The sequence below is a fragment of the Salvelinus fontinalis genome, chromosome 15, assembly GCF_029448725.1.
Source record: "Salvelinus fontinalis isolate EN_2023a chromosome 15, ASM2944872v1, whole genome shotgun sequence".
Lineage (NCBI taxonomy): Eukaryota > Metazoa > Chordata > Actinopteri > Salmoniformes > Salmonidae > Salvelinus > Salvelinus fontinalis.
Genome location: NC_074679.1, coordinates 28884589 through 29022513, shown reverse-complemented (window position 1 = coordinate 29022513; position 137925 = coordinate 28884589). Strand labels below are relative to the sequence as shown.

The 137925-nt window shown below is 42.3% G+C and overlaps 7 protein-coding genes and 1 pseudogene across 13 annotated transcripts; 3 read left to right on the top strand and 5 right to left on the bottom strand.

Moving 5' to 3' along the window:
- Positions 1–5196: 5196 nt before the first annotated feature.
- On the bottom strand, positions 5197–26276 carry LOC129811719 (proline-rich membrane anchor 1-like). The gene is made up of 4 exons (XM_055863254.1): positions 24985–26276; positions 23539–23680; positions 20255–20381; positions 5197–7391 (listed from the first exon to the last, which is right to left on the bottom strand). The coding sequence occupies exons 1-4, from the start codon at positions 25165–25167 to the stop codon at positions 7292–7294; spliced, it is 552 nt and encodes a 183-aa protein (XP_055719229.1). The 5' UTR covers positions 25168–26276; the 3' UTR covers positions 5197–7291.
- An 8455-nt stretch (positions 26277–34731) lies between these two features.
- LOC129811717 (protein FAM181A-like) lies at positions 34732–36650 on the top strand. Of its 2 annotated transcripts, none has more exons than XM_055863252.1 (2): positions 34732–34981; positions 35082–36650. In XM_055863252.1, the coding sequence occupies exon 2, from the start codon at positions 35163–35165 to the stop codon at positions 35994–35996; it is 834 nt and encodes a 277-aa protein (XP_055719227.1). In that variant the 5' UTR covers positions 34732–34981; positions 35082–35162; the 3' UTR covers positions 35997–36650. The 2 variants fall into 2 exon arrangements, with proteins under 2 accessions (XP_055719227.1, XP_055719228.1); XM_055863253.1 differs by having other exon boundaries at positions 34734–34842.
- Positions 36605–41430, bottom strand: LOC129811716 (ankyrin repeat and SOCS box protein 2-like). 2 transcript variants are annotated; one of them, XM_055863250.1, is made up of 9 exons: positions 41341–41430; positions 40941–41166; positions 39490–39659; positions 39135–39290; positions 38757–39002; positions 38391–38562; positions 37711–38305; positions 37444–37597; positions 36605–37349 (listed from the first exon to the last, which is right to left on the bottom strand). In XM_055863250.1, the coding sequence occupies exons 1-9, from the start codon at positions 41357–41359 to the stop codon at positions 37186–37188; spliced, it is 1902 nt and encodes a 633-aa protein (XP_055719225.1). In that variant the 5' UTR covers positions 41360–41430; the 3' UTR covers positions 36605–37185. The 2 variants fall into 2 exon arrangements, with proteins under 2 accessions (XP_055719225.1, XP_055719226.1); XM_055863251.1 differs by lacking the exons at positions 40941–41166; positions 41341–41430 and adding an exon at positions 39995–40278.
- Positions 41431–66092: 24662 nt separating this feature from the next.
- Positions 66093–69144, top strand: LOC129811714 (ubiquitin thioesterase OTUB2-like). Its single transcript, XM_055863249.1, has 6 exons — positions 66093–66385; positions 66498–66575; positions 67695–67813; positions 67942–68026; positions 68169–68360; positions 68657–69144. The coding sequence occupies exons 1-6, from the start codon at positions 66383–66385 to the stop codon at positions 68861–68863; spliced, it is 684 nt and encodes a 227-aa protein (XP_055719224.1). The 5' UTR covers positions 66093–66382; the 3' UTR covers positions 68864–69144.
- Positions 69145–69226: 82 nt separating this feature from the next.
- On the bottom strand, positions 69227–73774 carry LOC129811715 (ATP-dependent RNA helicase DDX24-like; annotated as a pseudogene).
- Positions 73775–78005: 4231 nt separating this feature from the next.
- On the bottom strand, positions 78006–82738 carry LOC129811712 (protein Z-dependent protease inhibitor-like). 2 transcript variants are annotated; one of them, XM_055863243.1, is made up of 5 exons: positions 82568–82738; positions 79464–80087; positions 78692–78968; positions 78422–78569; positions 78006–78287 (listed from the first exon to the last, which is right to left on the bottom strand). In XM_055863243.1, the coding sequence occupies exons 2-5, from the start codon at positions 80056–80058 to the stop codon at positions 78090–78092; spliced, it is 1218 nt and encodes a 405-aa protein (XP_055719218.1). In that variant the 5' UTR covers positions 80059–80087; positions 82568–82738; the 3' UTR covers positions 78006–78089. The 2 variants fall into 2 exon arrangements, with proteins under 2 accessions (XP_055719218.1, XP_055719217.1); XM_055863242.1 differs by lacking the exon at positions 82568–82738 and having other exon boundaries at positions 79464–80294.
- Positions 82739–82842: 104 nt separating this feature from the next.
- Positions 82843–93252, bottom strand: LOC129811713 (ataxin-3-like). Of its 4 annotated transcripts, none has more exons than XM_055863248.1 (11): positions 93055–93252; positions 92299–92463; positions 92161–92205; positions 85699–85784; positions 85496–85562; positions 85311–85398; positions 85076–85211; positions 84714–84898; positions 84380–84536; positions 84197–84252; positions 82843–84093 (listed from the first exon to the last, which is right to left on the bottom strand). In XM_055863248.1, exons 2-11 carry the CDS (start codon positions 92350–92352, stop codon positions 84041–84043), a joined length of 927 nt encoding a protein of 308 aa, XP_055719223.1. In that variant the 5' UTR covers positions 92353–92463; positions 93055–93252; the 3' UTR covers positions 82843–84040. The 4 variants fall into 4 exon arrangements, with proteins under 4 accessions (XP_055719223.1, XP_055719219.1, XP_055719221.1 ...); XM_055863244.1 differs by having other exon boundaries at positions 92980–93068; XM_055863246.1 differs by having other exon boundaries at positions 84729–84898; positions 92980–93068.
- A 223-nt stretch (positions 93253–93475) lies between these two features.
- On the top strand, positions 93476–132329 carry ubr1 (ubiquitin protein ligase E3 component n-recognin 1). Its single transcript, XM_055863241.1, has 45 exons — positions 93476–93773; positions 94524–94783; positions 95311–95389; positions 95516–95626; positions 110593–110720; positions 110819–110957; positions 111130–111192; positions 111374–111605; positions 111710–111798; positions 111911–112009; positions 112111–112268; positions 112373–112472; positions 112586–112714; positions 112826–113006; positions 113481–113542; positions 113691–113801; positions 113941–114006; positions 114116–114217; positions 114309–114372; positions 114553–114677; positions 115987–116039; positions 116161–116263; positions 116376–116424; positions 116544–116698; positions 116802–116901; positions 117022–117125; positions 117240–117320; positions 117419–117597; positions 118223–118425; positions 118553–118646; positions 118760–118912; positions 119063–119163; positions 119254–119350; positions 120007–120155; positions 120787–120842; positions 120918–121014; positions 121119–121186; positions 124353–124588; positions 126858–126994; positions 127090–127198; positions 127359–127415; positions 127516–127593; positions 127707–127877; positions 128406–128507; positions 128643–132329. The coding sequence occupies exons 1-45, from the start codon at positions 93729–93731 to the stop codon at positions 128782–128784; spliced, it is 5217 nt and encodes a 1738-aa protein (XP_055719216.1). The 5' UTR covers positions 93476–93728; the 3' UTR covers positions 128785–132329.
- Positions 132330–137925: the final 5596 nt, after the last annotated feature.

Here is a 137925-nt window from a genome sequence, read left to right as displayed (position 1 = left end):
GGCAGGAATTATACTACACCTCCTTAGTGATGTCTTCATTTGGTCCTTTAGCCGCTTTTTCTGCCCAACTGCAGAGTGACGGCCCAGTTGTAGCTGTTCGTACAGCATCTTTTGCAGGAGGTGATCTTCTGGCATCTGGATGACATGGCCAAGCCATCTAAGCTGATGGTGTGTGATCTCTGATTGCGGAACACGGTCCGCCAGGTCACTTTCAAAATGCTTTGGAGGCATTTTATGTGAAAGTGTTGGATGTAGACTGTCCATGTTTCACATCAATAAAGGAGGGTAGATAAGCACACTGCCTGGTAGACTGTAGCTTTGGTGTGGAGGTGCAGGTTGCTGTTGTTGAAAACCCTCTTCCTTAGTCGTCCAAAGGGGAATGAGGCCTGTTTGACACGATTCTGGATATCCTGGTCGATGTTGCAGTCTTCCGAGAGGAAGCTTCCAAGATATTTACTGTGGTAAAATGGCAAGTGATGAGTCAAAGATGGATAATGTTGGTGTTTCAGATGGAGGATCAGATGACCACTTACATAGAACCTCTGTTTTTGGGACATGAACAGACAGACCCATTCTGTGTAGACCTTAGAAAAGGTGGGTGGGAGATCAAGGCTCTGGATGGTGGGCAGGATTGGGAGCTTCTCCAGGACTGCATAGTCAACTGGGTTTGATTGGTTTAAGAGGGCTTTAAAGGGTTCTCCCCACCTCTGGACTATCTTAGTTTGGTCCTTTATGAGAGTGGACTTATCTGCACTTCTGGTAGGACAGAGAGAGCAACTTCTTGGGTGGTCTTTGGGGCATCATAAAAGTCGTGCATGTCATGTAAGTCTGCACAAGATTGAATTTCTACTGCTTGGAGATCCACCCCTCATTTTGTAGATATCATAGAGCCCTCTGTGCCTCCCTTCGCTGCTCTGCCATTGCTTTTTTAGGGCCTCAGAAGTGAGGTTGCTGAGTGTGGCTTTTAGTACCTTATGTATGCTGTCAAGTCGGGTGGAGATGTACGTGGAGTTTTTGTCGAACCAGTCCTGATATTTCTTGCTGCAGTAGCCAGTAGAGTGGGCTGCTGACTCATAGATAGAGTGATGTGCTTAGAGAGGACAATTTGTTCCATATTCAACCCTCCATATTCATGAGTCTCAATGATCTCTAGTTTTTCTGCTAGAGAGTGACGTAGATTGTTACGTGCCTCTGTTTCCTGATGTCGAGCACAGTGCAACCTGTTTTTGGTGAACTTCTTGAGGTGGATGGCTGGGCAAACCTTCATTCTGAGCTTGGTTAAGATCACCCAATGATCTTTCCAGCACTCTGCTTCTCTCATGGGTCACGTAATGAGGGCATCCCTGATATCAATATCAGAGTGCCTGACAATCATGTAGTCTATGACGTGCCAGTGCTTTGATCGTTGGTGCATCCAGGTTTGTATTTGATTTTAATTTGGACCATGGTGTTGGTGATGGTGAGTTCATGTTCAGCACAAAGGCTTAGCAATCTCAATCCATTTGTATTGACATGACCAACTCCGTTCCGTCCAATCACTCCACTCCATATCTAACAATCTCTACCCACTCTTGCTTAGAAGTCAACCAATAACAAAATGTTGTCACTTTTTGGGTTCTCTGTGGAGGTTCTTCTCCAGCATCTCGTAAAAGCTGTATTTTGCATCATTGATGGTAGTGTTGGTGCATTAGCACTGGAGAGAGTGGCATGCTGATTTTCAATGAGGGGAATGCGGCGTGACATTAGCCTTTAGCTTGTGCCAGTTGGTGTTTCTGTGAGATTTGGCAGGAGGCAGTTCTTCATGGCAATGCCCACACCATCCTTCTGCGTGGTATTCCTTCCAGAAGAAGGTATAGCCCTCTCCTTCCTCCCTGAGCCACACTTCACCCAGGAGTCTGGTCTCACTGAGAGCAATGATGTTGATGTTATATCACCTCACCTCTGCTGTGATGAGTGCAGTCCTTCATTCGGGCCTGTCTGCACCACGGATTGAGTCCAAGAGAGTCCTTATGTTCCATGTTGCAAGTTGTAAGGGGACATATATCTTCTTATTTTGTTTTTGACCGATGAAACAGAATGCCCTGATAGGTGCGGTAACGTATCCAGGAGAGTTAGAGTGGGAAATGTTTAGACCACATTTTCTAGGCCTTTCCCCAGCCGGGGTGAGCAGTGTAGTTCCTAAATAGGGCTGCTCAGACGGGCTGCAGGGAACAGCTGCCACTCAAATCCCAGCTCATGACGACCAATAGGGGCGTGTCTTGGATCTTCCAGATCATTCAGTCCTGCCCCCGTTACCAAGCACCCAGTCGCCAGTAGACTTTAATGGTGCAGGAAATCTAGGTGGAACTCACTGAAGAACAGTAGTGGATACCTGCGCGCTGAAATTATTTCCAGTGACGTGGGGGATGCGCTTGTCCCAGCATCACTTCTTCGCTGCTGGAAAATGGGCTCAGGTGGCAAGGAGAAAATCCAAGATGACCAGTATCTCCCCACAGCTGCAGGAGGCTGCCAAAGCTTCAGTCTGTCGCAGAACCACCTGTCGCGTGCCACCAGCATGTTGTTCTTCTCTCAGGGTGATCTCACCTAGCCTTTTTCTTCCCAGACTTACCCAAAAGGCAGTGGGACAGTGGTTGGCCGATACCAGGGCGTGTCCACATAACGTGAGCCTGCGCACAGCACCTTTGGGGACCCCTGCAGCTCTGACATCCCGAGTTAGCCTGGGGCCTCGGGGACGCCCAGTTAACTTGTGTTGCCACAAGGAGGCCTGGCAAGAGTCTTGATGAAGGAGAGGCTGTGTACTGGCAAGGGAAGGCTTACACACAGAGCTGCTTCCCGGTTTACCACTAGGGCTAGCCAGTGGCAGAAAGCTGTCAGCGAGAGGGTTGCAAGCTGGTGGGAAGTAGGCACACACCTTCCCTCAAACTACTGCACTACTGCACGAGACGCATCACCATCACACCATCACACACACACACACACACACACACACACACACACACACACACACACACACACACACACACACACACACACACACACACACACACACACACACACACACACACACACACACACACACGTTTTAGTATCCTTGTGGGGACCAAACAATTGATTCCCATTCGAAATCCTATTTTCCCTAACCATATCCAAACCCTAACCTTAAACCTAAACCTAACCCTAAAACTAACCCTGAAGCCTAAAATTGCCTATTTCCTTTTGGGGAATGGTGAAATTGAGAATTTTTTATTTGTTTGACTATCCTTGTGAGGACATTTGGTCCCCACAAAAGGACTTATGGTCCCCACAAGGAAAGTAAAACCAAAGGCACACACACACAGAGAGCAGCAAGGATATGCATGGGCTTTCCCAGATTTTTACTGCTGGAGAGCAAACAGTTCAGACTTGCAGCTAACAGCCACAAACAAGAGACACACAGAAGCACTCACTGGATGTTTAATAATGTCACGCCCTGGCCTTAGTTATCTTTGTTTTCTTTATTATTTTAGTTAGGTCAGGGTGTGACATGGGGAATGTATGTGTTTTTTGGATTGTCTAGGGGTTTTGTACGTTTAATGGGTCAGTGTCTTGTCTAGGTGTTTGTATGTCTATGGCTGCCTAGATTGGTTCTCAATTAGAGGCAGCTGTGGTTCATTGTCTCTGATTGAGAGCCATATTTAAGGCAGCCATAGGCATTTGGGTTTTGTGGGTAATTGTCTATGTAGAACGTTTGTAGCTTGTGTATTGCACTTACGTTTGTAGCTTCACGGTCATTTGTTGTTTTGTTTATTTTTGTTAATAGTGTTCGTTTCGTGTTTCTCTCATCTCTAATAAAAGAGAATGTATTTTTCACACGTTGCGCCTTGGTCCTCTCTCTCACCGCAAGACGATCGTGACAAATAACAAGTATACAGTATACTCATATAACCAATAGTGTGTCTTCTGATTGGCCATAATCATTCAATTGCACATAAGCCGCCTAAAGTCTTGTAATTACAGAAATAATCAAATTTATACCACAGTGGCCATATTACTGTAAAAAAATAGATGTAATTTTTTGCTTAACAAATAAGGTGATTATTTTCCCATTCAGCCCTGTTAAATACCTTGTATTTTATCTGGGCGAGCCACACAGAGCTTTTTGAGATAGAGAGGCTCCGTGGCCTTCCTGTTCAGGCCTGTCAGATCTTCTTTATTACAGAGCAACTCAGAGTGCCCTGACTGGACAATGCATGAATGTTTAAATTGCCCGGAGTGTCCCATTGCATTATCATCAAGTGGCACATCTAAAGCAGGGAAGGCAGGGAACTGTATAGTCTCTCATTCACATTACTCTGTGGTGCTCTCCCTCCCTCTCTACATGGCTCAGCTTGGACCCTGATGGACTTCTCACCCTCTGAAGTGGTTGTGCTTCAAATGGTCTCCCTTTTAAAATGTCCTACAGAATGTGCAAGGAGAAAATGCTCAAGAATATTGACCAATTGATTCCTTTATGACCTAGCTACCAGAGCCCATAGCTTTTTCCAATTCTATTATTATCTATTGAGGTGGGTATGTTGCACATATTCCCAGATTGTTGATCGATTTGGGTTTGTCAGCTGTTCTATTCAGTCACGCATGTGGGTCACAGTGGTCACAGTGGTAGCAGAGCAGAAGTGGTTGACCAGTCCTCTGTCCATACCGTAGTCTGTATGCACAGAGAATGTCCGTGCCAAGACCTGACATCAAAAGAACCCCAGTGGCCCACAAGTTGTCCCGTTAGCCTAATCAAGCCCCAGGGGGATGGCTGTGTTTGATAATAGCTGTGAGACAGACTGAGAACACGTCCTGCACCCAGGGGGAGCCCCAGGAGAAGACCAGTACGGAGCTCTCTGAGACACAGAAAGGAGAGGCACCATGGGTACATGCTAAAAATAACACCTTTATCATTAACACGCAGTGGATTTATCAATGTTGTACCGTATGCCATTCAATTAAAACATGTTCTCATTTTGTCTCTTCTTGTTTTGCTTATGTGATAAGACTATAGGCCTGTCTTTCTATAGACTTATTTACAACTGAAAAAGTCAGCAACTTAATCAACTGAATGTACATTATTGAATTTATGTATCCTTTTGGTATATAATGAATTAATTGTGCAATAGCTTTTCATTGCCAAATATACATGAATGGTTTGCTCCATTAACATGACAACATTGATTTAATTCTAATTGGTAGTACATTGTTTAATTTCTACTATGTATAAACATATTTTCTGTTACACTGTACATGTAATTACAGTTCAGAAGGCAGATATTTTTAAATATCAATATTTACATTCATGCATCCATGATCATTTCCCTCAATATACAGTATTAGTGATGCATCCTCAGTATCTGGGTACATTATAGGGTATATGGTAATACCTATGCATGCAGGGGTGGACTGGCCGGGCTGCTCCATTTTTTGCCCAGTGATTCTTTCACAAAATTATAATTTTCTGGCTAATAATGGGGTCCTCAGGGAAGACAACGGGCTAATGTGGGGGCCTCGAGGAAAGAAATGGGCTGGTGTATTAGAAATGGCAGGGCCAATTTTTGGTTCCAGTCCACCCTTGTATGCAAATCACAATGCAAGGTCTGTGTTTACAAAATTCAACAGTAATGGAACATTTCAGAGATACTGCCAGACATCCATCTATTGTGCTCTCTCTCTCACACACACACTCACACACACATTATATACCGATGAACTGCACCTATGCCAAAAAGTATCTTAGTAATTGATTGATGCTAACTGTGTACTGTTTATAGCAGACGGATGTTGAGGATGCCTGTGAGTGTGAGTCACATGTCCCGTTTGAGGCCATCCTCTCTGCAACTTAATATCCGGATTAGCCTCTGTTTAGAATCGTGTCCTCCACCACACAGCACTTGAGCCCTGGGCTCATGTGCACTGTTTCTATAGTGATGGGTTCTCCCCTTGCTGAAAGGTGGAACAATTAGACTGCAAAATCACATCAGAACATGGCAAAGGGCTTCCCACTGTCCACCACTGCCTCCCCTGGCTGTCTACCCATTGAGATGTGACGAAACAAAATTGAATATGATGTTAGTATTGTAGGGGGCCTTTGATAAAGACTTGAGGGTAGTACAGAACAAGCTGCTTAATAAAGCATGGTCAGAAAGCACACATTCACAAACTCAAAACACAGAAATTCCCATCATATTCGCTGAAGTCAGAGGGGAAGAGAAAAAGGCATGTCAAACAGCAAGAGATGAACAATTGATACCTTAACTCATTGCAGAGCAAGCTGAAATGTTTACTGTGTCAGTAGCAAATGAACAGTGGGCTTCAGTGGAGGCTGGCTCATAATAATGTCTGGAACGGAGTAGATGGAATGGCATAAAAAAAATGGAAATCATGTGTTTGATGTATTTTATTCCATTCCACTAATTCCGCTCCAGCCGTTACCATGAGCCCCTCCTCCCCAATTAAGGTGCCACCAAACTCCTGTGGTGGGCTTAAAGCATCAAAACATTACAAATTAATGATATGATTACTAAATAATTCATAAAAAATAACACATTTCAAATCATTAAAATGGAATTCATACGCAGACAATAAATACATAAATGAACAAATAAATCAAATCCAGTTCTCAGCTGTGTTGTTGGTATGGAACATAGGAACTGACTTGATCCCCTTCTTTTACTTCACTCTGTACATATTTTTTAATTGCATAGTCAGATGATCACTATACATCCCAAACCACACCTGTAACTGTGACAGTGTTGTACAAATTCTGCTTTAAATATGAAAAAGGGCCAGAGGAGCATAGATGAGAGACAGCCCAAAGAGTAAAACCTGCATGCACATTTTCTTCATGATTTGGTCCTCGCAACCTCCTATCCCATTGCTGTCCTTCAACGTCTGTTCCTACATTGTAGTTGCCTGTAAGAAGTGTGGAGCTGAATAGATTGGTAGCCTAGCAGTCAACCATCCTCCTGTCAATGACACTTCGTGTTGACAACATGATGTTCAGTCTGGTGAAGTCCTCAATTCACTTTATTACTAGTTCTCTGAATCCACTTCTATGTTTTGTTTTATGTTCTTTTCACTACTTTCCTTCATATGGAAGTTTCCTTTCATCCAGGCAACATGCTAAGAGAGAAGGAAAGGCGTTAATGTGTTTTAAACAGGTCAACCCCTGTGGCGTTCTAGGTAAGAGGGAATTGTTGCATTTTGGGTAGGATGGATGGTGGTGGTGGTGGGGTTATGGTTATGTCAATTCCTCTTCCTGTCAGTGAACAGTCTACACCACAGTGTTGTTGGGGCCCATGGCCTTCTTGTTGCGTGCACTCATGGCATACTCTCCACGACTCATCCCGTTCTCCTCTTTCCGTTGTGGTTTCCTGCAAACAAACACAACTTATGTTGACTGAAACTGGACAGTTTCATCTCCATCTCTTCATTCAAAGACTCAATCACAGATACTCTTACTGACAGTTGTGGCTGCTTTGTATGATGTATTGTTGTCTCTACCTTCTTGACCTTTGTGCTGTTGTCTGTGCCCAATAATGTTTGTACCATGTTTTGTGCTGCTCCCATGTTGTGTTGTTACCATATTGTTGTCATGTTGTGTTGCTATCATGCTGTGTTGTCATGTGTTTCTGCCATGCTATGTTGTTGTCTTAGGTCTCTCTTGTCGTGATGTGTGTTTTGTCCAATATATATTTTTTATTTTTTTAATCCCAGGCCCTGTCCCCGCAGGAGGCCTTTTGCCTTTTGGTAGGCCGTCATTGTAAATAAGAATTTGTTCTTAAATCAAATCAAATCAAAGTATATTTGTCACATGTGCCGAATACAACAGGTGTAGGTAGACCTTACAGTGAAATGCTTACTTACAGGCTCTAACCAATAGTGCAAAAAGGGTAACAACAGTAAAAAGACAGTGAAAAATAACAGCAGCGAGGCTATTTAGAGTAGCGAGGCTATAACAGTAGCGAGGCTACATACAGACACCGGTTAGTCAGGCTAATTGAGGTAGTATGTACATGTAGATATGGTTAAAGTGACTATGCATATCTGATGAACAGAGAGTAGCAGCAGCGTAAAAGAGGGGTTGGGGGGGGGGCACACAATGTAGGTAGTCCGGGTAGCCATTTGATTACCCGTTCAGGAGTCTTATGGCTTGGGGGTAAAAGCTGTTGAGAAGCCTTTTTGCCCTAGACTTGGCACTCCGGTACAGCTTGCCATGCGGTAGTAGAGAGAACAGTTTATGACTGGGGTGGCTGGGGTCTTTGACAATTTTTAGGGCCTTCCTCTGACACCGCCTGGTGTAGAGGTCCTGGATGGCAGGCAGCTAAGCCCCAGTGATGTACTGAGCCGTACACACTACCTTCTGTAGTGCCTTGCAGTCGGAGACCGAGCAGTTGCCGTACCAAGCAGTGATGCAACCAGTCAGGATGCTATCGATGTTGCAGCTGTAGAACCTTTTGAGGATCTCAGGACCCATGCCAAATCTTTTTAGAAGGCTGCGAATGGCCCCGCAGCCTTGTGAATGTTGACCTGTTTAAAGGTCTTGCTCACATCGGCTACGGAGAGCGTGATCACACAGTCGTCCAGAACAGCTGATGCTCTCATGCATGCCTCACTGTTGCTTGCCTCGAAGTGAGCATAGAAGTTATTTAGTTTAGCTTGTCTGGTAGGCTCGTGTTACTGGGCAGCTCACGGCTGTGCTTCCCTTTGTAGTCTGTTATAGTTTGCAAGCCCTGCCACATAAGACGAGCATCGGAGCCGGTGTAGTATGATTCAATCTTAGCCCTGTATTGACGCTTTGCCTGTTTGATGGTTCGTCGCAGGGCATAGCAGGATTTCTTATAAGCTTCCGGCTTAGAGTCCCGCACCTTGAAAGCGGCAGCTCTACCCTTTAGCTCAGTGCGAACTGACTTGCCTAGTTAAATTAAGGTTAAATAAAAAAAAAAATATATATATATATATAACGACAGTAGAGGTGCTTTATTTAACTTAAGAAAAATCATAAATCATTCTACTCCTTAAGCCTGTGGCTGTTTACCTACAGAGAGATTGGATTTCATAGGCTGTTGTGGCTGGATGCACTGGTCAGCCATGCTCTCTAATAAGCTGAACATTAAAAAGTCACGTCGCTATCAGAGCCACAAAAAGAGAAGATAAATCAAACAGAAGAGATGCTGGATGTGGCAATTAGACACACTCCATTGATATTCGATAACATTTTATTTTACCTCAGAGAAGAGCTTATGTATACATAGAACATAAAATAAATACTAATACTGTAATACTCTATGTGAGTGAGATTCCCTCTCTTGGTTATGCTGGTTATGCTGTAATGCTACTCTTTCTGTGAGCCACATTCTGATGCAAAACAAGCCGAAGCACATAATCCTCCGCTATTATTGGTCTGTGAAAAGCAGTATCCTTCAATGCAAGCCATTTTCATGCATCCCTCAGTGCTTTTGTGGTTATTATATTTGTCCAGTGTACTGTGTCTTCTATGCCGACCCCTTCAGCTGCTCTCCTCTGCACAGGCTTATGTAACCCAGAGACAGATCGGAATACATTTAGTACAGTCATTGTCCCACTCAATACTGTACAATGCCTTCAGTGGCACAGGGGGCCCTTAAGCTACATCTTAGCTCAGTGTCTCCTTCCCTCTCCTCTTAAAGCCACTGCTGGCCAGTCTGACCTGACGGACAGTCGTTCAGTCTAATCCAGACCAAGACTTTGCCCTGCCATGGGATCTTACTGGGATGACATTTAAATATTCAATAAAATATATTGGTCACTCTTAGGCATCATCCACAAATGCTATTTTTACAATTACTAATGCGATATCTTCTTGCATAAAGAGAGTATTTACATCTCCATGGATGTTACAAGCCTTACTGTAGTACTAACTTGCAGACACTGAACTTAGAGTCCACTCATTAGTATAACAGAATGGTCACTAATGAGTACTCAGTAGCTTCCTGACTAGCTTCCTGTCTGGGGGTGACAGTTGGCTTCCTAGGTCTCAGGCAAGGTTACCCATCACAGGAGACAGTGACAGTGATTCAATGCTTCCTGTGTTGTGCTATCCATAAATGTAATCTGTAGGAGTGTGTCCTGTAGTGGGCCAGACAGTGGCGGTGGTGGTGGTGATGATGTCTACCCACAGACAGCGGCAGCCCTGCTGATAAACAGATGCTGTGTTCTCCTTCTGGGACCTAGGACAGCCTGGGAGAGGAAACTGCCGGGCCCAAGGGTACCAACATAACCTGTTGGGACATGATTGGCTAGTGCTGGTGTGTGTATTATGTGTGTGTGTGTGTGTGTGTGTGTGTGTGTGTGTGTGTATGTGTGTGTGTGTGTGTGTGTGTGTGTGTGTGTGTGTGTGTGTGTGTGTGTGTGTGTGTGTTAGTGTGTGTGTGTGTGTGTGTGTGTGTGTGTGTGTGTGTGTGTGTGTGTGTGTGTGTGTGTGTGTGTGTGCGCGCGCGCGTGCGTGCGTGCGTGCGTGTGTGTGTGTGTGTTTGCTTTCCCAAAAACCTTGGTGGTGATGGCTTCCCACAGACAGCGGCAGCCCGGATGATAAACAGATGCTGTGTTCTCCTTCTGAGAACTGGGACAACCTGCCTGGAGAGGAAACTGCCGGGCCCAAGGGTACCATGGAACATTTTATTTTGCAACGTGAACCAAATGAACTACCCTCCAGTGCATGCATTATGACATTGGTGGAAATAGTATTCACACGTAACTATTTCATGTTTCAAAACAATTTCTTTATCCAGAGGAAGGGTACTGCTATGGGATCCCCTATGGCTCCTAACTATGCTAATTTATATGTGGGTTACATGGAGAAACAGTCCATTCTCAATACTCTCAAAAATGTTATTATTTGGAAATGGTACATTGATGATCATTTTTGTTTGATGGAGGGGTGATGCAAAACAGCTCCAGGCGTTCCATGTTTTTCTGAACTCTTGTTCTGAGCACCTGAAATTCCCTATGCAATCTGACACACGTCAAATCAGTTTCCTTGATCTTCTGATTTTGTGTGAGGATAACAGTTTGTTGAGGGCTGATAGCTGTCACCCGTTTCCCTTGAAAAACAGTTTGCCCTACAACCAATTCTGTCCAATCAAAAGAATTTGCAAAAAACAATCATATTGACAGAAACATGGCTGAGATGCAAAGACAATTCAAGGAAAGGGGATACAAAAATGGTCAGATTAATACTGCCGATGAGGAAATACAAAACAAATCGAGACATGATCTCTTTCAAGGACAGTCTCGTAAAAACAAACATTCTTGCGTTCTTACTACTCGCTATTCAAAGTGCTCTGAATGAATTAAGGGAATTGTTCACAAACATTGGCACATTTTAAGATCTGATGACAGGATAGGTTCAGGGCTCCCGAGTGGAGCAGCGGTCTAAGGCACTGTATCTCAGTGCAAGAGGCGTCACTACAGTCCCTGGTTCAAATCCAGGCTGTATCACAGCCGGCCGTGGTTGGGAGTCTCATAGGGCGGCGCACAATTGGCCCAACGTCGTCCGTGTTTGGCCGGGGTAGGCAGTCATTGTACAGTAAATAAGAATTTGTTCTTAACTGACTTGCTTAGTTAAATAAAGGTCAAATTTAAAAAATGTGAAAATAAAATAGGTATGTGTTTTCAGACCCTACCTTGTTCGTATTCTCACAGGGCAGACATCTCTGAGATCAATTGGTAAACTCTGATTTACCATCCCAAAATACCCCCACACAATGTCTGGCTGAGCTCAATGCAATGGCACTTATAGTGGCAAGAAAAAGTATGTGAACCCTTTGGAATTACCTGGATGTCTGCATAAATTGGTCATCAAATTTGATCTGATCGTCATCTAAGTCACAAGAGACAAACATAGTGTGCTTAAACTAATAACACACATTATTGTATTTTTCTTGTCTATATTGAATACATCATTTCAACATTCACAGTGTAGGTTGGAAAAAGTATGTGAACCCCTAGGCTAATGGCTTCTCCAAAAGGCAATTGGAGTCAGGAGTCAGCTAAGCTGGAGTCCAATCAATGAGATGAGATTGGAGATATTGGTTAGAGCTGCCTTGCCCTATAAAAAACACTCACAAAATGTGAGTTTGCTATTCATAAGAAGTATTGCCTGATGTGAACCATGCCTCGAACAAAAGAGATCTCACAAGACCTAAGATTAAGAATTGTTGACTTGCATAAAGCTGGAAAGGGTTACACAAGTATCTCTAAAAGCCTTGATGTTCATCAGTCCACGGTTAAACAAATTGTCTATAAATGGAGAAAGTTCAGCACTGTTGCTACTCTCCCTAGGAGTGGCCGTCCTGCAAAGATGACTGCAAGAGCACAGCGCAGAGTGCTCAATGAGGTTAAGAAGAATCCTAGAGTGTCAGCTAAAGACCTATTGAAATCTTTGGAACATGCTAACATCTCTGTTGACGAGTCTACAATACGTAAAACAGTAAACAAGAATGGTGTTCATGGGAGGCCACCACGGATGAAGCCACTGCTGTCCAAAAGAAACATTGCTGCACATCTGAAGTTTGCAAAACTGCAACTGGATGTTCCATAGCGCTACTGGCAAAATATTCTGTGGACAGATGAAACTACAGTTGAGTTGTCAGGAAGGAACACACAACACTACGTGTGGGGGGGGAAAGGCACAGCACACCAACATCAAAACCTCATCTCAACTGTAAAGTATTGTGGAGGGAGCATCATGGTTTGGGGCTGCTTTGCTGTCTCAGGGCCTGGACAGCTTGCTATCATTGATGGAAAAATGAATTCTCAAGTTTATCAAGTCATTTTGCAAGAGAATGTTATGTAATCTGTCCGCCAATTGAGGCTCAACAGAAGTTGGGTGATGCAGCAGGACAACGACCGAAAACACAGAAGTAAATCAACAACAGAATGACTTCAACAGAAGAAAATACACCTTCTGGAGTGGCCGAGTCAGAGTCCTGACCTCAACCCGATTGAGATGCTGTGGCATGACCTCAAGAGAGCAGTTCACATCAGACATGCAAAGAATATTGCTGAACTGAAAAAGTTTTGTGAAGAGGAACGGTCCAAAATTCCTCCTGACCATTGTGCAGGTCTGATCCGCATCTACAGAAAATGTTGGGTTGAGGTTATTGCTGCCAAAGGAGGGTCAACCAGTTATTAAATCCAAGCGTTCACATACTTATCCCACCCTGCACGGTGAATGTTTACACGGTGTGTTCATTAAAGACATGAAAATGTATAATTGTTTGTGTGTTATTAGTTTAAGCAGACTGTGTTTGTCTATTGTTGTGACCTAGATGAAGATCAGATCAAATTGTATGACCAATTTATGCAGAAATCCAGGTATTTCCAAAGGGTTCACATACTTTTTCTTGCCACTGTACAAATCTAGATCCTTCAAACACTCCCAAACAGGGAAAGAGATCCCAATCAAAGGTGTTATCACGTGCTCCACCAAGGCAGTTGTTTATCTTATAATTTGTCCTTGTGGAAAAAATGACGTGGGCAAAACAAAGCGCAAATTAAAAGTAAGAATCTCGGAGCATCGTAGCACCATTGTCACGATCGTGTGGAGGATTGACGGACCAAAACGCAGCAGTAGGAAAATAAGCCATCTTCTTTTTATTAAGAAGAAGGAGAACCGAAAACAAAACACTCTTACAAAACTAACAAAACAAACAAACGACCGTGAAGCTATGAACGAAGTGCACATACAGGCTACAAACGTATAACATAGACACAGCTAGACACATGCACTCAACACAAACCCATACACTACACCCAACACCCCCTTTACCATATAATCACCCAAAACCAACAAAACACAAACATTCCCCATGTCACACCCTGACCTAACTAAAATAATAAAGAAAACAAAGAATACTAAGGCCAGGGCGTGACATAACCCCCCCCTTAAGGTGCGAACTCCGGGCGCACCATTACACAGTCTAGGGGAGGGTCTGGGTGGGCTTCCTTCCATGGTGGCGGCTCCGGCACTGGTCGTGGTCCCCACCCCACCACAGTCCCTAACCGCCTCCTTAGCTTCCTCCAAATGACCCCCCTCCACATTAACCCCACTGCATTAAGGGGCAGCTCCGGACTAAGGGGCAGCTCCGGACTAAGGGGCAGCTCCGGACTAAGGGGCAGCTCCGGACTAAGGGGCAGCTCCGGACTAAGGGGCAGCTCCGGACTAAGGGGCAGCTCCGGACTAAGGGGCAGTACCAGGGTAAGGGGCAGTACCAGGGTAAGGGGCAGTACCAGGGTAAGGGAGAGCACCAGGATAAGGGGCAGCACCAGGATAAGGGGCAGCTCCGGACTGAGGAACGGCAGCTCCGGACTGAGGGACTGCAGCTCCGGACTGAGAGACTGCAGCTCCGGACTGAGAGACTGCAGCTCCGGACTGAGAGACTGCAGTTCCGGACTGAGGGACGGCAGCTCCGGACTGAGGGACGGCAGCTCCGGACTGAGGGACGGCCCATGGCTGGCTGACGGATCTGGCTGCTCATGGCTGGCTGACGGATCTGGCTGCTCATGGCTGGCTGACGGATCTGGCTGCTCATGGCTGGCTGACGGATCTGGCTGCTCATGGCTGGCCTACGGATCTGGCTGCTCATGGCTGGCTGACGGATCTGGCTGCTCATGGCTGGCTGACGGATCTGGCTGCTCATGGCTGGCTGACGGATCTGGCTGCTCATGGCTGGCTGACGGATCTGGCTGCTCATGGCTGGCTGACGGATCTGGCTGCTCATGGCTGGCTGACGGCTCCGGCTGCTCATGGCTGGCTGACGGCTCTGGCTGCTCATGGCTGGCTGACGGCTCTGGCAGATCCTGTCTGGTTGGCGGCTCTGGCAGATCCTGTCTGGTTGGCGGCAAAGGCAGATCCTGTCTGACGAATGGCTCTAGCGGCTCCTGACTGACGAACGGCTCTGACGGCTCGGGACAGACGGGCGGCTCTAATGGCTCGGGGCAGACGGATGGCTCAGATGGCGCTGGGTAGACGGATGGCTCAGATGGCGCTGGGTAGACGGATGGCTCAGATGGCGCTGGGTAGACGGATGGCTCAGATGGCGCTGGGTAGACGGATGGCTCAGATGGCGCTTGGCAGACGGGCAGTTCAGGCATCGCTGTGCAGACGGCAGACTCTTGCCGGCTGAGGCGCACTGTAGGCCTGGTGCGTGGTGCCGGAACTGGTGGTACCGGGCTGGGGACACGCATCTCAGGGCTAGTGCGGGGAGCAGCAACAGGACGCACAGGACTCTGGGGACACACAGGAGGCTTGGTGCGTGGTTTAGGCACTGGTGGTAAAGGGCTGGAGACACGCACCATAGGGCTAGTGCGTGGAGGAGGCACTGGTGGTACTGGGTAGGGGCGGGGAGGTGGCGCCGGAAATACCGGACCGTGCATGCGTACTGGCTCCCTTGAGCGCCGAGCCTGCCCAACCTTACCTGGTTGTATGCTCCCCGTCGCCTGACCAGTGCAGGGAGGTGGAAAAACCCGCACCGGACTATGTAGGCGAACCGGGGACACCATGCGTAAGGCTGGTGCCATGTACGCCGGCCCGAGGAGACGCACTGGTGACCAGATGCGTTGGGCCGGCTTCATGACATACGGCTCAACGCTCAGTCTAGCCCGGCCGATACGTGGAGCTGGAATGTACCGAACCGGGCTATGCACGCGTACAGGAGACACCGTGCGCTCTACTGCGTAACACGGTGTCTGCCCGTACTCTCGCTCTCCACGGTAAGTACAGGAAGTAGGCGCAGGTTTCCTACCTGACTTCGCCACACTCCCTTTAAGGCCCCCCCCTAAGAATTTTTTGGGTTGTACTCACGGGCTTCCAGCCTTGTCTCCGTGCTGCCTCCTCATATCGCCTCCTCTCGGCTTTAGCTGCCTCCAGCTCTTCACGAGGAAGGCGATATTCTCCCGGTTGTGCCCACGGCCCCTTACCATCCAGTATCTCCTCCCATGTCCAAGAATCCTGTGTAGGTGGGTCCTGTTGCCGCTTTACATGCCGCTTGGTCCTGTATTGGTGGGTAATTCTGTCACGATCGTGTGGAGGATTGACGGACCAAAACGCAGCAGTAGGAAAATAAGCCATCTTCTTTTTATTAAGAAGATTAAGAAGAAGGAGAACCGAAAACAAAACTAACAAAACAAACAAACGACCGTGAAGCTATGAACGAAGTGCACATACAGGCTACAAACGTATAACATAGACACAGCTAGACACATGCACTCAACACAAACCCATACACTACACCCAACACCCCCTTTACCATATAATCACCCAAAACCGACAAAACACAAACGTTCCCCATGTCACACCCTGACCTAACTAAAATAATAAAGAAAACAAAGAATACTAAGGCCAGGGCGTGACAACCATTATGTGCAAAAACTGGACGTACCCAGTTGCGGCCCACTTTTTGGAAGCAAACCACTATATTTCATCCCTTTGCTATATCGGAATCGAAAACGTCACCCTCCATAGGCGAGGGGGTGACCTTGACAATGTATTGTTAAAATGAAAGGCCACATGGATCTTTAATTTAGAGACCATTACTCCATTCCAAAGTAGAGTTTGATCTCCTGAGGTGCTGACCTGTTGCACCCTCTACAACCACTGTGATTATTATTATCTGACTTTGCTGGTCTTCTATGAACGTTTGAATATCTTGGCCATGTTCTGTTATAATCTCCACCCGGCACAGCCAGAAGAGGACTGGCCACCCCTCATAGCCTGGTTCCTCTCTAGGTTTCTTCCTAGGTTCTGGCCTTTCTAGGGAGTTTTTCCTAGACACTGTGCTTCTACATCGGCATTGCTTACTGTTTGGGGTTGTAGGCTGGGTTTCTGTACAGCACGTTGTGACATCGGCTGATGTAAAAAGGGCTTTATAAATACATTTGATTGATTGATTGATCTGAAGCCATTCTTGTGATTATTGTGTTTTTGCTAGCCATTGTAAATCATGTTTGTAGGACTATGTAGCCAAATTGTATCTATGATCGTAAGTTATCCATTCATGCTTTTTTATATGTTCTATTTATACCTCTAAATCAACCAATGAAATCAAGCCACAGCTGACCATGATTACAGACACCTGTGTGTGTCCTTTCAAACTATTTAAACTAGTGACCTGCAGTGTTTGTCATTATACCCCGATGAAGACAGCCAGTCGAAAAACGTTGTTTTTAAATGATTGCATCTGAGCTCCTAGAATGGGCAGCCCTCCTTTTCTTTTTCAAGGGCCCAAGGGTACCAACACATCCTACTGGGACATTATTGGCTGGTGTGTGTGTGTGTGTGCGTGCGTGCGTTTGTGTGTGCATACTTTCATGATTGGAGATAGCTAGGGGAGTTGGGATACACCAGACTTTCCCACTGAAGTCTCCATGGACCACTGAAAAGGTGTTTTAAGCTCCATAACTTTCTCCACTGGCACTGACCTAGTCTCGAGTCAATGATCATCAATGTATTTCTAGCAGGCCACCATAGAGGGCAGGGTGTTCGGGCCTCACAGCGACCTCTACCCAGCCCTTCAATAATAGATGTCATGCTGTTGACACGTGGCAGGTGGCTACACAACACTTCACAGGTCAGATTAATATTTCATATCAAAGCTGTGCAATCGCAGCACACGTCCGTTTGAAGTTTGGGGAAGGGATAATGTTGAGGTTGGGACATGTGTTGAGCTGTTTACAGTTATTCTCATACCATCTGGACATTAGAGGAACATGCTACTGTTTAAAGACCCCTCATAAAGTGTTTTCACTTTTCACTGTTTCGGAAGTGTACTAATGAAATATCATAAAACCAGAATATTATATATGCTTTGTAATAATTTCATTAAAGATACAGTATATTTTGCTTCCTCATGAAATCTTTAACTGAATGGTTATGCTGGATTTACCCTGAACATAAACTGTCCTGATTTGTCCTCCTTGCTGGACAGAAATCCCAGAGGAGCGAGTAATTGAGAAAAACAGGCACAGTGTGTTGTCTTGTTTTGTTGTGGTGTTTAGATTCCCCGCATTGCTGACAGCATGGACTGCAGCATCATGTCTGCTGTTTGGATAGCGCAGCACTGTCGTGCAGCACTGTCACAGCAGCACTGTCGCGCAGCACTGTCGCGCAGCACTGTCGCGCAGCACTGTCACGCAGCACTGTCATGCAGCACTGTCGCGCAGCACGTCTGAATCCTGTTCTCCATGCCAACAAACATCAACTCCCTTGATGCTATGAACTGAATGGAATGGAATTGGATGAAATGGGTTTCGTCCAACCTCTTTGCCTCTGACAAATGACTGGCGGAATAAGATTATGAGACAAAAAAACAAAAGGCCAAATGTGTGCAGCCCAGCTAAGGGACAGCCGGGGCTTGCAGAGATAGCTCCTCTAGTGTCTGTGCTGCTGGGGCCTTGGCCACACTCCAGCTGATTTTCATTGGGAAAGCCTTGAGCACTGAGGGGCTGGACGGGCTATATATAACTGTTTCTGTTTTTGTCACTGACAAAACCTCTCTCACATTGTTATTGACTAAGACACCCAATTACTGCTGTTTCCCAGCTTTGGTAGACAACATTCATCTGTCTCTGTTTCTCTGACTCTTTTTCTCTCTACATTCTTTCTCTCTCTCTCGGTCAGAGAGGATCCATGACAATTTTCAAATCAATATTTGTTATTTTTTCATTACCTCTGTTTCCTCAGACTGATTTGTTATTGGCTCAGGGCTAATGTGGGAAGTCAGACTGGACCTTAGCATTTCTCCTTTCTCACTCAGTCACAGGGGATGGAGGCTTGGCGAGGCACAAAGTCTGCAGTCACAGAGCCCACCTCCATAAGAACTTCAGGACACGACCCGCTTGCATGTATAAAAGATGTAGCATGCGACTGAATGACTGCGCAAATTAATTCATAAATAATGACTTGGGTTTGGGGCTACAGCGGCCCGTATTGCAACAACACTTTCCTGCCATAGCTGCATTAAAAGGGTGCCCCTTGGCTACAGAGGGGGCTGGTGAATTGCCATAATGAATTCCAGAGCCAACCTCCCATTACTTCCACTGCCTGACTTTGCCTGTTTGTTGTTTGAGAAAAGGATAAATATAATCCTACTGAGGAAAGACATATGTAACATCCACTCTTTACACAGTTTTATGAATAACAATTTGATGTATTCAAATAATGTGCAAAAACGTGTCTCCAGCTGTGACTGTATGTATTCTTACTGCACATTTATATCTTCTTTAGTCACACTGTGCCTGTTAGCTTGTGTGTGTGTGTGTGTGTGTGTGTGTGTGTGTGTGTGTGTGTGTGTGTGTGTGTGTGTGTGTGTGTGTGTGTGTGTGTGTGTGTGTGTGTGTGTGTGTGTGTGTGTGTGTGTGTGTGTGTGTGTGTGTGTGTCTGTGTGCACAGTATGTGGCTGTTTAAGTAGTGTTTAAGTAGTACTTTAAAGTATTTTTACTGAAGTACTTTACACCACTGTCCACATGGCCTTTCCTCCAATGAGCCAATCCAAACAGGGGGAAATAGCTCACATCATCACTATGGCGACAGGGTCATGGGCTTTCTCCAGTAACCCATCTTGCCTTTACTTTCACATCGATTCAGTTGCTAGTCTAAAAAGCTCTGTGCAATTATGCAATTCAAAATCAGCCCATGTCAAGAAATAGAACAGGGAAGTATTTCAATGTCTAGAACACTGCTGACAGGAACTGCTGACTATAACGCGGGTCTTTCAGATCATTGGGTTATTCCCAGTAAGATTATAGATGTCATTTCCATCTAACTTGCTTTATGGAGAAAGCTGCATTGTGCAACATTATGTATGATATCCAGTATTAATGAGTGACAGTGTAATGACTCTGCTGTAGGTAGAGCTTTCCAGATGATTCCTGTGACCTGTTCCATTACTGTGACCTCTGAACACCCTCTGACCCATAACACAGGCCACGTGTCCTTCTTTAGAGCAATAACAACATGGCAATGACATAGCAACAACCCCCAGAATCAAATCTTTTTCATAGTCACTAATTCTTGTTGTAACCTGAGCAATGTTTCAGGTTGTGTTGAAAGCTTAATAAAATGCAGAATAATTGAATAGGAAAGGAATATATATGTTTCTTTGTTTAGATTGATGTATTCCGAATGGATTTTGGCTATACGAATGACTCAACGCAGTCTTTTCCATGTCAATCTTGTTGACATAGGTAACTGACATACCTCTTTATGGCCTTGTAGCAGATGATCATGGCTGAAAGGAGGAAAACAGCTGAGGCACAGCCCACTGTTCCAAGCACTAGGATCTCCATCCACCACGGCCTCAACAGCGGCAGAGGGGACTCAACCACTGGGAGTGATGAGGAGAGGGGGATGGATAAAGAGAGAAAAATACAGTTTCATTTTCAAACATCATTAGCCTTCTAACACAGCACTAGCACTTGTGCGCTTATCGAGATTAGGTTATCATGCAAACTGTTTTAGCCTAGATACTGTGTTTGTCCTACAGTATGTATTACATCATAAATGCTTCATAGACAGCCATTATGTCTTGGGATGGCATGATGAAAGCTCATCATTAATGCAGCAACACCACACCCCATGTTGTAAATCAACTTGCCAGTGATCTGATTAAAAATGGATTGATTCTCAAACTTCTATTACTATACTATTACACCATAAAGCTCTGGGCCTGATTTGCTTCCTAACTCTGGATAGCAGGGTAATGCTCACCTGTTCATCAAATTCTTGGGTTAAATGTTCAGAGATATCTAACCCTGGTCCATGAATCATTTAAAATGCAGTCAACCTTTATTACACAAGCACTCCATGTCCAAACTGATTCCACCTACAGGAGCACCATGTTATGGTCAGATGTCTGACTGAGGGTTAGGACTATGTACAAGTACAAGGACACACACCAGGGAACTTATATTACACTCAGTGCAGCTTAGCAACGAACGGTATCTGAATGGTGTACTCCATACCCTCACCATCTCTCTAGACCTTCCTCTGTTCTCTCTCTCAACATGTTTTTTCTCTAGCCACGTGCTGTTTTCGCTCGCTCTGTTTCCCCTTTTTATGAAGGTGAATAGCCTACCATAGAGATAGTTAAAAGCTTTGTGGCACTGACAATACTGCTCAGTTTGACAGGAGGGAGGTCTGAGGGGTCCCCAGCAATAAGCATGTCTCACTCTTTCTGAGGTGGAATCCATTTGACTATATCTAAGTATTAAAACATGAACTGAATATAGCTCCCCAACCCACTGCCAAGAGTGTAATGATGGCTGGGTTTAATAATGTAGGTTTATCATCCAGTAACAGAGAGAAATGCAAAAAACACATCCCATGCATTCAGAGAATAGTTTTGTGAATGAGAGGGAGGAATTGACTCCATGGTAACACACAACCCTTAGCAATGCTGTGGAATATTTAAACACTTTAGATTTATCCAGAGCAAATGACATGGCACGTTTCTCCCCAGCACACCACGTCATAAGTCAATTTGAATGTAAAATCTCCTCTGAGCCCAACTTCAGATTTAATCCTGCATTTTGGATTCAATTCAGTCGGGGGCAAGGATCTACTTCAGTGTGATAAAGCTCTCTCTTTTGAAAGGACTTCTGAGCCATTTTTAGAGCACATACTTTTACTCAACACTGCCAATTTGCCTCATTTAAAACTTTTGTCAATACAATCTCTCATTGTCCCACTTCTTCATGCATATTCATGTATTATTTTTGGACCAGTCCAATCAGCTCCCTTATACATCTGGCAAACACCAAAACAAACAGATTTTACAGCAGCAATGATTACAGTTCAATCCTTTAAGTAGTATGCCTCTGTTATTTATTCACAAAGTTCTCACTGAGGCCAGATGAACAATGTTTTGCCTCCTTCCCAATACATGAACAACATAAATACGTGCCTTCTTCCCAACCTTCCATAGACTATGATAGAAAAATGCTATCATTTTACTCCAAGAAATTAATACTTTTTTGCCAAGCCAAGAGGTTTTGCTTTGCCATTGTAATGGTTCTCGTCTTTTCAAACCACATAATAAATACAGAACGATATGCTGAAATGTACAGTCATAGAATTCAGAGAATCTCATAGAATCATTCAGGGAACCTTCCATGCAGTAGACTTGACAGTAGTCACAGAAGGATCTAGAACTATAGAAATAGAACAACAGACATGCATAAACATACATACATATTGTGCATCTATGTGTATAACGCTTTAGATTCACAAACAGGGAATTAGAATATGGTGAGGCGATACACAGCCAATAAACTGTAGACCACGTTTACAGATAAGACCCGGTGGAAGAGTCCTGCATTCATGATCGACGACATTGTGGACTTATACATCAACAGGTGGCAGATAGGTTAGGTAAGTTAGAGTCACACTGGTCACTGACAGCCCTATCTTCTATTCATAGATGCCTCACTTGGTAATTTAGGAGGAAAAAAGGCCTATCTGAATTGACCAGACAGAGGAAATCATTTAATCTGATTGATTGAACCCTTTCCACAGCTGTCTGTTGAGCATTTAATGATGAAGTGCTCCTGCACACTCTCAGTATGAAGTCTTTCAGCTGACTGATTTTCAACAGTCTCAGTTTTAACCTGGGCTGAGTGCACAATCAGCAATGCCTGTCCCATATTTCATAGCACTGCTCATTACAGTATTCATGACAACATACAAATCATATCACCAGTTATATTGACAAACTATCCTCTTTCCACCATCGCAATGTCATACACTGATTCATATAGTTGATTCAACTAATTTGTCAATGACAAGAATGTCCCCGTATCAGATCAGAAACATATCTGATCATCAGTTAAGCACTGAAATATGTTGAAGGAGACATGGAAACCAGTAAGGCAAGAAACTCAGGAAAAATACAGAAAACTGTGTGGCAACGCACACGCACACACGCACACACACACAGTCAGTGGTCCCGCCTTGACTTACAAAACGTAGACGGGACTGGCGGGACAGTTCATTAACCTTCTTATCTGTATCAAAACCCCAATTTAATGAAAGCATCTGTGTTTAAAAAAGGGGGTCCTCCAGGGGAAACCAAACCACTGAGCCTGGCAGGACAGGAGGCAGAGATTTCACAGGCAACTGTGTACTCACGAAGGTAAAGCCAGGCATAATGATCCCTCTGTTCTGCTGTGAACATCCTGCGGCTCTAGTATCAGGCACTCGTAGTCTTCTCAGAAAAAGCCTTTCTCCGTCCACACACACCACACTCTTCCACTACTCAGAAACCTCATGTGAGAAGATGCAAACACTTCATTCCACTACAGATGGTCTGGTAGAAGATCAGAGTAGCAAGACATTTAAAGTGAAAAGGTTTAGATAGATAAAGGCACTGGAAGTGAGCCAGTTGTGAGTGAAACAGGTGACAGTGAGACAGGATAGTGAGACAGGAGAGTGAAACGGCAGAGGCTGGTTGGTGTGGTGTGAGACAGGTGTGAGTTGAGCCTTACCTGTGGCCAACAGTAGCCGTGGGGGAGGTGGGGGCAGAGGCGGGGGAGGAAGGGGAGGGTAGCTTCTACACTGGCATGCCAGCTGGCAGTGTTCGCTCACTTTCTCAGCTACAGTCTGTGAGCATGACCTCTGGAGTTCACCCTTATGGACACAGAGAGAGAGAGAAAGAGAGAGAGAGAGAGAGAGAGAGAGAGAGAGAGAGAGAGAGAGAGAGAGAGAGAGAGAGAGAGAGAGAAAGAGAGAGAGAGAGAGAGGAAGAAAGAGAGAGTGAGCGAGAGAGAGAGAGAGAGAGAGAGAGAGAGAGAGAGAGAGAGAGAGAGAGAGAGAGAGAGAGAGAGAGAGAAAGAGAGAGGGAGAGAGAGAGAGAGAAAGAGAGAGGGAGAGAGAGAGGAACAGACAGAGAGAAAGAGAGGGAGAGAGAGAGAGCGAGAGAGAGCGAGAGAGATCGAGAGAGAGAAAGAGAGAGAGAGAGAGAGAGAGAGAGAGAGAGAGAGAGAGAGAGAGAGAGAGAGAGAGAGAAAGAATTTCACTATTCATGATGCATTCAATAATATTTACTTTCATTATCCACCCCCAAAAGACATATTTCTGAAAAAGTTTGCCTTTTAAATGATAAAAAATTAGTGCGTGATGAGAGCTTAGAATGTTAATATATTCCTACTGTAGCCTACCTACTGAAATGTCCTGCATCATTAGTGCTAGTGCATCAGCAAACTAAACCATCAGGGTTTGTGGTTTGTAAACCTCTGGATTTCCACTCAGTAGTACCCAAGATCCTATCCCTCTACTATATTGCTTCCCCAGAAGCTACATTCATAGACATACTGGATGGTATCATGCCTACGGCTGCAACCCTCTCCCTCAGAGAAACCACCCACCACCAGTGGGCAGTAGGCTGCCCTGAGGAGTGTGTGTAGGTGGACTTGGAAACTCGAGCAGATCACATTACACATGAACCCTGGCAACATCCCTCGCCTGCACAGCCGGCTCACTGCTCTCTGTAGGCAGCAACAAGGGCTAGGGGTTAGAATGCTCATCCTCAACGTCATATTCCAGATGGGAATCTATAGCTCCCTATGTGCTACTTTCCAAGAGTCTATGCTTTCTGCCTGCCTTCCTGTGTGTGTGCGTGTGTAACAAATCACTTAATAGTATACTTCACATGGCAATATTGCATCAACTGACTGGGAACTACAGCTGATTACCACTCAAAACTTCTCCATAGTTGGTGCAATAGTGTGAGTGTGCAGAAAGGCACGAGGCACATCAATAAACATAGCGTGTGTTTAAAAAATATATATATTTGATATAACATAAACATGTGAGAAGAGCAGGATCAAAAGCTGCTATTATCAAAAACACCCTAAAATAGAGCTCCACTTACGTTTGTGTAATAACTCGCCATGCGTAAAATTACAATAGGCGCGCACGAACACAATACCTACCTGGCATGAGAGTAAAACCAACGAGAGAATGCAATGACCGAAAAGAAGAGGCCAAAAACTTAAAATAAATGGTATTAGATCTTGGACCAGCATTCCTCCTGAGCTCTTCTCGAAGACACTAGACAGCGTAGCGAGTAAACAAGCACGGTATGCATAAGATTGGACCGTTTGGTAAATTCTCATTCACCCTATCCAAGTCGGCGGCGATATCTGTGACTGGCGTCTCCAGAAATAGTTTATGCCATATTAATTTTGCTCTTGAATTTCCGTTGTTGGTGGCATATGACCGACAAGGAAAGCAGGTGACCAGGCGATCCCAAGAAGTCATATATCTAAAGTTATTTATCTGGGCACTCAAACCCAATCCGAATAAATGCGCTATAGGTCTATGTCCAGCGCTGTGAATCCAACCGATGCTCCGTTACTCCGTGTGATGTGAGAGCGGTAAACGGGACATAGGCTACCTTACATTCTTGCCTGTCAGCATGCATGTATGCAAATACTCAAGCCATCGAAGTTTAAGCAAATGATGAAAAAATATCCTTTGAATTATTGTCCAACACAACTCCCCAAAATAGCTGCAGCCCCGTAACACATTTCCTCAGCTTATCTACTAAATCCTAATGTATTTACAAATATATGCAACTCTGGAGAGCAGAGCAAAGGGTTAAACTGATGCATCCCTCTGCCTAAAGACTATAGATTAGGCGGAGAGCCTCACGGTACCATCGCGTATTCAGTGCAAGTGTAACTCGCACTTGACGTCCTCGCGTAGTGCCCTTCCTTTCAGCTCATACTTGACTGCGAGTAGGCTCCGACCTATTCTCGAATACTACGAATGGTAGGAAAAGTTGAGCAGACGAGAGAGGTTTATCGAGACACGTAGGTCGAAATGTCCAGTATACAAGAAATTAACATTTATGAATGGTAAGAATAATGTTCACATCGGTCTATCCCGTTTAGCGGCTAAAAGACGATGAGAGCGGGTAGGAGGGATGAAGCCATCGGAGGAAACCACTCAGAAGACTGGATGGAAGTCACGAGATGTGGGCACATAATACACACAATAATAGCATATTGTAGAATATTGTATAACCCATATATGTATATACAAAACAATTAGAGTACAATACAGAAACATGTTGCATTTACAGTAGTCCATGCTAAATACTGCGGTGTGAAATGTGGACATCAAGACTCAAGCTTAGAAACCATCAAGACTCAAGCTTTGAAAGCAAAATGTGATTTTTTCAAAGTTTGCGTGAAAAAGTATAGTAGGCTAAATTATGTTTATTCCCCATATCTTCCTCTTTGGATGGGACGCACTAACATTGGGGCCAATTGCAGACCCTACAGATGGAACAGTAGGAGAGGAAAGTTACATAACAATTTCGACGTGCATGCAGTCGTCTGTAAATAACAGACACCGTTATCCATAGTCCATGTTTACGGTGTCTCTCTCACGACCTCAGTTGACAAGCCAATGTGGTGCTCTCAAAACATGAAGCCTAAGCAGCTCTCTCCATATAATTATCCTCTTCCTCCCTGATCAGCACAGAGTGGAGAGGGTTTCTGCACATTAAAGGTCAATTACTTCCTTCAACTAGAAAACTGCTCTTACCACCTTGGAGTGGAAAACACAAGACTTTTTAAAAGGTTCCTTGCAGATGTTACTTACTGTGATAGTTTTTGATTGAAATGGGAGAAAAAAAAAGAAAAACAAAAGCTAAGGGCAATTTCTATCACTGTCTGGGAGTGGTCTGAGTGGGGAGGGGGAAACTGAAAATGTGCCATTATTGGCAGAGATGTTTGGAACGTTTTTTGTCATTGGTCTATTAAAACCTCTACAGCTTCTGTGGGTCCCCTGCGGGATGGTTGAGCTAACGTAGGCTAATGTGATTAGCATGAGGTTGTAAGTAACAAGAACATTTCCCAGGTCATTGTCACGTTCCTGACCGGTTTTCTGTTATTTTGTATGTGTTTGACGGTCAGGGCGTGAGTTTGGGTGGGTAGTCTATGTTGTGTGTTTCTATGTTTGTTAAGGGTGACCTGATATGGCTCTCAATTAGAGGCAGGTGGTTTTCATTTCCTCCGATTGAGAGCCATATTAAGGTAGGTGTTTTCACACTGTTTGTTTGTGGGTGGTTGTCTCCTGTGTCTGTGTAAGTGTATGTTACGCCACACGGGACTGTTTTCGGTTTTGTTTGTTCGTTTTATGTAGTCAGTTTTCCTGTTATTGCGTTCTTCACGTTATATGTAAGTTCGTGTCCAGGTCTGTTGACTGCGTTTGTTATTTTGTAAATTCTCAAGTGTTTCGTGTTCGTCTATCATTTAAATAAATTCATTATGACTGCATACCTCGATGCGTATTGGTCCGACCCATGCTTCTCCTCTTCAGACGAAGAGGAGGAGAGCAGCCGTTACAGTCATAGACATATTTTATACTAGCAGAAAGCTTAAATTCCTGTTAATCTAACTGCCCTGTCTAATTTACTGTAGCTATTACAGTAAAATAATACCATGCTATTGTTTGAGAAGAGTGCACAGTTCTGAACTTGAAAATGTATCAATAAACCAATTAGGCACATTTGGACCATCTTGATAATTTTTTTTGAAATGCAATGGTTCATTGGATCAGCCTAAAACTTTGCACATACACTGCTGCCACCTAGTGGCCAAAATCTAAATTGCACATGGGCTGGAATAATACATTATGGCCTTTGATGGTACAAAAAAATACAAAAAAAGGCATGTTTTTTTTCTTTGTATTTTCTTTTACCAGATCTAATGTGTTATATTCTCCTACAATAATTTAACATTTCCGCAAACTTCAAAGTGTTTCCTTTCAAATGGTATCAAGAATATGCATATCCTTGCTTCAGGTCCTGAGCTACAGGCAGTTAGATTTGGGAGTGTCATTTGAGATGAAAATTGAAAAAAGGGGGCGGATCCTTAAGAGATTTTAACTAATTTACAGCATGTTGATGTTACCATTGAAGGCCAAAACTCCATCCCACTAAAACTGGTTAAAATTACAGACAGTATTTTCAAACAGGTCTTACACCAAAAGGGCATTATAATCATTTTCACAATTACACAGTATTATTCCAACCTCAGTGTGGAAATATATATAAAACACAGGAAAATCACATTTTGGGGATTCATTTTTATTCTGGATAGTTGCTGGTTGAAAATACAATCTACACAGGACCTTCTAATCAGCAGGTTTGAACGGGTGGGAGTTTTTGCTTCTCATAGTGACATCACAATGCGGTAAATTGGTTAATAGTTCAGCCCTCGCTGCCAAAAACAGCTAGTTTTCAGTTTCCCCTCCCCACTCAGAACACTTCCAGACAATCCTAGCCAAATTCTAGCTTGATTAATATTTTTTTGCAATGGAAATCTATTACAGTAAGGTACTTAATTGTTGCCCAGAAATGATTTGATATTGATTTTAAAAAAATGCCTGTATTGGGCCTTTGATGATGTCTAATCTACTATCCTCACACCATCATCCATTCCTGTGCCAACTAAACATTATGGGAAAAAGACTACTTATGGTAATAAAGGAATGTTGACTTTAATTTATGAACCATGATGGTATGACTATTTGCACAGCACATCAAACTCTATTGCTTTTTCTGTTGCAGTGGCAAAGGGGAATTATTTTTGATGCAGTATTTAATTAACATTTTTAAAATCCAATTTCAGGCTTAATATTTCCTTCATGGTATTTAAAAACAATCCAATCAAGTCAAAGCACGGTTGTTATATGCCTATATGACAAGCAATCTGCTCATTATAAGGAGGTGGCCAGAGGGAAGGGTTGGCATTTCAAGCTCTACTGACTAGTGCAGTATAAATAACAGAGCTCGCAGCCCTTTCTGTCATGAGCGATAAGTTAGACACAAGACCTGGCATTTAAGAATGCTGTTGGCTTCATGAAATTTAACTGGCATCCAAACCAATTATCCAAGTTATTTTTGATGAAGATAAATTCAGTCAACAAGTATACTGCAGCAATGCAATGCATTCTGTCTTCTGGGGAACAAAACATTTTGCTTTTTCACACGTTTGTCTTTTATATACAGTTGAAGTTGGAAGTTTACATATACTTAGGTTGGAGTCATTAAAACTTGTTTTTCAACCACTCCACAAATTTCTTGTTAACAAACTATAGTTTTGGCAAGTCGGTTAGGACATCTACTTTGTGCATGACACAAGTAATTTTTCAAAAAATAGTTTACAGACAGATTATTTCACTTATAATTCACTGTATCACAATTCCAGTGAGTCAGAAGTTTACATACACTAAGTTGACTGTGCCTTTAAACAGCTTGGATAATTCCAGAAGATTATGTAATGGCTTTAGAAGCTTCTGATAGGCTAAATTATATAATTTGAGTCAATTGTAGGTGTACCTGTGGATGTATTTCAAGGACTACCTTCAAACTCAGTGCCTCTTTGCTTGACATCATGGGAAAATCAAAAGAAATCAGCCAAGACCTCAGAAAGAAAATTGCAGACCTCCACAAGTCTGGTTCATGCTCGGGAGCAATTACCAAACGAATGAAGGCACCACGTTCATCTGTACAAACAACAGTACACAAGTATAAACACCATGGGACCACGCAGCCGTCATACCGCTCAGGAAGGAGACACGTTCCGTCTCCTAGAGATGAACGTACTTTGGTGCGAAAAGTGCAAATCAATCCAAGAACAACAGCAAAGGACCTTGTGAAGATGCTGGAGGAAACAGGCACAAAAGTATCCATATCCACAGTAAAACAAGTCCTATATCGACATAACCTGAAAGGCCGCTCAGCAAGGAAGATGCCACTGCTCCAAAAACGGCATAAAAAATCCAGACTACGGTTTGCAACTGCACATGGGGACAAAGATCGTACTTTTTGGAGAAATGTCATCTAGTCTGATGAAACAAAAATAGAACTGTTTGGCCATAATTCCCATAGTTATGTTTGGAGGAAAAAGGGGGAGGATTGCAAGCCGAAGAACACCATCATCCCAACCGTGAAGCACGGGGGTGGCAGCATCATGTTGTGGGGGTGCTTTGCTGCAGGAGGGACTGGCGCACTTAAAATAGATGACTGGTGCACATAAAATAGATGGCATCATGAGGTAGGAAAATTATGTGGATATATTGAAGGAACATCTCAAGACATCAGTCAGGAAGTTAAAGCTTGGTCACAAATGGGTCTTCAAAATTAACAATGACCACAAGCATACTTCCAAAGTTGTGGCAAAATGGCTTAAGGACAACAAAGTCAAGGTATTGGAGTGGCCATCACAAAGCCCTGACCTCAATCCTATAGAAAATTTGTGGGCAGAACTGAAAAGCGTGTGCGAGCAAGGAGGCCTACAAACCTGACTCAGATACACCAGCTCTGTCAGGAGAAATGGGCCAAAATTCACCCAACTTATTGTGGGAAGCTTGTGGAAGGCTACCTGAAACGTTTGACCCAAGTTAAACAATTTAAAGGCAATGCTACCAAATACTAATTGAGTGTATGCAAACTTCTGACCCACTGGGAATGTGATGAAAGAAATAAAAGCTGAAATAAATCACTCTCTCTACTATTATTCTGGCATTTCACATTCTCAAAATAAAGTGGTGATCCTAACTGACCTAAGACAGGGATTTTTTACTAGGATTAAATGTCAGGAATTGTGAAAACTGAGTTTAAATGTATTTTTCTAAGGTGTATGTAAACTTCCGACTTCAACTGTAGCCTACAGTATGTAACTGTGTTTTGCTACTATTAAGAGGGCATGTCCAGAGAGGATTACATTTAATCTGAAGTCTTAACTGTTGGCATAAACATGTCTTCTCTGGATGGTTAGAGTTCTCCTGAGGGAGCTGTTTAGTAGTTTTGCTCCTCTATCCTCTCCTCCAGTCTATCCTATCCCTGTATCGATTAACTGACAAGAAGGAAGCTGTACATCATCCACTTCCTGTCTTGCTGACGCCACTTGATTGCAGCAACCTGCCATAACACCATCCTTCACATCCACATGCTCCATAGAGACAAACATCACACAGGATAGATTGTCTTTAGCTAATCAGGATAGATTGGTTATCATTATCTTATAACAGTGCCATACAGTGTAGTCTACAGTGTAGACTATAGAATGTGTAGACTATAGAATGAATTACTTATACTCACTAAAGACTGGTCATCTTGTGACAGGACTTTCTTGTAAAATAGATTTTTAATCCTTTTTAATCACCTGTGCATAACATAAAGTAAGGATACATACACTTAAGTAATTATAACACTTTCAAAAGTAACTATGGTTCCCCAATGTGTTATTGTTTTAAACAAAGCTTTTTTACAGCCTTGACTTGTTTGTCCTCATTACAGTATTCTAGACTGTGTAGAGGTTTATTGCCATCTAGTGGCAAAGAGATGATAATGTAAGGATAATGTGATTTTTATTTACTTGTATTTAACTAGGCAAGTCAGTTAAGAATAAATTCTTATGTATAATTATGGCCTACAAACAGTGGGTTAACTGCCTTGTTCAGGGGCAGAATGACAGAATTTTACCTTGTCAGCTCAGGGATTCAAACTCGCAACCTTTCGGTTACAGGTCCTATGCTCTAACCACTAGGCTACCTGCCGCCCCAACTTACCAAAATAGATGAATACTTGTGCATCAACACATGAAAATGATGGGGTTAAGTGGCTAATTAGAGCCTTGAATACTAAAAACACCATATTAATATGATACAATATGTGTTTGGATTTGATATCATGAACATAAATAACAAGTGAATACAATGTCAATACTAAAGTAATTGTGTCATAACGTGTCATAATGTAAACAGTTACCGTAATATGTTAGCGATTTTGGGGTGTGGAAGTACCTCAGTCTGGAGTGTGTGACGTGGATGTGCCGTATGCTAATTAGAGTGCTGGTGGGAGTCCCAGAGAGACAGCTGCTGGGTCTGGGAGCAGAGCTGGTTGGGGGTCAGAGGGCAAGGGGGAGACTTGTGCTGTCAACAAAGTGGCCTATTGGCAACCAAGAACCAGGGAGGTTGAAGTGGTTAACCTCTACGGAATGGGTGTCCCTAAACCGGGACGGTTGTTTTCAAAGTGTGCGAATGTGACTAGAATGATGTTGTATACAACAGCCAACTTTCCGGGACATCATATATCTTATATGGGCAGAAAGCTTAAACTAGTGTTAATCTAACTGCAGTGTCCAATTAACAGTAGCTATTACAGTGAACAAATACCATACTATAATTTGAGGAGTGTGCACAACAACAACAAAAACTTTTATCATGGCAACTGGTTGATACATTCACCTCTGAAGGTAAATAATGTACTTACATTCAGTAATCTTGCTCTGATGTGTCATCCTGAGGGTCCCAGAGATAAAGTGTTGCATAGTTTTGCTTGATGAATCCATTTTTATGTTCAAATGTAGGAACTGGGGTCTATAGTTTGACCCCCACTGCTGTGTCTGGCTCCACACCCACCCTACCCAGCCATCTAGATGTGTGAAAGTGTAGTGTATAAGCTAATGATCCATCATGTATGACATTCCTGGGAGTGTGTAAACATGATTTTTTTATTACCATAGCGTTTTTGTATGTTCTCTATAGTTATGTACTTGAAAATGAATCAATTGACCAATTCGGCACATTTTGGTAAACTCCTGACAGACTTGATACAAATATTGTGCAGTAATGTAATTCTTCACTGGATCAGTCTGAAACGTTGCACACATACTGTTGCCATCTGGTGGCCAAACTCTAAACTACACCTAGACCTCTGAAAGTGTGGCCTTTCTTTTGCATTTCAAAGATGAAGGAACAACAACAACAAAAATATTTTGTTTGTATTATCTTTTACCAGATCTAATGTGTTATATTAATTACATTAATTTCACATTTCCACAAACTTCAAAGTGTTTCCTTTCAAATGGTATCAAGAACATGCATATCCTTGCTTCATGTCCTGAGCTACAGGCAGTTAGATTTGGGTATGTCATGTTAGGCGAAAGTTGAAAAAAAGGGTACTATCCTTAAGAGAACAAATTCTTATTTTACAATGACGGCCTACCCTGGCCAAGCCCTCCCCTGACCCGGACGACGCTGGGCCAATTGTGCGCCGCCCTATGGGACTCCCGATCACGGCCGGTTGTGATACAGCCCGGGATCGAACCAGGGTCTGTAGTGACACCTCTAGAACTGAGATGCAGTGCCTTAGACTGCTGCGCTCCCGGGAGCCCATGTCTGATGGGGTTCAGAACTTTATTATTCTACAATCTACTCTTGCCTGTATCCCATTAGACACACATACAATCTGAAAATACAAACCTCGCCTTCATCTTTTTTATTCAAACTGGCATGGATACAGGGACACAGTAGGATTTATTGGTGCCACTATACTTCCTCTTTCTCTCTCTTTCTCAGTCACTTCAAAAGCACAGGAGTAGGTCGACAGGGCGGGGGAGGGGTGCACCATTGTTAATTGGCCTTTGAGATTAACAGAAAGGTGAACGAAGAAGAGGAGATGGAAAATAGGGTCCTGTTGCCTCCAAGTGCCGACAGCACGAGCAGATTAACCCTTCATACCAGGGGCTGGACTAGTTAAGATATATGTAATTCAGACATTATAGAAGTAGTTCAGGCTACATATTCTGAGAGAAATAACACGTTAGTATATTATTAGTTAGAAAACATGATACGCATATAACATGTAATAGATACACAGTGCATTTGACTATGAAAGTCAATAAATATGAATATTATAGTCCTTTACAGGTGCGCTTAAACAACGTCTTGCGGTCAGGGCTGAGGGCAGCGAAGCGGTATGGTGGATATAGGCGTGTGGTGTTGGTTACTTACCAGACAAACGGTTTCCTCACATCTCATGCCACACTGCTGCCAAGAGGAGCTAGTTCAATGGAACGAAAGGTAATATTTTTTCTTCAATAGGGGGATGGAGCTCAATTAGCATTTCACAAGTCCCTTTTTCCTCCTCTATTGCAACCTTCCCCGCGGAGCCTGCTTTCTCCAGGGATTGTCCTGTTTTGGGCGCTTGTTGCCGTTGGCAGGGTGACAGTATTCGAGTGTGCAAACTTGTGCTATTGTTCGCCGGCCAGAAGGAGCTATGGAGACCCACTAATATGACACAGGAAAATGTTTGCTGATGGCAATTCTATGGGCTTTGTCCAACTCTTTCTCCTTCATGACGACTCGATTTAAGTCTCTAAATGTTTGACTACAAATGCAGGAGTGCTATCCAGCTCCTTTCCCTTTGTCCCGCGAGGTTTGAATGAGTAATTCAGCTTTTGTGTCGCTCAATTGAGGGGGAAAATAGAAAGACAAGATTCTTGAGCGCTCAAGCCCCCTTTCCATGGATATGTGCTCTTTAGATCACCCCCTAACCAAATCCTACATCTGACATCACTCTAGGAAGTGGGAGTCTAGAACAAAACAGTTGAATGTAACCAATGTTGTCTCGCAGTGATGATGCATGTCCATTTCAGGCTAGTCAGAATAATAATGCTACGGGAAATATGTAAACTTTTGGATAAACTATTGTATGGGTGTTCCATGAGCGCGCGGAAGACCGGGCAGAAATATTGCATATATTAGCTGCTTTTCTTGAGGGATCTCCATGACAACAATTTGTGATGGCAAAGAATTCAATACTGTGGCGCTTGGAGGCTGATTGGGGAGCATTGTGAGGGGCCTGGGGTCGCTGATTGGTTCAAGGAAAGCACCATAACTACAAGCAGTTTATATTCATTCAACTTGTTGAAGCAGTCAGACTGCGTCTGGGATAGAGACAGGAATGGGAATCCTCAACAGGGGACATGGTACGTTCTATTTGTGGATATGAATGGATAACTTGCAACCGACGTTTTTTAAGGCTATGCGCAATTGTGTAGGCGAATTATTGTTTTATCATGCGTAATTGTGTAATTATTGAGGGATTCTTCATGAACAACGAATAATGTAAGTAGGCTATATTAAGTTCTTAATATGTTTTCCATTTACCCTAACAAATTTGATTGCGCATGCTTCTAAAGTCTTATGCCATTCACTTTTTCCTCAGATTTTTAAGATGAAGAATATCATTTGCATGGACTTTTTTGGTAGTATGGATTAAACGATTTACACTTTCACACTGTTTAAAATGGCAAGTGCAGACAGTGAAGTGAAAACGTTACTGAACTTTGTAAACTTGGCATCCAGTGACATCAAAGCGGCTCTAGACAAGTCAGCCCCTTGCAGGCGCTCTGTGGACCACAGGAAATACCTGCAGAAACAGCTCAAGCGTTTTTCTCAGAAATACTCTCGGATGCCCAGATGCCACACACACAGGCCCGCGGAGTCTGGCATCGTCAAAGCCCTGGTGGACAAGTCTAGCGCGTATTCTTTGGAGACAATTCATCAGAGCATGACGCCCATCAATGAAAAAGGGGGTTCGGGTGCGCAAGACGAGGAGAACGTAAGGATGGGTCAGAACCCAATTGCAGACAGTGCTAACAGCAAGCACGATCAGGTACCCATGAGGAAACGTCAACTCCCTGCATCGTTTTGGGAGGAACCTCGTTTAGCCCAAACCAATACAGAACCTTCACTGTATGGATGGAAAAAGAGCCACAGTGTGACCCGAATCAATAGGGTTGAAAAAAACACAAAAAATCACCAGGAACCAAAACCGACTTTGTTTCAATCCAATCGACTTGGCTCTGTCGAAAAAGAACCGCTCAACGTGGACTTGGTCTCTCACAACGTCAGTGTGTGCGGTTGCTGTCCGTTTCAGTACCATGGACACCACGTCTTCCAGAGTCACATAGTTGTTCCCCACTCAACTGTGGGACTCTGGGGAAAAGCCACAGTGGCTGAAATTGAAACGCCTGATATGGCACACGGACATAATAACCAAACGCATGTTGTGGTCAAACCCATACCGACTAAACCCACGGTCCCCTCATCAATTTTCAGCGTGTTTGGCTTCATTTAAACACAATTATGCACGTATAAATATAATTTAAATACGCAATTCTTCATTTAAATAAGCAACAATGAAGATGTAAATATGAATTAGTTGACTTTGCAATGCCATATGTTTCTATTTAAAACTTGGTATTTCTCTTTTTTTTAAGAGTAGTCAGTCATAAGCACTTAAGTCTTTCAGACCAAATAGGCTATTTCTGCTTGGAAGACCTGCAACTTTAGCCTACCTACCACTTGGCTTCCATAAAATCCAAGAGGAATTCATGATAGAATCATAGCACTGTATAAAAGTGAAAAATGTAGACTATACTTCATCCTTCTCTCTAATTCTATACTTCACATGTGTTGGTATAGGATTGGAGTGACATTCGAGGTTGTCCATCCTTTGATTATTTGTGATCAGCTATGCTGAGGGAAAGGTCTGCTTGTGTGTTGATTACCTCATGGTGTTTGTGTAGGCTATATATTTCTTAAATACACTGATTTAAAAACGAATTGATCTAAATGACTTGTTGTAGTTCACTGATATTTTTCCACAAAAGGTAAACAGACTGACAGTGACGTTTCCCCCCCAGAATTTCTGGATATTTTCTGTTGTAAATAATACTTGTGAAATGGAGAAATTACATTTATTTTTTTAAATAAAATGCAGATGTTTCGATTTTTTTTCTTTGGTTCCAGCACCTTTTCCAATACAGGATCATACATTTTGGCACTGACATTTACAGTACATTACAACAACAACTGGACTATTATATAGGCCTACACTCATTGCACAAGGTCTGTTGAAAACCCACTTTAAAAGCATATTACAAAATTAGTGCTGAATATATAAGTACATTCCATAAACCCCCAAACTGATTGTCTGCATTTGTTTACCTGGGCCTAAACATCTAAATGACACAGGTATTTTAAAAGCTTACCTTGAGTTTCATTTAAGATCAGTTTCGTTGCACTTCTTCAAAGATTATCAACTGCTGTGGCTTTAGGCTATCTGTTGTCACTTGTCACCCATCCACTCAGAACTGCAGCTCACTTCCATACACACACGCTATGTGTAAACAACACACACACACATATTTTGCCATTACACACATTTTACCCTATCAAGTAATAATTACTAACCCATAAATACAGCCCAAACTCCTGTAAACAGGTAATATACTATAAGGCACAACACAGGACACTGATAAGCCTTATTTGCCATCAGGGCAGAAGTCATCAAAGCTGTGTCTGGGCAAGCTGAGGTACTGCAGCAGTCTGTCTGGGAGGGGTAGTCTGTCCAAAGACCTGAGTCTGGACACACCCACCTGCTCACGGATCCTTAACCTACATAGATGCATCAGTGGACGGGATGACACTGAGGAAACAGCATGGGAAATTGTGTTAGATTGTCCCTCCCGTTTGAGTGTGTGTGTGTGTGTGTGTGTGTGTGTGTGTGTAGATGTACTCACATGACTTGGCCTTGATGCTGGGCCATTCCCGCCGGCTGCCCAGGACCTCGGTGAGTCTGGCACACAGTTGAACATTACCAACATAGTCCAGTAGCAAGTCTACGATGGGCCCTTCCCAGTTACACATGGATGGTGATGAGATCAACTCACAAAACTAAGGGATATTAGGATGAACAGAAAGAAAAGATAATGAGCATCATGCCTTCTTGAAAAATCAAGTTCCCATAATAATTGTGATCACGGCAATAGGAGCCTACTTTGCCTTACCTGTACTTTGCTGACAGCAGGTTCTGTGCAGGTTAGAAGAGACATGTCATTGGTGCATTTGCTGATGTCAACGCCGATGCTGCTCATGCTGTCCTGTGCTGGGTGTGGGCCGCAACCATAAGCACATCTGAAGCAGGCCTGGGCATCACAGCCCTTATCCAAAAGGCACTTGAGAAGTGGTAGGTTATTCATGCAGAGTACAATAGCACCAGGGAAGGTGGTAGGACAGGCTGGGACACTTGTGTTAATATCGGCTCCATGCTCCAGCAGTAGAGAGACAGTCCTGGCACAACCGTGTCTTACAGCTGCTAGTAGAGGGTTGACTGGGTCCAGGCTCAGATTAGCACCAGCTTTCAGTAACATTTCTACTGTCTTACTACTCCCATTGGCAATGGCAAAGTAAAGTGGTGTGGTGCGGTGATCCGAATACCGCATGGAGCGATTGTGGGATAGTGGGGCATTGACGTCGGCTCCTGTCTTGAGCAGTATGGCTGTGACCATGTCCCTGTTGTGCTCTGCAGCCAGGTGGAGGGGGCTGATCCCACTGTGGCGAACTCTGGCCCGACTGGTGACCGGGACAAGCAGGGACACAATCCTGGAACAAGTGGACAGTAGTACTGTACATAAGAGTAATACAAAATCCAGACATGACAAGAGAAACATAGTGCATTTTAACTTACTCATGGTGTCCATACTGAGCAGCAATGTGTAGAGGCAGGAGTCCTGTCTTGGTGGGTTTGTTGGCGTCTGTGTTGTGAGATAGTAGCAGCTCCACTATCTCCCTGTGGCCATCTCTACTGGCCTCATACAGGGCTGTAGCACCGTCACACGTCTGCATGTTAACGTCAGCACCTGAGGAAAAGAACAACGTCAGAGACATGGCAAAGAACTGATTGACTGTTATAAGAACACATCACTTATTCACTTTAAGAGGCCATTGTCTGTCTCAATAAGGTGATCATTAACAGCCATATAGCATGGATGCATTATGTGGCCATACATAATGTCATCTCAGACAATACAGAACTATATACAGTGAACCCTACCTTTCCTAATGAGGTACCGTAGGGCCTCTACACGCCCTTGCTGGACTGCTACTATTAATGGTGTGATGCTGTAGGTATTAGGAGGGTTAATGGTGGCTCCTGCCCTAACCAGCATCTCACAGATCTCCATGTTGTCCCTGCACACTGCCTCATGGAGTGCTGTCCAGCCCCGGTTACACCTCTGGTTCACTGTGGCCCCGAATGACAGGATGAGGCTCACTATTTCCACGTTCTCCCGCTCACATGCTAGAAGGCATCAGAGGACATTAGGTTAGCCTGGCAGAAGATACCATGCTTTAGAATAGGCCTACATCTATCTAAAAACAGAGGTATCATTATCTTCCACTCTCAGCCTATAGCCTATGTGGAGAGATGTACCTTTGTATAGGGGGGTCTCTTTGTTCTTGCAGCTGATGTCGGGGTCTGCCCCTGCCTGTAGAAGGCACTGCACACAGGACAAGTGCTGACCGGAAACTGACAGGAGCAGAGCAGTCTGTTCCTGAAGGGTGCGCTTGTCAACTGACCCTGGTTGGGCTGGAGGAGAAATATATGCATAGGCTACAATGCACAAATGTAAACACACAATGCTTAAACATCATTTACCGCTTTGATAATATATAAACATATGTTGTCTTCTTTCCACCATTTCATGATCCTCCAGTCTATTTAATTCAACCGCAACAATAAAGGCAAGGCATTGATAGACTGTAAAAATTATGCTTTCAACATGCACCTTTCATCAGTGCCTTAATGCATTCAGCTTGGCCATAATATGCAGCCTCATGCAAAGGTATCCATCCGTCTTTGTTCTCTTTCACCAGGCTGAGTGGTGCAGCCACTGACAGCTCATTCACAGCTTGAGCATCTCCTCTCTGGATGGCAAACACTATTGGCTCTACATCCCTACAACAGAGGAAAGGCAAATTACTTGAAGAGACAATGCAGAATCTAGGTTAATAGATGCAGGTTTATGATATCAAGTTCTCTCATAAAATTCGTTTTTAATGTTTATAAATAATGAGTAGAATCCCCCTGGACTAAATTTGTGTAATCTGTTTCAGTGTATAAAAAAGACAACAAGGAAAAATGCCGGTCTTATATCATCAATGATAATATATTTTCATTTACAAGGACACATTATTTCCATTATATCTAACCATATATCTAACCACTGGCAACTAAAATAAAATCACTGATAGGCCGATTGCCCAGCGCTTCACAAGTAGCAAAATACTCACTCCGCTGACACTGACGTAATGTCGTTCTGCCGTCGACGCTCAACGCATCGTTTATCATCGCTCGATAATTTGCTTAAAGATGTGTTGCCCTTGTTCCCACCATAACGAAATTGCGATAGATACTCAGAATAACAAAATCTAGTCATTATTTTAGCGGATCCACACGCGTTGTAGAGAACACACGGGGCAGAGCAGCGGTCGAGCAATGACAACAGCGGGGGGAGGAAAGCCAGGGCTCAGCTGTGCTTTCAGAGATTATTTTAGGACTGCATTGACATGTGTGTATTGGGGGTGGTGGCTACTATACCATATATGTCAAGGCACTCCAGAATCAGTCGCTCAAAGATAAAAAGCAAATTGCATCAGGATACCTTGGGCATCTGTTCTCCACACCATTAGTTTTTTATCATGGCATTTCCTAACTGAACTGGCAGGTATTTTTATATTATGATACATTTAAAATAGTTATTATGTTAATGCTACTGGAATTGTCAATTACGTGAGAATGTAAAAAAAATGCTATGGTTATTATAACAAAATTATAAACCCAATCCCATTTGGTAAAGAAGTCAAATGGCACCTTCTTTACCATATATATGGCTTTTGTGCAAAAATGATGACAGCATGGAAATCTTAACAATATGAGCATAAGTGACTATTGTCTAAGCTTTGAACACTGCAGCTTTAGAATACAACATAATGCCCTTCAGAGTTTGATGCCTACAGCTGTTGTATAACCCACCATATAGTGACAGGCGTTCAGAATTGTACTTCCTTTATCTTTGATGTAACTACGTGAATTTTGAAAATTGTATTTAACCTTTATTTAACTAGAAATAACATGTACCTGATCCTGCAGATTGTTACACATCTGATATAGTATAATGCACTCAATTATTTTGAACAACAGAGGCATTAAAAAGACATCTTAATTTTCTGGGCTCACCTCAAAGAGTTGAAGGATGAGTGGATTGCAGTGGGGTGAGTCTGAGAGTTAGAGGTATCCGTGTTATCGATATTTTGTCTTTGGAATAGTGTTCTGGACAGGCTGGCTGGGATGGTCCCATTGGTGGTCACCATGTTGCATTCAACAACTAGGTTATGCAACACTTCCCTGTTGTCCTCGTAGCCCAGTGATGAGCCTGTTGGTCCTGGAGTTGCAACACAGGGACCTGGAAGGTAGTTAACAGCATGAATGAATTCATCATTAAACAAAATATTCCACTCAGTCATCAAACATAGAAGTGAGAATTTCCCTTTAAAATCCTACAGTCACGAAATAAGATGGGAGAGATAGAGCTCACAACAAACTTATGCAGTATCAAACTTAAGCAGCATCAACATACAGTCATACGTTTTCCGCATGTGGAGTAAACTCAGGGCCAGTCACTCCTGTGTTGATGTGAGAGAAAACAGCTATCTGTGCTGCCAGACGACAGAGAGCAAGCAGCCCCAGCAGTGGTGATGCCTTTTAAGGACATTTTTTAGCTTTGTTTGGTTCTACTTGATTCTGCTGCACTAAAAGCCTCTCTCTGTCTTGAAGGCTTGCATGGTTACGGCAGAGGTTATGAAGGAGTATTACAATCACCCATAGAACAGCTTGAATTACAGTCCCCGGTGATATACATCAACTTTTGTGACATAAGATAAATCACTCAATCTTAAGAAAATAAACAGTCAACAGTCATGAAATGACTTTGATTAGAAATTTTACAAATCTATTTATGGGGAAGTCAAAAAGCCTTCTACAGTATATTAAAAAAAGCATATAGGCTAAAACATATTTATGGATTAACATAAGTATTATGCAGGTAATGCAGAATTTTTCCATCTATGTAATTCCCAAAGCTCTTTCTGACAGTCTCAGTACACTATTTCTACTCTGCTCGGTTTCCAAAGCTCCGCAAAGCATATTTCCAAGATCTGTTATTTTTAGACAATATCACTGGTTGAGGCTGTGGGTTCATTTTAGATTGATTTCTATTTTCTGTCTAACTTTACAGTCAAGTAAATGTAATCCAACTGTGACAATACAGAGGCGGATGCAAGATGCAAGCAACGATGGTTTAATGAATACAGTTTACAGCAGCAACAGGACAGACAGACTGTACTCAGACGGAATCCGACCCAGGGACTAGGGCGCATGTTCCGATGATAGCGTGCTGAGAAATCCAGGGGAGTGTGTCCGGATGGGTAGGAAGGAGCACAGAAGAATATCCACACAAGGGCGGCGAGAGAATGAGCACGAACACACGACACAACCTCAGGGAAGTAACAACGATCTGACAACAAGAAACACTGGTTACAGAACATATAAAGGGAAGATAAGTGATTCCAGCTGGCGCAGACAATCAGGCCGAGATTGGGAACCACGCCCACACAAACACGGGAGAGAGAGAGAGAGAGAGAGAGAGAGAGAGAGAGAGAGAGAGAGAGAGAGGGAGGCAGTGGATTCATGAACCGTGACACCAACCTCATACCATTACCACTAGGCCTACGTCCTAAAACATACCAACACCACGGTAACTAGTGTTGTGGAAAATCATCTCAGAAATATAACGCTTTATCAGAACTTGTGAAATCAAAACATGCTTTTATTTACAATAGTATAACCATCTCGAATGTCCCACGGAACACACACTCCCACCCAGAGCACTCATTCGCTCTTTATACCCAAATAGCATATGAGTCCACCCCATATGCAAATAAACATACTTCCCCTAATTCTTCAACATCCTTATCTTTTTAGTTCAGGCTTCCTGCTTGTTCACACATACTAACGCCCATCATCTGCTTTCAGTTAAATTACAATAGTGGTCAGACCCTCTATCTTAGTGTCAACATACTCTGTGTCCTTCCCCTCACCACTAAATCAATGCACTCTTTGTTCTGTCCCCGCTATCCCTAGGGTATCCAATTGCTTATAAGCGTCTATGTGTCTGGTCAGTTTCACTTAAATGGAATCAGCAGACTATGTGTTTCCTGTTCATTAGTGTCCAGCCACCCCAGGCATATTTCTCTGGTATGTATGCTTATCTAGTGAAATGGGTAGACTATAAATCTAGTATGTCAAAGCACCCAGGCACCCGTATGTCTGGTCAGTCTGTCAACATAATGGAGAATCTACAAGGGTCAGAGGGTCAGAACGTCCCTTAGTAGATTTCCATTACCACGGTCTCATGATCTATGTTACCATGTGGTTTGTTACTTTAATGTTCAGCTATCTTTTATATTTATATGTTATCCATGTATCTTATGTTACTACTACACCATCTGCTAATCTTTGGTTTCCTGTATTTACCAGAATGGCAAATGCACTCACATCTGCCTTCTTATACTATTTTCTAGTATACTCCTATCTATTGTTTAATTGGTGTGATATCTACCTACATATGTCACTTACTCCTACATAATCCCTCCTCTTGAGGGTAAATAACCTCAAAAACCATACTAAAAATGACATATAGAGAGTAGATATCAATACCAACAATTGACTAAAACATTATCAAAATAAAGCTTACAAATCACTTGTACCAAACATCTCCAATACATAAACACAGACAGGAAGAAAAGATCCAATTGAAACATAATATTCTTACAAAACCCAACTAGACCAAACATCTCCAATTAATAACATAAAATAGGAATGAAAGATCTAGTTAAAATAAAAAATACTAATAATCAGCCATTATATTTTGATGAAGCAATGAGCATGTAGTATGAATCCCTGCCTGAGGTTACAAAGAACACAAAGCATTAGGCAAAATAGATATGCTAAAACCCCTTTACATAAGACCACAGTCCTCATCCTTACATATAAGACAATCTCCTCTTTGACACTTTGACAGAAAAAAGGTTCTAGATGATGATAATGACCATCCTCATTAATTTTTGTACACCACTTGCAATTGTGACGCAAATTACACTTTTTGTGGACATGTCTGAGTAAACATTAATCTGAACTGGGTAATTGAACATATACATGGAAACCATGACACGCATGACCCCCCCTCCCCCACCCCCAATCACTTCATAGAGACAGTTAGGGTTACCAAAGGGGCAGTCAAGAGGTCCTCCAACCGCATTGCAAGGCTTTCCATACTTATTGGTATAATTGCCTGGGCTTCCCACTTTCTTAACGCTAGATCCAACCAAACTCATACATGAGAGTCTAAACATTTTCATTACATTTACATCAGCATTAGCCTTTACTTCTGCTCATAATCCTTTGAGTTTGGCCATAGCAATATTGTGAATAAAGGTGCAACAGTCATCCCCAAACATGACACAAACTCCACCCTTCTCCACTAAGAGCCAATTAAGTATAGTTAATGAATCCCTGTTGGTTATAGCCAATAAAATTAATCCAATCTAAGTTCTAATTTGGTGTTATCCACAGAAATATAGATTCAAATCCTGATTTAACCTCATCTCTGGCCTTGAAATCCCTAGATAGACCTCTAAGCAGTCCAATTGCATTAAGGTATATCTCAGGATCCTTCTCATAAGCCCTTTTAACTCTAGGTTTTACATAGTCATCATGGGGGGATTTAATAATCGTAACCTATTTAATTGCTCTAAGGCACAAGGACCAATCCATCCATCAGGCAATACATTCAACAGTTAGTGTTTTCCACACATCCATAAACTATCAGCAATACCTCTGTCTTGATTTTTCAACATAGTAAGAGATGGCGCAACCTGAGTTATGTGACCACACAACCCTTTTCTATTTATAATCAACCCTTTATCATTACTTTTACGAACTCCCGCATTCTCTAACACCCAAATAGTATCACATTCTACAGTGGTGTTTCCTACATCAATTCCTTCGGTGTGGTGTCTGTAAAAACATTCATATTTTCCTTTAACCACGGTACCTCTGTCTAATTAAGGTACATTTAATTCAGTTCTAATGTTATAGGTAGCACAATCATTGTCTCCCAGCATGGTCTCATTCAACATAATTTTTCCCCTAGTCCTTACCCAGAGCAATCCTACATTTTATGTCACACAAGGGAATAGAATACTTTCTATTGGTACAATAGTCATTTTTCCCAACTTACACAGTTTTTACATGATGCTGGTTCAGAGACTATTAAAAGATCAGACAAAGGTGATTTTCTTCACAAAATACAATTGTCCATTCTGTGTCTGTTTGCCATATACTTAGCCCATTCGTATCACTCCTTCTTCACTACTTCTTCTCATGTAGTGTCCTTGAGTGGTTCTGATTCTGATATATCTAATTCTGTTGCTTTTTCAATGTTCTTATCTTGAGGTAGATCATTAGAGTTTATCAGAAAGTTTCAAATATCAGTAAAAACTCTCCTGACTGATGTCTCAGGTTGCTTTGTTGGCACGGTGGTCTGCTTGGTAAGGGCAGTCGATGTCATCTAGTGGTAGCTACTGTGGTCGTCACAGCAGCCGCCACCCTTGTTGTTGTCACAGGTTCTTCCTGTTCAGGTGCAGGGGTAGGTCTTCACCTTTCACTGGTTCAATCTTATTCATGATGAGCACCTACTCGTCTTTTTCTTTGATTAATGTCAGGTCACATCCTTTCGGGTCCCAAACGACTTCTCCCTTTGTTTGGTGATGTGTCCATCCACAGAGTGCCATCTCCGATAAGGGTTTGATCCTTATGATTGAGAGACTTCAGTTCTCCTACTTCTGTTATAAATTGAGGTGGAACATAGATTCTAACCTTGTCAGTCTTTTTGGATTGTTCGGCTGATTCCATTCTTCTCTTCCTGCTCCCACAATACATCTTGATTGTGCATTAGTCTGTTGTTTCTATACTAGCATTCACTGTTACTTCTGTTATGTCAATGTCATTATTCTTTTGTTGTTCTAACATCAATTGTCTGTAAAGGAGGCCATTCAAAAGTTTAAAAGTCAATTGTGGGGTAATCCCCATTTTCTTCAGCTTGCGGGACTTTTCCTCCTCTTTCTTCACCTGAGGCTCCCTCCTCAGGCCGGACTTAACTTCCATCTGGAAGGGTTTCAATTTTAGGGAAGAAACGTTCTTATTCTGTTCCTTGTGAGGCCTCTCCTCCTCTTCTGGGTGCATTAGTCGGTGCACGTGTCATATTTTGGCTTTCACTTGATTTGCTGTTTTCTTGGCTCCTCCCTGGCGTCTCAATCGTTTCTGCTGCTCCTGCTCCCTCCAGGCTCCCTCCTGGTGAATCAGCATCCTCTGTGTCCTCATCTCTATGTGGTTGTATCCTTCTCTCTGTTGGGACTCAGCTGCAGTGGTTCAGATGGTACCACGTCTGGCTTCTTTTCACTTGGACGGCCGTTCTTGTTGCTTTGGCCACCTCATAGGGTCCATCTCTCCTCGGTTGATCCCACTTCCTCCGGAACACTCAAACGTGGACTAGATCTCCTGGTATCACTGGGAGAGGTCCTTCTGGTCCCCTTGGATCATCAAACACAGAACCTCTCATCCTGGTTCAGGTTTCTGCCTACTTTCTGTGAAACATTCATACTTAGAGACTTATGGCCTCTGTTCTATGATTGCACCATACATCCTCTTACTTCCATCACTCAACAAACAGACATTCCAGCTGAAGCTGGCGAACCTCTCTCCTTCTGGTTTCCTAAACATAAGACTTGGAAAACAACAGACAAAACATAACAGCATTGACAATGTTATGTGTTATGCATAAATATATTCATGCAAACTGAAATCTGAGACCATGACAATTCCCACTCTCTCTTTACCTGACTCTATGCCTCCAGGATACTTTTCTGCTGGACTCCACAAAAATAAAAGCCCTAAAAAGCTTCCTCATGCTTCCACCCAGTCTTCCCCTTTCGGCCACAGGTTCTGAGAGGTGTTCCCAAATCATGTCATTTTTACTTAGTTTCCCATCTACTCCATTTCAACTGATAATCATGTGCATAACCTACAATTAACATTCTCTCTTCTTGAATTAATTCAACACTCTATATGCTTTCATATCAATCCCTTTAACATGTTTGTTTAGAGTATAATATCCTATCATCCATTCTCTTTCACGTGATGTATTAAAAATAAAACAAGTAGCCTCCAAACTCAACCCAGTATGTCTATAGTGGAATCTAGTCTCTCTCTCTTTCTCTCTCTGATTCCACATCCTCTGTCATGGTGTTTTCAAGCTCACCCATTATTCAGCTGGACCTTACTTCTCGTGAGACTTATGCACCCACCAAAGAGAGACATGAAGATCTTTACCACTATAGTGCTGTAAGAAGTATACCACCAGCCTGGTGTATCTTGATGTACACTCAGTCTCCAGAATGCAGCCCAAGCCCTTCCATTTCTGGCTGTTTTTTCCTGAGGACATACACACTTACACATGGGTTATTTCCTGACAACATTAGCAAGATCACTAAATCTTAATTGTTAATAACAGCCCTATGTAACCATTCTGCCTCAAATACCTGGCCTCCTGCCACAGAAATATTCAATGATAGTCAAATGATGTTCCCTACATCAACTGCTGTACACTAACATGTAATCAGTCAAATGTCTTCCAGTTGGATTAATATCCAATCCTATCAAAACTAAGTAATAAGTTTCTTAAACTTTTGCTCTAGTGTTCAAAATGCCACCACTTATTCTTTTTACCATATCTTTAGATATGTGAATTGTTCTATTTACTTTAGAATTGTCCCTATATTTTACACAGCCAGCTGTCTTTCCTTTTCTGTGAATTATCTCTATTATTATACATAGTTTCTAGAAATAACACCCCTTCACTACCATTACCTTCATTTATGAGTCCCCTAACCCATAACAGCCATTGTTTGATACATACTTAAAACATCCTTAAGTCAATTTATATATAATTTATATCAGTATCAGTCCCTCCTCAGGAACATATACACAACCTTATGTTCCTCAAAACAAAAATAAATTGACCAAACGAGAAAAAGAGAATTTTTTTTATAATAATTACACATTTGCAATAAATTTCCACTATTCGTAATGTAATTAAACCTGGAGAAAACGTCCATCTGTTTCATTCTATGCCCATGTTATTATTGGTCTCTTTCTTCTTCATTCTTGGGTATCATCGCACAACAGACTACCTTTTTATTCAATTACTTATATTATTATATTTTATCATTACAATTCCAATGGCATTATAAAACAAAAGAAACAAAAAAACCTTTAATCTAATATTCTGTAAATTTTGTCAACCACCTTGTCTCAGGATTAGTTTCCAGAGCTTCCCTAGGCCTATTAAATTTAAACAGTTCTATACCTAAATAACTAAACAGTTATTTCTTAAAAACATTTTCCAACCCAATATTCAGGATAACAGTCCTTAGTGTTTACTTTAACTCAAATTTGACCTTATCTATTCAATACAGATCATCCCTTTAATAATTAACATTTATACTAAACACTTTTATTACCAGTACCATCTATTTTCCCAATAGCCCTTTTGTCTCAGTTTCTCTCATGACTGGCCTGATAATAAAAAATCAGTACCCCAATAACTTTAAGTCATTATTCTCCCAACAAATATAATGTCATTTCAGCATGTCTTTTTTTAGATACAGTTCACAGGTCATCAGACACAGTTGTCCCTCACTGTTCAGTCGGTTAGGGTGGGTTTGATCTCCACACCCACTTGTGGTAATATTCTCTCCCATGCCTTAAAGCATTCTGACGTCACCTTCTTATGATAACTCCCTTATTCCACCAGTGTTCTCTCAGATGAATTACAGATGATGTATTTATCAACAAAAACCCTCACAAACCCACACTCCAATAAACCCGTTGGAATAACTTTCAACACTTTTTATATGCATAATGAACAAAACACATTTGTGTATTTACCCAAAGACCATAACCCCAAGGAACTGATAGTTTTACCTATGAACCCATGTTATATCAAAAATTAAAATTAAAATAAACCTATTTGAATAACTTATTCAATTTAAGGGTACAACTCTTCATAATTTTCCCAGGGACATAATAGATTTTCAAAGTAATTATACAGTTTGAATAGAGTCTGGTGTCTTAAACATTTTATAAGTAAATCCCACCTGTTCCAACAATTTCTAGTAAAAGGTGATCAGTCTTTCACAGGAAATTCCTAGGATTCAGGGCATTTTGACACCATTAATATGTTTCCACTCCCCCTTTCTTTAGGAGCAACTGAAATACATTTTTCAAAAACATGTTCATCCTTTTGCATACCCAATTTGAAACTGAATTGGAAAAAACCCTTCCAATAAATCTACTAATGCATATTCATTCCCAGTACATGGTGTACTCACTAGTGAATCATAAGCCAATAATAGCAAAGGGACTGAACTCACTCATCCAGAACTCCATGTTTTAGCCTTATCCAGATATTTTTATTTTTAAAGAGGCTGACTTTGCATTACTGTGGAAAGCAGTTAATTAGTCTCCAATGACATTGTTGACCAGAGAAGATTAAACCCCCCCTTTTTTTTTTTTTCCTTATTCTTTCTGGAAAAGAAAGTGTACATATCGTTAATATTCACAATGTTACCTTTTAGTCAGCAAACCAATAATTTTACTTATCCATAGATTTTATTCTAAAGCGTCTTTAACAGTTCCAGAGAATTGTGGTATAGAATGTCTAACAATTAAACTTCCATCGTTACTTTACTAGATGTCAAGTCAAACGTGATCTAATACTTCTTCTTGACCACATATAAACTGTAATCTCTATGAAACACTCATTGTTCGCTCAGAGACTATACACCGACAAGTAAAAAATTCCATTCTCACTAACCTCAAACCAATTAGTTGTTTGTTATTTTGACAAGGATATAAACTCTTGTATAGCGGCATTTCCTACTACCGCACTAAGTTCTAATGTCACATTACACTTATTTTCCCATACCCGACATACCTATATCCAGAACAGAGAGCTATTTCTTATTGGTTCTTAGATCTTGTCAATAGTTCTGCCAATCACCCGCACGTCTGCGAGGACTAGAGGAACCACACACACAACCTCATCGCAATGTATTTTCTGATCATAGAATGTTGACATCAGAACGCCTGCAAATCGAGCTTCACATTTTGGTCCCATGTGACTGTTTAATTCCCTTGTCCTATTTATCCTATTTATCAGGTAATAGTGTCCTTCTCTCCCTATTCTATGGAAACAGTCATTTTGTTGTCATGCCACTAATTATTTATTTATTTTTCCTAAATACTCCCATGTATTATACACCTTTTATTTACTATTTTTCCAAGGTAGAGCGAATCCCCTTTCCAATTAAAAATGCATTTGTCACATCACTTAATTTCTCTTCTCAAACCACGCTCTATATAGTACAGACATTATTTCTGAATACTACAGATGACTTAATGTCTTATTCTAGTACAATACTTCAAATATCACTGTGTTTTTCCCTTTACAGATATCATTATTTATTCATTTTATAATTCTAATCAATTTTATGATTACATTTACATTACATTTAAGTCATTTAGCAAATGCTCTTATCCAGAGCGACTTACAAATTGGAAAGTTCATACATATTCATCCTGGTCCGCCGTGGGAATTTAACCCTCAACCCTGGCGTTGCAAGCACCATGCTCTACCAACTGAGTCACACCAGTCCACTGCCCGCTCCGTTAAGATCTCTATCTAACGTCTTACTTTTACCTTTATTAATTTATTTTGTCTATACTTTCTTACCTCTCCCCTATATTCTTATTATTTCATTGTCTTTTATCCCATTTTACTGTTTAATTCCCGATTCACGGTTTTAGTGAAACAAACCTCTCATATTCTGGTCTCTGTCCTTCAGGCTATTTTTAGACCGCAGTCTCTGTGGGTACATAGTGATCGACGGCCTTTTTTTTTTTTCCTCTTCCTTTGTTACACCGTTCGTGAATCCTTAATCTGTCCTGAATTTCACTATTTATCACTATTTATCTTAACTAACCTAGATTCGTTTTTAACTTTATAGTATAATTTCAGTTTATTTTAAACGTTCTTTCCTTTTATATACTATTCGTGCCTCAGTTTAATACCCCTTTAACACCTATCGTATTTTTACAATGCTCTTTTAACACATTATCACGTCAATTTTTATCGTTATTTATAACTTATTTTGCCCAATATTTTTTCCCGATTTTGTTCCTCTTCCCTGTGAGAGTTAAATGCACTCTCCTTCTCAAATTACACTCAGTTAACTGTCAGAGAGGCTTGCGCATGCCTCTTCCTACCAGCAGTTGGTCACAGACACACACACAACCCAACCTGTCCTTTCTTTCTTCCTAATGTTCTATCTCTACACAGATCTACCCATTTCTTACAACATTATCATTCATCCTTTTATGTTTCATTCAATCCCTTTGTTTTTACCTCAAAACAACTCAGTTCTTTCTTTATTTACTTAATCCCTTTCTTCAACATAAGCCTAGGCTAATAGGATTTCTACGATATGACGAGAGACTACTGTCTAATCGGATCAGCTTGTCTTCATATCCTACCCACCCCCCCAATACTGATCTTTACTTCTATTATTAAAGTAGTATTGTGGCGTGACCTACTGAATTACAAAACCCTGTTAGCTAGACAGAGCGTTTTTTTTATTCGCAGGATTTCTTTTGCATTTGAACGCCGCACAATCGGGCAAACGTTCTTAATATTCATCCGTACAGTCCTCCTTTCAGAGCGTTAACCATGAAATATTTATTTAACTACTGATTTATGTTTTGACCATATAAACTACTTTTGCAGTTGAACGCCGCACAATCGGGCAAACGTTTTTCCTACAACCTAATATTTATAAGCTACTTTTGCAGTTGAACGCCGCACAATCGGGCAAACGTTTTTTCTACAACCTAATATTTATAAGCTACTTTTGCAGTTGAACGCAGCACAATCGGGCAAACGTTTTTCCTGCCTTCTAAATATTCATCCGTTCAGTCCCCCGTTCTGGGGCGGTAGCCATGAAGTATTTATTTACTAAATATCCACCCAATCAGACCTCTTTAAAAATGTTCCTTTTTTAAAGAGCGGTATAGTGGCTTTCTAACTACTTATTTATGCAGTTCTCTGTTATCTTTAGAGCCGTTATTCATAAGTAACCTGTCCAAGCATTCCTTCTACTAATTTTATTGAAGAGGTATCACAGGATTTTCTACCTACATTATCTGTTTTTACCGTATGAGCTGTCCCACATTATAGCCAGCCATATCAGCCAGATGGCGCAAACAAGCACATCATTTAAGCTACACATTCGAACGGTCTAATCAGAACGAGCGCATGCTCCACTAAACACCTAACACAAGCAAAGTTCACATCGCCTATTCACTCATTCTCTATACATGCGCATGCATTTATATTTAATACAATTCCCCAAATTACACATACATGCAAATTTATTTGAATTCAAAAGTTCTTTCGTTTTTACTGGTTTCTTTTTAGGAAATTTGAAAGAGAGACTTACATGGCGCCTCTTTCGCTGAGACAGGATCTCTGAAGCAATCCATACAAACATTTCAACTATGTAAGAACAAGCTTACCTTTTTATAGTAGTGGCCATAGTGTTTGCAAGATTGTCCAAAGAAACTATCTCCAGCCCTGGACACCATTCCTCAGTCCCTGTCCCTCCTGGCTCAGCTCGCCAAATCTGTTGTGGAAAATCATCTCAGAAATATAACGCTTTATCAGAACTTGTGAAATCAAAACATGCTTTTATTTACAATAGTATAACCATCTCGAATGTCCCACGGAACACACACTCCCACCCAGAGCACTCATTCGCTCTTTATACCCAAATAGCATATGAGTCCACCCCATATGCAAATAAACATACTTCCCCTAATTCTTCAACATCCTTATCTTTTTAGTTCAGGCTTCCTGCTTGTTCACACATACTAACGCCCATCATCTGCTTTCAGTTAAATTACAATAGTGGTCAGACCCTCTATCTTAGTGTCAACATACTCTGTGTCCTTCCCCTCACCACTAAATCAATGCACTCTTTGTTCTGTCCCCGCTATCCCTAGGGTATCCAATTGCTTATAAGCGTCTATGTGTCTGGTCAGTTTCACTTAAATGGAATCAGCAGACTATGTGTTTCCTGTTCATTAGTGTCCAGCCACCCCAGGCATATTTCTCTGGTATGTATGCTTATCTAGTGAAATGGGTAGACTATAAATCTAGTATGTCAAAGCACCCAGGCACCCGTATGTCTGGTCAGTCTGTCAACATAATGGAGAATCTACAAGGGTCAGAGGGTCAGAACGTCCCTTAGTAGATTTCCATTACCACGGTCTCATGATCTATGTTACCATGTGGTTTGTTACTTTAATGTTCAGCTATCTTTTATATTTATATGTTATCCATGTATCTTATGTTACTACTACACCATCTGCTAATCTTTGGTTTCCTGTATTTACCAGAATGGCAAATGCACTCACATCTGCCTTCTTATACTATTTTCTAGTATACTCCTATCTATTGTTTAATTGGTGTGATATCTACCTACATATGTCACTTACTCCTACACTAGCATAATGTTCACTTGATTGGGAAAATCCTGGCTTCAAGTTCTAAATGTCACATGTATGGCCTTTCTGAACAACAGGTTTACCAACATATCTCCTTACAACAGGCTTAGCAACTTTCTAAATTATATTTGCTGAAAATGGCAGAGAATCAGCTGGGACTGAGAGACTGAAAAACAGCTTCTATCTCGAGGCCATCAGTGTTTTAAATAGCCATCACTAGCCGGCTTCCACCCGGTTACGCAATCCTGCACCATTTTCATTTTTATTTATTTTATTTTTGTTTAACCTTTATTTAACTAGGCAAGTCAGTTAAAAACAAATTCTTACTTACAATGACGGCCTACACTGGTCAAACCCGGACGATGCTGGGCCAGTTGTGCGCCACCCTATGGGACCAATCACGGCCAGATGTGATACAGCCTGGAACCTTAGAGGCTGCTATACACTACCGGTCAAAAGTTTTTGAACATCAACTCATTCAAGGGTTTTTCTTTATTTTTTTTCTTTAATTATTTTCTTTTTTTCTTTTTTAAATTTTATCCCCTTTTCTTCCCAATTTTCGGGGTATCCAATCGCTAGTAATTACTATCTTGTCTCATCGCTACAACTCCCGTACGGGCTCGGGAGAGACGAAGGTCGAAAGCCATGCGTCCTCCGAAGCACAACCCAACCAAGCCGCACTGCTTCTTTAACACAGCGCGCCTCCAACCCGGAAGCCAGCCGCACCAATGTGTCGGAGGAAACACCGTGCACCTGGCCCCCTTGGTTAGCACGCACTGCACCCAGCCCGCCACAGGAGTTGCTGGAGCGCGATGAGACAAGGAAATCCCTACCGGCCAAACCCTCCCTAACCCGGACGACGCTAGCCCAATTGTGCGTCGCCCCACGGACCTCCCGGTCGCGGCCGGCTGCGACAGAGCCTGGGGGCGAACCCAGAGACTCTGGTGGCGCAGTTAGCACTGCGATGCAGTGCCCTAGAACACTGCGCCACCCGGGAGGCCCGATTTTTCTTTATTTTGACTATTTTCTACATGGTATAATAATAGTGAAGACATTAAAACTATGAAATAACACATATGGGATCATGTAGTAACCCAAAATGTGTGAAACAAATCAAAATCTATTATATATTTGAGATTCTTCAAAGTAGCCACCCTTTGCCTTGATGACCGCTTTGCACACTCTAGGCATTCTCTCAATCAGATTCATGAGGAATGCTTTTACAACAGTCTTGAAGAAGTTCCCACAAATGCTGAGCACTTGTTGTCTGCTTTTCCTTCATTCTGCGGTCCGACTCATCCCAAACCATCTCAATTTGGTTGAGGTTGGAGGATTGTGGAGTCCAGGTCATCTGATGCAGCACTCCATCACTCTCCGTCTTGGTAAAATAGCCCATACACAGCCTGGAGGTGTGTTGGGTCATTGTCCGGTTGAAAAACAAAGGATAGTCCCACTAAGCCCAAACCAGATGGGATGGCATATCACTGCAGAATGCTGTGGTAGCCATGCTGGTTAAGTGTGCCTTGAATTCTAAATAAATCACAGACAGGGTCAGTATTAAAGCACCCCACACTATAATACCTCCTCCTCCATGCTTTACGGTGGGAAATACATATGTGGAGATCATCCGTTCACCCACACGATGTCTTACAAAGACACGGCAGTTGGAACCAAACATCTCCAATTTGGACTAAAGGACCAAAGGACAAATTCCACTAATGCCCATTGCTCGTGTTTCTTGGCCCAAGCAAGTCTCTTCTTATTACTGGTGTCCTTTAGTAGTGGTTTCTTTGCAGCAATTCGACCATGAAGGCCTGATTCACACAGTCTCCTCTGAACAGTTGATGTTGAGAAGTGTCTGTTACTTGAACTCCGTGAAGCATTAATTTGGGCTGCAATTTCTGAGGCTCGTAACTCTAATGAACTTATCCTCTGCAGCAGAGGTAACTCTGGGTCTTCCATTCCTGTGGGGGTCCTCATGAGAGCCAGTTTCATCATAGCGCTCGGTGGTTTTTGCGACTGCACTTGAAGAAACTTTCAAAGTTCTTGAAATGTTCCGTATTAACTGACCTTCACGTCTTAAAGTAATGATGGACTGTTGTTTCTCTTTGCTTATTTGAGCATTTCTTGCCCAAATATGGACTTGTTATTTTACTAAATTGGGCAATCTTCTGTATTCTACTCCTACCTTGTCACAACACTGACTGGCTCAAACGCAGTAAGAAGGAAAGAAATTCCACAAATTAACTATTAACAAGGCAAACCTGTTAATTGAAATGCATTCCAGGTGACTACCTCATGAAGCTGGTTGAGAGAATGCCAAGAGTGTGCAAAGCTGCCATCAAGTCAAACGGTGGCTATTTGAAGAATCTCAAATATAAAATATATTTTGATTTGTATAACACTTTTGGTTACTACATGATTCCATATGTGTTATTTCATAGTTATGATGTCTTCACTATTATTCTACAATGTAGAAAATAGTAAAAATAAAGAAAAACCCTTCAATAAGTTGGTATTCTAAAACCTTTGACCGGTGGTGTAGCTTCCAAAATCGTATATATTTGTTATTACAATGGAGTGTAGCAAAATGGCTGTGTGGAGGCTTCAAAACAGTGCAAAACAGTGCCCCTAGTCATCTAGGTGTAATATATATCATTAATTGCAACCCAAATACATATGTATTACACCTAGTCATCTAGGTGTAATACATATAATTAATTGCAACCCAAAATGATATTCAGTTGATACTTTGTTTCATTGAAACTGAAACTGTAGCCTACTGACATATATTAAATGCGTCTCATTTTTTTGGTGTCAAATGAACTAGACCCATACTTACTGTATCTGGAAAATTATCTGAAGTCAAAACAGGATCAAGAAAAATGCTGGTGCTGATCAAGTTGATTGGATACCTAACAATTATTGACCATGCATGCGGACATCTATATTTTCAAAATGAAATGTACAATAATTGTTCTATCTAGATTGCAAAGACAAACTATTTCTCAAGGTCAGTCAACAACTTATCAAGGCAAGTATGCATTTTCTAGAGTACATTTCACTTCCTTTCCATCTGTGGAATTAAACGCCTCCCCGCAGTTGCTATGACAACGGAGAACGCTCCCCTCGCATTCCCTCTTGCCTCCACTCTGGTTCCCGGGCAACATGTAACACAAGTTCAGTTGTACACCCAAATCCGGAAAGACCTTTGTCGCTCTCTTGTTCGTGTGCATGGAACCATTCTTTCAGGAACACAACAAGTGCAAGTGCTAAGTTTTATAAACTTATTGAAGTTCAGTTGCAACACCTACAAATACGGACTCTTCCTTTTATAAATAAAGACTACCCTCCTATTAAACTGCAAGTGGAAAATAGAATGAAAAACATTTTTGTAACGCAATTTGAGTAAACTAGGTATGTAACAATCAACTTTTATAATCGTATGCATTACGCACGATAGCTCATCTGTTCAGCTTTGCAAATCCCTTAGAGGTTTGCCTACCATTTGGCCACAATCCTTATGTCATGATAAACTTTTATTGAATAGGCCTCATCATATCGTAGGCCCCTGAGAATTGGATGCATCATGATTTGCATTTAAATTATATTGCACAATTATGCAGCTTAAGTTAAGTTTGTAATGGAATAAGAATTTTAGCACTACACTGCCATTAAACATTTGAATTATATATTGCCCCTGAAATAGAGATGAAAATGTCAATCACACACCTGTTATAAGAGGTAAGTATTTCTAATTAGATCTTAATTGCACACAAAACATAAGCTAGTGCCATGAAACAGTATTTGCCCTTTTGCATATTTTGGATACTGAATGGTATCAGATCTTCAACCAAAGCCTATTATTAGAGAAAGGGAACCTGAGTTTACAAATAAAAACAAAATGCATACTTATTTCATTAATTTAATTAACAAAGTTATGCAACACCCAATTCCCCTGTGTAAAAAAATAATTTCCCCTTACAATAACTGGTTGTGCCATATTTAGCTGCAATGACTGCAACCAAATGCTTCCTGTAGTTGTTGATCAGTCTCTCACATCACTGTGGAGGAATTTTGGCCCACTCTTGCATGCAGAACTGCTTTAACTCAGCAAAGTTTTCAAGCACGAACTGCTCGTTTAAAGTCCTGCCACATCTCAAATGGGATTAGGTCATGAATGTGACTAGGCCATTCCAAAACTTTAAATGTGTTGCTTTTTAACAATTTTCATGTAGACTTGATTGTATGTTTTGGATCATTGTATTGCTGCATGACCCAGTTGCACATCAGCTTCAGCTCACAGTCGAATGGCCTGACATTCTCCTGTAGAATACTCTGATACTAGAATTAACCATGAATTCTGCTCTGTAAGGCAAGTTGTCCAGGTCCTGAGGCAGAAAAGAATCCCCAAACCATCGCACTACCACCACCATGCTTAACCGTTGGTATGAGGTTCTTACTGTGGAATGCAGTGTTTGGTTTTTGCCAGATATAACGGGACCCATCTCGTCCAAAAAAAGTAAAGTTTGCCAAAAAGCACCTGGAAGATCATCAAGACTCTTGGAAGAATGTTATGGACAGATGAGTCAAAAGTATACCTTTTTGGATGAGATGGGTCCCATTATGCCTAGCAAAGTCCAGACCTACTGTAATTCCAATTGAGATGTTGTGGCAAGAGTTGAAACAAACAGGTCATGTGTGAAAACTCGCACATCGCTAAGATAAAGAAGTTCTGCATGGAAGAGTGGGCCAAAATTCCTCCACAGCGATGTGAGAGACTGATCAACAACTACAGGAAGCGTTTGGTTGAAGTAATTTCAGCTAAAGTTGGCACAATCAGTTATTGAGTGTAAGGGGGCCATGACTTTTTTCACACAGGGGCATTTGGGTGTTGCATAACTTTGATTACTGAATAAATGAAATAAGTATGTAATTGTTGTGTTATTTGTTCACTCAGGCTCCATTTGTCTAATATTAGGTTTTGGTTGAAGATCTGATAACATTCAGTATCAAAAATATGCAAAAGTAGAGAAAGTAGAGACAATTAGAAAGGGGGCAAATAATTTTTCACATCACTGTACATTTAATGTGCATAATTCTTATGGCCAGTGATGGTGAAATGCAGTGGGATCATAAAGCATAAATAAAAGTTTTAAAGTATTAATTACACAGCTAATTTAACTACTAATTTCCCATGCAGGCCACTAGCAGAGTCCTGGAGACAGGAATTAACTAATTATAGAGGACCCTTGTCTTGAAGAAGCAGGTGTATGAAGCTGGCACAGAAACAGCAGGAATTCAAAGCCCTTGCACAGAGGAGGGCAGGGTTATAGCTCAAACAGCAGGCGGTGAGTTACATTACACCACTCACCATGAGCGAAGGAATTTCAATACCATGGACAGGTGAAATTATACAGATATTGTATAGGTTTAAAATAGAACCTAAAATAGAAAGAGAGCCGAATCCTTATCAGCAATATATGCAGTAGTAACCTGCTTATGTGTACATCATCTCTTGACTTTTTCCCCTAGGTTTATGATCTCAACTGCGCCGGCGGGCCCTGAAGAAGTATCCGGCAGCGAGGAAGCGGAACAATCTGAAACAGAAAGAGGAGCTCACTGAAAAGCTGGAGAGACATTGGACATATCAATCTTCTCACCTGAAATCTTGGACTCTCTTTACCTGCCATATTTTCCCCCAACCTCTACAGGCAGCAGTATTTAAAGGATAAGGTGACCAAGCACAAAATGTATGAAGACTACATGATGAACATTTTAGATTTCCTCCCAAGAGAGTAAGTTGTTTGACTTTTAGTTGAATCAATTATACCTGGATCTGGAAATCTATTGTTTGGAAGAAATATTGAGACATTTGAGTGCTCTTTCCAATTAATAAACAAAGTATACAGTGTATGTTGTGAGGTACAATACAATAAGTATGTTTGTTTCCTTACCTGACTGTGAATGTAGATCACCTGGAGTAAGGGGCAGACTCCCTGGTGATGCCCATCATCCAACGCCTTGAGACCCTGTCCCTCACCCATCAGGATCTGGTGGAGCACCTTGGCCAGCTGATGGAGGAGCTGGAGCAGGGCCAGCACAGCCTGGACAGTCTGAAGCAGGAGCACAACACCAACAAGCTGGTCAGACATACAAACACATGCTTAGAAATGCATGTACATTGTGCTCTATATGTGCTAATGATAAACCATTTTGTTTTGGTTCATGAATTGTCTGCGGCCAGGTTAGACTGTGTTGTCTTCTTTCCCTCTGAGGCAGATGAGATGAGGAACAGGGAGCTGTCTGAACTATTTACCCAGTGGGATAGAGCCAATGAGAAAAACAAACAGACTGAGATTAACCTGATGATGCACCAAGGCCAGTCCAGGTCTGAGCACCACCACCATTTGACATTAATTCAATAATAACCAATAATAATGTCACAATAACCTCCACTCCACCTCTCTTGTCAGGTTGAGGAAGTGGGTAGCTTGCTTATAGCTGTGAAAAACCTTGTAGAACAGTGCTACTTACACCACTATGGGCCTCTGGAAGAAATGAACATGCTGACAATGATGGATATGGTAAAGGTAATGTTTAGTTGCATTGTTATGTATTAGTAATTACCTTGACCGAGATCCCATTTGTTCTCATTTATAAAGTGTACTTACACTTAATTTAGAATTTATTATTATCCATGATTTCTTCCAAAATAAAGATTTTGTATAGTTTAATCATATTATATTTCACAAAGCAAGATTGCAACTAACAATTTATTATATTACTTACCATATTTCCAGGAATACATTCAGGAGAGGGCAGACAGAGAAGAGAGCAACATGACTGATAGACGAGTGCCAGAGAACGGAGGATCCCTGAAAAACATTAACAGTAAAACACAACTAAAAAGATGCTTTACATTTGTATTTAAGGTTGTTGTAATACTGTTATAATAGTATAGTTTGTGGTGATAAGTTGCTGATTTTTATTTATTTATTTCACCTTTATTTAACCAGGTAGGCTAGTTGAGAACAAGTTCTCATTTGCAACTTGCGACCTGGTCAAGATAAAGCAAAGCAATGTGACACAGACAACAACACACATGGAGTAAACAATAAACAAGCCAATAACACAATAAACAAGTCAATGACACAGTAGAAAAAATAAAGTCTATATACAGTGTGTGCAAAAGGCATGAGGAGTTAGGCAATAAATAGGCCATAGAAGCGAATAATTACAATTTAGCAGATTAACACTGGAGTGATAAATGAGCAGATGATGATGTGCAAGTAGAGATACTGGTGTGCAAAAGAACAGAAAAGTAAATAAGATAAAAACAGTATGGGGATGAGGTAGGTAGATTGGGTGGGCTATTTACAGATGGACTATGTACAGCTGCAGCGATCGGTTAGCTGCTCAGATAGTTGATTTTTAAAGTTGGTGAGGGAAATAAAAGTCTCCAACGTCAGCGATTTTTGCAATTCGTTCTAGTCACTGGCAGCAGAGAACTGGAAGGAAAGGCGGCCAAATGAGGTGTTGGCTTTGGGGATGATCAGTGATATATACATGCTGGAACGTGTGCTACGGGTGGGTGTTGTTATCGTGACCAGTGAACTGAGATAAGGCGGAGCTTTACCTAGCATAGACTTATAGATGACCTGGAGCCAGTGGGTCTGGCGACGAATATGTAGCAAGGGCCAGCCGACTAGAGCATACAGGTCGCAGTGGTGGGTGGTATAAGGTGATTTGGTAACAAAACGGATGGCACTGTGATAGACTGCATCCAGTTTGCTGATTAGAGTGTTGGAAGCTATTTTGTAGATGACATCGCCGAAGTCGAGGATCGGTAGGATAGTCAGTTTTACTAGGGTAAGTTGGCAGCGTGAGATAAGGAGGCTTTGTTGCGAAATAGAAAGCCGATTCTAGATTTGATTTTGGATTGGAGATGTTTAATATGAGTCTGGAAGGAGAGTTTACAGTCTAGCCAGACACCTAGGTATTTATAGTTGTCCACATATTCTAGGTCGGAACCGTCCAGGGTGGTGATGCTAGTTGGGCGGGCGGGTGAGGGCAGCGAACGGTTGAAAAGCATGCATTTGGTTTTACTAGCGTTTAAGAGCAGTTGGAGGCCATGGAAGGAGTGTTGTATGGCATTGAAGCTCGTTTGGAGGTTAGTTAGCACAGTGTCTAAGGAAGGGCCAGAAGTATACAGAATGGTGTCGTCTGCGTAGAGGTGGATCAGGGAATCACCCGCAGCAAGAGCGACATCATTGATATATACAGAGAAAAGAGTCGGCCCGAGCATTGAACCCTGTGGTACCCCCATAGAGACTGCCAGAAGTCCGGACAACATGCCCTCCGATTTGACACACTGAACTCTGTCTGCAAAGTAGTTGGTGAACCAGGCAAGGCAGTCATTAGAAAAACCAAGGCTATTGAGTCTGCCGATAAGAATAAGGTGATTGACAGAGTCGAAAGCCTTGGCCAGGTCGATGAAGACAGCTGCACAGTACTGTCTTTTATCGATGGCGGTTATGATATCGTTTAGTACCTTGAGCGTGGCTGAGGTGCACCCGTGACCGGCTCGGAAACCAGATTGCACAGCGGAGAAGGTACGGTGGGATTCGAAATGGTCAGTGATCTGTTTATTATCTTGGCTTTCGAATACTTTAAATAGGCAGGGCAGGATGGATATAGGTCTGTAACAGTTTGGGTCTAGGGTGTCAACCCCTTTGAAGAGGGGGATGACCGCGGCAGCTTTCCAATCTTTAGGGATCTCGGACGTTACGAAAGAGAGGTTGAACAGGCTGGTAATAGGGGTTGCAACAATGGCAGCGGATAGTTTTAGAAAGAGAGGGTCCAGATTGTCTAGCCCAGCTGATTTGTACGGGTCCAGGTTTTGCAACTCTTTCAGAACATCTGCTGTCTGGATTTGGGTGAAGGAGAAGCTGGGGAGGCTTGGGCGAGTAGCTGCGGGGGAGGCGAAGCTGTTGGCCGGGGTTGGAGTAGCCAGGAGGAAGGCATGGCCAGCCGTTGAGAAATGCTTATTGAAATTTTAGATTATCATGGATTTATCAGTGGTGACCGTGTTACCTAGCCTCAGTGCAGTGGGCAGCTGGGAGGAGGTGCTCTTGTTCTCCATGGACTTTACAGTGTACCAAAACTTTTTGGAGTTAGAGCTATAGGATGCGAATTTCTGCTTGAAAAAGCTAGCCTTTGCTTTCCTGACTGACTGTGTGTATTGGTTCCTGACTTTCCTGAAAAGTTGCATATCGTGGGGACTATTCGATGCTATTGCAGTCCGCCACAGGATGTTTTTGTGCTGGTCAAGGGCAGTCAGGTCTGGAGTGAACCAAGGGCTATATCTGTTCTTAGTTCTGCATTTTTTTGAACGGGGCATGCTTATCTAAGATGGTGAGGAAATTACTTTTAAAGAATGACCAGGCATCCTCGACTGACGGGATGAGGTCGATATCCTTCCAGGATACCTGGGCCAGGTCGATTAGAAAGGCCTGCTCGCAGAAGTGTTTTAGGGAGCGTTTGACAGTGATGAGGGGTGGTCGTTTGACCGCGGACCCATAGCGGATACAGGCAATGAGGCAGTGATCGCTGAGTTCCTGATTGAAAACAGCGGAGGTGTATTTGGAGGGCAAGTTGGTCAGGATAATGTCTATGTGGGTTGTACCTGGTGGGTTCCTTGATGATTTGTGTGAGATTGAGGTCATCTAGCTTAGATTGTAGGACTGCTGGGGTGTTAAGCATATCCCAGTTTAGGTCACCTAACAGAACGAACTCTGAAGCTAGATGGGGGGCAAACAATTCACAAATGGTGTCCAGGGCACACCTGGGAGCGGAGGGGGGTCGATAGCAGGCGGCAACAGTGAGAGACTTATTTCTGGAGAGGTTCATTTTTTAAATTAGACGTTCAAACTGTTTAGGTATAGTCCTGGAAAGTATGACAGAACTTTGCAGGCTATCTCTGCAATTTTATTTTACCTTTATTTAACCAGGCAAGTCAGTTAAGAACAAATTCCTATTTTCAATGACGGCCTAGGAATAGTGGGTTAAATGCCTGTTCAGGAGCAGAACGACAGATTTGTACCTTGTCAGCTCGGGGATTTGAACTTGCAACCTTTAGGTTACTAGGCCAACGCTCTAACCACTAGGCTACCCTGCAACTCCTCCCCCTTTGGCAGTTCTATCTTGACGGAAAATGTTATAGCTGGATATGTGTAACGGATGTGAAATGGCTAGCTAGTTAGCAGTGGTCCGCGCTAATAGCGTTTCAATCGGTTACGTCACTCGCTTTGAGACCTTGAAGTAGTGGTTCCCCTTGCTCTGCAAGGGCCGCGTCTTTTGTGGAGCGATGGGTAACGATGCTTCGTGGGTGACTGTTGTTGATGTGTGCAGAGGGTCCATGGTTCGCGCGAGGGGACGGACTAAAGTTATACTGTTACATTGATGCTGTTGACCCGGATCACTGGTTGCTGCGGAAAAAGGAGGAGGTCGAAAGGGGGGTGAGTGTAACGGATGTGAAATGGCTAGCTAGTTAGCAGTGGTCCGCGCTAATAGCGTTTCAATCGGTTACGTCTGTCACGTTCCTGACCTATTTATGTTAGTTTTTGTGTGTTAGTTGGTCAGGACGTGAGGTTGGGTGGGCATTCTATGTTATCTGTTTCTATGTTGGTTTCGGTTTGCCTGGTATGGCTCTTGATTAGAGGCAGGTGGTTTGCGTTTGCCTCTAATTAAGAGTCATATTTAGGTAGGGCATTCTCACTGTTTGTTTGTGGGTGATTGTCTCCTGTGTCCGTATGTTATGTTCGTACCACATAGGACTGTAGCGTTTGTTTGTTTCGTTTTCGTTTCGATGTCGTCTGTTACCTGTACGTAAGTTTATGTTTAGTTATGTAAGTTTATGTTCAGGTCTCGTCAACGTCGTTTTGTTATTTTGTAGTTTTGCAAGTGTTTGTTTCGTTTCGTGTTTCCATCTTTATCGTTGTTTAATAAAGATGGCTTATTTCCCTGAAGCTGCGTTTTGGTCTGAGGATCCTTCTCTCCTCACCTCGTCCGAGGATGAGGAGAGCGTCACCCGTTACAACGTCACTCGCTTTGAGACCTTGAAGGAGTGGTTCCCCTTGCTCTGCAAGCGCCGTGGCTTTTGTGGAGCGATGGGTAACGATGCTTCGTGGGTGTCAGTCGTTGATGTGTGCAGAGGGTCCCTGGTTCGCGCCCGGGTCGGGGCGAGGGGACGTACTAAAGTTAAACTGTTACATATGGAAATCTCAGAATTGTTGGTGGCCTTCCTAAGCCAGGATTCAGACACGGCAAAGACATCAGGGTTGGCGGAGTGTGCTAAAGCAGTGAGTAAAACAAACTTAGGGGGGAGGCTTCTGATGTTGACATGCATGAAACCAAGGTTTTTGCTATCACAGAAGTCAACAAATGAGGGTGCCTGGGGACACGCGGGGCCTGGGTTTACCTCCACATCACCCGAGGAACAGAGGAGGAGTAGGATGAGGGTAAGGGTGAAGGCTATCAAATCTGGTCGCCTAGAGCGTTGGGGACAAAGAATAAAAGGAGCAGATTTCTGGGCGTGGTAGAATAGATTCAGGGCATAATGTGCAGACAGGGGTATGGTGGGGTGCGGGTACAGCGGAGGTAAGCCCAGGCACTGAGTGATGATAAGAGAGGTTGTATCTCTCGATAAGCTGGTTATAATGAGTGAGGTCACCGAAAGGTGGGAGGTGGGACAAAGGAGGTATCAGAGGTATAATGAGTGGAACTAGGGGCTCCATTGTAAACTAAAACAATGATAACTAACCTAAACAACAGTATACAAGGCATATTGACATATGAGAGAGACATACAGCGAGACATAAGTAATCACAGGTGTTGATTTGTAGAGCTAGCTAAGACAACAACGGGTGAGACAACAACAGCTAATCAGCTAAAACAACAACAGGTAAAATGGCGATGAATGGGCAGAGATAGGGTCGGTTAACTACACACAGACTCTGAGTTCGCGGCTGGGGCCGACAGATAAACAAAGCAAAAAAAATAAACAGAATGGAGTACCGTGATTAATGGGCATCAGCTATGTAGCCAAGTGATCATAGGGTCCAGGGGGCAGCAATAGAAGGAACAGGGAAGCCGTGGAGTAGTCGCTACTACGCTAGCACGCGGGCGACACTGCGTTTAAAGATTAAGTTAAATTGTTGGGGTTATACCATGCAGTTGTACATGCATTACTCATATACCCTAATCAAAGATTGATGTTCAAAAATTGTTAGGATGAATTCAAATGTTCATTAGTTTGCTTTATTCATTAAAAAAAATATTACAAATGTTCATCTGACATAATGTCTTTGAACCGGTCTCTTTGAAATGAATAAAAACAGATAAATATGAGTTGTGGTTGCTGTTTTAAAAATGAAGACTACTGAATGGACTACCTATGGCAGTTCTAAATATCCGGTTGTTAATGTTGCTCAAATATTAATTTATTATTATTATTTTTTTTTTTAAGCGAAGTATAAGGAAGTTTTACTCCAGTCTAGTAGGTGGCGGTAATGCAACATTTATTGGATGCCTATCGCCGTTAAACCTCATCGAAGAAGAATGATGCTCGAAAATGAAAGAATTTTAGAATGTCTCTCGATGTTACTTTTCATTCCATTGTCTCTTTGTTGCGTACAACTGTCGTGTTCTGTCTTACCACGCGATTAGCCCGCGAGACAGGATGACAAATCTGAAAACATTTACATCTGTTTCTACTTAGCTAGCTAGCTCTCTAACCATGTTTATCTTTGTAGCATGCTAACCTAGCCTCATCAAGGTGGAAAGAAAATAATTCGACTGTTCTTTGAGACGCCTCAAGTATGGTAATGTTATCTTTAAGCAACAAAAAAATGATTTACCGTAGGAATTAACAAAGCATTGTTTTTTACTATTGTCACTACACGATTTAATTTAGCCAATGACTGTTCTTCACAGACGGAACCAGGACAGTTTGTTTCAAGTAGAGAGGAAATATCTACATATCTGCTGGAGGTGGAAGCTGCAAAGTATCGGGTAATAATGCCTATTCATATAACTATTGAAAAAGGCTCACAAGAGCATGTGAATTCAAGTTTGGACTAAATTAGGCTATTAAACACACAAAGCTTAACGTTACATGGCTGCTGTGGGATCTCTGACATCTTTGGATAGATATTCCTTGGATATTTCAAAACAAATGGAATTATACTTTACAAAAATATAAAAACACAACATGTAACCATTTCAATGATTTTACTGAGTTGTATTTCAATTTCCTTATAATACTGTCTTACGCGTCGATCCAGAGGATCCCAAACATGCTCATTGGGTGACATGTGGGGAGTGTGCAGGTCATGGAAGAACTTGGACATTTTCAGCTTCCAGGAATTGCGTACAGATCCTTTCGACATGGGGCTATGCATTATCTTGCTGAAACATGCGGTGATGGATGAATGGCACAACAAGGGGCCTCTCGTCACGGTATCTCTGTGCATTCAAATTGCCGTCAATAAAATGCAATTGCGTTCGTTGTCCGTAGCTTATGTCTGCTCATACCATAACCCCACCGCCATCATGGGGCACTGTGTTCACAACGTTGACATCAGCAAACTGCTCGCCCACACGACACCATACAGATGGTCTGCATTCTCTGGCAACAGATGTGGACATTCCTGCAGTCAGCATGCCAATTGTGCGCTCCCTCAACTTGAGACATCTGTGGCATTGTGTTGTGTGACAAGAACTGCACATTTTAGTGTGGCCTTTTGTCCCCAGCACAAGGTGCACCTGTGTAATGATCATTCCGTTTAATCAGCTTTTTAATATGCCACACCTGTCAAGTGGCTGTATTATCTTGGCAAAGGAGAAATGCTCACAAACAGGCATGTCAACAAATGTGTGCTCAATTTGAGAGAAATAAGCTATTTGTGCATATGATGTTTTTTTCGGGGGGGGGGGGTTATTTCAGCTCATGAAACATGGGACCAACACTTTACATGTTGCATTTATATATTTGTTTAGTGTAAAGTAGTGTTAACAAATTGCATAATGGACTAACGAGTTACTCAAATACATAGTAAATGTAAGATATGCTAGTGAAATTAAAGTACTTGAATTTGTCAAATTCACCGACATCTCTTATTTATTTTGCAGGAGATTTGCAGCCAGTATAAGTACATGAGGAAAATCAGGGGCGATGGTAATTGCTTTTACAGAGCCCTCTGCTTTGGACACCTGGAATCATTGTTACAAAATGATAGAGCTTTGCAAAGGTAAATTCCTTCCTAGTCTGCATACATTTTTCCATGTGTTGGACTCCATGAATGTGCCTTTACCTTTGTGTGGCTTTGCCACTTCAAAATAATGGAGGAAAATGTATAATTCTCTCTCCATATCTCAGATTCAAAGAAACAGTGAAACAAAGTAGCAAAGAGTTATTGGCTGCAGGCTTTGATGAGAGCTCTTTCAAAGACATGCTTGACATGGTAAGTTTACATTTAACTTTGTACATATTTAAAAAATAATCTAATAATGCACCTTCACAATAAAGATGACTAGTCATATTTTCTTTAACTGTCAGACATGTAATTGAAGCCTGTTTTAATTATTGGACAATTCATCTTTTAGTTTGTAGGTGTTCTAGAACAATGTGAAGCTGATGAGCAGGGTGACGCGTTGCTCCAGCTCTTTAATGAGCAAACTACCTCCGACAGTATGGTGCAATACCTCAGGCTGCTCACCTCAGCCTACCTGCAAAACCATGCCGACTTCTTCAGCCACTTTGTGGAGGCACCCAGTCTCAAGGTTTACTGCACTCGGGTCAGTATGAGTTGCGTTCAAGACCATATTGCAGTTAACTTCTGTTTTATTAATGTGCTATGGAAGTATGCCAGATGCTGCTGATACTTTTCTCCAAATACAATCAGACCTCTTGTCAAGGAGTCTCACCACTCAAAACTAATGTCTGAAAGTATTCTGCTGCTCTCTAGTGGTGGTGCTATTAATGGAAAAGAATTGGGGTGTTTTAGGGACCAATCAAGGACATTACAATTTTTTTTGTAGCTTCTGTTTCTGCTTAGGTATATACTTACAATGTCCATTCTTGCCTTATCCAGGAAGTGGAAACCATGGCGATGGAGTGTGATCACGTAGATATTCTGGCTCTGTCGGAGGCCTTAGGAGTTAGCATCCACATTGCTTCCGTGGAGGGGGGAGACGGACACCGCCTGGCCCACCACACGATTCCAGAGGGAGCAGAGCCCTGCCTACACCTCCTATACAAAACAGCCCACTATGACATTCTCTACCCACATTGCCATTGAGGGGCCTGATGAAGGCCTCCACTTATCTCAGGTTTACCGGTAGTTAAGTGTTCAAATAAATGTACATTGTGATTAAGAAGTTTCTCAAACAAAAATGTTTAGCATTGTTTTGTAATTTACAGTGAACGCATATGCGGTAGACTCCGCTCGACTTTCTTGAATGTCCCAAAAAAAAGTATTTATTCAAAAACACGACTGATATCTTCTAAAATCATTTGTGAAAATGTTACAATAATTGCACTGTATTTCCATTTATATAAATTCAATCTCAAACATTCTAATTGAGACTACAATGATTTTTAACACTGCTGCTGCTGCTTTTTCTTTTGTTTCCGTCTTTTCTTCTGATTGGAGACACTGGTCAAGGCCGTTTCCAAAGCATGTAGGGGCATGTTGGGCAGGGAGAGCTTCCCCATCTGTGTGGGGTACTTGGTCTTCATCACATTCTTGAATACACTGAGAATTCAGGTGCTTCTTCATGCCCTTCACCATCTTCTGCTGCTGCCTGTCATCCTCCTCACCCCCCCCCTAAAAAAAAAACTAAATGTCAGTTTACTCTGATCTATTTATGTAAGTCCCTCTTATTTCTAGGTTTCTCATGGGGCAACCTCCCACTCCTAGATAACTCATTTTAATGTAGTCTTAACAAGCAAAACATCATCATCCAGGTCCACCTCCAGAGCTTCTGCTGCTTGCTTAAATCAAGAGTTGTGCTGCTTCTCTCTGCTGTTGTGGAATTCAATCTTCTCTACCTTCCTGGCCATGTTGACTCACTCCTGTCAAGGCAGATATGAAATATGGTACAATGTTGTTTTATGTCATTAAAGATAAGTAAATCTGTACAGCTCCTAGTTTAGATTGACCATCATATGATCAATGGCATGGCTATGTGCCTACCTTGATGGCAGCCATGCACTTGCTCTGTATGGGAAACATGGGAACCTCCTTGTCCTTTCCCAGAGCTCTGTAGATTTTCTTGAAGTTCATCATGTCACCTGGCCCAACCAGGAGCAAACTGAGACCCTCTGGTGGCTCGTGCAGTCCTTCCACTGCGGTGGACATAAGTCTCTGATGTCCTGGGACACACAAGAAAGTTATTATTTGAGGAATAACTGTCAGAGACAAAGAATGACAGGAAGCCACCAAAGGTGTCAAAAGGCACACCTGGTAATGAATGACGTGTTGAACATTTGGAATATTAAGCCCTCACCGCCACATCAGTTGTCAGGATTACACAGCTGTAAAGAGCAATGTTTATTGTAGTCAACGGTTTATTGTACAGACAAAAAGTTGCTGATCCATGCAAGTCTAATCCAATGCATACCTCAAAACAGATATGGATAATAACTAGCCTGCAGCATATACATGTACTTCTTCTATGACTCACCTCTCCCTCTCAGCAAACCGCTTAAGGTTCTTTAGGCGCTGCTTCTGGTGCATGTTGGCATGCAGTGACAATGGAGTATGGTCCAGGATAACCAGCAGAGAGTTAAGCCGCTTGATGCAGTCAATACTGTTGGCAAACACCATAGTCCGGCCTGGATACTGGAGCAGGAAGAAATCCTTCTCTTCCTTTTCAGTGTATCCGTGTCTCAGTCAGGGTCTCGACTGTAGCCTCCTTCCGGGTCAGATCAATGACTTTAGGCTTGGACCTGATTCCCACTTTTTCCATAAGGACCTCCAGCTTGCTTCGCTGGTCCACCTTCTTGCCCTTCTTCTGCAAGACGCGGTTGGGCAACCTCTGGGCCATGGTCAGGATGGCGGAGAACACAAATGGCTGCCTCTTTGGGTTAAACTGGACAGTGTTCAGCATCTCCAGCAGACTCAGTGCAGGCCTCTTTAGACTCAGCAAGGGTCTCTGGAGCTGCCTCAGCGACCTCTGTGCTGGTGTCCATGGAAATACTTTTCTCAGTGTGTACAGATTCCTCCATCGTCGGCAGGTACAGGCTTTCCACCTGTGTTCCTGGCTCAGTCTGGCCATCTATCATCCCCTCACTTTCATCTGCATCTCCTTCCACTCCAGGATGTGATGGATCATGGGGATGGCGAAAGACAGTGTCTTACCACTACCCGTCTCGGCGGCCCCAACAATGTCCATATCGTCTCTGATAGCAAGTGGCAATGCCAGAGCTTGAATGGCTGTGGGTGATCCAAATCCTAGACTGCTCAGTGCCTTCAACACTTGATCAGGGACAAACAGATCCTTCCACGCTGTCACATCTGAGTTTTGGTCAGAACCAGAGTGTGCCGCATTGGTCCAATTATTTGCGTTCTTTTTGGAGAGTTTAGCCACTTTGCATTGTAACTCTGTCTGTTGCTCATGTTTTATCTGGGACTCTGGGACAGTCTTCTTTTCCACCACTCTTTTATTTTTCCTCTGTTTGCCATCAGTTTTTGGATTGTTTGATTGTGGCTGAGCATCCTAAGGACACATAACAGCATTCTGTGACAGTTTCTTCAGGGGCTTCTTCCTCCTTGACAACTTGCTCTGAACCATTTCCAAGGTTTTGGACCTCGTTACTCACCTCCTCACTTCACTGTCCTCAGAGGTCATCCTGTGTGGTTGTGTCATTTTGTTGGGCTGTTTTCTTCTTATTCTCCTTCCTCTTAGCTGGTTTTTCAGACGTTTCATTTTTGTCACTACCTCCCTTATATACCTCTTCCCATTTCCCTCCATCCTTATCTTCCTCGCTTGCTTTTCTTAGCTTTTTTCTTCTCTTTCCTTTCTTTCTTCTTTTGGCCTTTTTCTGCTTTAGCTTCTTCCTTGGCAGAATCTATCAGTCTGTAGTCTGTCAGCTCCTCAAAACAGACCAGTCCCCCCCATGCCCTCTTCAGAGAAGAGACTGGGTTCCAGCTCTACTGCTTTCCAACTGCCCTTCACATGGATCCCCCGTTTGGCTGACTTCGGCCGGGAGAAAGAGCGTGCATTTTTAATCTGACTCCTGTTGGACTTAATTTTCCTATGAATAGATAAGAACAGTTCCACTGTTGACATGATGACTACATTAATGATGAACAGTACAATGTAAATAATTGCGGTGTATTCCAATGAGATATTTTGATCTTAGTAGGGTACTCGGAACAGGCTAGATTGTTACAAAAAGTGTCTATACATTTCAGTCATTAAGCATACTCCATTACCGGGAGTTACAGGTTTGCCTATGCAAAACGTCAGAGATTTTTTACCTTCTTAGGGATAGCCCCCTTTAATGTTCACCTAAATGACATAACCAAATCTAACTGCCTGTAGCTCAGGCCCTGAAGCAAGGATATGCATATCCTTGGTACCATTTGAAAGGAAACACTTTGAAGTTCGTGGAAATGTGAATTGAATGTTGGAGAATATAACAATAGATCTGGTAGAAGAAAATACAAAGATAAAAAACAACCGTTTTTTTACCACCATCTTTGAAATGCAAGAGAATGGTCACTTATAGCCATCACTCTGGTTGTAATTCCGATAGTGTCCACAAGATGGCAGTGTATGTGCATAGTTTCAGATGGATGACTTGGAGTATGACTGATTCTCAAGCCTTTTAGTGTGAAGTCCCCAGGTACATTTCGGCAAATCTTGAAGGAGACGTTCGGATTCATATTCCATTTTTCTGCAAGAATATCGTCAAATCTGTATACTTGGACTTTGATTTAGCTTCCAAGTATTAGCAGCCGTATTATAAGTTCAACATTTGCAAAATAATAATAATACATTTTTGTTTGAAAAGGCATGCTGTCGTACAAGGTTAGAAGCTACATTTTACGACGTATACCGGATACTCCCTTAAAGCCCAGCTCATTGGCTATCTAGCTAACTTTGTTTGACCCCGATTGGTGCTTATTTGACAAAGATACAGTCGTTCAAGTGATGGCCGCCCGCGTCATCGGCGTGCCACGAAGGCATCGCTCTCTGACCAAATATGGTGTCCTATAGGATATACTACACCCCTAATGAAATAGTGAAGTCTTGTTAACTTATAGGATCTCTGAGGAATACATACGAATGTGATTTGACGTTTAGGGTGAGATTTTCACAGATTCCTTTCATTGCAAATTGAACGAATGGAAATACAAAATCAATCGTTCATGCTATATGGACCTTTTTAGGATATGAAAAAGGATTTTATCTAACAAAACGATACTTCATGTTATCTCGGACCATTTGGATGATAAATCAGAGAAAGATTTCAGAATGTAAATACATTTGTCACCTTCAAACCTATCACGGTGAAAAAAAAAATGTTTTTAGGAGCTCTCAAACAATAGCATGGCATTTTTCCGCAGTAATAGCTACTGTAAAATTGGACAGTGCAGTTATACTTACAAGAATGTAAGTTTTCAGCCGATATAAGACACTTCTATGTACAGACATTTGTTGTTTCTCTAAAATCTGCGATCTTGACAAAACGAGCTGAATGATTTACCACTGTCCCGTTGACGGGGCGCCGAACTTAACTAACCTGGTATAGGCCTGGTATATATCTTCATTCTCGATTCAGCCAAACATGTATCTCCTAAAATGTACATGTCCAGTTGCAAGTGGTGCGTTTCAATTTAGAAAATGCTCCTTTAAAATAAATTGTTTTTCTACACGAAGTAATCCAACAATGCATATGCATATGCATAATCCAACAATGCACATTTTCCCTCATTGATTGAGACAGGTGGGTCCACCCCAAAGGGCCCCATGTCATGATGAAACTCACCTGTCTTGATCAATGAGAGAAGCTTTGAAATAGACAATATGGCCGCGTACACATTGTGGACAGACATTTTAGATACATGTTTGGCCGAAGCGAGAATGAAGATAGTGTAACGGCCCTGGGTTTATAAGCGCGGATATCGACTCAGCAGCTCGAGCATGCTTTTGGTGCACACTTGATAGCGCGCTGGACTTCAGGCTAGAAGGTCGAGGGTTCGAGACCTGCCTCCTGCCTGTTTCATTACAATAGTATCACCAATACCGGGTTAGTTAAAATCTCTGGCAATGTTTTGTATAGGCAAACCTGTAACTCCCAGTACTTACTAATGATACCAAACAACTTTGGTTAAATCACATCTAGTTCTGATTTTTTTAAACACATGCATTGTACGTACTCTATTTGATTATAACAAATGGAATAAAAGGGAACTATTCATGATCTAATTCGCTAACAGGTGTAACGTAACTAGCAAGAATAACAGATAAGAAAAACACATCAGCATGTTAGAAACTGTAGAGCTGCCCGCAGCCAGCATCACACATTAATTCATATTCAATAGTGTCATGAAATATAGCTGCATAAAAAATATTGTCAAATAAATATAAACTACATTTGACTGCTTACAGGACTTTCCTTTGATAAATCACACGACTTGACTGGACTAATGCATGACACGAGTACGCAGCCATTGCAGTTGTGGTCACGTTCTTCGTCTTCGGTGGGTTTTTTCGGCGGTTGGTAACCAAAATTATTGGCGTATTACCGTCATCTACTGTGCTGAATGGCGTGTGAGACAGGGAGGACCTAAATCCTACCTGCCAGCCCCTTTCCTCTAAGAAAATAAAACAAAATATTGGATACTGTATCTATTGATATTCTACTCAATAAACTCTTTACACTCAAATCGTGTATCCCATTTTCTCTCATGCATATGTATCAACAAATTGTTTCCTCTTTCTATTTCCTGACAATAATCACATCTTCCTGTTGGATGTTTCCCATCAGATGTATCTACATTTCGATAAAACATGGTGAAGCCCTAAAATTGCCTACCCTGGTAGCGTGTGTTTCAGATATAAGGAAGTGGATGGCTGCAAATGTTTTACTTTTAAACTCGGACAAAACAGAGATGCTAGTTCTAGGTCCCAAGAAACAAAGAGATCTGCTGTTTGATCTGACAATTAATGTTGATGGTTGTACAGTCAAATAAAACTGAATGACCTCGGTGTTACTCTGGACCCTGATCTCTCTTTTGACATATCAAGAATATTTCAAGGGCAGCTTTTTTCCATTGTTGTAACATTGCAAAAATCAGAAGCTTTTTGTAAAAAAAAATATGGAATGCTAATCCATGCTTTTGTCACTTCTAGATTAGACTACTGCAATGCTCTACTCTCTGGCTACCTGGATAAAGCACTAAATTAACTTCAGTTAGTGCTAAATACGGCTGCTAGAATCTTGACTAGAACCCCAAAATTCAATCATATGACTCCAGTGCTAGCCTCTCTACACTGGCTTCCTGTTAAGACTAGAGCTGATTTCAAGGTTTTACTTTTAACCTACAAAGCATTACATGGACTTGCTCCTACCTATCTCTCCGATTTGGTCCTGCCGTACATACCTACACGTTCGCTACGGTCACAAGATGCAGGCCTTCTTATTGTCCCTAGAATTTTTAAGCAAAGAGCTGGAGGCAGGGCTTCTCCTATAGAGATACATTTTTATGGAACGGTCTGCCTATCCATGTGAGAGACGCAGACTCGGTCTCGACCTTTAAGTCTTTACTGAAGACTCGTCTCTTCAGTAGGTCCGACGATTGCGTGTAGTCTTGCCCAGGGGTGCGAAGGTGAACGGCCAGGCACTGGAGTAACAAATCTCCCTTGCTGTCTCTGGCTAGCTCCCCTCTCTCCACTTGATGCTCTGCCTCTGTGCCTATTAGGTGGACTGGGTCACTGGCTTACTAGTGCTCTTCGATGCTGTCCCTAGGAAGGGTGAGTCACGTAATGCCAGGCTTTTGTCGCTATACTCGACTTGAGTTGGTTGAGTCACTGAAGTGTTCTACCTGTTTGGTTTTGCACCCCCTTCGGGCTCATGCGGTGGAGGAGATCTTTGTGGGCTATACTCAGCCTTGTCTCAGGGTAGTAAGTTGGTGGTCTGTTGATATCGCTTTAGTGGTCTGGGAGCTGTGCTTTGGCAACGTGGATGGGGTTATATCCTGCCTGGTTGGCCCTGTCCGGGGGTATCGTCAGACAGGGCCACAGTGTCCCCCGACCCCCCCTGTCTCAGCTTCCAGTATCTATGCTGCAATAGTTTATGTGCCGGGGGCTAGGGTCAGTCACATTTATACCTGGTGAAATTCTCCGGTCTTACCTGGTGTTCTGTGTGAACTTCAGTATGCTCCCTCGAATTATTCCATCTCTCTCTCTCCATCTCTCCCCTCGCGGAGGACCTGAGTCCCTGGACCATGCTTCAGGACTACCTGGCCTGATGACTCTCGGATGTCCCCGTCCCCAGTCCACCTGGTCGTGCTACTGCTCCAGTTTCTTCTGTTTTGCCTGTGGCTATGGAACACTGACCTGTTCATCAGACGTGCTACCTTGTCGTGCTGCTGCTCCAGTTTCAACTGTTCTGCCTGCGGCTATGGAACCCTGTCCTGTTTACTGGACGTGCTACCTTGTCCCGGACCTGATGTTTTCAACCCTCTCCTGCTCTCTCTCTCTCTCTCTCTCTCTCTCTCTATCGCAACTGCTGTCTCGACCTCTGAACATTCGGCTATGAAAAACAAACTGACATTTACTCCTGAGGTGCTGACTTGTTGCACCCTCTACAACCACTGTGATTATTATTTGACCCTGCTGGTCGTCTATGAACGTTTGAACATTTTGAAGAACTATCTGGCCTTAATGGCCATGCACTCTTCTAATCTCCACCCAGCACAGCCAGAGAGGACTGGCCACCCCTCAGAGCCTGGTTCCTCTCTAGGTTTCTTCGTTGGTTCCTGTCTTTTCTAGGGAGTTATTCCTAGCCACCGTGCTTCTATATCGGCATTTCTTGCTGTTTGGGGTTTTAGGCTGGGTTTCTGTATAAGCACTTTGTGACATCTGCTTATGTAAAAAGGGTTTTATAAATACATTTGATTGATTGATTGAGATGTAATGACTTTTTCAGCCGTCTATGTCCCACCCTAAGTCTAGTAAAGGCGTCCTCCTCTCTTCTGTCTTGTGCTGTCTTCCTCCCATCCCGGACTTTTCTATGTATTTGGAGAAGCAACCTGGACTCAGGGGTAGACGTAACATAGTAAACATAAATCGGGACACTCCAATCAGTATGATATGTTACGTTTCGTATGGTATGTATTAGTTTGTGGATGTCCATCATCCATTTCGTATGATATTGTACGAATTACAATTCATATGATATGTTACGAATTGCAGTTGGTACAATATGTTACACATTTGCAAAACATATGATATGGTACGAATTCCAATTTGTTGTTGCTAACATTAGCTTGGTGGTTGATGTTAGCTGGGGTTAAGGGTTAAGAATAAGAGTTAGGTTAAAGGGTTTTAAGGTTACCGTTAAGGGAAGTGTTAGCTAACAAGTAGTAAGTAGTTGCAAAGTTGCTAATTAGCTAAATTGCTAAAGTTGTCCGTGATTAGATTCGAACACACAACCTTTGGGTAGCTAGATGTTCACGTTAGGTGACCTTCTGTCTTATGTACCCATTCCAAATGTAACATTTCATACTAATTTGAGGGTCTCGGATTTACATTTTACTATGTTACATCTAGTTTATGAGACCAGGCAGGGAAAAGGCGCATGCCGTTAATGTCTCTATCCCACTGCTCCTGCCATCTCTGCACCACCACCGTCCATATCATGCCGTTTGCCTCATTGAAACTTCAACGTCCACCTCCTCACTGCTAAGGGCCTGTTTAGCCAGAACGTCAGCTGCCTCGTTCCCCTCCACCCCCACATGGGCTGGGACCCAACTAATCCTATCTGTATACCCATCTGTCTCACACAGCCATGGGTTTGTAGTACCTCATACAGCAGGTCTTGTCTGCTACATGAGCTATAGGACTGCAGACTCATCATATCTGCACGAGTCAGAGCAAATAACTACTCTGTTCAGCTTGATTTCCTCCACCGACTGCAAGGTCCAACAGTACAGCCAGCCAGGTAGTCTGTAATAAGTTTCCTGCCACCCCACATTGTGACATGGTTTGAAAAACATTATTAGTAACCACCAGGGTCATATACAGTCATTGGTAACCACTCAGCTTGAGCAGAGATTCTTGCTGGAATGTGAGAATGTGAGTCTGAGTTATGGAATGTTGGTCATATTTGCTTAATTTCTAGGACAATATGTGATTCATGGATTCAGGATTGAAATGTTCATGTTATTGTTAGTCTATATTAGGAAGATCACCAAACCAGCTGAATGAATATCTGTTCACGTTTAATACATACAAATGAAACATATTACATGTACAACACCTCTCCAGGCACCAAATGCACTGTACTCATTAGACTCCGTTTTTGGTGGGGTCAGTCACTCGGCCCATGAACAACAAGCTGTTAGTGGCCTCATGGTAGATAAAAAAGAAGAAGGGTCGGTTGACGATGAAGGAAGAGGGTAAGGCGTATCCAATAATGCCGCTTTCTGTGGCAGCGGCTGCAGTGGTGCCTCTCTCATCCACCTCGATCACTGCCTTGTGCAAAACCTGGAACCACATTATCATTGCAATAATATGTTATTTGTTATTTATCCACAGTGGGTAATAAAGTTGCACATTTCTCAATTGATACAGATGGAAATTGGTTAAGGCAAGTTTGGCCTGTTAATCCAAGAACTGACCTCTGACACCTTCAGGCCTGGGTCTTTGCTCAATTTAGTGAGGTTAGCGGTGTCATGGAAGATACTGGATATACCCAAATCTGGTAGGATGTTGTGCATGGCGTAGGATTGCTCCATCTTGAACTTGGGCAGTTGAACTTCTAGTTTCCTTTAAAAAACAAGGAACTTTCATACATAGGAGAACTGGTATTCAATACGAAACACCTCTTAGAAAACCTATGGAATTTTGCAATGTTTCACCACAAAATACACTTGACGCTTTCTATTTACCTTTCTTTCAGATTGTTAATCCAGTTGAGGAATCTCTCAGCTGTGATTCCATCATCTATTGTGGTATAATCCAGGCCTTTGTTGGGTAGCAGGATAAGCATTGAAACACCATCTCGGTACGGCAGCTTCAGCACCTTGGCATTCAGGGGAAAGTCGTCCATTGTGTAGAACTTATCCTCCTTTCTTAACATCATAGGCACCTGGACAATATTGTAGTTGTCAATATAGAAGCGTTGAATTTCTGTGTGATTGGGATTGAAGGGCATCTGCCATTCACCTAAATTCCAAATATGACAACGCATATTTATTGGAAAGCAAAATCCACTGGGCACAGACGTCAGTTCAATGTCTATTTTTGATTTACATTTGGTTGAGGTGTCAACTAATGTGAATTTAATGTGAAATCAACAACAACAAAAAATCACAATGCCAATAGATTAGGTAAAAAAAAGAGCCTTTTTGTAAATCCAATCAGTTTTCCACGTTGATTCAATGTCATCATATTGCATTTTTTTTGTTGTTGAAATGACATGGAAACAAAGTTGACTCAACCAGTTTTTGCCCAGTGGGAAGTGTTATTGTTGCATTTTAGGCAATGCAATTAAACTTTGAAAGTGAAATGTAAAACACATCATCTTGAAATAAGATATGCTGATGGGATGCAATTATGGTAGACACAAGTGAAAACTAAAAGTAAACAAGTCAAATGTAACGTTTTTAAGTGTTACAGTGGAACTGCTAAAATCAGAGAATGCATGACATAGCTGCTCACCCTGAAAGAAAATGGTGTTGATGAGCATAAGTTGGGTAAGTGGATCCAAGTCAGACACCATCTCCTTGACTCTGTTATCAGTCTTTCTCATTATGTAGTCATTGATCATGGCAATGCTAGCTTTTGTATTTGCAAAGTCCACATTGTTGATATCAGCGTTGAAGAATTTCTTGATCTGGTCACTGTAGTCACTCTCTACCTCAAACTTTAGGCAAACAAAGAAGGTGGTGCTCTGGTCCAGTTTCAATGATTCATCTTGTGTGATGTTCCCTTGGAGTTGTTGGAAGAGTTCTGGAATGATGTCTGATTGCTTGTCCCGATCTAGGTGGGCTAGGTTGAGCCCCTTCAGTATCTGGTCTCGTGTGGGACCCTGTGCTGCCATGGAGAGGGTGGCAAAAGCTGTGGATATGCTCAGGGGTGAGAAAAATATGTTATTATCATGGTAACCAGCAATCTTCCTGTAGAGAGTCATGGCAAAGTCCATGTTCTTGAAGGTCAGGTCTGTGATGTTGGAGCTCTGCTCTTGAGTTTGGTAGACAGGGAAGAGGGACCAGACATGGGTCAGGAGGAAAAGGAGTCCCACCTTCATCATCATAGTTCTTTGATGAGTTATGTGATCACAACCTGCAATAGTATTTATAGTGAGGTCCAAAATAATTTTGACAGTGAAATGTTGTTTTTGTTTTTGCTCTGTATTCCACCACATTGAAGTTTATATTATATGAATGAACCATTTAGAAACTACAGCACTTTTGTACATAGTCCCCCCATTTTAGAGAACTAAACATATTTGAACAAATTCACTTATATGTGCATTAAAGTAGTAAAACATTTAGAATTTGGTCTCATATTCCTAGTACGCAATGACTACATCAAGATTGTGACTCTACATACTTGTTGGGTGCATTTGCAGTTTGTTTTGGTTGTGTTTCAGATTATTTTGTGCTCAATAGAAATTAATGGTAAATAGGGGTGGGGTAAACTGAACCATTTTTTACGTTCAACATCACTCCATCAAGGTAAATATAGTATTCTTCATAACAAATATCTACATATATTTCAGGATGTTGTGTATCCCTTAAAATAATCAGAATTAATGTAAACATTCATTTTGAAAACATAGCTTGTCCAAAAAAAGTGGTCTCTTGGCACAATTTACCCCGGGTATGGTAAATTCAGCTACCTACACATTTCCGTACTGAACTAAATATTACCACTACCTTTTTAAAACCATGTCTATCTTTATTTCCCAAATACAATTCAACACAATCAGAATCACTTTGTGTCTTTTAATCATTTAAGCATCTTTTATGCTTGCCTACGGAGCTGTGAGGGGAACGGCACCTCCGTACCTTCAGCCTCTGATCAGGCCCTACACCCAAACAAGGGCACTGCGTTCATCCACCTCTGGCCTGCTCGCCTCCCTACCTCTGAGGAAATACAGTTCCCGCTCAGCCCAGTCAAAACTGTTTGCTGCTCTGGCACCCCAATGGTGGAACAAACTCCCTCACGACGCCAGGTCAGCGGAGTCAATCACCACCTTCCGGAGACACCTGAAACCCCACCTCTTTAAGGAATACCTAGGATAGGATAAAGTAATCCTTCTAACCCCCCCCCCCCCCTTTAAAAGATTTAGATGCACTATTGTAAAGTGGTTGTTCCACTGGATATCATAAGGTGAATGCACCAATTTGTAAGTCGCTCTGGATAAGAGCGTCTGCTAAATGACTTAAATGTAAATGTTTTAACACAGGCTTCACACCTAACAAATACTTTGTACTTTTTAAACACTTTTAATATAGACCAGGCCCTGTTGTATCCCAGTGATAATGCCTTGCATTAGGCCTGGGAAGAAAACACTTCAACTTACCACATAGCCCTTGGCTCAACTTACCCCAAGGCAAACATTTTGACTATATTAGCCCACACAGCTTTAAGGATGCACTTTCATGTTAGGTTTAGGACCTCATATTGAAGCTTATAGAAACCCCAACTGACGTATAGAAACATCTTTAAATGATCTACTTTGATTTAGATACCAGCATCATGAAATGTATTTGAATAACCTAACTTTTTACCTAACTTGCTTTCTTCCACAGATTCCATAAAACGACCTCTTCCTATATTTTTGTACATGGTTTCCTAGAAACAAGGGTGTCTCAACTTACCCCACTCTCCCCTAATGTATTGTGTCATTTGAGTCACTTTCATAATAGAATAGGTTTTTAAACACTTCTACTTTAATGTGGATGCTACCTTGATTACGGATAATCATGAATCGTGAATAACATTGTGTGACAAGCATTATTTTCATAACCCACCCCCAAAATTCTAACATCCCATTATTGATAATGGTTAGAGGATAGCATGTCTTGGGGGTATGATCTTTGTGCCTCTAACTTTCTCACTCATTATTCACAATTAGGTGTTCAGAAACATATTCTATTCTTATTTACAATAAAATAGACTACAAAATGACACAATACATTATTTACCATTCATTTCCATTGAGCACAAAATAATCTGAAACACAACCAAAACAAACTGCAAATGCATCCAACAAGTTTGTAGAGTCACAAGCTTGATGTAGTCATTGCGTGCTAGGAATATGGGACCAAATACTTAACTTTAGACTAATTTCATACATGTGAATTTGTCCAAACACTTTTTGTTCCCTAAAATGGGGGGTGACTATGAAAAAAAAAAAGTGCTGCCCACCCAATATAGACAAATACCCTCAAATTAAAGCTGACAGTCTGCAGTATAACCTCAAAGTATTATTTATTTCAAATCGAAAGTGCTGGATGAAGTACAGAGCCAAAACAACAAATGTGTCACTGTTCAAATACTTTTGGACTTCATAGTATGTCATGTTTACAAGTCTTCTAGACGAATGGCAAGATATTTGTTTGGTGATCAATGACTTATCAATGCATTGCACAGAAAGAAAAACTTATATTTAGTCATTTCAGAACAAATGTTAGCTATATAGGGGGCTTCAACATCACAACTCGCAAATTTGAGTATCACATCAACAATAAAAGCAACACTGTATATACATATATTCTTACAAACAGTTGCATACATCTCAAAAATAGACCTACCTTTCAGCCTGGGTATCAGAAAGGTATTTTGTCAAAACACACCATCTACTATTTGGGGAGACAAAGTGCAAGTGTGCCTTCAGGGTTATCTATTAACCATGGGTTAGGTTTACTCAAACTGGTAGTCTTATTTTAGTTTATTTCCAAATGAAAGCAAATTTGGTACTGACAATTGATGTACCCACTTTGAAAGGTGGAAATGATTCAACTTAAATTAGGACAATGATGTAATTAAACAATTCAGCCATAGATCAATGAAGCAAGATTCCAGAAGATTTCAGTAGGAGCAAATATTTTATTCCTGGAAAGAAAACGTTTAGATACAGCAAATGAAAGAAAATGATTTAATAAAATGGTGATGTGGAGTATAACAAACATCTGATTGTTTAGTGCCTATTGAAGAATATCAAGAAGTGAAATTGATGCAATCATTTAAAAAACTAAAAGCATTGTGGCACCGCAACTCTAGTTCAAATTTTGCTCTCAAACAAAACAAGAACAATTTCAAGAAAAAGGGAATGAAATCATGGAATTTCCAGTGAAGTCAACTTTGAGCACAGCTCACTCTACATGGGATGTGTAATACATGCTTTGGATTAGCGTATCCAAACCGGATAATTCCACGTAAATACGATAATTGTAAACAGCATTGATCATGTTATCACTGTATTAAAATAGCATTTGTCTATACTACTTCAAAAGACAAAATAAAAATTACAAAAACATGTGACTTAGGAGTTTAAACCAGGGTGGTGGTTAATTAACTAGCTAGGGCAAGTCGGATCAGCCCTTTAAAATTCTGCTTATATGTTTCTTTAGAAGATGCAGTAATACAGCTAAAAATAAATTCACCTCACTACTGGATATAAATCTATTATTTTATGATTTGGGGGGGTGACCACTTACAAGACCCAAGTGAAAGAAGGCAAGAGACTATCATGGTCTCTACCAAACCTCTACCTCTATTGAACTAGTGGTCCCATGTAGCACTCCCATACTGAAGGCTAGAGGATTATCCTAGGTAATTCTTGGTTTCCTCTCTCGTAACACACCTCACCATTTTGCCCATCCACCCACCAAACACACCTCGGCACGGTAGGCTCTATTAAGACCCCTCCCAGCGGAAAACAATAAGCGTAGGAATAAAAAACAAACCACAAATTAGAAATACAAGGCGCTGTGGCAGAAAAGCCATCACAGACTTGGAATAACTGCATTTTAATTCTTTATCGCCGCTCTTCCCGGCCTCAGGTTCAAGTCTGTGTTAGAGTACACTAGCACCTTATTCTTTGTTGTTATTCTCTTCTCTACAACCTGTCAGCGAACTAGCCAAGGGAGGTGTGCCAGCCTTCTGGCCGGCTATACGTTCGCTTATGGGAAGGGTTAGAGGAGGGGGTGAGGCTGCCCCATGAAGGAGGTACCAGTCGAGGCAGGTAGTAGTCAACGTAGGCTTTTGCTGGAGCACCCTCCACCTCACTGGGTGCGTTTGGCTTGTGCATCTTCCTCTGTGCCACTCTTCCCGGATCCTGAAAAATGTGAGGGAAGGGAAGATGCTCGGAGTTTAAGTCTCAACCTATTATTATTATTCAGCAATGCAAGTATTACTGTATGAGCTCATTTCCCCCTTACCTATGCTTTCTGTTGGTTGTTGAGGTGAAGTGGGCTGAGCCAGCTGTTGGGACTGTCTGTATGGTAAACAGTGGATCTACAGGTTAGCGTTGTCTAGTCTGGTTATTTTTTTGTTACCACACACAGCCATGAACATATAAACACCCACAGAATAATAAATATTCCAGATGGTGCAGCGCTTACCTGTCAAAGTAGACTTGTCTCCTCCGTCGCAGTTCCTCAGCTGAGAGTTTCTCACTCAGAGGTGCTCCTCCTGTAGTACTCCCTGGTGCCTGGCCGGACGATGTCGTTTTAGCAACAAGTCCCCCTTTTGGCATTGACATATTGCTCATTACTGCCCCTAGGCAGACACACAGACAAATTACTCATTTTAGTGTTAGTTTGGGGATACTTTTATCATATTGTCATACATGGTGCAAATTGCATAATGAATTTGTTAGCAGTCTGTTTATATACACAGGTCTAAACCAGGATATGTATCAAAGTGGTTGTGTGTGATTTTGTTACGGTTGCTTACCCAATAAAGCCTTACCCTGCATGCTGAGCTGTATGGCCCTGCGAAGATCAGCCTCTTCATCCTCCACCTCCATTCCCTGTCTACTCAGGGCCAGGGCCTTCCTCAACTCCTCCTCATCCTCATCCACCACCCCCTCTACCACACCAGGGCCTGCCTCCAGCACACTACTCTGCCCTGATGATCTGCTGCTCAGGGTGAAAAGCATTGTCAGTGTCTCAAAGAGGTTCATTCTCTCCCCTTACCAACTAATGACTCTAGAGGTTAAAGGTCAAGATGCTGCATGAATCTGACAGTATGAGGGAATGGTGGTAATTTGTGGTTTGACGAAAACTACTGTCAGTCTGGAGGCCTCTTCCTCTTACCCCATGCCACTACTCGACTGAGCCTCATCCTCTCCAATCAGCTTGGGTCTCTGTTGCTGCTGCACCTTCATGATCCCCAGAATCTGCTCTGCATCACACTCCGGGAGATTTCCTCGGATCACAAATATGGAATAACCTGAAAGAAGACAGGCCTTTGACCAACTAGATAACTTTGATAAATTAAGACCACAAAAATGTAAACACAAAAAGATATGAACATATCAGGTTGTTTTACCTTCTTGTTGTAACTGTGCAAGGAAGAGGGCTAGGTATGTGTCTGATATCAGCTCTGGTCCAGTCAACAATGAATTCAAATTAAACCACTGCAATGACAAATAGGGTCAAATCAGCTGGCTATATCAACTGGCCCAAAATGTCTGAAGGGAAATCAATAATAAATAGTAAAATCGCAACTTATACCTGTTGCCCAAGTTTTCGTATTGTAAACCAGTGCTCCTTGTAGTTGCATATGAATGCCTTTTCATTTCTGAAACAGGAAAGAACATTATTTCAAATTTGATAGACCATATGAAAAATGTGAGAAAAGTGAAATTTCAAGATAGAAAACAAACAACTTCATACAAAGGTTATGATGATTTGTATCACATCCACAGGGTTCTTACATTGGGTTTATCATAAGGCTCTGGTACTCTCGGCTGTTGAAGAGGATCAGCTCCAAACCCCACACTGATAATGCATTGCTGATAACCTGATGGTGAGACCACATAATAAAGTTGTCAATGTCATCAAGAGGTTATCTTGACATATTGTAATCTATTTATTTTGTAACAGTTCAAAAAAAAAAAAATATATATATATTTCATCGCTCACTACCCCAATTACTATGACACCCCCTCACGGTGTTAATTGGGAGGAGATCACAGAGACCTGGCAGTTTGGTGCCAGGCCAACAAACTCTCCCTCAACGTGAGCAAGACAAAGGAGCTGATTGTGGATTACAGGAAAAGGAGGACCGAACACGCACCCATTCACATCAACGGGCTGTAGTGGAGCGGGTCAAGAGTTTCAAGTTCCTTGATGTCCACATCACCAACAAACTATCATGGTCCAAAAACACCAAGACAGTCATGAAGGCATGACAACACCTTATCCCCCTCAGGAGACTGAAAAGATTTGGCTTGGGTCCCCAGATCCTAAAAAGTTGTACAGCTGCACCATTGAGACTATCCTGACCGGTTGCATAACCACCTGGTATGGCAACTGCTCGGCATCCGACCGTAAGACACTACAGAGGGTAGTGTGTACTGCCCAATACATTACCGGGGCCATGGTTCCTGCCATCCAGGACCTACCGTACCAGTCTAAAGTTAGGACACAGCTACTCATTCCAGTGTTTTCCTTTATTTTTGCTATTTTCTACATTGTAGAATAGTGAAGACATCAAAACTATTAAATAACACATATGGAATCATGTAGTAACCAAAAAAAGTGTTAAATTAAAATATATTTTATATTTGAGATTCTTCAAAGTAGCCACTCTTTGCCTTGACAGCTTTGCACTCTTGGCATTCTCTCAACTAGCGTCATGAGGTAGTCACCTGGAATGCATTTCAATTAACAGGTATGCATTGTTAAAAGTTAATTTATGGAATTTCTTTCCTTAATGCGTTTGAGCCAATCTGTTGTGTCGTGAAAAAAGGTAGGTGTGGTATACAGAAGATAGCCCAATTTAGTAAAAGACCAAGTCCATATTGTGGCAAGCACAGCTCAAATAAGCAAGGAGAAACAACAGTCCATCATTACTTTAAGACATGAAGGTCAGTCAATCCGGAAAATGTCAAGACCTGTGAAAGTTTCTTCAAGTACAGTCGCAAAAACCATCAAGCGCTATGATGAAACTGCCTCTCATGAAGAAAGCACAGGAAAGGAAGACCCAGAGTTACCTCTGCTGCATTACAGAGTTCAAGTATCAGACACAACTGTTCAGAGGAGACTGCGTGAATCAGGCCTTCATCGTTGAATTGCTGCAAAGAAACAACTACTACTAAAATTGCCTTTAAATTGTTTAACTCGGGTCAAACTTTTTGGGTAGCCTTCCACAAGCTTCCCACAATAAGTTGGGTGAATTTTGGCCCATTCCTCCTGACAGGGCTGGTGTAACTGAGTCAGGCTTGTAGGCCTCCTTGCTCGCACACGCTTTTTCAGTTTTGCCCACACATTTTCTGTAGGATTGAGGTCAGGGCTTTGTGATGGCCACTCCAATACCTTGACTTTGTTGTCCTTAAGCCATTTTGCCACAACTTTGGAAGTATGCTTGGGGTCATTGTCCAGTTGGAAGACCCATTTGCGACCAAGCTTTAACTTCCTGACTGTCCTGAGATGTTGCTTCAATATATCCACATAATTTTCCATCCTCATGATGCCATCTATTTTGTGAAGTGCACCAGTCCCTCCTGCAGGCAAAGCAGCCCCACAACATGATGCTGCCACACCCGTGCTTCACGGTACGATCTTTTGTCCCCATGTGCAGTTGCAAACCGTAGTCTGGCTTTTTTACGGCGGTTTTGGAGCAGTGGCTTCTTCCTTGCTATGCGGCCTTTCGGGTTATGTCAATATAGGACTCGTTTGACTGTGGATATAGATACTTTTGTACCCGTTTCCTCCAGCATCTCCACAAGGTCCTTTGCTGTTGTTCTGGGATTGATTTGCACTTTTTGCACCAAAGTACATTCATCTCTAGGAGACAGAATGCGTCTCCTTTCTGGGCGGTATGATGGCTGCGTGGTCCCATGGTGTTTATACTTGTGTACTGTTGTTTGTACAGATGAACGTGGTACCTTCAGGCGTTTGGAAATTGCTCCCAAGGATGAACCAGACTCGTGGAGGTCTACAATTTTTTTCCTGATGTCTTGGCTAATTTCTTTTGATTTTCCCATGATGTCAAGCAAAGAGGCAAGGTAGGCCTTGAAATACATCCACAGATAAACCTCCAATTGACTCAAATGATGTAATTTTGCCCACCAGAAGCTTCTAAAGCCATGACATCATTTCCCAAGCTGTTTAAAGGCACTGACCATCCATGATATAAAATTGTTTTAACCATGTTATGAGGCTATAATGGTGTTCATTTACATGTACAATGTTTACAAACATTGAAATAAAACAAGCTTATATTTTGGGTTCTCATGGAGTGTGATAGTTGAACTATATTCTTCAAGAACCAAAGGATATATAATTCAAGTCCAAAAATGGATGTAGAAACTACAGATTGCCCCTTTAAGTCTATCAAAAGTGTGCAAGTTTAGCATGTGTCTATTAGGCCTATGGATTCATAAAAAATAAAATAAATAAATCAGCATTAGATTGAGCAATAAAAGCCCCACTTTTATTCCATAGACTTGGATCCACACTATGCAGCTGTTGAAAGAGCGCATTTTTCGCTGGCTGTCCACTGGTTAAAAAAAAAAAACGGACTAATAGGCAGCTTAAACTTCTGAATTCAACCATTAATGGGTTCAAATACACATTTAGATTTGTGAACAGCCATCCACAACCACAATCCGTAAGGCGTAAATAGCTATATGATACTGTAGAGCAGCAGTGTGATTCACAAAGCGCTGTTTAGAAATCAATAATAAGTGAAATCCATATCGCCTTAGACTACACCACTGCTGTCATCCTTACGCTTCGAACACACCGACTGCGTCATTGCGTTTCGATACACCAAAAGTACATTCATTTCCAATGGAACGCTGCATTTGCCTTGCAGCATTGCGTTGCAGAGGCAGTTGCAGTGCGTTCTGTGTGGTGCATACGTTCGATAAATCGAACGTATGCATCAAATTGTATGAGTGGACTTGACAGAGAGTAGCAAAATATGAATGTAGATTTTTTTGTTGTTGCACACATTCAGTAAAAAATTGGGATTACACAAAAACAGTTTGATTGCATAATTTCTTTACATTTTTTATTTATTTATTTGCCAAGTATATTATTTATTCGACACACGGTAATTTGACCAAATTATCAGGGGTACAGTAGTATCTACCATTTCCATTACTATTTATCTAGCATTCACACTCTTTCAAACATGAACATTTGGTAAAGTTATTAGGGGTAGTAACTAGCATAATTTATTTGACTATTTCTTTCACACACACCTCATTGGCTAGGTTAGCTAGCTAGCTAACGCTAACTAGCCACATCTAGCACAAGCTCACTACTAAACTGACCTGGCAATCCTACTATCGTGGACACTTGTCTCCAAGCAGCATTTTTTGTGTTTATGTCCCTGTAGCTGTCAGCAGTTGTGTCAAAAAGACACGGTTTTGAGGATACTGCGAAAATGATTCTCTCCTCCATGTGTCCAACCGCATGCGACCATTTGCAAAAGGTACCTGCATCAGTATAGTTGCCTAGTTGCGCAAAATGTTATGCAGCAGTGATGCAATGACGCAGCCGGTGTGTTCGAAGCGTTACCTCCAAGCGTTTATTCAAGTTGGATAATATTTGGATGCACCATTAGAAGACATAGGCTTTTGTAGGTTACAGTCCAAGCTATTCCTGCTCTTTTCCCGCAATCCATCAAACACATTTGGTGTGTCATCATAGTGGTCTCTGTCTTGTGGTCAGACTCACTCAGATGGAACAAACTTGCGCCTTTTTCCCCAATGCTGATTTTAATGTCATTGAGAAAAACAGAAGTGTCAGATTTTCCCCCAGACATCCTTTCAGAATTTAAAAGTAATCCTTCTTATTATATTGTTACTTATTTTAACTTTAGATTATTCAGTAAATATTTTCTTAACTCTATTTCTTGAACTGCATTGTTGGTTAAGGGCTTGTAAGTAAGCATTTTACGGTAAGGTCTACACCGGTGGTATTCGGCGCATTTGACAAATAAAAAAGTTATTTGATTGGTTGCACTAATTGCACTAACCTGGTTCAAGCATTCATTATGTAACCCTGAAGGCACTGCCTGCCGAAACATTGGTTAGATTTACACATTAAATTGTTGGGAGCATATATGTGGTACCAGTCAAAAGTTGACACACACAGACTCATTCAAGGTTTTTTCTTTATTTGTATTATTTTCTACATTGTAGAATATTAGTGAAGACAACTATGAAATAACACATGTTATCATATAGTAACCTAAAAAGTGTTAATTTAAAATATATTTTAGATTCTTCAAAGTAGCCACCCTTTACCTTGACAGCTTTGCACACTCTTGACATTCTCTCAACCAGCTTCACCTGGAATGCTTTTCCAACAGTCTTGAAGCAGTTCCTACATATGCTAAGCACTTGTTGGCTGCTTTTCCTTCAATCTGCGGTCCAACACATTCCAAAACATCTCAATTGGGTTCAGTGATTGAATTTTAAATTGGGTTGATTGTCTTGAATTGTAAATAAATCATTGACAGTGTCACCAGCAAAGCACCTCCACACCATCTCCATGCTTAACGGTGGGAACCACACGTGGAGATAATCCGTTCCCTACTGTGTCTCACAAAGACACGGCGGTTGGAACCAAAAAGATCACATTTGGACTCATCAGACCAAAGGACAGATTTCCACCAGTCTAATGTCCATTGCTCGTGTTTCTTGGCCCAAAAAGTATCTTCTTCTTATTGGTGTCCTTTAGTAGTGGTTTCTTTGCAGCAATTCGACCACGAAGGCCTGATTCACGCAGTCTCCTCTGAACAGTTAGTGTTGATGTGTCTGTTACTTGAACTCTGAAGCATTTATTTGGGCTGTAATTTCTGAGGCTGGTAACTAATGAACTTATCCTCTGCAGCAGAGGTAACTCTGGGTCTTACTTTCCTGTGGCGGTCTGCATGAGAGCCAGTTTCATCATAGCACTTGATTGTTTTTAAGAGTGCACTTGAAGAAATTTTTATTACATTTCTTGAAATGTTCCAGATTGACTGACCTTCGTGTCGTGAAGTAATGATGGACTGTCGTTTCTCTTTGCTTATTTGAGCTGTTCATGTGAAAAGGGAATTATATGCTTAACGGTAATGATTAAAGGATCCCACCCTGAAACGTAACTAATTAGTGATTATTAGTTTATGTAGCATGTATAATGAATAATTAAAGTATTAAACGTAAGTCCAACAAGGTTCAGAAGAGACCTGTGAGGGAGAGAAATGTGTGTGTATGTGTATGCCTAAGAAAATACCGACCTAAGAAAATATCGAGAACAATTGAACTGTGTTTGACCCGACCTGGCTAGAACTCTGAGAAACTTATGATAGGACAGGGAGTCCTTCTCAAGGTTCCTCTAATCTCGGGGGAATGGAACTGTTGGCTGGGTAGTGATAAACAGTGGTGAGAACTCTGGGGAAGGATACAACTCACCTACTGTTCGTGTGTATGTATATGCGTAGGATATCTACTGTTTGTGTGGAGGTATGTGTGTATGTGGGGAGCAAGTTATAAAATGGATGTCTTTGTATTATGGACTTCAGAACGTTCTCGTGAATAAACTGTACTAACCTTTTGCATAAGCTGAGTCTTTGCCTAATAATTATTAAACCCATGGTCGTACAAACCTCGGGGATTGGTCAAAGCTATTGATTGTTAGTTATTATCATTGTGATTGAAAATTCTCATGACATCATGCCATAATATGGACCTAGTCTTTTACCAAATAGGGATATTTTCTGTATACCACCCCTACCTTGTCACAACACAAGTGATTGGCTCAAACGTATTAAGAAGGAAAGAGATGACACAAATTACCTTTTAACAAGGCACACCTGTTCATTGAAATGCATTCCAGGTGACTACCTCATGAAGCTGGTTGAGAGAATGCCAAGAGTCTGCAAAGCTGTCATCAAGGCAAAGGGTGGCTACTTTGAAGAACCTCATATTTTGATTTGTTTAACACTTTTTTTGGTTACTACATAATTCCATGCGTGTTGTTTCATAGATTTGATGTCTTCACTATTATTCTACAATGTGGAAAATAGCAAAAATAAACAAACCCTGGAATGAGTAGGTGTGTCCAAACTTTTGCCTGGTATTGTGTGTGTATACACATACACACACAGTGTAATCATGAGGATTAGAATACATTATTTCACCTTATACTACATGATAGTTCGCTTTGTTACTCACTTGTATAGAAAAGAAACCACTGTCATCCATGTTACCAGATGGCTGCTGCAAATACACACATATGAAGAGCATGAACATTCTAAAAGCTACTAATAAACAACTACTGTATGTACCATAAACCCCAGACCCCTCCCATACCTGTAAAAAGGTTCTGTACTCCTCACTACCCATACCACCCTCCGCCATCCTCATCCTTTCCTCTTCATCCAGTTGATGGGCGATGGACGACAGGTCCACGGGGGTGAAATACTCGCCTTGCAGAAGGTTGTTAAGGCAATGCTGAGCACACAGGGAGCCCTCTTGCTGTAAATGAGAATGAATACATAAATCAAAATTGTACCACAGACTGCTAGAAAATGTGTCAACAGCAGCTACTGAAGCTAGATATGTAACCTAGCTTATTAACTAACGTTAACTAGCCAGCTAATTTACAGAAATTACGCCAGTGAAACAACGCAAACTATAGCTAGCTAGCTATAATTAGGCCATGTAGCTAGCTAGCTTATCCACACATTTATAGCAGTTCAAAGCATCGAGGGCGCATTTTGTAATTCGCTAATGTACGTTTAACGTTATCACGTTCCCTAGTCAGCTCTACTGAAAGTTGAGACAAGTTGGAAACTGTGACAAAAAGATAATTCAACTAACTAACGTTAGCTAGCTATAATTTAACAAGCTGTCTAGAAAGAAGGCAAACCCGTCGATATACTTCAGCTGTAAATTGGTGCAATTTAGCTAGATAACAAACGTAGTTATTTTAAAACGGTCGGAATGCACATACGGTGAACTTAATAATCGAAAGAAAACAGACAAGCTTACTTTCTCATGAAAGATGGACTCCATGTTTAATTGTCCTACTAAACGTCATACTCTGACCAAAGAATGTGATCTTACCTTCGACCCTGCTGGGTTCAGGACGAAACAGCCAATCAACTCTCAGTATTCGTTTGTTATTGTTGACACTTGCCAAATTGCCTAACTGGCTAGCTAAAGTTTTGTGATACAGATATGTATGAACAAGAATATCAACGTCTTAGTGTACAATTCGATTCATGAATACAATCTGTGTATTATATCTAGTTAGCCTTTATTTTCATAGCACAGTTTCAGAGGTGAAGGGTTGTCACTAGTTACCACAGTCAAAATGGCTAAATATATAGTAACATTTCATGAAAGCAACCTTTGCTTTTTGGTCTTAATTTAAGGTTAAGTTTAAAATCGGATTTTAAGAATACCGTTTTTTTAATAGGCGTGGTTTAGACATAAGTATGACTTTGTGGCTGTGGTAAGTAGTGACGACAGAGGCGAGGTGGTCACGGATAGAGAGAATACAACGTTTGTCAAATTAACGCCGAACGTTAAAAAGTGTTGCATTTGAGCTAAATCTACCCTCTTCCCTAACCGAAGCATCCTGCTATGTTAATTATCCTAACCTGCTACAAAAAGTAACATCTCACAAAAGCTGAATCCCTTCTAGCCATGACTAGGCGAGGTCAGTCGCAAAAATAACTCAAACGTCTCCCCACAGTCTCACTCCCTGACATCAACAGTTTTACGGCAAATGGAATATGGCGGAAGGTGAAACATCGTTAAACGGACTGGAGCTCAGTAAGGTATGGTATGCTCTAAATGTAATTTCTGTAAATTACACGCGTATTTTGTCTTGATCTATCTTATATTTTACTGATGATATGGTTTTACACTATATTTGAGTCAGTTCCCGTTTTACTTGGTGGACGCTCTTCTACGCACCCCTTTTCAAGTTTGCTAACCTGCTAACGCTAGCAACATTTACTAGCTACTGTAGCTAGCTAGCTAGCTAATGTTGCAAGAATACTATTTTGGTGGGCATCGCATTACCCATCTATCTAGCTAGTTAAGATATGTCTGGTACTTTAATTATGAATTGTGTTCATACAGCTAACGTTAGTTCAGATGTTCTTGGTGGTAGTTAGTTAGCTAGCTACGTTGTCACACAGCAACGGATAATCTTGGTTGTCAGGATCTGTGACTAACGTTAGCTTATAGCGTGTGTGTGTGGGAGACGTTAATTTGACAAACTGTTTTCTAGCCATGACCATCTCGCCTCTGTCATCACGAGTTACCACAGCCACAAAGTCATAATTATGGCTAAACACTGCCTATTTAAAAAAGTGTTTGTGTGTTTTAATTTGAGCTTGCTAGGTTAATGCTTTTTGTCAGAACACTGTATAACAAAGATGTTTTTATAATTCAAGAAGGTGGTTCAAGACCGCCTTTTGATGTACTATCACCTATATATATATATCTGCCTCAAGTAGAAAGAGTCTCGATTAGTGTGCATTTAACCCGGATGTTGCTCTTCTCCCTCTCATGTCTTGCAGAGATGGCGGGATGCTGCGGACTGCGGGGCAGAGATGCTCCGCTTCGTGGTGGAGCAGGTGCCACAGATCTACTGCCTGGAGGTGGAGTCCAACTCTCAGGAGGAGGAGGAAGTGGTGCAGAGCCGTCTTCTGCAGCCACTGGAGTGTTTCCTGTTCGGCGAGGACCCTCAGGCTGGCCTGGAGAAGCTCCAGCAGGGCAGTGCCTCATCACAGCTTTGTGGACGTGTCTTCAAGGAGGGGGAGACAGTCTACTCCTGCAGGTCAGAACCAGCTTACTAATTGTCCTGCATCAATGCTCATTAAGACACCTGCTTATCAGACAGAGATTTCATAACTTTTGAACCAACTCAGTCAGTAGTTGTAAGGCGATGGCATGTCAAGAAACAGAAATATGAAGAATCTGTTGACCATATGAACGTACTGTAAGGTGATGACATTTTTAGCAACCCGATTAGATATAAGCTCTGAAGGTGAGTTATTTAAAAAATATATAGATATATTCTCCCCCTCTTAACTCGACTAGTAATGTGGTTCAAAGATCAATGTAAATATATCAAAATAGTTATTTAGAATTGATTTGCAAAAGCTGCAGTTCTAGTATTACCTAATTGGCCTACCTTTTGGTCACCTCACACACTACAACACTACAGTACTTAGCCTAACTGGCTCTAATTAATAGTTAAGTTAATTCTGTATCAGATTTTAGTGTGTGACTGTGTTTTCGAGCCAACTGTTGAGATGTGTGTGAACAAATTACGACTCTAACCTCCTGCTGGTCTGATTACAGGGACTGTGCGATAGATCCCACATGCGTACTGTGCATGGACTGCTTCCAGGACAGTGTGCACAAGGGCCATCGTTATAAAGTAAGTTCCCGTTTAAAATGTGTTTTTTTGGATGGTTTTAGTGTTTAACATGAGTGTTGATAACATCTTGTGAAATCTCACCTGCTGTGTCCATTACTGACCCTTGATGTTGTGTGATTCTTATAGATGCACGCTTCATCAGGAGGGGGGTTCTGTGACTGTGGGGATCTGGAGGCCTGGAAAACTGGGCCCTGCTGCTCCAAACACGACCCAGGGGCTGCCACTGCCATGGAAACGGTGCGTTTCATAACAGCCGGAAGAGAGAAGGGGGGGGTCACATTTTATTTTTCCATTCTGTGTTGATGACCTCAGTGTGCGTCTTTTCCTGTCTTGAGTTGGAGAATGCACTTTTGGCCTTCAACAAGAAAGTGTCTGGGAAATTGACACTTGGTCAGCCTCCATCACAAAACAAATTAGAGCTGGAATGACAGTGGGAGGGTGGTTGCAGAGAGGCCTTATGGAAAATAAGGGGATGAGATAAAGGCAGTCTACTGACGTTCTATTTAATTTGGTCCACTTATGTTATATTATCATCCATCAACAATGTTTCCATATCAACATGGAATGGTTTTTGCTGATAATCTTGATAAGAAACAATTATAAATAGGCCTAAATGGAGGGGCATTCAAGTCATTGAACAGTGTGGTGAACAGTCATGAAACAAAAGTGGTTGATTACTTATGCAGCCCAGCCCAGGTGTTGTCTGGCTTTCCTTACCCAGTGTGTTGAGATTACTGGGCCTTCCTCTGATAAGATCAGGAGCGGTGAGCAAACACAGAAGGCCCATGTGGCTCATAGCCTCTATCCGTAAACAGCAGGTGCCTCTATTGAAGGCTGGCCGCTGCCCTGTAGGCTGCTTTTTAGTGACACATCACATGACAACACTGTCTGGGTTTCAAACAAGGAAGCTCTCAGGCGGGTGATGTCCCAGACCTAATGTCTAGTGATAGATTACATCCCCTGTTTTGACATGGTAGTGTGACATGGTGTCTAGAATAGATAAACAAACTGACTGTAGCTCTACCTATGTGTTATTTAGCCTATCTGTTGAATAATGTTTGTGTTCTTTTTGATAGTCTGTACACTTCTGATTGTGGTCTTACAGTGCATTTGGAAAGTATTCAGACCCCTTGACTTTTTCCCATATTTTGTTACGTTACAGGCTTGTTCTAAAATTGATTAATACTTTTTTCCCCCCTCATCAATCTACACACAATACCCCATAATGGCAAATTTACATAAAACAAAAATATTACTGAAATATTACATTTACATAAGTATTCAGATCCTTTACTCAGTACTTTCTTGAAGCACCTTTGGCAGCGATTACAGCCTTGAGTCTTCTTGGGTGTCAGGGTGGAGAACATCAGAATTACTACATTCTGTGCTAACTGAATACAAAACCAAATTAAACAAATATTTTCTAACATTGTTACACATATGATAATAGATATGATTATTACACCTACATATGAAACATGATTCATTTTTAACATAATATAGTGTGCTATAAGCACAGCACTTATTAATTTAATTAATAACATTAGTTTTGATTTCTTATTTTACTATTGAGTTATTAAATAACCTAAGTTAATTATTTATTCAGGCAGCCATAGACTGCAGATGGATTTTGTAATTTGTAAATATTTTTGTATTATTTTTTTTTTAACCTTTTATTTAACTAGGCAAGTCAGTTAAGAACAAATTCTTATTTTCAATGACAGCCTAGGAACAGTGGGTTAACTGCCTGTTCAGGGGCAGAACGACAGATTTGTACCTTGTCAGCTCAGGGATTTGAGTTTGCAACCTTTCGGTTACTAGTCCAACGCTCTAACCACTAGGCTACCTGCCGCTTACCCTGCCGCTCCAATTAGGAAGCGTATGATTGTATAAGTAGGCTCAATCATTATTATAATTGAAATATAAGTCAGTGCCTTAACATGTAACACGTAGCCTACTGTCGGATTACAGATAGTCCTAAATGATTCGTGAATAATGAGGAAAGTTACAGAAGCACAAATATTATACCCCCAAGACATGCTAACCTCTCACCATCACAAAACATACTATATTATTATTTACAATAAAAGTGACTCAAATGACTCTACATTTTTTACCATTCATTTATATTAGGCCCAAAATAATCTGAAACAGCAAATGCATCCAACAAGTTTGTCAAGTCACAAGCTTGATGTAATCATTGCGTGCTTGGAATATGGAACCAAATACTAAACTTTTGACTACTTTAATACACAAGTGAATTTGTCCCAATAATTTTGGTCCCCTAAAATGGGGGGACTATGTACAAAAAGTGCTGTAATTTCTAAACGGTTCACACAATATGGATGGAAAATACCCTTAAAGCTGACGGGCTGCACTTTAACCCCATAGTCATTTGTATCATTTCAAATCCAAAGTGCTAGAGTACAGAGCCAAAAAAAAACAGAAAATGTCACTCTCCCAATTAGGGCTGTCCCCGACAAAAAACAAATCTTGGTCGACTGATAGTCGTCTGTTCTTAAGCGTATTTTTTAAACGTGCATTTTTACATGTACAGTACCAGTCAAAAGTTTGGACACCTACTCATTCAAGTGTTTTTCTTAGTAAAAAAGTTTTTCTTCATTGTAGAGTAATAGTGAAGACATCAAAACTATGAAATAACACATAAGGAATCATGTAGTAACCAAAAAAGTGTTAAACAAATAAAAATATATTTTAGATTTTTCAATGTAGCCACCCTTTACCTTGACAGCTTTGCACACTCTTGTTATTCTCTCAACAAGCATCACCAGGAATGCTTTTCCAGCATATGGTGAGCACTTGTTGGCTGTGGTCCAACTCATCCCAAACTATCTCAATTGGTTTTAGGTTGGGTGATTGTGGAGGCACGGTCATCTGATGCAGCACCATCACTCTCCTTCTTGATCAAATAGTACCTTACACAGCCTGGAGGTGTGTTGTGGGTCATTGTCCTGTTAAAAAACAAATGATAGTCCCACTAAGCGCAAACCAGATGGGATGGCGTATCGCTACAGAATACTGTGATAGCCACGCTGGTTGTCTGTCTGAATTCAAAATAATCACAGACAGTGTCACCAGCAAAGCAGCCCCACACCATCACACCTCCTCCTCCATGCTTCACGGTGGAACCACACATGCAGAGATCATCTGTTCGCCTACTTTGCATCTCACAAAGACACAGCGGTTGGAACCAAACATATCGAATTTGGACTCATCAGACCAAAGGACAGATTTCCATCGGTCTAATGTCCATAGCTCGTGTTTCTTGGCCCAAGCAAGTTTCTTCTTCTTGTTTCTGTCCTTTAGTAGTGGTTTCATTGCAGCAATTTGACCATGAAGGCCTGATTCACACAGTCTCCTCTGAACAGTTAATGTTAATGTGTCTGTTAGTTGAACTCTGAAGCATTTATTTGGGCTGCAATTTCTGAGGCCGGTAACTAATGAACTTATCCTCTGCAGCAGAGGTAACTCTGGGTCTTCCTTTCCTGTGGCGGTCCTCATGAGAGCTGCTTGACTTAAACAATCTCAGTCGACCAACAGGCTAATGACCAAACAATTGACCAGTCGACTAATTGGGGTCAGCCCTAGTCCCAATACTTTTGTATCTCCTGTCCAGCTTGTATATCTAATCACATTTGATTGATCACATACACGTTTTTAGCAGATGTTATTGCAGGTTTAGCGAAATGCTTGTGCTTCTAGTTCCATCAGTATAGCAATATCTAATAAGTAATATCTAACAATTTCACAACGATTGCCAAATACACACAAATCTAAGGAATGGAATTAAGAATATATAAATATATGGATGAGCAATGTCAGAGTGGCATAGACTAAGATACAGTAGATAGTATAGAATTAAGCAATAAGGCATGAGGAGGTGTGGTATTTGGCCACTATACCACGGCTAAGGGCTGTTCTTGTGCACGATGCATCGCGGAGTGCCTGGACACTGCCCTTAGCCGTGTTATATTGGCCATATACCACAAATCCCCAAGGTGACTTATTGCTATTATAAAATGTTTACCAACGTAATAAAAATAAATGTTTTGTGGTATACGGTCTGATATACCACGGCTGTCAGGCAATCAGCATTCAGGGCTCGACCCACCCAGTTTATAATACAGGATGTACATATGAGATGAGTGATGCAAGATATGTAAACATGTATTACAGTGACTATAGTGTTCCATTTATTAAAGTGGCCAATGATTTCAAGTCTGTGTACCTAGGCTGCAGCCTCTCTGTACTAGTGATAGCTATTTAAGTCTGATGGCCTTGAGATAGAAGCTGTTTTTCAATCTCTCGGTCCCAACTTTGATGCAGCTGTACTGACCTCGCCTTCTGGATGATAGCGGGGTGTACAGGCAGTGGCTCGGGTGGTTGCTGTCCTTGATGATCTTTTTGGCCATATTGTGACATCGGGTGCTGTAGATGTCCTGGAGGGCAGGTAGTTTGCCCCTGGTGATGCGTTGTGCAGACCACACCACCCTCTAGAGAACCCTGCGGTTGTGGGCGGTGCAGTTGCCGTACCAGGCAGTGATACAGCCCGACAGGATGCGCTCAATTGTGCATCTGTAAACGTTTGAGGGTTTTAGTTGACAAGCCAAATGAGCAATGTTTATCATGTTCTTGAAGCCGTCTTTCCTGACTGTATAAATAGGAATCATATCTTTGTTTGTGATAGGTGATATCTTCTGGGATTTCTATGTGTAGGCGGGATGTTTTTTTGTAGGGTGTTAAACTTAAAAACACCAGTAGTCAATGCCTGCTTAACATAGGTGGCTGAGAGGCTTTTCTGCTGTCAATTAATTAAAAAAAAACATTTCACCATGCAATTTTCATAAAGTAGGGAATGGTTCTTCAAATTATTGAATACATGTGTGGTGTTGTCTCCATAACACTTGTATTTGGTTGACATTGGTTTGCCTGTAGCCGAAATGCTGCCATACCACTGAAGATGCTCTGTCACCAAATCGGTGGTCTAGTTGGCACTAGCAGCACTCGTGTTTCCGACACAATGTAAAGCCCTTTCCAGCGTCTAATTGCGCGCTCTAAGCGGGGAAGCTTGTGATTGGCAAGCGTGTGCATGCCATGCAGAGTAAGCGAGCCCGCTTGTTATTGGTCAGCATCCTCTGTGCATGTAGATATTGAATGAGGCTAGCGCATTTGGAGGAGGTACCATAGTTTATTTTTAACGTAGTGTCAAAGAAAGGAGATAATCGCAGTCTCTTGTGATATGGGTATTGCAATTTCGATCTGAATTCGTTTAATCGTGCGGCCTTAACGTCTCTATTACGAAACGGTTATATCGTCCAACCTAGTCTATGCCATATTATGTAGTGTACAGTTTAGAAGTTAGTCTTGTCTTCTTCTTTTGTTAAGAGATTAGTCAATTTGGCACTACGTCCAACCAGAGTTGTAGGTAATGGCGGACTGAAGATGGCAGACTGAACGTAGTTATGTAGAGCACCTCAAGATAAAAACGTAATATTCAATATCGGAAAATTAGACTAAATATTAACACTACACAATCTGGTGGGTGATAACCTTCAATCTGGATAACAAAACAAATCTTAAGACTAGAGAAATGTATCGACAAATATTACGAAAACAAGCAACACCTAAACATGATGGAGAGTAAGACAGGGGAACCTATTTCAAAATGAAAATGTGACCCTTCTACAAACAATTTTAATATTTTCACCACCGGGAATGGTAAAGGTCGAAACCGATTTGTTAAAATCAATAAATTACAAACTGGGTATGCTTGAATTAGTCAGTAAGGATATAAAAGAGTTGAAGGCAAGCCTCGAGATGTGTGATGAAAAAGCTGCGACATTGGAGACAGATACAAACAAAAAGGGACAGTCAATAAGATTGAAATCGAAATGAATGAACTTAAAAAGGAGTACACTGTTCTGAGAGAAGCCTTACTTGACCTACAGACTAGATCCATGAGAGAGAATCTCGTACTTACAGGTATCCAAGAGAAAAAATGAGAAGTTCCTGAATCTGTAGTTAGAGTTCCTCCTTAGAGAGCTTCACATTCCACGCGAGGCTATCAACAAAATCCAACTCAAACGTGCACACTGCTTTGGGCAGAGGTATGAACGCCCAATCGTTGCCAAATTTGCTTCTTTTAAAGATAAAATAATGGTTAAAAGCCTGGGTAAAAGACTTGCTGGGACCAAAATTGGCATGAATGACCAGTTCCCGGAGGAAATTGCAGAACGACGTAAAGTTCTGTGTCCAATTTTCAAGGAAAATAGATTAAAATGGAAACGAGTAGCTTTCGTCATCGATAAACTATATATTGATAACCAGTTGTTCAGAGACACAAAGGCTACTCCATGTCTATTTTTAAAATTACGAAGTTCTTATAGACGAGGAAAATAATGAAGCACAATTCTAGCCTGGTTATGGATTGTAATAATACAATAAAAAATATAGCTTTTCTATATTTCTTCAAATATAACTAATTGGAACACAAAAGCAGGGTTGGTCCTGCAAAGCCAAAGCCCCCTAAAGGGAGAGCATTCTATACAAGGAAATTCTCAAAGCTACTTATGAGAACCTTGACGACCTTGTACCTAGCCGGTGGGGATTCCGGTGGGGTGCCCCCCACCCAGGCAGTGGCAGTGCTGGCAACACTAGCTGCAGTGCTGGCAACACTAGCTGCAGTAACCCATGGGGAGGGGGTCACACTCGGACATTCAGAGGGGGTATATTATTTTGGCACTGGTGGCACAAAATCAAAAGTCTGACTGCATGGAGATGCTTGGGAATATGGTCAATACGGGGGACAGTGTTGTGGTTCTTTCAGGGAAAAGGGGTACATTTGACCTCCCATCATCCTGGACATGACAATGGTTAATAAAATCTCCCCATTTCTGCCCATTTTCTTTGCACAGTCTTGCAGGCCTTCTCATACAGCTGCACCTGTATATGCAGTCGTAAATCAAGATCTTTCTTGAGTTGGGCTCTGGGATGGTGCAACTGTTGAGAATGTGAGCCTATAGTTATGTGGGGGAAAAGGTTTGAGTGTGTAGGTGCGTATCCCACAACTGTTGCGAAGGAGAAAAAGATGTTAGGGACAATATAGGATGATTCACAATAATTGTTTGCTAATATAATAATTGCTTGCAATAATGTAATTTTGGTAATGGCGAGACTGGTGAGAGGTAAAATCCTTTGCATAAATTGCCTACATTACTACAAATATTAATGGCTAATTATGGAAAATAAGAAACAGGATTTAAAAAAAAATATAGCTATCAAAAAAATAAATATATAATACAAATCGAGGTGAGGGCGATGGAAATGCATTTGGCGGTTGATCTACTTCTGTTCTGTAAATGGCACTGTGTGCTCTTTCCGAAGGATGGATCCCAGTCTTTTCAGGGCTATGGGATCCGGGGGGTCTGCCGGGCATTGGGATGACAACCCAACTCGGGCTGAGGAGGGCTTTTAGCGGGTGGAATAGTGGGGACCAATTGGAGGTTTACTTAGTAGCAATGCAAATATCATGGTACAGCTATATAGACACTCAATCATCATGTTACTTTTTAATGGTATGTTTACAAACATATATTTTGATAAATAGAATTGAAAGTTGTCTCCATTATGGTAAGTGGTGAAATAAGTATAGCCAGTTACAATTGTAATGGCTTTTTTAGTAGATAATAAGAAAAGACAATCAGTATTTACCTGGCTAAAAGAGAAGGAATATAATATCTATTGTTTACAGGAAACTCATTCAACAATTTTCGATCAAGTTTTGTGGAAAAAGGACTGGGGGGCGAAATATATTTCTCCCATGGGCAAAGAAATTCAAAAGGGGTGATGGTTTTAATTAATAGTAATTTTGATCTAAATGTGCAAATTGTCCAAACAGATCATCAAGGTAGATGGATTATTTTAAATATGTTATTGGACAATAAACAGATATGGCTTATTAACCTATACGGTCCGAATAATGATGATCCAAGCTTCTTTGAAAATATATATAAGAATTTAGCAACTCTACAAGCAACACTAGACTCTATTATTATGATTTTATATGGTCTTAAATACCTCTATGGACCGGAAAGGAAATCACACTACAAATTATCACCCTCAGGCACTTAAGGAAATCATGAATGTCATGGATATATTGGAATTAGTGGATATATGGAGACTTAAAATACCCTGACCTAGTGAGATATACATGGCGGAGGCTTAATCAAGCTAGTCGTCTTGACTACTTTCTTATGCCATCTCTCTGGCACAAAGTTTAAAAAGTGTTGATAGGGGACAGAATGCGGTCGGATCATCACATAATTGGCATATATATTACTCTTACAGAATTTCCACGTGGGCGAGGATATTGGAAATTGAATCAAAGCCTACTAGATGATAAATTGTTTAGAACTAGGACAGAAGAATTTATAACTGACTTTTGCAGACATACCATAGGTACAGCAGATCCCCGTATTGTATGGGACACTTTTAAGTGTGCCTTTAGAAGCCATGCAATTCAGTACTCATCTATAAAACAAAAGCAATTTAGATCAAAAGAGTCCATATTAACAAAGGAACTTGAAGGACTAACAATACAGTTAGATAGCAATAAATACTGTACCATAGAGGCACATAATAAGTTAGAGGAAAAACAAAAAGAAATGGAAGAACTTATTCAAGAAAGACCCAGTGTAATATATTGTAAAAAATAAAGCGAACTGGATAAAATATGTGGGAAAATGCACCAAATTATTTTAAAATCTTCAACATAGAAATGCTATCAAAAATAATTTACTGAAACTTGTTACAAATGATGGAGTCACGCATGATTCACTGAATGATATTTTGAAAGAGGAAGTAAAGTACTTTAAGAATATGTTTTCGTTTCAGTCTCCATCTCCACTAACCGAAGCTAATTGTATGGATTTTTTTCCTAATAATAATGTAAAATTAACATCAGTACAGAAAGACTCATGTGAAGGCCAAATTACAGAGGAACTTCTTGATGCAATTAAAGCCTTTAAGGCTGAGAACTCCAGGGCTGGATGTTATACCAGTGGAAGTATACCAAACTGTTTTTGATATACTCAGAGGACAAATATTAGCATGTTTTAACCACTATATATATATATATATTTATTTCATCTTTATTTAGCCAGGTAGGCTAGTTGAGAACAAGTTCTCATTTACAACTGCGACCTGGCCAAGATAAAGCAAAGCAGTGCGACACAAACAACAACACAGAGTTACACATGGAATAAACAAACATACAGTCAACAACACAATAGAGAAAAAGTCTATATACAGTGTGTGCAAATGAGGTAGGATAACGGAGGTAAGGCAATAAATAGGCCATAGTGGCGAAATTATTACAATATAGCAATTAAACAGTGGAGTTATAGATGTGCAGAAGATGTGTACAAGTAGAGATACTGGGGTGCAAAGGAGCAAAATAGTTAACAGTATGGGGATGAGGTAGTTGGGTGGGCTATGTACAGGTGCAGTGATCTATGAGCTGCTCTGACAGCTGGTGCTTAAAGCTAGTGAGGGAGATATGAGTCTCCAGCTTCAGTGATTTTTGCAGTTTGTTCCAGTCATTGGCAGCAGAAAACTGGAAGGAAAGGTGGCCGGAGAAGGAATTGGCTTTGGGGGTGACCAGTGAAATATACCTGCTGGAGCGCGTGCTATGGGTGGGTGCTGCTATGTTGACCAGTGAGCTGCGATAAGGCGGGGCTTTACCTAGCAAAGACTTATAGATGACCTGGAGCCAGTGGGTTTGGCGACGAATATGAAGCAAGGGCCAGCCAACGAGAGCATACAGGTCGCAATGGTGGGTAGTATAAGGGGCTTTGGTGGCAAAACGGATGGCATTGTGATAGATTGCATCCTATTTGCTGAGTAGAGTGTTGGAGGCTACTTTGCAAATGACAAAGTCAAGGATCGGTAGGATAGTCAGTTTTACGAGGGTATGTTTGGCAGCATGAGTGAAGGATGCTTTGTTGCAGGTGGGCAGCGATCAGTTGAAGAGCATGCATTTAGTTTTACTTGCATTTAAGAGCAGTTGGAGGCCACGGAAGGAGAGTTGTATGGCATTGAAGCTCGTCTGGAGGTTAGTTAACACAGTGTCCAAAGATGGGCCAGATGTATACAGACTGGTGTTGTCTGCGTGGAGGGGGATCAGATAATCACCAGCAGCAAGAGCGACATCATCGATGTTTACAGAGAAAGTTGGCACGAGAATTGAACACTGTGGCACCCCCATAGAGACTGACAGAAGTCTGGACAACAGGCCCTCCGATTTGACACACTGAACTTTGTCTGAGAAGTAGTTGGTGAACCAGGCGAGGGATTCATTTTGGAAACCAAGGCTGTTGAGTCTGCTGCTAAGAATGTGGTGAATGACAGAGTCGAAAGCTTTGGCCAGGTCGATGAATAAAGCTGCACAGTAATGTCTCTTATCAATGGCGGTTATGATATCGTTTAGGACCTTGAGCGTGGCAGAGGTGCACCCATGACCAGCTCGGAAACCAGATTGCATAGCGGAGAAGGTACGGTGGGATTCGAAATGGTCGGTGATCTGTTTGTTAACTTGGCTTTCGAAGACCTTAGATAGGCAGGGTTGGATAGATATAGGTCTATAGCAGTTTGGGTCTAGAGTGTCTTCCCCTTTGAACAGGGGGATGACCGTGGCAGCTTTCCAATCTTTGGGGATCTCAGACGATACGAAAGAGAGGTTCAACAGGCTAGTAATAGGGGTTTCAACAATTTCGGCGGATAATTTTAGAGATGGTCCAGATTGTCTAGCCCGGCTGATTTGTAGAGTTACAGATTTTGCCGCTCTTTCAGAACATCAGCTATCTGGATTTGGGTGAAGGAGAAATGGTGGAGGCTTGGGCAAGTTACTGTGGGGGATGCAGGACTGTTGACTGGGGTAGGGTTAGCCAGGTGGAAGCACGGCCAGCCGTAGAAAAATGCTTATTGAAATTCTCAATTATCGTGGATTTATCGGTGGGGACAGTGTTTCCTAGCCTCAGTGCAGTGGGCAGCTGGGAGGAGGTGCTCTTATTCTCCATGGATTTTAGTGTGCCAAAATGTTTTTGAGATTGTGCTACAGGATGCAAATTTCTGTTTGAAAAAGCTAGCCTTTGCTTTCCTAACTGCCTGTGTATATTGGTTCCTAATTTCCCTGAAAAGTCGCATATCGCGGGAGCTGTTCAATGCTAATGCAGTACGCCACACAATGTTTTTGTGCTGGTCAAGGGCAGTCAGGTCTGGGGTGAACCAGGGGCTATATCTGTTCCTGGTTGTACATATTTTGAATGGGGCATGCTTATTTAAGGTTGTGAGGAAATTACTTTTAAAGAATGACCAGGCATCCTCGACTGACGGAATAAGGTCAATGTCCTTCCAGGATACCCGGGCCAGGTCGATTAGAAAGGCCTGCTCGCTGAAGTGTTTTAGGGAGAGTTTGACAGTGATGAGGGGTGGTTGTTTGATCGCAGACCCATTACGGATGCAGGCAATGAGGCAGTGGTCGCTGAGATCCTGGTTGAAGACAGCAGAGGTGTATTTGAAGGGCAGGTTGGTTAGGATAATATCTATGAGGGTGCCCGTGTTTACGGATTTGGGGTTGTACCTGGTAGGTTCATTGATAATTTGTGTGAGATTGGGGGCATCAAGTTTAGATTGTAGGATGGCCTTGGTGTTAAGCATGTCCCAGTTTAGTTCACCTAAGAGCACGAGCTCTGAAGTAAGATTGGGGCCAATCAATTCACATATGGTGTCCAGGGCACAGCTGGGGGCAGAAGGTGGTCTATAGCAAGTGCAACGGTGAGAGAATTGTTTCTGGAAAGGTGGATTTTTTAAAAGTAGGAGCTCATTGTTTGGGCACAGACCTGGATAGTAAGACAGCTCTGCAGGCTATCTTTGTAGTAGATTGCAACTCCGCCCCCTTTGGCAGTTCTATCTTGTCGGAAAATGTTATAGTTAGGGATGGACATTTCAGGGTTTTTGGTGGTCTTCTAAGCCAGGATTCAGACACAGCTAGGACATATAAAGATCCGGTCCATTTCAAAAATTGGAGGCCTCTTACACTAAAAAATCCTAGCAAGATGCTTGGCACATAGAATTAAAAAGTAATGTCAGATATTATTCATCCTAATCAGACAGGTTTTTTACATGGACGATACATTGGAGATAATATAAGACAAGTAATGGAAATAATAGAATACTATGAAATATCAGGGACTCCAGGCCTGGTTTTCATAGCTGATTTTGAAAAGGCTTTTGATAAAGTATGACTGGAGTTTAAATATACAGTGGGGAGAACAAGTATTTGATACACTGCTGATTTTGCAGGTTTTCCTACTTACAAAGCATGTAGAGGTCTGTAATTTATATCATAGGTACACTTCAACTGTGAGAGACGGAATCTAAAACAAAAATCCAGAAAATCACATTGTATGATTTTTAAGTAATTAATTTGCATTTTATTGCATGACATCAGTATTTGATCACCTACCAACTAGTAAGAATTCCGTCTCTCACAGACCTGTTAGTTTTTCTTTAAGAAGCCCTCCTGTTCTCCACTCATTACCTGTATTAACTGCACCTGTTTGAACTCGTTACCTGTATAAAAGACACCTGTCCACACACTCAATCAAAGAGACTCCAACCTTTCCACAATGGCCAAGACCAGAGAGCTGTGTAAGGACATCAGGGATAAAATGGACCTGCACAAGGCTGGGATGGGCTACAGGACAATAGGCAAGCAGCTTGGTGAGAAGGCAACAACCGTTGGCGCAATTATTAGAAACATAAATTATTATTAGAAACAAATGTAGCTAATTTTTGGTCACAGGTCCAGGAATGGCTGAAGAATTGCAACATTTGCCTACAACTAACGCTACAGATAGCAGTACTGGGTTATTTGAAAAGCCATAGTCAATCAATCAATAATATAATAATTATTTTAGCAAAAAAATATATTTTTAATTTACAATCTGTAGAAGCTATGAGAATAGAAAGGTTCAGTGCTTTTGTGAAGCATCACAGCACAGTTGAAAAATATATGGCAAATAGAGATCCAAAATGGATGGTGTTAAGACCTTGATGGGAGGGGTTGAATGGAGCTGAAGGGTGGGATTAATAACAAGATAACCAATGTAAAACATACAGGGTCTGTAAAATGTATATAGGTTCAGAAATGTTGTGAAATAGCACAGTTACAAATATAAATAAAACTGGATGGACATCAGAAATAGAGGAAGGACTAAAACAAACAAAATATAACTATTGTAAAATTGTCTGTAAGATGTGTATAAGATGTATAGACTGAAGGTAGAATTCTAAGTGTTATTGTTTATTAGTTTACTCCAATTGGGGGAAGGGTGGTAGGTTTTGCGGAGAATAATAAAGGTATATTCAAAAAAAAAGTATGTATGTCTGTATATGGATATATATATATTTACCAAAAAAAGATATGGGAATATTAAGCTGCTCCACCAAAAAAGGGAAAAATAGAGATTATGTGAAGAAAAACAATGAGCTCTGTCTCATTTGAGTTTTCTAAATAACTTTTGTTGAATTAGGTATTGTATACATTTGTATATGTCTGAACTGTCTTAGTTATGCATGTGTAGGGCCCTATAAAATCTGCTATGTGGACGGAATCACAGAATCCAGACATTAAAACAACGTTCAACAATATTCAAAAATATATTGAACTTAGTAGGAAATCAACTAAATATATTGAATTTATTAGTAAATGATTTAATTTGCCCAAGATTATGATAAGACATGAACAAAGTCAAATGCATAAATGATTCATATTGTCATGGAATTTACCACCAGGGACACCTGAAGTCAATATTAAATGAATCATTCTTTATTATCGACAAGCTGGAGAGGTTCCAACAAACTTAATGCACCAAGTACTACACATCTGTCAGGAGTTTCCCCGGGGCAGTCCCGTTTAGTTATTTTATATACTGCTTACACAGACAAGTTATATTTGCATGATTAATTATTCTTATTATTTCTAACGTTTGGTTCATGCATGTGACTGACCAATACCTTACAAGGCTTCGTCTCTCTACTTTGTGTCGCCGTTAGTGATGATGTTAAGACAACCGTCTTCTGGTAGAGGGAAAGGTTATCCCAAAAACCTTCTCAATGAAATGTTAACTACAAAGTAGTCTATGCCTACCTAACATAATAATATCCACTATATATACAAAAGTATGTGGACACCCCTTCAAATTAGTGGATTCGGCTATTTCATCCACACCCGTTGCTGACAGGTGTATAAAATCGAGCACACAGCCATGCATTTTCCATAGACAAACATTGGCAGTAGAATGGCCGGTACTGAAGAGCTCAGTGACTTTCAACATGGCACCCTTCAACAAGCAATTTCATGACCTCAGCTCCATCAAACACCTTTGGGATGAATTGAAACGCTGACTGCAAGCCAGGCCTAATCGCCCAACATTGGTGCCCGACCTCACTAATGCTCTTGTGGCTGAATGGAAGCAAGTCCCTGCAGCAATGTTCCAACATCTAGTGGAAAGCATACTTTTGGTCATATAGTGTATCATGATTATTTGCGTCAATCCAGTGGTGATTTGTTTAGCAAACTCTGTAACCACTTGTCTGCTACAGAAAGACCAATAACCAAGCAAGTCTCTTGCTGGTGTGCACTTCAATTAAAGGTTATGTACACCCAACATTTCTTAGATTTTTGCCAGACCTCCAAATGTTGTCTCCTGATGTAGTTTAAGCATTGTTGTGGACTTAGAACATCCAATTCTGTTGTTTTTCTATTTAAAAACTGTGATTTTGAGAGTGAAAATCTAAAAGAAATGAAATCTGAAACCTAAGAAAAGAAAATGGAGAACATTTAAACCGATTCTATAGGGCCCTACATGTGCAAGACATGATTGTGTGTATGAGATGGCACCATACCATAGGGCGGCAGCTAGCCTAGCAGTTAAGAGCGTTGATCCAGTAACTGAAAGGTTTTAGGTTTGAATCCCCGAGCCGACTAGGTGAAAAATCTGTCTGTTCCCTTGATCAAGGCACATAACCCTAATTGCTGCTGTAAGTCACTCTGGTTAAGAGCGTCTGCTAAATGACTCAAATGTAAAAATGTGTGTGACTGATACTTTTTGTCTCTGTAGGATGAGTGTGTGTTAGAGCCTGGTTTACGTGAGCGTGCCCAGAAACTCTTCCAGGTTCTCCTGCGCTACGCTACAGATCTGCTGGTGTGGGAGGAGAGCTATGAGCTAGCAGCAGAACTGCAGCCCAGGTACTAGCCTATTTCTAATGATAACCATAGCACTAAACTTATCCACATTACACCAGTAGTTTTAAATCCAGAATGACATTCAATGTGATTTCTCATAGGGTGAAGGAGGACACATACTACTGTGTACTGTACAACGATGAGCACCACTCATATGATCATGTGATCTACACCCTGCAGCGCTCTGTTCAGTGTGACCACAGTGAGGCACATACTCACACAGCCCTCATCGACAAAGAGGTACTGTCTGCAGGCCTTCTCTGCCATCTGGCATTCTTCATTACTTTCTTTAATTTATAGCATCTAGATATGTCAATAAAGGACGGAAAACAAATGTCTTCTGCTGCAATGTTGAACTCTCGTTGTTATTATAGCTATGCACTTGAAATTGATCATTCTCTTTTGAATGCAGGGTCGCCGGGCAGTGAAGCGAGGGAAGCTCCGGTCTTGCCAACAAGCCAAGGACCTCATCAGGGTAAATCATAGCCTTTTATAAAACTGCAAAATGCTAATTTTGCCATAGAACTTAATCACCTCCAGTGTTCTGAGTCATCTTACCCCTGCTATATGCTGTGTTGTTGTAGTCCCACGTTGGACTACATCTCCCTGCAGCCACTGACCTCTAACCTATGTTGTATTCTGTGTTGTGCTTTTAGTCCCACTCGGAGCACATCTCCCTGCAGCCCTTGCGTGTGGAGATCCTCCACTCTGCGGTCATGGCCCACCAGAGCTTTGCCATGCGATTGGGCGCCTGGTTTCAGCAGATCATCGGCTACTCAGTGGGGTTCAGGCAGGTGTTCTGTCAGGTGGCTCTGGAGCCCAGCTTAGAGGGGGACCAGCCCAGCCTCATCAGCCGACTCATGCTGCACGACTCTAGGCTGTACAAAGGCAAGAAGACCTTGATCCATACTCCAATCTATCTCTACATTAAGATGCACCTCTGTTTTGCCTCCAGTCCATCACATTCAAGCCCATTCTCTTCTTTCCACCAGGAGCCCGCAAGTTCATCCATGAGTTGATCTTCTGTAGCCTGCTGATGGAGACTGAGTACAAGAGGCGCTTTGCCATTGAGTTCACCAAGGTATGTCAAGTCAGTAGTACACTGATATGTTTAAAATAAATGCAACCTTTACATTACAATTGTGGCTAACCTATACTGTACATCCAACCCTTTTGCCCTAACTGTCTTTCAGCATTACAAACAACTGCAGAAGGACTACACACTTGATGACCATGAGAGGAGCATATCCATTACAGCTCTATCTGTGCAGATCTTCACCGTACCCACTCTGGTGAGAGCGATGGCCATCCATGTAATATAAAATAAACATTTGCCAGGCTTAGCTCACCACTGTATCCTTCTCTCTCTCTCTCTCTCTCTCTCTCTGTTCAGGCCAGGCAGCTGATTGAGGAAGGGAATGTGATCAAGGTGATCGTTGACACCGTCATGGAGCTGCTTTCGGAGCACCTGGATGCCAACCATCGCTTCCACTTCCAGGGGTACAACTCAGACAAGTTCTTCCGGATCCAGGTGATCTTCCACGACCTCAGGTGGGTGTGACATACTACTCAGCTTAATCTCTGACATCAGGAATATGTCTCCTGCTATAGCTGCCTGATGCTTATCCGTAATATGAAAGTGTTCTACTCCACAGGTACATTCTGATCAGCAAGCCCTCTGTGTGGACTGAGGAGCTGAGGACCCAGTTCCTGGAGGGGTTCAGGGTCTTCCTGGGGCTCCTCCACTGCATGCAGGTACACTCAGTCGCTTTACACTCTGGAGTAACCGTCGGGCGTTACAGCTTTTGTATTGACTTGCAGCCTTTGCCTCCATCATGAAATGCATCAGATGGTTGTTCTCTTGGTAGGGTATGGAGGAGGTGAAGCGGCAGTTTGGTCAGCACATCGAGGTCGAACCTGAATGGGAGGCTGGGTTTTCTATCCAGAGACAGCTACGACACATCCTCGTCATGTTCCAGGACTGGTGTTCATCTGATGTAAGTCCTCACGCAATGCTTTTTAAAATCCCCAAATCCCTCAATCTCTGATAAATATGGAAAAGTGTATGTTTCTGTGTACTTGACTGGCATCTCTGCCCATGCTCCCAGGAGACTGTTCTCCTCCTGTCCTTCAGGGAGTGCCACAGGGCGCTAATGCGCTGCAATAACCAACCCTTTCAAAGCGAGGCCACAGACTACTACATGTGTAAACACATCCTCCATGTCAGCCCATACAAGGTGTCCCAGGAGCCTGTCAGCATACACCTGCCCATCTCCAGGGCGCTCGCTGGTGAGGAGAACCATACTGTCCATCTGTCTGCCCCTATGGGCCTTGGGAAATTGCTCTGTGTTGGGACAGTAGTTGGGGTTGTGTAAATGAAGAGGGCGTTATGGAAATGAAGATCATACAGCATGGCTATTGGTTATTAGGGCCGGGACGAGACCATTACTGCAATATTTTTTTCCCGTAGAAAAAATGAAAACACAAAGCAGACAACTCTTTGGTCCTTTAAAAAACCTGCTGTATGTAAAATACTGTGTACTATAGCTTGGAAAATAAATACACGTGACTTTGGATGACAGCATAATGTTTGTTTACAACATTAGGGCTGTTTTCCTAAAGAAGTAACATTTCCTCAATAAGTTATCGCGATACTGGTATCGTCCCAGCCCTATTGGTTATGCTGTCATTCCACCTTCACACTAATGTTCTTTGGTGCATCTTGAGTTTTACGGAACCTCTAATACCAGTTATGATCCCCAGGCCTGTATGTACAGCTGTGTTATACAGGGGCAGTCAAACGCCTCCATGAATTCCTGGATCCAGTAAGTATCTGTGACAAGTGAAAACTCACTTTAAATCTTTCCATCGGTTTTCTTGTGTTTCATCAGTCAGTAAGAATCAGCTTTGTATCTGCAGACTATCTTCTTCCCTCTGCTGTTGCTAAATGACAGGGCCGTCTATGTGTTACAGGAGAGCTGTGACTTCACCTGGTTTGCGGAGCACCCTCTGCGCTGTGTGGTGCTGGCTGCCCAAGTCTCAGCTGAGATGTGGCGCAGGAACGGCCTCTCGCTCGTCAGCCAGGTGAAAGGCGGGATGTGATGGCTTGGATGGGCTGATGGTGTCAACTGTTGCTAAAACTGGAACTTTTCAAGAATTGATTTCACATTTTGTGATCGCTTAAATGTCAGTGTTTCAATGTAAGATGATTTGTCATTTGCAGGTGTATTATTACCACGATGTAAAATGCAGGGATGAGATGTTTGACAAGGATGTCATCATGCTACAGGTTAGTGTTTTAACAGCAACATTGTTCTGCGCTCCCCTCCCTGTTTATTCTATTGAGTCTCCTGACTACCACTACATAATCGGAAGTCTCCTCTCAAAACTTTTTACAGATTGCCGCTTCCAAAATGGACCCCAACCACTTCATCATGCTGATCTTGCAGAGATTTGAGCTCTTTGATGTGTTCAATGGAAGTCTCGCAAGCAAAGACCAAGTAAGAGAGATCATCGACTATTGGTTCAAATAAATAATTATTACATTTTGGAAAAATCGTAAATTAATAAAATACCAATGGTCCTGTTCAGGAACTGCTGAAACAGTGGAACCGGTTAACAGAAGAGATGCTCTACCTCCTCATCATCATTGTTGGTATGTCCCTAAGCTGCTTTCTAAATAACATATCTACTTAAGTAAATGTCTGGCAAAATCCTAATATGTAGTTAGTAAGTTGACTGTGTATAGTGACATCTCGTTGGCTAGATGATATAGCAGTTATTGATTATGTTGAAGGGTGTCTCATTCTGTATGTCATGCCCCCTGTGTCCCCAGGGGAGCGGTATGTCCCAGGGATCAGTCATGTGACCAAAGAGGATGTGACTATGAGGGAGGTGATCCACCTGTTGTGTATTCAGCCCATGGCTCACAGCAGCCTGGTCAAGGGCCTGCCAGAGAATGTGAGAATGTGGACCTATACTACTCTTCTAAAGCCTCACACAGACTGTACTATTTTAGCCATCTTATACCAGAATTTTGCCGTCCCAGACAAAATGTCCACGTCGCGGGCAAATTCTTAGGTTGTAAACGATTGTTGGACGTCTTGGGCCATTCAGTGTGACAGGGTCTAGGTCTGCCGATTTAAGTACCACTACGTGCAGTCGTAGGCTCCGACAAAGTTCTGTCAATGTCAGAAATGTTGAGCTTTTATTGTGTTTTGTGGTTGCTATTACGAGCCGATCTCGGTGACTTGACCAATAGGAACACGGTTGACCCTGAGTATGCACAGAGTAATACGATTGAATAGTCAGATTCATATAATATCTCAATTTAAACGTTTACATCCTTTGCAAGAATACCGATTTCCCTAATCTTTACATGACACATGAAGTCAAGCTACCTGATGGAATTTTGATAAATGCACAATCGCCAATCAAAGTATACGTTTTACCACAGCGGCCATGTTATCTTTGGGAAGCATGTTTTATTCTGATTTCGGACATGCAACGTTTGTATGTGAACTATTTCTAAGATGCATACTTTCAGTTTTTCCGAACTCACTTCACTCGCGCATAAGAAGTTCCCACTAGGTAATACAGCTTTGAGGTCTTAATTTAAGGTTAGGTTTAGACATAATGTTAGCAGTAAGGTTAAGGCTAGGATTGAGATTCAAATCTGACTTTTAAAAGATATATTGTATATGCAGGGTTTATGACTTTGTGGCTGTGCTAACTAGTGACGACCACAATAAGAGGAAGGCTTGAGCTACTGGTTCTGACACATACGCAGATCAAATACACCACTGCAGTTGATGTAACCTATGTCGGCTGACATAGCCTAACAAGCCAATCGCAGAATGTAATGACTACACTTAAGCAAATGGTACTATCTGGCCAAGTTGATATCAAGATTAATAATTTGGTAACGTCGCACAGTGTGACATGTAATAATCCTGAGAAAAAAGAAGAAACCGGCACACTGCTCTTGCTAGTATCACTGCTCTTTAATAAGCTTTACGTATCGGCCTGAAGGCCTTCGCCAGAGCTCTTATAAAGCTTAGTAAGAGCAGTGTGCAGGTTTCTTTTTTCTCTCATGTTATTCAATTGTTACCATGCAACAAAGATGGCTCAGATGTGCGGGCGCCTTTCGAATTTTGAATCATATGTAATAGTCCTAAAAGACTTGATCAGATGTACAGTCTGGGAAGGCCTTCACCACAAATGCTGTTACCACTTTTATACTGCAACAATGTACTTTTTTTGTTTATAGGAGAGCCATGAAACTGGCCTGGAAACTGTCATTCCAAAAGTTGCCACCTTCAAGTAAGTGTAACACTAAGGTCATCTTGACCATAATAATACAAATCAAAATAATAAATAACGTTTTCAGCAGAGAATAACGTTTGACAAGCTTTTTCACTGACCTGTTGATCCTCCCATTTAGGAAGCCAGGTGTTTCTGGACACGGCTTGTATGAAGTGAAAAAGGAGTGCCTGCCGGAATTCAATCCCTTCTTCTTTCACTATTCTAAATCTCAGCATAGCAAGGTATATGTTGGTACAGAGGCTACATACACATTTATATTTGTTTTTCCAAAGCCATTTTTCCCTTGGCTGCTGGCATTTGCTAATGTATAACCTTGTGACCTCTGTGCTCCAGGCAGAAGATTCTCAGAAGAAGAGAAGAACTCAGGAGGGCAGTGACAAAGGTGAGATGGAACTCATAATCATATGTTCATACAAAGGAAACAGTGTTATTATGAGCCAATCCCTGTAGGTGATTCACTATTTGCTTATGATTCATCACTGTCTCTCTGTCCATGCCCAGCCCTGCGTCCCCCTGTCCCCCCTCCCTTTTGCCCAGCCTTCTCCAGCATAGTGCAGCTGCTGTGTTGTGACATCCTCATCCACATCCTCAGACGAGTCCTGCAGAGAGCTGTGGAGGACCGGGCCACCTACTGGACAGAAGCCATGATCCAGAGGGTACAATTCGCATGTATTTCTCTCCCGCTTGCGCTCTCTCTCGCGCTCTCTCTTTCTTTTTTATATGAACCATATTAACTGTAACTGTGTGTGCCCCCCACAGTCCCTGCACCTTATAGGCCAGGGTCTGTTGGAGGAGAAGGCCCAGTTGGGAGCCAACACTGTGGAGCAGGTCACCTTTGACTTCAGCCTCAAAGCTCGCAGTGAGTGTCCTAGAGATACTACTTTTTGTCTTTAAATATATCACTTGGATTATTCTTGGTTTAGGGTACAGTTCATATACATTTGTTCTTGAGACATTTTCTGTTTCTCTACTCGCTCAGCGATCGGCTCCGAGCATAGCAAATCTGTGTTCCACCTCCTGTCCAAGATGACGGCTCTTCCTTCCTTGGAAGCCCAGAAGGATATGATTAAGTGGACACTGCAGGTGGGTTAACTTCATTGTCTTGTTAAGAGATTTGATCATCTTTTTTCAAAGGAGATTTTAGACAGTTTACAGTACAGCTTTTTGTTTAAATGATCATATTTCTCTTTCTGGTAGATGTTTGAGATGGTGAAGTGCCTTAGGGAGAAGTCCAGTCCAGCAGCCTCTATGAGCGTGGAGCAGACCAAGCCAGAAGAGGTAAAAACAGAACATGTGTCATTTTTACACCTCTGTCATGCAACATTTCTGCATTGAAGAATCCTCACCCTCTGTCTATGTCTGATTGGTTGACTCAGATCGTCCCTGACAAAGACAAAGCCGAGCGGAAGAGGAAGGCGGAGGCAGCCAAGCTCCATCGCCAGAAGATCATGGCTCAGATGTCGGCCATGCAGAAGAACTTCATTGAGTCACACAAGATGCTATATGACAACATGCCAGAGAGTTCCCAGGGGGAGCCTGTGGCCTCCAGAGAGAGGTGAGGAGGATGTAGGGGGAGCTGTTGGCCGTGAGGGAGACTATAGAGTCTTGCCTTTCCTTTAAAGACATGCTCCGGAACTTTGGCGACTACAAAGTATTTTTTAAACCTCTCGCTTTGGGCTGGATGTGTGTCCATGTGTAATTCATACATGCATAATTACCTTCTTACCTCAATTAGCCATGAAATCCCTAGTTTGAAAGCTACAGTTTTTCTGAAAGCTGCGTTGCGCCATTTTCCCTACATTTTCTCTCACGTGGTCCAGCCCCCTAGCAATTTGAGTTCTAGCCAATGACCTTCAGCCCCTCGCAATTTGAGTGACAGCTAGCAAGATGCATACGCAGCAGAGCGAGAGAGAGCAATGAAAAGGGGTTTTTGGTGACCACTTTTGGCTCGTGAGCGCTACGTTCAGAACTACTGGCTGAAAAGTATACAAAGTACTGGAGAATCTCTTTAATAATATACTCTAGCTTGCCTAGTAGTACCTCAAGTTTACTGCAGGAGGGAGAGTGAATTCAAATTTGAATTGGGTTGATTGCTTGATTGAAGGTTAGTGATTAGGAGGATATCTATAACTGATTTAAATGAGTAATTTGCTGTCATGTTTCTTCCTCCTGTCCTGTAGCTGTGCCATGGAGCTGGGAGAGTTGTGCGTGGCTGTGGGGCCTCAACGGGGCTCCACCCCGGCTGAGAGGGAGGTGCTGACCTGCATACTATGTCAGGAGGAGCAGGAGGTCCAGGCCCGATCTCCAGCCATGGTGCTGACTGCCTGTGTCCAGCGGTCAACCGTGCTCACACAGTGCCGGGGGAAGACTCTGGCAAACAATGGTTAGTTCCCTTTTCAGTCTCCTCCATTTGATCTCGTGTTGTACACAATACTCTCTGACCACTGTCATCTCTTTTTGCGTTACTGTTGAAATGATTAAAGATGTTAATGTGTTGTTCTGTGTGACAGAGACCATGTACCCCCTCTTCATGCCACCTGACCTGGCTGTGGGGACTCACACTGGCAGCTGTGGCCATGTCATGCACGCCACCTGCTGGCAGAAGTGAGTCACTGCAGTCACGTGTATCAATGAATCATAGGGATGATGATTCTAACATAATATCTTGGGCCTGAAGACCTAAAGATAGATTTTTTTTTTTGTTCTGTGTGTTCTAGGTACTTTGAGGCCGTCCAGAACACCACTCGGAACCGGCTCCATGCTGAGCACATCATTGACCTGGAGAACGGGGAGTACATGTGCCCGCTCTGCAAGTCCCTGTGCAACACTGTGGTTCCTCTCATCCCCTTGGAACCACTCACACTCAACTAGTATGTCTTCTTTTTAGACTTTATTGCCACTTCCTAAATGACTGAGTTTTTAGATAAGTTTTTGGAGTATCCATAAAACTAAATCTGGTTTATGGCCCAGTAGTGAACATATCAGTTGTAACCAACCTGTCCCTTATGTCCTGTCTGCAGTGAGAATGCAGAGCTGGTGGGACAGCTCCTCACCCTCCCTCGCTGGATCCAGATCCTCTCTGCCAGGATCAAAGGACTCAAGTCTGTCACTCGTGGACCAGGTAAAGACAGCTGTGTGATCTCACAAAGTCATCTTAGTGGAACGAGCCCAGTGCTTTTGCAGGTGTGACTCCATTGTGTTTGTGGTCCAGAAAGCAGCGGTGAGACTATCAGTGATGGAGACACTGCCCTCTGCGGGGAAGGCGAGCCAGACTTCCGCTCCATCCTCAGCTTTGGAGTAAAAGAGCCGTGAGTCACTCACTCAGTCACTCACTCAGTCACTCACTCAGTCACTCACTCAGTCACTCACTCAGTCACTCACTCAGTCACTCACTCAGTCACTCACTCAGTCACTCACTCAGTCACTCACTCAGTCACTCACTCAGTCACTCACTCAGTCACTCACTCAGTCACTCACTCAGTCACTCACTCAGTCACTCACTCAGTCACTCACTCAGTCACTCACTCAGTCACTCACTCAGTCACTCACTCAGTCACTCACTCACTCAGTCACTCAGTCACTCACTCACTCACTCACTCAGTCACTCAGTCACTCAGTCACTCAGTCACTCACTCACTCAGTCACTCAGTCACTCACTCACTCACTCACTCAGTCACTCACTCACTCACTCACTCACTCACTCACTCACTCACTCAGTCACTCAGTCACTCAGTCACTCAGTCACTCAGTCACTCAGTCACTCAGTCACTCACTCACTCACTCACTCACTCACTCACTCACTCACTCACATACACACACACCCATCTGCTCTTAATGGTTTATTCAAATGTTTCTATAGCGCACGACACACACTGACATCATTTCCATGTTATTGACAGTGTACTATATTATGTATCCACTCACTACATGCTCTGTAATGTAATCAGTACTTGTTGATCTTCAGGAGGAAGTACTCTGACAGCATAGCGGAAATGCTGGTGGTATGTGCCACCACGGTGCACAGGGTGGGGCTGCAGACGGGCCCTAACGAGCTGTGTCCCGCCGTGCCCGTCATGTCCTGGAACACCTGTGCCTTCACCATCCAGGCCATTGGTCAGTCCCACCGACTCTCTCGCTCTCTCTCGCTCTCTCTCGCTCTCTCTCGCTCTCTCTCGCTCTCTCTCGCTCTCTCTCGCTCTCTCTCGCTCTCTCTCGCTCTCTCTCGCTCTCTCTCGCTCTCTCTCGCTCTCTCTCGCTCTCTCTCGCTCTCTCTCGCTCTCTCTCGCTCTCTCTCGCTCTCTCTCGCTCTCTCTCGCTCTCTCTCGCTCTCTCTCGCTCTCTCTCGCTCTCTCTCGCTGTGTCTCTATCTCTCTGTGTCTCTATCTCTCTGTGTCTCTATCTCTCTGTGTCTCTATCTCTCTGTGTCTCTATCTCTCTGTGTCTCTATCTCTCTGTGTCTCTATCTCTCTGTGTCTCTATCTCTCTGTGTCTCTATCTCTCTGTGTCTCTATCTCTCTGTGTCTCTATCTCTCTGTGTCTCTATCTCTCTGTGTCTCTATCTCTCTGTGTCTCTATCTCTCTGTGTCTCTATCTCTCTGTGTCTCTATCTCTCTGTGTCTCTATCTCTCTGTGTCTCTATCTCTCTGTGTCTCTATCTCTCTGTGTCTCTCTGTCTCCTTTTTCTAGCTGAACTCATTTTACCATACCTCGGTATGTTTTTTTTTTTTTCTTCTTCTCCTAACAGAGAACTTGCTACAGGAAGAGGATAAGACACTGTTCGGCTCTTTACAAAACAGACAGGTAGGTCAGATAGATTACAGAGGGACTGTGTTTGACCAGTTTTCACCTTCACAGTAACTCTGCTTTCTTTTTCAGCTTGCGGGTCTGAAGGCTGTGGTTCAGTTTTCTGCAACCCAACGCCTCAAGAGCTCCCAGGCTGTCATTCAGAAGCACTTCACAGACATGTTAGGAGGTACATGTTCAAACACCACCCAGCACACGATATCCATCCACCTAACATTCATTTTGTGTGATTTGGTATTTTATGTAATATTTGATTTGGTTGCCTCTCTACAGCCTTGCTACCCACCATGAGTTCAGAGAGCACACCTTCTATTCTAGAAGTAGACTTCTTCCACCTTCTGGTAAGTCACCCATCAAATCAAATGTTATTAGTCACATGCGCCTAATACAACAGGTGTAGACCTTACAGGGAAATGCTTACTTACGAGCCCCTTTTTTAATTATTCATTTCACCTTTATTTAACCAGGTAGGCCAGTTGAGAACAAGTTCTCATTTACAACTGCGACCTGGCCAAGATAAAGGAAAGCAGTGTGACAAAAATAACAGAGTTACCCATGGGATAAACAAACGTACAGTCAATAACACAATAGAAAAATCTGTATACAGTGTGTGCAAATGAAGTAAGGAGGTAAGGAAATAAATAGGCCAATAGTGGCGAAGTAATTACAATTTAGCAATTTACACTGGAGTAATAAATGTGCAGATGAGGATGTGCAAGTAGAAATACTGGTGTGCAAAAGAGCAGAAAAATAAATATGGGGATGAGGTAGGTAGTTGGTTGGATGGGCTATTTATAGATGGGCTGTGTACAGCTGCAGCGATTGGTAGGCTGCTCTGACAACTGACACTTAAAGTTAGTGAGGGAGATATAAGACTCCAACTCCAGTGATTTATTTTTTATTTTTAAAGCAATTCGTTCCAGTCATTGGCAGCAGAGAACTGGAAGGAAAGGCAGCAAGAGGAGGTGTTGGCTTTGGGGATGACCAGTGAAATATATCTGCTGGAGTACGTGCTACGGGTGTGTGTTGCTATGGTGACAAGTGAGCTGAGATCAGGCGGAGCTTTATCTAGCAAAGACTTACAGATGACCTGGAGCCAGTGGGTTTTGCGTCGAAAGTTAAGCGCGGGCCAGCCAACGAGAGCATACAGGTCGCAGTGGTGGGTAGTATATGGGGCTTTGTGACAAAACGGATGGCACTGATAGACTGCGTCCAGTTTGCTGAGCAGAGTGTTGGAGGCTATTTTGTAAATGACATCGCCGAAGTCGAGGATCGGTAGGATAGTCAGTTTTACGAGGGTATGTTTGGCAGCATTAGTGAGGGAGGCTTTGTTGCGAAACAGGCTTTGTTGCCAATTCTAGATTTAATTTTGGATTGGAGATCCTTCATGTGAGTCTGGAAGGAGAGTTTACAGTCTAGCCAGACACCTAGAATATGTGGACAACTACAAATACCCAAGTCAGAACTGTCCAGAGTAGTGATGCTGGGCGGGCGGGTGCGGGCAGCGATCAGTTGAAGAGCATGCATTTAGTTTTACTTGCATTTAACAGCAGTTGGAGGCCACGGAAGGAGTGTTGTGTGGCATTGAAGCTCGTCTGGAGGTTAGTTAACAGTGTCCAAAGAGGGGCCAGATGTATTCAGAATGGTGTCGTCTGCGTAGAGGTGGATCAAAGAATCAAAGAACGACATCATTGATATATATACAGAGAAAAAAGTTGGCCCGGGAATTGAACCCTGCGGCACCCCCATAGAGATTGCCAGAGGTACGGACAACAGGCCTTCCAATTTGACACACTGAAGTCTGTCTGAGAAGTAGTTAGTGAACCAGGCGAGGGAGTCATTAGAGAAACCAAGGCTGTTGAGTCTGCCGATAAGAATGTGGTGATTGACAGAGTCGAAAGCCTTGGCCAGGTCGATGAAGACGGCTGCACAGTACTGTCTTTTATCGATGATGGTTATGATATCAGTTAGGAGCTCAAGCGTGGCTCAGGTGCACCCGTGACCGCTATGCAATCTGGTTTCTGAGCTGGAGTGCAGTTTAACCGACAGTAAAGTAAAAAAAAAAAAAAAAGATTAAAGTGGAGCAGTAAAAAAATAACAATATATACAGGGGGGGGTGCAGGTACAGAGTCAATGTGCAGGGGCACCGGTTAGTTGAGGTAGTATGTACATGTAGGTAGAGTTAATTAAAGTGACTATGCATAGATGACGGAGAGTGGCAGTGGTGTCGGGAGGGGGGGCAATGTGAATAGTCTGGGTAGCCATTTGACTAGGTGTTCAGGAGTCTTATGGCTTGGACCTAGCCTCTTGGACCTAGATTTGGCACTCTGGTACCGCTTGCCTTGTGGTAGCAAAGAACAGTCTATGACTAGGGTGGCTGAAGTCTTGGACAATTTTCAGGGCCTTCCTCTGACACCGCCTGGTATAGACGTTCTGGATGGTAGGAAGCTTGGCCTCAGTGATGTACTGGGCCGTTCGCACTACCCTCTGTAGTGCCTTGCGGTCGGAGGCTGAGCTGTTGCCATACCAGTCAGGAATGCTCTCGATGGTGCAGCTGTAGAAACTTTTGAGGATCTGAGGAACCATGACAAATCTTTCCAGTCTCATGAGGGGGAATAAGTTTTGTCGTGCCTGCTTCACGACTGTCATGGTGTGCATGGACCATGTTAGTTTGTTGGGGATGTGGACACCAAGGAACTTGAAGCTCTCAACCTGCTCCACTGCAGCCCTGTCGATGAGAATGTGGGCGTGCTTGGTCCTCGCTTTCCTGTAGTCCACAATCATCTCCTTTGTCTTGATCACATTGAGGGAGAGGTTGTTGTTGTCCTGGCACCACACGGCCAGGTCTCTGACCTCCTCCCTAAAGGCTGTCTCATTGTTGTCGGTGATCAGGCCTACCACTGTTGTGTCATCTGCAAATGTAATGATGGTGTTGGATGCGTGCCTGGCCGTGCAGTCATGAGTGAACCGGGAGTACAGGAGGGGGCTGAGCACGCACCCCTGAGGGGCCCCTGTGTTGAGGATCAGCGTGGCAGATGTGTTGTTACCTACCCTTACCACCTGGGGGTGGCCTGTCAGGAAGTCCAGGATCCAGTTGCAGAGGGAGGTGTTAAGTCCCAGGGTCCTTAGCTTATTGATGAGCTTTGAGGGCACTATGGTGTTAAATGCTGAGCTGTAGTCAATGAATAGCATTCTCACATAGGTGTTCCTTTTGTCCAGGTGGGAATGGGCAATGGGCAGTGTGGAGTGCAATAGAGACTGTATCATCTGTGGATCTTTTGGGGCGGTATGCAAATTGGAGTGAGTCTAGGGTTTCTGGGATGATGGTGTTGATGTGAGCCATGTCCAGCATTTCAAAGCACTTCATGGCTACAGACGTGAGTTCTACGGGTCAGTAGCCTTTTAGGCAGGTTACCTTTAGTGAAGGAAGTTAGTGTTCTGTTTGATGTATACAGTAGGTTTTCCACACGCTCTGGGGATAACCAACCTTTCTTTGTGTGTTGTCAGGTGGGGCTGGTGCTTGCCATTCCAGCGCTCTACCAGGAGGAGGCGGTAGACCTGCAGCCCTCTGCTGTCAGCTCTGCCTACAACCACCTTTACATCCTGCACCTGGTCACCATGGCCCACGTGGTGCAGGTCCTCCTCTCCTCCACAAATGACACTGCAATGTTTGGGGGAGAGGAGGGAGAGGCGGAGAGGGCAGCAGCAGAGCTCTATGCCGCTGTGTCACAGTGTACAGGCGGGTAAGAAGGAATGCTGTCTTTTCTCTGTATTTAAAAAAATAAATAAATGTATATACGCTACTGGTCAAAAGTTTTAGAACAATTACTCATTCAAGGGTTTTTCTTTACTTTTACTATTTTCTACTTTGTAGAATAATAGTGGAGACATCAAAACTATGAAATAACACATGGAATCATGTAGAAACAAAACAAAGTGTTAAACAAATCAAAATATATTTGAGATTCTTCAAATAGCCACCCTTTCCCTTGATGACAGCTTTGCACACTCTTGGCGTTCTCTCACCCAGCTTCATGAGGTAGTCACCTGGAATGCATTTCAATTAACAGGTGTGCCTTGTTAATTTGTGGAATTTCTTTCCTTAATGCATTTGAGTCAATCAGTTGTGTTGTGACAAGGTAGGTGTGGTATATAGAAGATAGCCCTATTTGGTAAAAGATCAAGTCCATATTATGCCAAGAACAGCTCAAATAAGCAAAGAGAAATGACAGTCCATCATTACTTTAAGACATGAAGGTCAGTCAATACAGAACAATTCAAGAACTTTGAAGGTTTCTTCAAGTGCAGTCACAAAAACCATCAAGCGTTATGATGAAACTGGCTCTCACGAGGACCGCCACAGGAATGGAAGACCCAGAGTTACCTCTGCTGCAGAGGATAAGTTCATTAGAGTTACCAGCCTCAAAAATTGCAGCCCTAACCGTCTGCGCGCGTGCGCTATCGTGCATAATGTATTTTTCCCCCCCACACCAAACGCGATCACGACACGCAGGTTAAAATATCAAAACAATCTCTGAACCAATGGCATTAATTTGGGGACAGGTCGAAAAGCATTAAACATGTATGGCAATTTAGCTAGTTAGCTTGCACTTGCTAGCTAACGTTAATTTGTCCTATTTAGCTAGCTTGCTGTTGCTAGCTAATTTGTCCTGGGATATAAACATTGAGTTGTTACTTTACCTGAAATGCACAAGGACCTCTACTCCAACAATTAATCCACACATAAAATGGCCAACCGAATTGTTTCTAATCTCTCCTCCTTCCAGGCTTTTTCATCGTTTAACTTATATGGTGATGGCATCTAAACATTCATTGTATTACCACGACTACCGGCAAAACAGTTCGTCTTTCAATCACCCACGTGGGTATAACCAATGAGGAGATGGCACGTGGGTACCTGCTTCTATAAACCAATGAGGAGATGGGAGAGGCAGGACTTGCAGCGCGAACTGCGTCAGAAATAGGAATGAGTTCTATTTTAGCCCTTGGCGTGGCAGACGTGTCCGGTCTGGTCAGCATGTTAAAGTAACAGACATATCTATATTTCCTGTTCAAAGGTGACTGTGTGAAACAGGCCTTCATGGTTGTATTGCTGCAAGAAACCACTACTAAAGGACACCAATAAGAAGGAGAGACTTGCTTTGGCCAAGAAACATGAGCAATGGACATTAGTCCGGTGGAAATGTGTCCTTTGTTCTGGAGTCGAAATTGGAGATTTTTTGTTCCAACTGCTGTCTTTGTGAGACGCGGTGTGGGTGAACGGATGATCTCCGCATGTGTATTTTCCATCGTAAAGCATGGAGGAGGAGGTGTTATGGTGTGGGGGTGCTTTGCTGGTGACACTGTCTGTGATTTTTATTTAGATTTCAAGGCACACTTAGCATTCTGCAGCGATACGCCATCCCATCTGGTTTAGGCTTAGTGGGACTATAATTTGTTTTTCAACAAGATAGTGACCCAACACACCTCTAGGCTGTGGGCTATTTGACCAAGAAGGAGAGTGATGGAGTGCTGCATCAGATGACCTGGCCTCCACAATCCCCTGACCTCAACCAAATTGATATGGTTTGGATGAGTTAGACTGCGGAGTGACGGAAAAGCAGCCAACACGACTTTTGGAATAGCGTTCCAGGCGAAGCTGGTTGAGAGAATGCCATGTGTGTGCAAAGCTGTCATCAAGGCAAAGGGTGGCTATTTGAAGCTATATTAAAATAGATTTAGATTTGTTTTAACACTTTTTTTGGTTACTACATGATTTAATGTGTTATTTCATAGTTTTTATGTCTTCACTATTATTCTACAATGCAGAACATTTTAGAAAATTAAGAAAAACCCTTGAATGAGTAGTTGTTCTAAAACTTTTGACTGCTAGTGTACTTTCTGTAAATTGTGCAGTGGGTCATTTTTTGACATTTTTCTGTTCATGTTCATCCAGTCAATGGTCAATTATTTTCCCAAGCAGATTGTGTGACTGTGTGTTTTATTGACTAGAATGAGGTCAGATGTGTCTGGGAGCTCAGTGGCAGACAGAGTGAGGAGAGGGGTCACGCCCTTCCTGCGCTGCGCTGCCCTCTTCTTCAATTGCCTTACAGGGGTGCCCCCCCCAGAGGAGCTCTCCAGTACTACAGGTAGGTATCTCAGGGCTCAGACTACTGTGGTGTGTACGGGGATTGAATGGGTTAGGGTTTTACTGACTGAACCGTTCATGCTGTCTCGACTGCAGTTACATCTCAAGGCCAGATGGAGGCACTGTGCAGTTATCTGGCATTGCCCTGCGATGTGTTCCAGCTCTTTCAGGAGCACCGTGGGACTGTCTTTCCCTTATTACAGAGGTAATATCAATAACCTGTTAGTCACAGCCAAAATACATTGAAATTAATAGAACATTTACTAACTGATGTTCTTACCAGATGTGTGATGGTAGCTATGTTTCTAATGTAATTGTTTGAGGCACTTAAGATATATTTTTCACTGATGGCCTCTGTCTCTCAGGTGGTGTGGGCACCCAGCTGTAACCAAAGCCCTAAAAGGGGAAATGCAGACAATCAGGTAAGCTCAAATTCACTTTGCAACAGAATTAAATATTTCAGATTTTATTTTCCTTTCTTCCCTATGAATAACTGAATCTTTGATAAAATGATTATTGCAGTTATCCCAGGAAAAGGAATCGGTTAATTGAGCTTCCTGAGGATTACAGCGCGCTCCTTAATCAAGCCAGTCACTTTCAGTAAGTAGCCACCACTGTCTAACTTGGATTATCATATACGCTGGTTAAGTGATTGGAGAGCTGTTGAGTTCCAGTGGAGACTGAGTCCTCTTTCTCTCTACCCTCCTGTCCAGGTGTCCTAACTCCACAGACGATGAGAGGAAGCACCCCACCCTGTGCCTCTTCTGTGGGACCATCTTGTGCTCCCAGAGCACCTGCTGTCATAGCCAGCTTGATGGGGAGGAGGTGGGCGCCTGCACCGCACACGCTGCCACCTGTGGGGCTGGAGTGGGCATGTTCCTCAGGTGGGTCGAGGACAAGGGCTCCTGTAGGGACAGGGTGGGCATGTTCCTCAGGGGGGTCGGGACAAGGGCTCCTGTAGGGACAGGGGGGGCATGTTCCTTTGGTGGGTCGGAGACAAGGGCTCCTGTAGGGACAGGGGGGGCATGTTCCTCAGGGGGGTCGGGGACAAGGGCTCCTGTAGGGACAGGGTGGGCATGTTCCCCAGGTGGGTCGGGGACAAGGGCTCCTGTAGGAACAGGGTGGGCATGTTCCCCAGGTGGGTCGGGGACAAGGGCTCCTGTAGGGACAGGGTGGGCATGTTCCTCAGGGGGGTCGGGGACAAGGGCTCCTGTAGGGACAGGGGGGGCATGTTCCTCAGGTGGGTCGGGGACAAGGGCTCCTGTAGGAACAGGGTGGGCATGTTCCTCAGGTGGTTCGGGGACAAGGGCTCCTGTAGGGACAGGGGGGGCATGTGGTTATAAACATGTTCATATGTTCTATAAAGCTTCTACTGATTCCTTTGCCCCCCCCCCCCCCCCCCCGCTGATTAGGATAAGAGAGTGTGAGATGGTCCTGATGGCCAGTAAGACACGAGGAAGCGCCTATCCAGCCCCTTATCTTGATGACTATGGAGAGACTGACCCACAGCTGGGGTAAGCTGGCCACATCTCCTCTCTTTGCTTTTGAAACATTCATTACATCCATCTCTGATGGCATTCTGTAGAAAAAGGTTATATTTGTAAAGCAAACCTGTGTCACTGACGGACTGTTTGTGAATGTGAGATTAGGAGGGGGAACCCCCTGCATCTGTGCCCTGAGAGGTACCGGAAGCTCCACCAGCTGTGGCAGCAGCACTGTATCCTGGAGGAGATCGCCCGTAGCCTGGAGGTTGTCAACGTCATGTTTGCTTTCGAATGGCAGATGCTGTGAGCCCAAGACCAGGTTATGTGTGCTGCTGGGTAGGGCCACGGTCTGAAGGCCACAGCCAAGGGGCACAGCCCACACACGTGTGTGTATACATACATACATACATACATACATACATATACACACACGCCCATCTACATATGTCCTGGCCGGGAGCGGTGCGCCCCTGTGCAGCCATTCCTCCCCAGGATCCCAAAGGGAGTGCAGATAGGACAGAGAGCGATGAGGAGGGGGTCGGGAACTGAAGTCGCCTTGTTTGAATTTGTCTGCTGTGAGAGGGCTATGAGTAATGCTAGGAATAACGTTCCCCTTCTCCATAGAAAAGCTTATTAAAGGAAAATACATCTATCAAACACCCAAGTATCTTTATGCCGTCAGCTTGTGTATATAAAATATCTCCCAAGTGATGCTGTGAATTATCTGCCATCTCCTTTTTGTTTTAAGACTTTATAGAGATGATAAAACAATGGCTTTAGTGAGTCTTGCAGTGTGGGAGTTGTTTACTCTTTTGCAAATGTCTTTGGGATCATGCTTCCTGTTTCTATATTTTTTGCTTTCTGTCACAGTAGACCGTTTGCATGGCACCTAGCCCATGTTACTGACCATCACCCTTTTAAAATGATATAAATAGATTTCTTTCCACAAATAGAGTACATTTTGGGTAGTGTAACTTGGTAAAAAAAAAATACAATTTTCACCTAATTTTAACATTGACATAAAGAACATGTTCAACTTAATAAAAAACATTTTTTCCATCTCAAGGAGTTAAATAAAAAAAGGACTAGTAAGGGCCAGTAAAGTAGCATTAAAGTAACAGGGTTGAGATTTTCATCTTAAATCAGTCATGCATCTCCCTGTGACCGGGGGAATGAAAGCAAAATGGAGGGGCAATCGAATGCAAGCTACAGACATAAAAAAAAAAAAAAAAAAAAAGTTGAAGCATTTCAAGCCTAACTATCTACGGGTAACGGGGTTGACATGGTATGCTCAACAGACTCAGTTTTCCACCACAAAACACCAGAAAATTGCCAAAAATAGTAGATCCAGCTCACCTGTTTTTACACTATGATTTCACTATTAGATGTTCAATGTTTCTTTTGAAAAAATATTTTTAAAAGGAATTGATTCACCATATTAAAACGAGAGTTACTCACCAGGGTTGACATTAAAATGAGGGACATGTGATTTAATCACTTATCACATAAAATAAATAATTATCATCAGAATTGACTTTGTCAAAACAACAAAATAACTAGGGCTTTACAATGATGGTGAACTTGGAGACGTTGTGGTGTTAAGTGGGTTAAAACCTTCCTAGAAGTCGGAAAACATGACGAGGGACATGTGAAAATTGTGACTTGTGACTTTAGCAAGTCTTCATATAAAATAAGCTGATTTCTTGAATTTTCTATGTGGTCTATATTAAATGGCATATCATTTTAATGTAATGGGCTTCTAAAATTCATTATTGGTGCACAATTTCTGTTTAAATATTAAAGGGATGCAAAAGGTACTCTATTCGTGGAATGAGCCAGATAATGTACAGTGCCTTCAAAGTATTCATACCCCTTGACTCATTACACATTTGGTTGTTACACCCTGAATTCAAAAGGGATTAAGGAGTTTTTTCTCACCCATCTACACACAATACCCCATATTGACAAAGTAAAAAAATATATGTATTTATTTAACAATTGTTTTTGTAAATGAAATACAGAAATATATAATTTACATAAGTATTCACACCCCTGAATCAATACATGTTAGAATCACCTTTGGCAGCAATTAAAGCTGTGCGTCTTTCTGGATAAGTCTCTAAGACCTTTGCACACCTGGATTGTACAATATTTGCACATTGTTTTTCAGTCTTCAAACTCGCAAGTTGTTTGTTCATCATTACTAGACAGCCATTTTCAAGTCTTGCCATAGATTTTCAAGCAGAATATTGTAACTAAGCTACTCAGGAACATTCAGTGTTGTCTTGGTAAGCAACTCCAGTGTATATTTGGCCTTGTGTTTTAGGTTATTGTCCTGCTTACAGGTGAATTCCTCTCCTAGTGTCTGGTGAAAAGTAGACTGAACCAGATTTTCGTCTAGGTTTTCAAATATGTTTGCAGTACTAATTTAGTGCCTTGTTGCAAACAGGATGCATGTTTTTGAATATTTTTATTCTGTACAGGCTTCCTTTTCACTCTGTCAATTAGGTTAGTATTGTGGAGTAACTACAATGTTGTTGATCCTTTTTTAGTTTTCTCCTATCACAGCCTTTAAACTCTAACTGTTCGAAAGTCACCATTGGCCTCTCTGGCAACTGAGTTAGGAAGGACGCCTGTATCTTTGTAGTGACTGGGTGTATTGATACACCATCCAAAGTTTAATTTAATAACTTCACTATGCTCAGTGATATTTAATGTCTGCTTTAAAAAAAAAAGTTTTTACCCATCTGACAATATGTGCCCTGCTTTGCGAGGCATTTGAAAACCTCCCTGGTCTTTGTGGTAGAATTTGTGTTTGAAATTCACTCCTCGACTGAGGGACTTTACAGATAATTGTATTTGTGGGGTACAGAGATGAGGTAGTCATAAAAAAAATCACGCTAAACACTATTATTGCACACAGTGAGTCCATGCAACTTCTATGTCTTGTTAAGAAAATGTTTACTCCTGAACTTATTTAGGCTTGCCATAACTAAGGGGTTGAATACTTTGACTCAAGACATTTCAGCTTTTCATTTTTTAATAAACAGTTCTAAACCATAATTCCACTTTGACATTATGGGGTATTGTGTGTAGGCCAGTGACCAAAAAAATCTCAATTTAGTCAATTTTAAATTCAGGCTGTAACAGAACATTTTGAAAAAGTCAATGGGTGTGAATACTTTCTGAAGGCACTGTATGAATAGATATACAAGCAATTTCTATACTGGTCAAATGCAAAAGTATATGAAGAGATAATTAACTATTTTACTTTACAAACATTGCTTATTGTAATCTGAATGAATTAGATAGCAATTAAATGTTAATCTGAAAGCACTTTGAAATAAAGTTACTAAAGTGTTCAATATATGTACATGTAAAAGAGTCGGTCTTCACTGAAATTCCATATTTTGCCAACCTGATACACTTATTAGAGGCATCTTTTGTTGTAACTCCTTTAAATAATTGTGTATGGGAATATTGTCATCTGCTCTTGAAATTATTATTTGTGCTGTGAAAATGACATTCAAATAGATCATATTGTAGCTAATGGGGACAAAAAGGTTCATACTAGCAATGCAAAATATATTCTGTACACGACTAATCTAACAAGTAAATAAGAGCACATCACTACTACATTTAGTGTATTTATGACAATTATGTACATTTTATGGGAGAGTATCTACATGGAAAAAGAATAATCGCTATAAAAATACACTTGATATTACATCAAACTTTTCAGGAAAATGAAGTTTTGTGCATATACTGTATGGTTTTGTTTTTCCTAATTTGCGTTGCTTGACAGTGCTGTATGATAACCAGGCTGTCTGAATAAAGACATGATCTAGACGAGTTCTTGTGCCCTCTTTGTCTGACTGGGAATATCAACACAAATGTCACGTTTGTTCATTTTGCACTTACTCTTCAGTGTCTGAAAAGAGAGTAAATAAAAAAACAAAAAAATGTAATGAAAGAGAAGATACTGTATGACTTAAGTATTTCTCATCACCCTCATTGCATCATATGTCAGTACAGTGACATGGACATTGACATCAAATCCCATGTCCTTATTATACAGTGCCCTTAGCACCTCGTGTTTCCTACAATAATTACCATAATTTATATTACACACTATACTAGTTAGCTTTAATAACTACTACTTCCTGGCTGCACTTGAGGATGTTGTAAGGATGTATCTTGCAGGAATGATACTGTTGATTGTTGCTTAGCAGCACCTGTGTTGTATAATAAATCAGATTTGCTAATATTTCCCTGTTTAATTCCACGGCGAATCAAGGCTGACAAAGAACCTACACAGTTTTGTTTATAGTCTGAAATAGCATATTGTGTTGATTGGTAGTATCTGTAGTCCTCAGTAGTTTAAGCAGGGCCTTAAGTAGTCTCTCCCTCCTTTGTATGGTGTGTGTGGCCATAATAGGATGTGTCATCAGATTGATTGGAGGTGAGATTCCGTTCTGACATAGATTAGGGGTAATTTGAGGCAGTGGGGGTCCTATTGCTTAGAAATCTCAATCTTGTTCGTCACACACTTGGCTATATGCATACAGACTTGCTGCAGAGGATTAGGATGGCAGGTAGCCTAGTGGTTAAAAGCACTGGGCCAGTAACCGTAAGGTTGCTTTTTTGATGAGCCGACTAGGTGAAAAATCTGTGTATGCCCTAGAGCAAGGCACTTAACCCTAATTGCTCCTGTAAATCGTCTACTGTACAAAAATAGCACTAGTGATATTTATTTTAAGTGCCAACACTTGTCTGTGCTTGGTCTTCACTTTTCTCCTACAGAATTTCTTGCTAATCGTAAACAATATTGTACTGAACAAACCCAACAAGAACAACTATCAGCAAAACCTTGGTAATGTCTAAGTTCCAAAATGATTTAGTGTTTACAAGTTTCTAACTCTTTCCGTTAGGCTCTTCATCTGTATGCGTTCCACTATATGTAAGATTTCTTGAAGTGAGACATACTCAGTTGCATTGGTCTATAGCTTCAGCAAAACTAGGGAGCATATTTATAAAAGCCTAAATAATTTTGTTAAGACAGCACACACTTAATTGCCATGTCTGTGGGAAAGCTTGTCCCATTGCTGTGGGAAAAGGTCTGCACATTTTGACCTGGACCAATGCCATTCGGCTAATCTTGATTAACTCAGAACGAAAGTCTTGTGTAATTGGGCAGCTGCTCGATTAAGTTCTGGGTACATGCATGTATAGCCGCTGGAAGAAGGGGTGATAATATAATAGGAAAAAATGTGTTTCTCACAAAAGTAGTCCACTGGGCCTGTATTAGTGGACCGATATTGCCCAACATGTTTTTTTTAAACTCCGCCTACTTGTAGAGAAATGCCAATGCTATCCTCCTCTCATGTTGCCGAAACAGTCTATGACTCTTTCATACAGTAGCCTACACACTTTTAGTTTTTGTTGTCCTAGGCTACCTGGCTAAAATGGTTGCTCGCTAGCCTAACTTCCTTTCATGGGCAACAATGAGGCAGCTAGTTAACATTAGCCTACTACATAGCTACATATTGAACTAACATCCTCGCAGCAAAGGGGCACTATGTATGCATTTATGGTTGGATCAGAATCACCATTATAATAATTGGCCAGTATGGAGAATTAAGTAAAATCACTTGTCCAAATCCCTATCTCCATCCATGGCTAATTTAGGAAAGGGTCAATTTTAGCTAGCTAGCTAGCCCCCGGAGGACAACACACAATGAGATGAAACGATTCCATTTTTTTTTTGTCAGTGATATTTGGCTTTTGATATGATGTGATTGGTGTGAAGCCAAATACAAACTGGCTTCCCTTGACACTTTTGGTGCACCACGACTGTTCACAGTTGAGCTCACTCAGTTTAGCTCAACGCTGATTGGCATTTATTTTATATAATAAAATATAAAGGGAGGCCAAATTCTTGCTGGCTTCCCTTGTATTCGATGCTACGGGCGGCAACAATATCATACTCTTTTTGACCAGACAGCTTCAGATATATGGGCTACACATATAGAGACAGAGGGGCGCTGTTTTGCTCACTCGGATGCTTTCTCCGGTGAGAAACATTTAGCCTCTTGTGAATTGAAGGGAAATTATGAAACACAGCGAGACAAAAGATCAATTATTTTATGTTTTTGGGAGGTTTTATTGGTACAATTTTGGGGGAAGCCTGGATTCCCTTGGCATCCATAAATACACATCACTGTTAAGGGTTGAGTGAAGTTTAATGCGATATAAGCACAGTTTGGCTTTCACTCGTAAGTTAATTTGTTGATATGGGTAAATGTAAAGAGGTAACAAGGCATTACATCATGGCATAGAATCAATGACACATGGATTTTGTTTGTATGTTATTGCTAAACGATCTCTGCTGTACATTTCCATGTTATCAATTATGGTATTGTGTTCTGTACCAATCTGCTATTGGATGTCTCCTTTTGCAAACACATTTGCACACTCACCAAATCACCAAATCCCTCTTGATATGATAATCCTCCCTCTTACGAACAATGCATGGTTTGCAAAATAATGTTAGCCAGTCATATGCTGCCACAATGTTTCTTTCAGGCAAGCACTTATGTCGCTTTTATTGCTCGAGGCACTTCCTGCCCTTTGGACAAACTGACTTGATGTGTATTGCCTGGTCGTTCACCTTTTTAGGACCCTGTGGAGTGGACTCTTCAAGGTAAGTGTTAGAGCAGGGGTCAACTGGCCACAGGTATCTGCTTTGAGGGCACGTTGTCTGGTCCATAGTGGGCTGTGGAGGGGACATCAATGTTGGGGTGGGCTGAAGCCAGCGGTATCTGGAACCAGTCTCTGAAGCCGGCGGTATCTGGAACCAGTCTCTGAAGCCGGCGGTATCTGGAACCCGTCTATGAAGCCGGCGGTATCTGGAACCCGTCTCTGATGCCGGCGGTATCTGGAACCCGTCTATGAAGCCGGCGGTATCTGGAACCCGTCTCTGAAGCCGGCGGTATCTGGAACCCGTCTCTGAAGCCGGCGGTATCTGGAACCCGTCTCTGAAGCCGGCGGTATCTGGAACCCGTCTCTGAAGCCGGCGGTATCTGGAACCCGTCTCTGAAGCCGGCGGTATCTGGAACCCGTCTATGAAGCCGGCGGTGTCTGGAACCCGTCTCTGAAGCCGGCGTTGCCGCAGCACTCGGACTTGATCTGTAGCAGGTCCACAGTGTGCTTTAGAAAGCAGCAGCCTGCCCTGGTGTGTTTTTTTTTATAGTAGCGAATGCCGTCCCCCAGCCCCAGGTTCAGAGCCTCGTTCAGCTCACTTCACATGCCGTAGCACGTGTGCCCCCACCAGGATGCAGAAGAAGGTGCAGATGATGTATGGTAGCATCAGCAGCTTCCGGGCCTGTTGCGATGAGCATGTTGGGGACGTAGTGGAGGTCCCTCTGCCATCAGCTTGTTGATCTCCACCTTCAGGAATATTCCCAAACTGAACAGAATCACCACTGTCACCACGGAAACCCAGTTGAGGATCCACAGCACTTGGGCAAGCTTTTCCAAGCTAATTTGCTAAGCAATTATTCAGAAGAAATAGAATACATTAAACTACAAACATAGGAGACTACAAATATGGTTTTATTGCATCTGATGTCTCAATCATTTTGTTTACCACCTCAGAGGTTTCACATAACAGTGTGATGCCCCATGCACCTTTATCAATACAGAGTTCAAAAAGAGAAACCCCATGCTTCAGCTGTCTGTCTTGAACACAGTCACAGGTCATCCCCACAGACTGGGAATATCAGGAGAGAGCACCATACAGAAGGACCTACCTTATCTCTGCAGGATTCATAAACTCAGCAAAAAAAGAAACGCCCCTTTTTCAGGACCCTGTCTTTCACAGATAATTCGTAAAAATCCAATTAACTTCACAGATCTTCATTGTAAACGGTTTAAACACTGTTTCCGATGCTTGTTCAATGAACCATAAACAATTAATGAACATGTACCTGTGGAATGGTCGTTAAGACACTAACAGCTTACAGACGGTATGCAATTAAGGTCACAGTTATGAATACTTAGGACACTAAAGAGGTCTTTCTACTGACTCTGAAAAACACCAAAAGAAAGATGCTCAGGGTCCCTGCTTATCTGCGTGAACGTGCCTTAGGCATGCTGCAAGGAGGCATGAGGACTGCAGATGTGGCCAGGGCAATAAATTGAAATGTCCGTACCGTGAGACGCCTAAAACAGAGCTACAGGGAGACAGAACGGACAGCTGATCGTCCTCAGTGGCAGACTATGTGTAACAACACCTGCACAGGTTCGGTACATCCGAACATCACACCTGCGGGACAGGTACAGGATGGTAACAACAACTGCCCGAGTTACACCAGGAACGCACATTCCCTCCATCAGTGCTCGCAATAGGCTGAGAGAGGCTGGACTGAGGGCTTGTAAGCCTGTTGTAAGGCAAGTCCTCACCAGACATCACCGGCAACAACGTCGTCTATGGGCACAAACCCACCGTTGCTGGACCAGACAGAACTGGCAAAAAGTGCTCTTCACTGACGAGTCGCGGTTTTGTCTCACCAGTGGTGATGGTCGGATTCGCATTTGGAGGTGGAGGGTCCGTCATGGTCTGGGGCGGTGTGTCACAGCATCATCGGACTGAGCTTGTTGCCATTGCATGCAATCTCAACGCTGTGCGTTACTGTGAAGACATCCTCCTCCCTTCCTGCAGGCTCATCCTGACATGACCCTCCAGCATGACAATGCCACCAGCCATACTGCTCGTTCTGTGTGTGATTTCCTGCAAGACATGAATGTCAGTGTTCTGCCATGGCCAGGGAAGAGCCCGGATCTCAAACCCATTGAGCACGTCTGGGACCTGTTGGATCGTTGGGTGAGGGCTAGGGCCATTCCCCCCCAGAAATGTCCGGGAACTTGCAGGTGCCTTGGTGGAAGAGTGGGGTAACATCTCACGGCAAGAGCTAGCAAACCTGGTGCAGTCCATGAGGAGATGCACTGCAGTACTTAATGCAGCTGGTGGCCACACCAGATACTGACTGTTACTTTTGATTTTGACCCCCCCTTTGTTCAGGGACACATTATTCCATTTCTGTTAGTCACATGTCTGTGGAACTCAGTTGTTGAAACTTATGTTCATACAAATATTTACACATGTTAAGTTCGCTGAAAATAAATGCAGTTGACAGTGAGAGGACGTTTCTTTTTTTGCTGAGTTTGTTATCTGTCTGATCTGGCTCCCATCGCTGTTTGTTTTTCTCTTCAGTGACAATCATCTTAAGGCTTGGCCTGGAGGTAGTTTAGCCGTAGTGACTCCGGTGGAGTAACAGACACCAGCCCGTGGCAGCGTCAGAGTGAGTCCAGTCCGCTGGCCAAGCCCCCTGACCCTCCTAATAATCCCCTCTAATCTGCCCTGTAGGATTTGGACGTACCTTCTGCC

Excerpts from the sequence above, each read along its gene's own strand:
- LOC129811719 (XM_055863254.1), bottom strand. The coding sequence starts at position 25,167 with ATGAGAATTTACCAAACGGTCCAATCTTATGCATACCGTGCTTGTTTA. Across the intron at positions 20,382-23,538 it reads ACGGCTACTGTTGGCCACAG|TGGTTGAGTCCCCTCTGCCG; the intron begins GTAAGGCTCAAC and ends CATCACTCCCAG. Across the intron at positions 7,392-20,254 it reads TGCTACAAGGCCATAAAGAG|GAAACCACAACGGAAAGAGG; the intron begins GTATGTCAGTTA and ends GTTTGTTTGCAG.
- LOC129811717 (XM_055863252.1), top strand. The coding sequence starts at position 35,163 with ATGGCAAGTGCAGACAGTGAAGTGAAAACGTTACTGAACTTTGTAAAC.
- LOC129811716 (XM_055863250.1), bottom strand. Across the intron at positions 37,598-37,710 it reads CTGCTGTCAGCAAAGTACAG|TTTTGTGAGTTGATCTCATC; the intron begins GTAAGGCAAAGT and ends AATATCCCTTAG. Across the intron at positions 37,350-37,443 it reads CAGCATCAAGGCCAAGTCAT|TGTCATCCCGTCCACTGATG; the intron begins GTGAGTACATCT and ends CTGTTTCCTCAG.
- LOC129811714 (XM_055863249.1), top strand. Across the intron at positions 67,814-67,941 it reads AATGATAGAGCTTTGCAAAG|ATTCAAAGAAACAGTGAAAC; the intron begins GTAAATTCCTTC and ends TCCATATCTCAG. Across the intron at positions 68,027-68,168 it reads TCAAAGACATGCTTGACATG|TTTGTAGGTGTTCTAGAACA; the intron begins GTAAGTTTACAT and ends TTCATCTTTTAG.
- LOC129811712 (XM_055863242.1), bottom strand. The coding sequence starts at position 80,169 with ATGTGGTGGAATACAGAGCAAAAACAAAAACAACATTTCACTGTCAAA. Across the intron at positions 78,969-79,463 it reads CAACACCATTTTCTTTCAGG|GTGAATGGCAGATGCCCTTC; the intron begins GTGAGCAGCTAT and ends TTTGGAATTTAG. Across the intron at positions 78,288-78,421 it reads CAGGCCTGAAGGTGTCAGAG|GTTTTGCACAAGGCAGTGAT; the intron begins GTCAGTTCTTGG and ends ATGTGGTTCCAG.
- LOC129811713 (XM_055863244.1), bottom strand. The coding sequence starts at position 93,003 with ATGGAGTCCATCTTTCATGAGAAA. Across the intron at positions 85,785-92,160 it reads GTGGTTTCTTTTCTATACAA|GTTATCAGCAATGCATTATC; the intron begins GTGAGTAACAAA and ends TCTCACCATCAG. Across the intron at positions 84,253-84,379 it reads AGACAAGTCTACTTTGACAG|ACAGTCCCAACAGCTGGCTC; the intron begins GTAAGCGCTGCA and ends TTTACCATACAG.
- ubr1 (XM_055863241.1), top strand. The coding sequence starts at position 93,729 with ATGGCGGAAGGTGAAACATCGTTAAACGGACTGGAGCTCAGTAAG. Across the intron at positions 94,784-95,310 it reads GAGACAGTCTACTCCTGCAG|GGACTGTGCGATAGATCCCA; the intron begins GTCAGAACCAGC and ends GTCTGATTACAG. Across the intron at positions 121,187-124,352 it reads TAGACTTCTTCCACCTTCTG|GTGGGGCTGGTGCTTGCCAT; the intron begins GTAAGTCACCCA and ends GTGTGTTGTCAG.